The sequence below is a fragment of the Uranotaenia lowii genome, chromosome 1, assembly GCF_029784155.1.
Source record: "Uranotaenia lowii strain MFRU-FL chromosome 1, ASM2978415v1, whole genome shotgun sequence".
NCBI classification, from domain to species: Eukaryota; Metazoa; Arthropoda; class Insecta; order Diptera; family Culicidae; genus Uranotaenia; species Uranotaenia lowii.
The window spans coordinates 95,856,323-96,000,501 of NC_073691.1; the positions used below are offsets into that span (position 1 = coordinate 95,856,323).

General features: G+C 34.3%; 1 protein-coding gene and 1 long non-coding RNA gene across 4 annotated transcripts; one reads left to right on the forward strand and one right to left on the reverse strand.

Annotated features, from left to right (window-relative positions):
• The first annotated feature begins 22,725 nt into the window (after window positions 1–22,725).
• On the forward strand, window positions 22,726–107,289 carry LOC129738747 (acetylcholinesterase). 3 transcript variants are annotated; one of them, XM_055730009.1, is made up of 11 exons: window positions 22,726–22,968; window positions 41,272–41,940; window positions 50,599–50,746; window positions 50,829–51,069; window positions 51,155–51,438; window positions 51,583–51,790; window positions 68,530–68,672; window positions 75,465–75,617; window positions 75,694–75,857; window positions 75,923–76,098; window positions 94,325–107,289. In XM_055730009.1, exons 2-11 carry the CDS (start codon window positions 41,657–41,659, stop codon window positions 94,438–94,440), a joined length of 1,917 nt encoding a protein of 638 aa, XP_055585984.1. In that variant the 5' UTR covers window positions 22,726–22,968; window positions 41,272–41,656; the 3' UTR covers window positions 94,441–107,289. The 3 variants fall into 3 exon arrangements, with proteins under 3 accessions (XP_055585984.1, XP_055585992.1, XP_055585998.1); XM_055730017.1 differs by having other exon boundaries at window positions 22,726–22,816; XM_055730023.1 differs by lacking the exon at window positions 22,726–22,968 and adding an exon at window positions 41,140–41,185.
• A 1,945-nt stretch (window positions 107,290–109,234) lies between these two features.
• Window positions 109,235–110,179, reverse strand: LOC129740298 (uncharacterized). Its single transcript, XR_008736198.1, has 3 exons — window positions 109,952–110,179; window positions 109,542–109,882; window positions 109,235–109,342 (listed from the first exon to the last, which is right to left on the reverse strand). It is a non-coding gene; the product is annotated as an uncharacterized LOC129740298 (long non-coding RNA).
• Window positions 110,180–144,179: the final 34,000 nt, after the last annotated feature.

Consider the following 144,179-nt stretch of genomic DNA (forward strand, 5'->3'; position numbering starts at 1 on the left):
TAAATACAATATTTGAACATTTTGCCACGTTAAGTTTGAGCAGACTTTTAATGCACCATTTGTTGAATACATTAACTTCGTTTTGAAAGATTCTGAAGTCTTCTTCGCTATTTACTTTCATATAAAGCTTCATATCATCAGCATAAATTAGCACATTTGACTGCTTGAGAAGACAAGTTATATCATTTACGTATAAAATAAATAATAGGGGGCCGAGATGGGAGCCTTGAGGTACACCAGAAGTGACGGAGATACTTTTTGAAAGTGAACCATTAAATCTAACAACTTGTGAGCGGGTCGTTAAATAGGACCTTATCCATTTCAGTAGGTGTGAACTGAATCCTTGTTTATTTAATTTAAAAATTAACATGGGGATGTCAATGCTGTCAAAAGCTTTACTGAAGTCCGTGTATAAAGCCTGAACAGAATTACCGCGATCCATACAGCTAATATTATAGGTAACAAACTCCAGTAAATTAGTGGCTGTAGATCTTCCTTTAACAAATCCATGTTGCTTTTCAGTAATGAGAGTTTTAATTTGGTTATATATTTTTTCATTCACTAAAGCTTCGAAAAGTTTTGGTATGCACGATAAAATGGCAATGCCCCTGTAATTTTTTATGTCAGATTTTTTTTCCTGACTTAAATATGGGTACAAGAAATGATTCTTTCCATACTTGAGGAAAAACACCTGATTTCAATGAAGAGTTAAATAGAAGAAATAATGGCATACTCAGTTCATTTACTAGATTTTTTAAAAGAAGTGGAGGAATTCCATCAGGCCCGGGCCCTTTAGTGCTGTCTAAGGAGGAAATGGCTTTACATATTTCTTCAAAGGAAATTGATTCGACTACAGTTAATGCCGTTGAATCAGAGAGATAACTAAAAAAGGAAGTATCACGATCTTTCTCGGAAAAACTAGTGTAAACAGTTTGGAAAAAGTCGGCGAATAGATTACAAATTTCGTCGGAATTTTGACCTTCTATGCTGCCAAAGTGCATGCGAGTTGGAAAACTATTGTTTTTTAATTTTGTTTTAACATATCTAAAAAAGTTTCTTGGGTTCGATTTTATGTTTTGCTCAATTTTTATATTATAGTCTTGGAAAGAAGTACTTAAGCGTATTGCTAGTAGATTACTGGCTTCTTGGTGTTCTAATTTAGTGACTAATGATGGATTCTTTTTCCAGTTTTTATGTGCCTTCTGCTTTTTATTTCTTAAGTGCACAAGCTCTTTCGCGAACCAAGGCGGATTTTTGTTATTATTTGTTCGTCGCTTTAATTTTGTTGGAACAAATTCTTTGAGAATATTACCAAGAATTTTGTAAAAAATCTCTACTTGATTGTCTGTTGAGTTCTCAGCTCGGAATATTGTTTTCCAATCAACAACTTGTAATTTTGTTTTAATCATATTATAGTTAGCATGGAAGAAGTCAAAAGTCTCTATAAACTCATAATCATCTGGTAAACGTTTTTGATCAGGACATATGATTGAGAATTCGATAGCAGTGTGGAAGACCTCGTTTTTCCAAATTGGATCTGAAGCTTCTACAACGCAAAAATCATCAGTCAGATTGGAAAATAATAAGTCCAGATAGCGGCTACAGGCATTTTTTACATGATTTATTTGATTGAGACACAACGAAGCCAGATTATCAAAAAGAATTTGCAGTGTTTCATTATCACCACAGACCGGCAAGAGAATGCTTTCATTCTCTTCATCAATTAAGAATTGGAGACTTGATTGGTTAAAGTCGCCATAAAGGTGAATTTTAAATTCAGGCTCAAAATTTGCGAACATTTCAGTAATGTCAAATAGGAACTTTTGAAAATATTCTTTAGTGGCATGTTCTGGCGGAAAGTAAATCGACCCAAAAATATGCGTTTCATTGAAGATGCGGGCTTTGACCCACACCTGCTCGAAATCTTTGTGTTTAGCCGTAGGAATGAGCTCAGAATCGAAGACAGAGCTGATTGCCACAACCACACCACCGCCAGATTTCTTGTCAGAAAGAAGAAAGTTTCTGTCATCTCTGAATACGTTGAAACTAGAACCAAAAACTTCTTCGCTCTTTATATTTGCATCCCAGCTTGTTTCTGTTCCCAAAATTATAGTATAACTACAAGCTGCTAAATTTTTATAAATTGTATTTAATTTCGATGCACTTCGCATTCTGTTAAAATTTTGACAGTAAGCAACAATTTCATTATTATTTACTATAGCGGATGTATTCAGAGCAGAAGATGTTCTATGGTCCCGCGAACGAATTGTAACGCGATCCGCTTGGTCAACATTAATTAAAGAGCTAGTACCTATAGTGGCACGCGTCGATGGGGCAGAAAATATGGATACATTACCGGGTTGTTGAAATCAAATGCATTAGGACCATGGTGGCAGCAGGGGCCGGCAAAGGGTGCACTGAATGAAGTGGGGACCGGATTGAACGTTGTATATGGTGGCATGGAAGTCGATGCATGATGTGTGCACATATTCGCTTGGTACGGTGAAGTCGTTGTCGCAGAAGTAGTCGGGAACCTAGCCGGTAGCCTATCATGATGTAGTGGCGTATTTGGTGCCACAAGAGAGGGTCCAGGGTCCAGTGGTGGTGTATTTGATGGCACAGAAGAGGATCCAGGGTTTAAGGTTTCTCCACGTTGAAAATTGATGAAGGTCGGTATCTTCTTTTTCGGCTGAGGTTTCCTATTGAACGTAACCTTGGCGGCAGCGAGCAGTTCCTTGTCAGTGGAAGGTGGAGATCGGCTTTTTAATTTATTGTTGGGGTAGTCTCGTTGGTTTAGGCCCGCATTTCGGTTACGCGCCTTGCGTTGACGATTTTTTTTCTTTTTTGCTTTATCCGCGTTCTTTTGTTGTTCCTTGCGACGCATTTGCCTTGCATCGTAGGCTGACCAGTCAGCTTTCCACACCCTCCTTGTGCCCAAAAGTCGCCAACCTGAGACAACTTTAGGGTTCAGCTCCTCGGCCAGGCTCGTCACTGGTGCAGGTGGGGAAAGGACAGGTTTCGCGCTAACGGCATCGTGAATGGATCGAAGTTCATCAATAAGGTCCGTATTTGCGGAAGGATTATGTACAGTTGCCCTTAAGGCATTAAGTTCTACTGCAATGGACTGGAGAGAAGGAGTGAGCTCCTGTTCCAAATTGGTGAAGCAGTTACGATGCTGCTCTTCGACCATATTCATCAGGCTGTTTTGATGGCCCAAAATCATCTCCTCCAGCATTTCAAACGTTTGAGCAATTTTCGTTTTATGACCGTCAAAAGCTGACACGTACTGCTCTTTCATTGATGATGAGAGCGTGTCAAGTAAATCTTCAGCAGACGGAGGTGGTCGCAATGCCGCTTTTATTAGGGCCGAAAGCTCAATTTTTTGGCCATTGATCTGATTGGAGATCGTGTCGATACCATCAATCAATGTCTCTAGGCAAGAAAATTTTGCCACCTGAGAACTCAGCTTTTCGTGGGAGATGTTTTGGATCTTTAGTTGCTCCAATATTTCTGTTTGCTGTGCCATTAATTTCGTTTGGTCGATCTGCTCTGATATCAAATTTTGGCAGTCACGGCAAACCGGGAGCATGAACCTCCTGATTGACTCCTCGCAATTTCGCTGCACTCCAACACAAGCGGCGTGGAACCTTCGGTGACATGGGCCCGTACACGTCCAAAGGTGGACGCTATCGACGACATCACAAGTGGAAATATGACACTTTGGCATTTTTGTTTTGTTTTTGTTCGCGGTAGCACAACACAAAAAAAAATAACTAACGAAGGCACTTGACTGCTTTGACAAAAAAAAAAAAAAAAGAGTTCTGTAATTGCTGGAGTAGCGCGGAAACACGTCTATATCGTTCAACGTTCAACTGTCAATCCTGACGTTCATCTTTCATTTCCAAAAATAATATGCAAATAATATTATTTCCTCTCGTAGCAGGAAAGCCAGCGTACTTCTGTGTAGTAGGAAACATAATCGAGTTCATGTCTTATGTCTTCCAAAAATGTCGAAAATTGGCGATGCTTCAAGCTACGGGAACGGATAAAATTTATAGTATCTGAAACTGGGTTGCACATGTTGGAACTTTAATTTAAAGTTTAAAGTTGAAAACGTTATATTTAACTTAAGTTTTTTGCAGTAATATATTACATAAAAATCAGTGGTATTTTTTTTGTGACAATTTAAGACGGGGCTACGCGGGCCGCATTGACAAAAGCCGCGGGCCGCATGCGGCCCGCAAACCCCCAGTTTGACATGCCTGCTCTAACCCAAATTTGGTACCATGTCCGTCCCTAAAAACTCCGGTACACAAACTTTTAATTGAACAATAACGTCAATATCGCGAAAATAGTGAATTGGTAATATGGACCATCCCTTTTGCTATCATACAAAATTTGATAGTTGGAATTGATTGCTCGTCCTTTCGTAACATCCATGTTAAAATTTTCATCTCAATTCCATGTATAACATCGTCATTGCCGCTAGAACAGTATTTGTGGTGTATGTACGACCTCATTGAAGGAGTGAAACGGAATCATCCGAAAATCTAAAAAAAATTGTTTTATTCCTGGTCCTAATGAACCCATGCCAAATTTTAGCTCTCTAGGTCTTAAAGCTTATCGTGGACAATAGACTGCCCCAAATTTGTATGGGAAATTTAAAACCTGTAAAATGTTATACGCTGCAGGCTAAAATTAATCCTGGGCCTAGTACAAGATCTCATGCCAAATTTGGGCCAGATCGGACCACGGGAAGGGGTCGCTCAACGAGCCTGAAGTTTGTATGGGATTTTGAGACATTTTGTTCGAGAGGAACATGAAAAACCAGTTTTTCGTCAATAACTGTTGTCTCCTTCGACCGATTTCTTTCAAAAACGGGTTTTCTTAAAGCCTAAATTATGACAAATGTTTCATCCGAAGGTTGCATTTCAATTAAAGTTAAGATAAAAAAGTTATTAAACTTCAAAAATTGGTTAACTTTTTTAAGGGTGATATTCATCACTGTTTTAATGAGACGACTAAATGTCCGACCAGAACACTCAATGTGAAATGCATGCCGTTTCGTCAAATAATGACCGATTTTAACCATTGTTGATGCGCTCGATTGCAATTTTTAATGTTTTTCTAATATTTGAGTTTGGATGATATTCACTTGATAATTCGGAAAGAAGTAAGGGCGGAAAAATGCTTGACAATTAAATAAAAATTGCATACCCACAGGGGCTTAGAAACATGACTGGACGATTTGTGATGCCAATAAAAAAACAGGTTTTCATCAATAACTTTGCTCCCGTCGACCGATTTCTTTCAAAAACGGGTTTTCTTAAAGCCTAAATTATGAAAAATATTTCATCCGAAGACTGCATTTCGATAAAAATTAAGATAAAAAAGTTATTAGGCTTTAAAAATGGGCTAACTTTTCTACGGGGGTATCTGTTAATGAGGCGTCAATATGTCCGACCGCCCCGACTCATTAACAGTGATGAATACCATCCTTTAAGAAAACCCGTTTTTGAATGAAATCGGCCAACGGGAACCAAAGTTATTGATGAAAAACAGGTTTTTCATGTTTCTTCCGAGCAAAATGTCTCAAAATCCACACAAACTTCAGGCTCGTTGAGCGACCCCTTCCCGTGATCCGATCTGGCCCAAATTTAGCATGGGATCTTGTACTAGGACTATAGTCAATTTTAACCTGCAGCGCATAATATTTCACAGGGTTAAAATTTCCCATACAAATTTGGGGCAGTCTATTGTACATATTTCCGCTTTTTATTTTATGTTTCATCTTTTCTACCTAACTCAGGATCTTTTTTTCTCCGAAAAGAAGCAGTTTCTACGATATTTGCCAAGCAATTGCTTCATATTTCGACTTCATTCATACCGAAATACCTAAATATTCTAAAAATTAATCTAAAAATTAAGTGTCGGTATAGAATTCGTTTGTCAGTTTTTGGTTGGTTAGGTCATTTTGAAAATAGTGTTCGGTGAATGCTTGTGGCAATTAGCGTTGACACAAAGATAACTAATAGAGAATTCGTTTTCGTGTGGTGGTGCACCGGGGCACTACCGGTAGTGCACTTTTTGCTGTTTTCATGCTCGTTTTCAGGATGAGTAGTCCACTGGTAGTGCACCATAAAGTGGACGGTGGAACACTCTGAAAATATTCGGTGTTGCTTGCGCTCTCACCAATACTATCATGAATTATGACAGCACATACTTCCAGATGTAAACAAATATCAGCTGGTTGGTTTATTTCTATACCGTATAAATTGCGTTCGAGCTTTTTTTTCTCTTTATTAGAAGAGAACGGAAACTTGTTCCGGATTTAATACCAGTGCCGTTTCCAACAGAGGCGGAGAATTTCACCTGGATGGCACGTTCCAAAGCAAACAACGCTTCCAAGAAGAAATGTGCCCAGAAGGCTTGCTGCAATCGGTTCCAGGCGATGCCGAAAAAGAGCAGCAAATCCGAGTGCAAAAAGGTCAACCCAAAGATCTGGTGGAATCGCCCAAATCGAAAAATTTTCTTGTTCGGGAGGGTCCTATAAGTTGGTCTCCACAGCAAGAAGCGTTCAGCTGCATCGAAGCTACTCTGCTTCGAGCCAGCTTCGAACTGTGCCTTAAGGTGACGATGCTCGGTTGCGCCAAGTCCCGGATTCCCACCCGTTGCCCTTTAAAAACGGTGGTTCGAGACTACACCCGCATTGGGAGCTTGAATTTCGTTCGTTTCGGTCTGTTAGCAAAAGTTTCTCCCGCGACTTCCGCGATCTGAGTTCGCCAATTTGACTTCCAAGAATTTTTCTTTTGTCATCTGAAAACGGAAACAGGTACTCGAGGTATTTCCGAGGAATAAACGTTCAAAATACCGGAACCTTCAAGCTGGGGTAATTGCAGTCTAGCAGCAGCAATCATAGACCGCCCAGAATCAGCCGGTATTGCAGTTATCATCAGAGCCAGAGGCGAATCTACCAAGCAAAAAAAATCTGAAATCTTCACAATTCAACATAATATATAAATTCATGCTAAAATTTTCATATTATTCAAAAGATAATGACCAACTAAAGTAAATTTCATTTCAATTTTCGAAGTCAAACGAAAACAAATACCAGCTGTAATGGATTTTTGACAGCTTGATGTTTTCTGTTGACACTGCCGATTTCACGTACACCAACAAAGGTGGGTGCAAAACTCGATTCATGCTCGTTTTCAGCGTGGATGGTGCAACACTTTCGGGTGGTGAAAACGAATACGGTATAAGAGTACGTCGAATGGTGTAGGGAAAATGTGTTAAGAATTATGACAGCTGCAGCGCAGATAGAAAAAAGTATAGGCTCGAGATTTAGCCCTTTATATTAACAGTTTACATTTTTCTGAATTGCTATAAAGCTTTAAAATTAATATTTACGAAGCTGCTGCAAACAAAATGGCGAAACACTTGGTGTATCTTGGTGCGAAATTAGTTGCTTTGGCTTTTTTGACGAAAATGTTTCCTTGGAAGAAAAACAAGATATGGTTGCAGCACTTCAACAAAATGTATCACATGAGAATCGAAGCCTCAAAATGGAGAATTTTGATCTGCTCAAAGATTTCAAACACGAACAGTTTTTTTTAATCACTGATTTATCAAAAGAAAATCCCAACAAATGGAATTAAAACCGAGACTATGAAAAATCCAGAGAGATTTTAAAGATGGTTACAGTGAACGACTGTGCCGAAAAAGTTGTTGCATTGATTTCGGAATTTAATGGTAAAATAACCAGAAATGAAGAACAACTGCAATATTTATTGAAGGTAGTTGAGGCCCTTAAAAAAATTCAAATCTCCAACAAAAAACAATTTGATCTGAAATGTTGTGCATAAAATTTGAACTATGTTAGTTCCTCTATGAATAAAAAAAAGAGTTTGAATAACTTCGCATGTCAACCTCATTATTATTTGTAATAAAACGCACTCTAGGCCAAATGAAGTACTCTCTTTTAACTAAAGATAAAATTATAGAAAAACGCGAAAACACTGTAAATGGACCTGTTTTTCAAAAATTTATCTTTTTATTGGCATCACGAACCGTCCAGTCATTTTCCTAAGCCCCTGTGGTTATGCAATTTTTATTTAATTGTCAAGCATTTTTCCGCCCTTACTTCTTTCCGAATTATCAAGTGAATATCATCCAAACTCAAATATTAGAAAAACATTAAAAATTGCAATCGAGCGCAACAACAATGGTTAAAATCGGTCATTATTTGACGAAACGGCATGCATTTCACATTGAGTGTTCTGGTCGGACTTTAGTCGTCTCATTAAAACCGTGATGAATATCACCCTTAAAAAAGTTAACCAATTTTTGAAGCTTAATAACATTTTTATCTTAACTTTAATTGAAATGCAACCTTCGGATGAAACATTTGTCATAATTTAGGCTTTAAGAAAACCCGTTTTTGAAAGAAATCGGTCGAAGGAGATAACAGTTATTGACGAAAAACTGGTTTTTCATGTTCCTCTCGAACAAAATGTCTCAAAATCCCATACAAACTTCAGGCTCGTTGAGCGACCCCTTCCCGTGGTCCGATCTGGCCCAAATTTGGCATGAGATCTTGTACTAGGCCCAGGATCAATTTTAGCCTGCAGCGTATAACATTTTCAAAGGTCGGGTCATTTGGGGCAGTCTAGGACAACCATTAAAACTCTCAAACAAACAAACATAAATTGTTTACGTATTACAGCGTAAAAAAGGCCTTCCTTTCCTGTTGGGGAGAGAGTCCACTGCGACCAATAAATGGATCTATTGTGGTTTACCCCGCGTATTATTTTTACTTTGACTTGACACCCCTGCACTATTGGTTGAAGTTGCAGTTGTTTACCGGTAGCACTACGAGCACACACATATCTAGGTATAGGATCTCCAAGTGCAATCTAAGATCCCTTGAAAAGATCCATCCACATGTATGTAATGCATCATTAGAGCGTACAATTCCAAAGTATACACGGCTAGCATTTCACTAATGCTAAAACCGCCAACCTTCATCATACTATGTGTGCCAGGTTATGTCACGACCGGGATTCGATCTCATGATCGTTGGCATAAAAGACAAGGATTCTATCCTCTAGGCCACGATCTGCTGGCTCTTAAAAAAAATAAAATAAAAAAAAATAAAATAAATCTTTACTGTAAATAGTATTCGACAATACGCAACTGCAACTATTCCCACTACCTCACTAAACTGACGATAAACATCATTCAAAACATTCACCAGCAGAAAGTAACGGTAGGTTCAGGCTTCCGAAAAGTACAGCTTTGCTATGACAGCTTTTTTCTTGCCAAACAAACTGTCTCGGTTTTCCTTACCACTCGGTTCGCTGCTGTACCGTCGGTAACGAATTTTCCCTGCTCAATTAAAAAAAAACGAATCGTAATGCTTCGGCTACATCGCACACGTGCGAGAACCCAGGCTGTATCTGAACAATCTACTCAAAGCATTCGTTGCCGAAAGTGTTGTTCTTTAAGCTGTAGCGAACCCAACCGACAGTTCGGTTTTCATCCCCCCATCCTCCTGTTTCGAAAATAATTTCATCCTAACTGTCGGCTGCAGGGCGTGACAGTTTGGGCAGGACTGTCACGGGTGACTGTAGTGCCCATACCGTACACATGCCCGATCGTATGCGTTGCTGCTCGGATCGAATAGATCGAACGAGCCATCTATTCACACCGGGCAGCAGCATACGACCGAGGCGTAACGCGATGTGTGGTGCCGGTGCAGGTTAGGCGGAAAGGGGTGAGGAAGGTGATTGGGGTGATCACCACCCGCAGTAGCTTCAAGCAAAAGCTCAGCCCGAGCGAATCTCGGCTACAGTCGGACAGAGTGAGTAGTACTGTCATGCGAAATTCAACGTATTGAAAACTGTCACGAAGATTTTCCCAAAACTGTCGCGAAGCTTAAAAAACTTTCATACCCACGAACAAACTCTCGCATGAGGTAAAACAAGCCATCGCTGTACATCGCCCGACCGCTCCTTTTAAAACTGTCGGGGAAGAAATATTCGGGAAGCTTTCATCGAGGTGCATGTGCGACATTCGCAAGAATACTGTCGTTCGCCAGTACTTTTCGGAAGCCTGGGTAGGTTAGTTTGGAAGGCATGTTTTTTAATAAATATCACAAACACCGGGGATAATTTCATTCACCTGTCTCCAAAATGATCTTTGAACAAAGATGAGTTACAAAAACGTTTTTAAATACTGCCAAAAATTTATGATTCAGGATATTTCCAGCTGTTTCTGGCCATATCAATGATTTTAAGGGTATGAAGATCCACGCCCAGGATTCCAGTTCGGTCGTCGTACAGTACAGACGTGTTTTAGCGCACCTCCTTCAATTCAAATTTATTAGTGTTCTCTAAAGCCAATGAGGTACACTTTTACTAAGGTGACGCAAAGGTAACTTGGTTCATGGTAACCCAACAAACACTTTTTGCTGAATAAACGCTGGAAAAATATCGTGGTTCAATTTTTAATCAGCAATCTGGCTGAAAGAAGGCCTCAAAAACTCACTAATTCACGTGTCTTCAGCCTTTAATCATCTGGATCTGGAGAAGTTATTCAGCAAACGTCATCAAACGTCAATTGACGAATCAACCAAAAAAAAACGAAAAAAAAACCAGTGTCTATCCGATATTTGGCACCCACTTTTTCCCCTCTGTGTTGTTTTTTTTTCGTTTCTACTGCCCCGACTTTCAAACCTCCGGCTTGTTGGTCGCATGCCGCAGTACGCAGAACCAATCATCCAGTCTGCGGCGCGATGGAAATTTGTCGATCTTAAGCGACCAACATACCTCTTAACCGAAGATATTTTTTTAAATAAGTGTGAGAGAAATGCTCTTTTTTTTCAGTTTTGGGCACCAAAAGTAAAATTTGTGAGAAAGTTTACTCTTTATTTCAAAATTGCTAAATGAGAAATCATAAAAAAAATCCCCTCTCATTCCAATCAAGCCGCCATCATGCAGGGCAATTTTACCACAGTTCACAGTCTGTCAAATTCCAATGGTAGCGAAAGGTTGAACAAAGGCTGAAAAAGTGTTATGGAAGCAACTCTTCAACTGCTCCCGTTGGCTGCACTGAGACTTCTTTAAACGCTGAAACAAGGTTATAGTTTGTCTTTATTCAACCATTAAGCTGAAGCAGCAATTACGCCTTAGCTCAGCTTTTGTTCAGCGAATTGCCGTTCTTAGGCAGCCAAAATGTTTATTGGGAGCTATGTTTACGAAGAAAAAACTTTACTTCTACTTTTGCAACGTTTCTTTCTCATCACCTCTCTTCCCACCACATTGCTCTAAAGCCGCTGCGAGTATCAAAGTGCCAACGTCTGTTTAATTGTCTTTATTGTGCCGTGTACAGTTAACATAAAAACTGCCGAAGTGTCCAACCTGCGATGTTATTGATGGCGTCCACCTTTGGACATGTACGGGTCCATGCCTTCGAAGATTCCACGCCACCTTCATCGGAGTGCAGCGGAATTGAGAGGAGTCTATCTAAATATCTTTTTGTCGATCTTAAATTTACAAAAATCAACAGTACTGTTGGTAAAAGTGAATTGCAAAAAATTTATAGCAAACTAGCCTGAAACGTGTTAGATTCATCATGTTTTTTTATTTCCAGTCTTTTTTTAGTTATTCTACTGGACACTTATAATTTATTAGAACATAAGTGAAGAATAGTAAAAATAAAAATAGTAATAGTAATAGTGATAGTAAAAAAATCTTAATTTCTTCAATTTTATACCAGTTGTCGAAAAATTCTCTAGAAATCATTTTTTTATATAAGGCCGGAACAAATTTCAAATCCTTCTTTTGTCATTCGGAATTGGAAGATCGCAAGGGGAGGGACAATAAAAAATAATGCGAAAAACAAATAAATTGGAATAAATTGCACGAAAGCTTGTATGCAACTAAATTGCATACTATATCATTGCACCAAACCTATAAATCAAGTAACTTTTTATCGAATAATTCAATAAAATCAAGAATACATAAGGTGAAGAAACTTCCAAAGAAGAAGAATCTTCCAAAATTTATATTTTGGTCTTGTAATATTTCGGATATTTGAATATTTTGTCGAAAATAACATAAAATACTTCAAACTTTATTTATTCCCCCCTTCGGGTTTTTTGGAAATTTCGAAGGGGGGGTGACAAAAGAAGAAATTGATATTTGTTCCAGCCGAATTAGTTTGAATGAACCATAGAAATCCATAAAAACTAAAAAATTAAGATGCAAAAATCTGGTCTAAAGCCGTCGATGAATTTTAAACTTTTCCTGAAAAAAATAGTTTTTCATCTTTGATTCATTAATTCAAAAAATATCACCAGTATTTTAATTCTTACGCAAAAATGGTGGTCTGATGGTTGATAGAAAATTTGTTCACTTCCAATATGAGAAAAAGTAATTTGAAATTGATATTATGTAGCCGAAAATGTACAGATTTTAAGGGAATTACTTTTAACTAAATTTTATACCCTAATTTCTATTGAAAACTGGTCTGCTGAGATTTGTTTAAATTTTAATCTGAGGTAAAAGAAATTAAAAAATACCATAAACGAGTGGTATTATCAAAAATTTTATATCTTTTCTAAAATGCGTATGCACATGCATCTACAAATATTGTGGAGTTAGTTCAAAGAAAAAGTTTGAACAAATAAAAATTTGGTTATATTTCGTTGAAAAACAATCAAAGGATGTTGAACTGATGTTATTCATGTATCTTTAAATTTCATTAAACCAGAATTAGTTTTCCAAGATATACACCTATGAATATCAATTTAAGCTACATTTGAATAACATCAATTATTACAAGGATATTCCAAATGATAAATTTAAAAAAAAAATCATATATAATAAGTTTTTCAATCCAAATCACTAATCTTTCTAGACGTCCAATTTTTTTCATATCTCAGAATGACCAAAACTTGAAAAAAATGAAAAAAAATTTTTTTGTTTGTTTGTTTGTTTGTTTGTCCTCTATAGACTCAGCAGTCTTAAGAGCTAGAAAGCTGAAATTTGGCATGGATGTTCATTAGGACCAGGAATGATGAAAAATGTTTTCAGATTTTCGGATGACCCCTTCTGAAGAGGGTACAGTTTTCAGAGACGGGCAATCGATGTCAGAAGTTTTGCCTGGATATCATTGAAAAATCCCCGGATTTTTTGACTATACTTGGCAAATTAAACAAAAAAAAACAACAAACACCTCCAAAACGAAATTTTTGAGCAAGTTTTATAAAAATAATAATTTTTTTCTCAGGTGTCAAATAAAGGAGTCCTCCATATAAATTAATTTATATGAAATTAATAATAATGACATTATTATGCACGGAAATTCATATATGGGGATTTTATGCAAGGTTAATTGATTCCTGACTTTAAATTTAGTAGCAGACGACAAAAAAAGTGATCGTCCAACATTTTTGCTGTTATTGCTTTACAATGATCTCGGAATCTGGAAAATGCTTGGCAATTGACTTTCATACAAACTGTTGTATGTATGTATGTATGTAGATAATCCACCATGGGTGCACGGATTCACCGCAGTTTCGCCAACGCATGCGCTAAATTGCATTCTTTAGATTAATAGTTCGGTGAATCTTCAATGCAAATCATCGCATACCCGACACCATGGCTTCGTATGAACTGTTATGTCGTGAATGTATTACGTGTATGTGACAGTGTTATTTGGAGGAATGGGTCAATCACTTACACAGCCGTTTTAAAATTCAAAACATTACAAATACTATGAATTTCTGACAGGTATTCCGCATACGTGTATATACCTGCCCAACTGGCAACTGATTGATCATTCTAATATTTATATATTCAAGAATACAAATGGTTACACAGTGAAATAATCTTACCATACTTCATTGAAATCTTACCTTTTTCCTGAACTCGAATCATACCTGTAGATGAACAATCTACCTGGTTTACCGATCTTTATTACATCTCTAAAAGTACTTACGAAAAACTAAGATAAAATAATAATCAAGCACTATATAGAGGAAAATTTACTAAAAGCCACCTAAAATGCAGGGTTTTATATGGCATTTTGATACAACAATTAGTTCTATTAATGTTTTTAAAGATTCTAAATACTGAACAGAAGAAAAAACAAAGAAGTTGTTTGAAATAGTTTTGGGTTGAATGAACATGGAATTTTTTCTAACCTTACCTTTTTAAATCTTCATTGGCGAAAATGAGCCTGCTCAAAATAATCACCAGAATGTAATAGGGTAAATGTACCCGAACTTGGCCCCTAAGGCATGGTTGACTATATTTCGCATGATTGTAGTCTTCCTGTAATATGTACCTTTAAAAGCCCTTCGACAAATATGATTGCTTACTAGCCTGAAATGTAGTAAAAATATGTCCTTGCTTTAAAGCGGTGGATAATTTAATATAAACCTGATCAAACTATTGATTGAAATGCTCCTTAATGTGGCCCCCGTTCCGAATTGTGGCCCTTTATGAGTTCCTTAAATTGGCCGCCTCTAGAAGAAATTTGCCTCACTAATACAACAACAGCTCCCACGAATTCGTTGATAATATCCTGGAAGAAAGCACAACAATGTTCTTTGTTGTTTTCAAAAAGTCGAAAGTACGAAATGTCAACCAATTTTTAGAATTGATATTTCCGTGCAGAATTATAATCTTACGTAAAAAAGTTTCATTTGATTGTTTTAGTTTTTGGTGTGTTTAAAATTTCTATTATCAGAATGACAATCTAGAACAAATAGGTTCCAAAATATTGCATTGGTTAACATAAATATGTTTAATAACCGAGCAAACAAATAGTTTGTTCAATTTTTTAAAATGAAATCATGATAGATCTGTTTCCATTGAAGTTAACATACGATAGTGAATGTTCATATTTTTTATTCCAGGAGACATTTTAAAAACCATTATGACCGAGGCAAGAAGCAAGCTAAAGCTAAAACTCAACTAAGCGAACGATTCTTTGAATCATACCTACATATTCAAAATGTCGCCCTTAGGAATTTTCTAGCAATCGTTTGCGTACACCTGGATAGCAAAACAAGACAAACTATCGCTCACTCCAGCCAGCCTGATAGAAATAGATTGCATCTCACTCGTTCGTTTGGGGACTATAGCCAATGCAAGCGAACAACAAATTTACACGCTGGGTGAAATTCAAGCTGCATCCCACTCGCACTCATGCAAAATCATCATCCAAACTCGGCAGCGCTTCCTTCGCATATTCCTTTTCTACGGAAAACAAACGTCGTCACCTCTGCTGATGCACAGTGATCCATAATATAAAACAAACTTGGTCAAAATATTATTTTTGATTTCACATGAAATTGAAAACAATAAAATTTAGCTCTTAATAACATAATTTTTCAACATTGTAATGCAACTACATTTTTTTAATAAACATAATATTTAGAATTTCATAATTTGAACTTTGTAACCATTTCTTTCAAAGCGATACATAAACAGCAAATGTTCATCTCCAGCACAAATAAAATTAAATCAAAATACGTTGGACCTTATTTCCATTTGTAGATTTCTTTTTTGGGTATGGATAAAGTTACTTCAACGTTGAGATCCAAGATATCGATTCGGATCCGAATCCGGTTGATTTCGTGCTAAGAAGTTGAGAGGAAAAGTTCTAGAAATTGACCAAAAAAAAAAGGCAGCTAAACTTTTAGTATTATAATTCCAACTAAGATGCCAAATACGCTTGTGAGATAAATAAATTGATTGCAGTCCAAAATACATTTATGGTATTTTTAAGTTATTTCAATTCAATCATTCTTTTTACTTTCGACCGGTTTTAAATTTTCCAGACCACTGTGCACTAACGGCCGACGATTCGGCTGCCGGCTGCCGGCTGCCGGCTACCGTCTGCCTGCTGGTTTCGTTCTCACACATACATACAAACCTCAATTAGTGGAATTTCATGCCAAGATTAGGCGAAAAAAATGTTTATATTTTCTTCAATTTTAGATCAAATATGTATGTTGTTTGGAGTAGGTTATAATTTTATATTTTTTGCCACGTTTTGCTGTAACCAACGGTATTTTTTAGTGATGTTTTCATAGGGAAGTGTGTTTTTTAAATCGATCCGAAGGTGGCAGATGCATTAGCAAGGTAGGTTCATTTCAGATTTTTTCCGAAAATCGTAATTTTACTTCCAGTTCGTCATGTGAAAAAAAAATTATTACGCAGTTATTTGGATTCAATTGCGGACAAATGCTATGCAGAATGTAGACAAATGCGATTTTCTTTTATGTTTGATTTATTTTATATTTTTAGGCATATGTTTGACATACAAATTACCAAAATGCATTTTGGCATGCCAAGATAAGGAGCATGCCAAGTTAAGGCTCACTTACCCTATCAGTCATTCGTGGAAAGAGAAGTTTACAATTTGGCTCATATAATCAGGAACATTGAAAACTGTAATTCTAAATAAATCGACATTTTACACTAAAGTTTCCAAAATCAAAAAAATTAACTCAGAACTATTTAATTACCTCTTTATGATGAAACTTTAGATGCTCATTCAAAAAGTAATTTGCTGTAACTACATTAGGAATATAATCGCTAAAAGATAGTCAATTTTGTAGAATTGAGAAAAAATTACCAACCCATTTATCTGTTGACCAAAATTCCATAAGCCATACAAGAAGAATCATATTGAAAGATGGAACGCTCTCACCAGTATATTGTTGTTGGATTTTGCCGTCCTGCTGTTGGCGTTCCACGCTTACTGCGATTTGTTTCTTCACCCCGCTTGGTGCGATGAACATGTCCAAACATGTTCCGTTTGCTTCTTTTTTTCTAGCACAAATCACTTTCTTCTAAAGCTTGATTGCTTAGCACACTTTCACACAAACGTCTGGAATTAGGGTTTTCATTGTTTTCTTGCAAATTTGCTTCAATTCTTCTTAAATACCTTACCGATAGCACAGGACAAAAACGCAATAATCAATCAATCAATACTTCGAGCACACAATCACAACTGCCTTCATTCAATTCCTTTTTCACTGGTCGAAAGCTGACATTGATCACCAATTATACATGATCCGAAATCTCACTACTTATCACTTTCAATTTTGTCTCTAAATGACTACCAGACCACCGACAACTATAGACATAGAAAATACCGATCCCGGCAAATAGCTTTAGATTCGGTACGCATGAAGAGAAAAAAAACGATCCGTTCGGTCCGGCGTCTCAGGAGCAACTCTGCTTGACTTTCATACAAACTGTTCATGACATATTCCAAGTTTAAAGCGAAACGGAGTTCGTATGGGATCAGCTAGTATAGACTATAGGTCTGTTCAACATAACTCAATCGAAATCAATTGAAATGGATTGACAGTTGATCAGCTGTTTTCCCAATGGATCGATGGATGAAGCTATTTTACAGAGAGGTGTCGCCATCAGCGTTCAGAGCTGTCAAACCTCATGTCAAAGAAAACGACCTGCGTAATATTTCATATGGGCGAAACCAGCAGTTGGCTCTAATGGAGAAAAACGTATTTAAGATTTCCGAACATTTTAGAAATATCTATTAAAAAATCAAGCACTATTTCTTCAAAAACTTATGCTAATTATTCGATTATTGTTCGTTGAATATCAAAAATAGTGCATTTTTCGGTAAGTTTGATATTTGAAAGTTTTACTGAATCTTGTTTTTTTTATTTTAGTTGTATCTTGAGGATTTCCTCATATGATCGGTCGCTTTTTATCGATTTTGCAAATGCATTCTTCATTCGTTCGTACTCGAAAAACGAATAATATGCCATTTTACCATGAGGTGATGTAAGGTAAAAAAAGATTACTCATCTTATGTGTTTATGTTATAAATGATTAATTTGGAATAAAAGAATCTTAGTGCTTATAATTTAATTTACTAGCCTTTATGACCATAATGACTAAAATTTTCATTTTAAGATTCTTATATTTTGTTAACTATATACATAGTTCCAATACGACCAACCCAAAAATCTGACTTTTTATTGTGCTGCCATCTGTTAGCAGCAATCAGTTTGTTTGAAAATGCGACAGATGGCATTGCTTTTTCCCTCTATCGGTAGAATAATTCAGAAGGCCCTTAAATTAATCCATTGACTTCGATCGATTTCTATCAGGCTGCTGAATGAACAGCCAGACACTAATACTAATGCGCTTAGTTTGTTTTCATTTTTTATTCGGCTGTGCGCTTCAAGCATTCGTCCACAAATTTTGCGGACAGCAAACGCTGAGGCTGAGATGCGACGTCGTGACCGCGCAACCGGAATTCATCTAGACCAGTGGTTTTCAAAGTGGTCCCTACCGCCCCCTTGGGGGCGTTGAAAGCTTCCAGGGGGGCGGTGAGCTCAATGTTGGAATTTGGGGGGCGTTGGAAGGGCTCAGGGGGGCGGTGAGGTCGTGATCCACATTTTCACAAATCACGATACAACATAGATTTGGAATAATAACGAGTAAGTTCGATGCAAAAAATGAAATTACTTTACAAAACTAGACATCAGGTTGGAGACTAAAATATTTATGATTTCACATAGCTGCAAGCAAATTTTTTGTTCCATAGTATCTCAATTATTATTTTTTAATGCCACTAAAAGATTTTTTTAACTTGTCACTGATTTTGTATATGCTCTACATGTTGATTTTGATTGATAAGAATATTTTGGGTTATACAAGAACAAGAATAATTTTAGATGGCAATGCTTGATAATCTTTAAAGTGTATTGTCTAAAAAAATCTGATAAACAGAAAATACCTTCGAAAAAATTTGTATTCAAAGGCGTTATATGTGATTTAGTGATGGTTATTTTTGAAAGAAATTGTGTAAGAATTATTTTAGATCAGAGAATTTTTATTTAAAGTTCTAATGCAAATTAATGATAAATAGTTTTTTTTACCAAAATTTAAGATATATAATTTGATGTCAAACTTATTAATAAGTTTATGTAAGTGTCCAGTAAACTTTACATAGAATTAAGTGTTTATTGGAGGTTTGAAGCAATATGAGGCCCTTGGAACCAAATAAGTATAAGTTAAGGTAGCCAGATTGCCCGGATATTTATTGCAAAATTCGTCGAAAGTTCGGTCCGGCTCGGTTGCTCGGAATTTTTCACTTCATTTGCAAAAAACAAACAAAATAAAAACAAATTGTGTTGTGAAAATTTTTATTTATGATTCCGAAAAGAAATTTTTTGAACAAATTTTAAGGAAATAACCATGAAAAGTTTTTTGAATGCCTGAATAAAAACTTTTGATAAAATATGACAAAAATAAGTTTTTTTTTGATATTTTGTTAAGAAATTTCTGGGTTTTGAGAAAATTTGCCTGGATATTATCCGGATTCTTGGTCGACAATTTTGAAATCAAAGGCCCGGATTTTACCAGGATTTTAGATAAAATATGCTGGGAAAATTCTGTCAACCTTAGTATAAGTGAATCAAAGCAAATTTCGAGAAAACACGCTTCTAATTTGTTATGTTCAGTAATTTTCCATATATTAAAAAAAAATGCTCTTTTCTTTCGAACAAAATAGTATGCAATTAAAATTCTTAAAATCTGAAAAATCATGAAATATAGTTCGAAATATAAGAATCGTTTGACATTATTAAATCAAAATCGACCATTTTTACACTTATAATACCTTTTTGGATCTGAGGGCCTCATATAAATTTGAATGAATTTTGAGTTAAGCATTACAACAACATCAAGCTAAAAGCTAATGGCTTTTTAACGATCCCAATTTTCATTTTTTCAATAGATTTTCTGAAAATTTGCTCAGGGGGGCGTTAAGCTCGAAAATTTTGCAAAAGGGGGCGGTAAGTGAAAAAAGTTTGAAAACCACTGATCTAGACGATCGGGAACTTTTCTATGAAAAGAATGACGATGAGGATTATGTTCACCTATAGCCAAGCGGCTGAGAAAGCTGCTGAAGGAATGGCGGAAAACTTGGAAGATACCTAGGGGCATAGCATCAAGGAATGAGTTTCTATGTTGGGTACACGTACCGAAATCGCTAAACGATTTTAAAGCAAGGGTCAGTATGTCTACCGCGATAAAGTCCGACCGATGTGCGAACAGAACAAATCGAGTTTTGTTGTTGCTTATCCGGATTTGGTAAACAACCAACATATGTTCAGGCCTATTTTTTGCCAGAAACACCTTTTTAAAAATTGGAAATTAATGATAAAATTTCCAGGGAAATGGTCTCGAGCATCTATCCCACATACAAACATAATATTAAATGTCATCATGATATTAAGGAATAAAATTCAGGGTATTAATTTAAAATTTATTTGGCATCTTACTATATTTGACAAACACTTTCACCACACTTTTTGATCAGTTGCTGCAGCAAGAAGAAGAAGAAGTTGCTGCAGCAAGCACACCGACTGATGAGAGCAACGCAGAAACACCAACACCGCACCGACGGATGCTACCACCACCGCACCACCCAAGACGGACCACATCAACATGGACTCCCTGCAGCAACTGATTTGACTGACACCAGACTGCTAGCACTGCACCACCACCCCGGCACAGAACCACTGGCACAACACCACTGACACAGCACCACCGACGTTGCACCGGTTGACTCCACTGTAACTTGCACTGCACGACAGAAATTAAAAACAAAACAAACCAGCTGTTTTTGACAGCAAACAACTGCATGTGTGTTAGTGTAATAGAAATCGATAGAAACGAATCCTGCCTCTGAGCTTGATTGTTTTCGATTGGTTTCGATCGATTTCGATTGGCTTCATTGAACGTCAATTGGATTCGTTTCGATCACAACATTGGCTGAGTGAACAACAATTTACCAATCGAAATCGATTGAAACCGATTTCAATTGCCTGTTGAACACGCTTTATATATCTTAAAAAAAAGAAAAAAAAATCGTATGGGGACTCATCGACCAAATATTTTAATTTTTCCTGGAAATGACTCAGAAAAGGCTAAATTTTCAATTTCTGAAAAAATTAGAGTTACTGTTTTTTTCTTTTAAACATCTTCTAGAAACACACCGTGATATACTCAAAAGATGAACAATGTTGCTGCATACATTTAGGGGCAAAAATTATAAACATTTCTCAATATTTTTTTGGCTTAAAAAACAATTGAAATTTTACCTTCATGAAATTCCCTAAGTCCTCGCACTGCTCCCATGTGTTTTTTTTTTCTCTAAACTTAACCATTTGATAGAGTTTTTAGTGCATTTTTTCTATACGGGCTTTTTCAAGGAAAATGGCCATTTTTTAAATATCCAAATATCATCAAACGACCATAAAAATAACACTTAAACTAAACCTAAACCAAGAAAAAAGTTGAACTTTCACATTAAACAACCCATTTGCTCCTAAATGTTTAAATTTTATCAGGAGAGATGTTTGTTGGTGAGCCTTAAAAAATCAGATATTTAAAGATTTTGAAATTACATTTTAAGTGATTTAAAATATGTTCTAATAAAAACCAAATTTAGCTTATTTGTATCTCAATTCATAGACTTCCAATCGTAGTAAACAGTTTTCAAATATTTTTACTTTACACTTAGTTAATGATGATTATCTGCTACAATTTCATGTTGATCAAAGTTCCCCCAGTTTACGGTACTTTTCAAAATTCAGAAAGTACTTCACTGTTTTATTTATTATATTTTTGCTAGGCACCGCAATGCCAATATAATTACATCATTAGAACCGGTATGAAATTGCTTTGCTTGTACATATAGTTCTATTGCCTAAACCTTGCGTTAACATATTCCAACTCCAGTGCAAAGCCAAATGTAGGTGTTGGAAAAGCCTCAGAAAATGCGGATTGATAATAATAATATGTAAAAACAGGTACTTTGAATAGTCGTCAAAAATTCTGTGTTTCTTGATTTATAAATCTAACGACGCCCAAATGTCCCAGTGTACGTAAACTTTTCAATTCACTTTACAAATAAATTATATTGTGGCTGGAACACTTTTTTACACTTTTTGGTTATGATCTTAAAAGATTAAACAAAAATTCCATAAGTGAAACGTACAGCTTCGTGAAGCTAAAAGCTGTATGTTCTACTAAAGGAAATATTTTTTTTTTTAAAGTTTCAATTTTTAATTTTTTTTTTCTCAGACACGTGGTTTTTTTGGGCACTTGATAACTGACTTACAGTCTTTTTCCCGAAGCATATTTTTTCAAAAAAAAAAAACTCTTCGACTTTGAAATAAATTATTGAAGCTGAAGTGAGTGAGAAACAAGATAAATTCAGCATAAAAAGTGTTCTGGGTCATTTGACTCGCGGCGGCATAAATAGGTATACAACATATCTACGTTTTTCGAAATCTACAAACTACCTGTACGTTTAGTGTTAAAGGAAATGAACTGAGGTTGACTTCAGCAGCTTTGGAAAGCTACAGCTGATCTGGGAAACGCTTGCCTCAAGTCAGTCAGTCAGTGGGTGGTTGTGGGAGAGCATTGCGCCGTGTCGTGCTGGGACGGAAACTGGGGAAAGACTAGATGGGTCGTGGGCGGCCAGACGAGACGTGGTGTAAAAGCTTTCGATCCATCCGACCGCGTCCTATACACGTAGCTGCCTGGTTTGGTTTGGTGCTTCACAGCTCGGCTGTGTGCTCTTTGCTGCTTTCCAGAGGAGGATACCGATCCAGGAGAATTTTTCACATCGCAGTTTCGTTTGAGCCGTTGCATGATTAACAACATATCAACTTCACATAATCATTTTTGCATGTGTGTATCAATAAAATTGTGCAGTTTCTACAATAACAAGCAGTTTTAAAGTAAGGTTTTGTGCGGTGAAGAACTTATTAGAAAACCGTTTGTGAAGGCGTGTGCAAGATTTATATGAATTTTGTAATATTCTCGGATGTTGTTTGGTGATAGAAAAAAGTTTTCATAAGAGGTGAAAAATTTTGGCTGGGAATCGAAAAGTGTAAGTGTTTGATAGCTGAGAAGGTTTGGAAGTAGGAAGGGTTTGTGGCGAAGTAGCCCAGTGTCTGGAGGAAGCCTGAGGATGATTTGTGGAGTGTGGAAAGCCCCCGAGTGCTGGTTGTAAATTGGCCGTTACTCGAGTGGCCTTGTGGATGAATTTTTTATGCGGAATGTCAGGTGTTGCTTGTTGGTGCCTTCGAAGGAAGCAGCAAAGAAACGGGGAAGGGTCGTTGTCGGTCAATGATTATGGCAGTACCGATGATTTTGATAGTGATTCAAATATTGATCTGTGAGATAGAAAAACCTCCTCCAGCCTCCAGCGCTCGGCGTTGGGGAGAAAACGGAAATGATTTGCGCTTTCCGTGGTATTTTTCTTTTCAAAGATGGAAGGAAATGCAAAGATTCCGAAAGCGTACGAATCAGTGTTTGTATGTGTGAATTAGACCTTGGAATTTTAATAGGATTCAATTTTCTCATTTGGAGTATTCTGTGGTTGGTGGCAATGGAAATGTGAAGCACTTTTTCCTTCCAGAGTCGTTAACGGCTTTCCTAGTCTGGGCAAGAAAAATCAAAAGGAATGGTCATGTTGCTATCAATCTATAAGATTAAAATCTACGTTCGCCACCAGTACATAGACCCAAAGGATACATAAATCGACGTTCTGGCTACAAGAAAATAGGTACATTTGTACGTACATTTCTACATATGGAGGCCAGCACCTGTCGTTTCTGGGGGCCACGGGGTGGATTTTAATACACAAAAACCGGAGCGGAGCAGAAAAGTCTTGACAGCTCGTGCACCATTGCACCAGTGTTTGTGTGGGTGGATGGATGGACAATTGTTTGTGGTGGTAGTTGGTTGGAGCACGCAAGAATATAGTGTAGAACGACGGAAAAATAAAATAAAAAAGGACGACCCTGACTGTGGAATGTAGCCAGGAGCGGATTTATTGTAGGTTAAATGGGGCATTGTGGTTCGCCTCCGGCTAGAAACCGTCTGAGAGGAAACCCCAAATAGTGAATCGTAATAAGGTAGTTTGGGACGCACTTCGATGATCTAATTACTGACATGCTAAGCCAGTGTTATTACATAAACGTTGCCTAATCTGATCAACCTTCAGAATCAATACCAACATTGTGTACTCGACGATATGTAGAATATTGAAGGTCGATTTCGTACAAACTTGTTTGAAAAATAAAAACAAATCGAATTCGGAAAATCACTGATTTGGAATTTGAAATGTGTACGATAATTGGAAGTCCGAAGAAGAACGAATTCATGTTTGTATATTTATAGGGAAAAGTCGGGTAAGACGGACATTTTCAATATTTCGAAAATTAAGATGTTTTCCACAAATCTAATGATGGGAATATGTTCGTCTAAGTGTATCAACACTTTCGAAACCTTTTGTTTATTTATAGCAAGCAAGGTCCAATAATAGTAAACAAAACAAACAAAAACTTTGAGGATCCATTATCTGATGTAATTTTCTCTCCTCATAAAATAGTTCATAACTCGCAAAATTTTCAAAAATTTCAACCGTTTTCAAAGGTAGAGTGTTTATTAGGCTTCGTTTTAACCATTCGGAGGAAAAGCTGCGAATTTCTATCATAAGGCTTGAACAACAAAAGTTTTGAAAAAAAAGTTGCTAAGGCGGGTAAGACGGACACCTTAAGGTCGGGTAAAACGGACACATAAGTTTCTCCAGGTATTTTAATTTTTTGTTTTGTATGCCTTCAGAAGACCTTGGCAAGAGCAATTGTCGGTCGAAAAGCACTCACCATCTCAAACAGGCCATAAAAACTGTAAAAACATGATCTCCGGCGAAGAAAGCGCCTATAAAATACGAAATTTCGAAACCACACTGTTTCGCTTCTGGATTCGGACCAGTTGGTTCCATTTTGGTTGAAAAACGTTTTCAAATGCTTAACTCACAAAAATATCTTATTTTACAGCAATTTTTGCGGCAAAATGTACCTTTTTTGAGCAGTGTCCGTTTTACCCGACCATTTTTGAAAATTGTAATTTGGAAGCATGTTTTGAATAGCTAGAAACAAAAGTTTTAATGAAGGAAATTTACTAATTCCAATGGTTAATGCGTTAGCAAACAACCTAAACTGCCCATCTGCAATATCTGCAATATCTGATTTTCTATTGCAATTCTACCTTAGAGTGTCAGTCTTACCCGCCTTTCCCATATGGCTAACAACCAAGCGTATCGACATTGATGAACATTGAATTATCAGAAAAGAAGGTCATAGACAGTCTGTACCAATACTAGAGCAGGGCTGCCTTGGCAACTCCTTTAAATATTCTTTGTTTAATAGGTATATAGCCTGCTCCTCCTGCTATTAAACGACACAGGTTCAGTTGAAAAACAGCTCGAAGCAGAGCATATTGACTTTATCTATCTTCTAACGCCTTATTATTGAAGAACCACGGGGAATCTTCTCGGAGTCTGCTACTAAAAATTAAGGAAAATCAAAACTTTTCACATGCATTGAGCGTTGATATTCCAAAGCTCCTCAATTCGTCCTCAAATCGAAGACCAATTCTGTGTTCCATCGGCTTGGTCTTTCCGACATTGATTTTGAGACCTGCTGCCTTGGAGCTTTCGGTGAAGTCGTCGAGTTTGCTCTGTTTGTTTGTTGTCTTTGGGCGAGCAAAACTACGCAAAGTGATAAAATACATCCTTGTCTAAATTCAGCAGTTAACGGGATTGGATCGAACTAGACATCGTCGTGCAAGACTTTGCACGAAAATGCTTCGTACTGTTCTTCGATGAGATGGACTAGTTTCTCTGGTACTCCTCGTCGCCTTAGAGCCGCCTAGATGTTTTCATGGTTAAGTCGGTCGAATGCTTTTTCGAAATCAACGAACACCAGCAGAAGAGAGTCCTGGAATTCGTTGATTTGATCCAGTATTATTCGTAGCGTTGTGATGTGGTCCACACATGATCGTCCGGATCGGAATCCAGCTTGTTGCCGTCGGAGTGTAGCGTCGATTTTCTCCTGGATCCTGTTCAGGATCACTTTGCAGAGTACTTTGAGGGTTGTACAGATCAACGTTATGCCTCGCCAGTTACCGCACTCTGTCAGGTCTCCTTTCTTCGGGACCTTTACGAGGATACCCTGCATCCAGTCGGCCGGGAATGTTGCAGTATCCCAGATGTCAGCGAAAAGACGGTGCAACATTTGTGCTGACAGGGCAGGGTCGGCTTTCAGCATTTCAGCAGGGATGCAATCGATCCCAGGTGCTTTGTTGGATTTCATGTTTTTGATTGCCGCTTCTATTTCAGCCAGCGAGGGCGCTTCCGAGTTGACGCCATTTATGCGGCTTACTGTTGGCGCTTCGAGCTGCGGGTTCTGTTGGCCATCGCTGTTCGTGACTCGGAAGAGTTATTCAAAGTGCTCAGTCCATCGTTTGAGCTGATCTGTTCGATCGGTCAATAACTGACCTGCTCGGTCTTTCAGCGGCATTCTTGCATTAGTCCTCGCACCACTGAGGCGGCGAGAAATATCATAAAGTAATCGGATATCTCCATTGGCGGCGGCTCTTTCTCCCTCTTCGGCTAGGGAGTTTGTCCAGGCTCTCTTGTCTCGTCTACAAGCTCGTTTAACTGCCTTTTCCAGTTTCGCATATCGTAAGCGGGCGGCTGCTTTGGCCAACCCGGCACATGCCTGCTCAATTCCGATCATCATCGATCATCCTCCAAGTTTCATCCGACATCCATTCACTTCTTCTTACACGAACTTTACCGAGAGTACCATGGCTCGTCGTGATAAAGGCATTCTTGATTCCACACCACTGTTCTTCGACTGTTCCGTCTGTCGGCAGCTCCGAGGCTCGGGATTCTAGCTGTTCAACGTATGTCCTTTTTACCTCTGGATTCTCCAACCGGCGGACATCGTATCGACACTCGACTTTCTCCTCGCGCCGTTGGACACGCGCAACTCTCAGTCGAATCTCGCCAAGGATGAGGTCAGATGCAATGTCTGCGCTTCGTTTGTTGCGGACATCAAAAAGGCTCCTTCTCAATTTTCGGCTGATGCGGTCAATTTGATTTTCTGTTCGGCGATCACCCTTCGGAATTTTCTCTACCACGCTGTTCAGTTGACTGTAAAACTGCTCTTTCTCCTGCAAGTCGGCAACGTCAGTTGGCGCATAACACTGGACCATTGTAAAGTTTCTAACCCGTGTTCTAAATCTGGCTACAATTATTCTTTCGTTTATCGGTTCCCATCTAATGAGGGCTGCGTAGGCCTGCGGGCTTAATAGGAAACCAACTCCTCGTTCCCGAGTAGCATGTTCTCCTCGTATGCCAGAGTAAAGCAGTACTTGCCCGGATTGTGTCTTGTGTTCTCCAGTGTTAGGCCAACGGACTTCGCTCAGTCCCAGAATTTCAAGCTTGAGGCGGCTAGCCTCTCTAGCAAGTTGTGCCAGTTTGCCTTGTTGGGCAAGGGTCAAAACATTCCAAGTTCCAATTCCGTGTTTTCATGCTAAAAGTCGTCGCCAAAGTTCCAAGTCGGTCATTTCTTTCGGATTCCGTAACAATTTCAAGTCATGAACAGTAGGTTGTTAGCCTAAAGCATTTGATAAATTCAGCCGCTCGCTGCGAGACAGACGCTGTTTGAGCCGCCCCTGACCTGGGGAACAGACGCGTGCGGCCACCTTCTCAGGTTATCTCATCCGCCATATTGGTTGACAGATTTCTTGAATTTTTGATGCCAGTAGCTTGTACGACACTGTCCTCAAATGCATAAATTCGACTTCCCAGATTTATGAGCTTCTTCAAAAAATACGAGTTGGTTTACGGTTCTGCATAAAATGCGAATTAACCTAGGAAATATCTAAATTTTGGTGGAAATTGTAATTACGGGAAACTATTTCCAAGCATATTTTAAGCTTAAAAATGGAAAATATTGTAAGAAGACACATCTAATAGTTCTAATAAATCATTTAATATGCAAATTTTGAGTTCATAAACAGTAAAATATTTAACCCGTTCGAGACCGATTGCACACCGTGAGTGCAATGGAATTTTTGTGCCGTTGTCAGAATAATCATCCATTGTGAGTTTTCTATTGATCGGAAAAATGACATTCTTATACCAATGCAATGGAATCCGCAAATGTTAGGCAAAATGCATTGAGAAATGGTTTTGATGAAAATCAAACGACATACAAATTATCTAAGGGTAAAGTGCTATGAGTTCGAATGTCGTGAAAAGGTATCCGTCTCGAATGGGTTAATTGATAAATCATCTTTTCTCGTAATTATTTTCTTATTCGAGTTTTGGAAAGATTCCAAGCTCTTTATTCAATATATTTCATACTGAAATCAATTGTTTCAACACTAGCTTAAGTTAATTAACACTAATTACTGAACTTTCTCATGCAAATGACGAAACCCGTAGATTTATTTTTTTCTCTATGGAATATATGAAGAATCTCATAACAACTACGTAATCATGCCCGGCGTGGGGTACTTTCACGCATGATGTATGGTACCCTATTATTAAAATACTCTATGGCTATGTCCAAATATGTTTATAGTTAATTTTCGATACACTCCTTATGTTGAATATTTTCATTGAAACTTGCAGATAAAATCATAAACTTTAATTGGAATTTCTAAAAAAATATGAAACTCCCGTCCATTTATGAGCAACTTATGGATTTAGAAAAACCACCACTTAAAGGGTTCAAAGTAGGGTAACTAACCCCTGCAAGAACCAAGAAATGTTCAAAATCCAAAGTGTTTTTTTAAATTTTCGGTACGGTTCTAGTGATACAGTTTTCATACTAATTTACATAAAAAAATTAAAATTCGTTGCGCTAACTCAGGACTTAATGGACCGCTTATGGCTTTATGGCTTTATGGCTTTATGGCTTTTTTCTAAAGTATAAACAACCAAAAAAAGGTGAAGGGGGGTGAAAAAAAAATAATAAAATTGAAATTTCCAAGCTTGCATCGGTATAGTGGTGCATACATTCAGTGATAAAAATCATTACATAAATTCTAGAATTGAAATTATAGAAAAAAAAAGTTTAGATCTTCATAAATTTAATATCTATTTACAAGCGTGAAGTGGAAAACAAACATATTTCAGAGAGTGGAAACGAGGTTTACAAGGTGAGTCTTTGATTAGCATTTTGTTGCATTTTGGCTCGATAAAGTAACTGAATTCTAAAAATAATTATTTAAGAAAAAATCGTGATCGTCTGAAAAATAATATTTCTCAAACAGTGTTGGTATAGAAAAAAAAATTAAATCTGTAGGTGATTCATGTAAGGGAAACAAAATCTGGCTAGCTCATCTTAAATGGCTGTTGGGTTTTAGTGACTTCGCAATTTGCTTATTTAAATTTAAGCATGTACCTATGTATGTACATAGTTGAAGCTGTTTGATTCTGATAACTTTAATCAATCACACCGTCAGTGTTGCTGTTTACACCGGTGTTGTGAATGTCGCGCATTTGCGTGAACATTCCGTTCCGATGCATTGTCGTGCGACGTTGCTTCGTGAGGACCTCTACTTGTTGACTTCATGAATAATTCACGTGGTAGTTTTGCGTGACATGTTTTTCCCTTACCTACCTTCTGTGCCGATAGACATGTAACAATTTTATCCTTTTGAACCAATTTGAAACAAAACGGAAAGCGTGTTAACATATTGCTCCAATTAACGCTTACCCTTTGATTTCGAAAACAAAAAGGTGTCATTGACAATGTGCATGTGTGTCGTGACTGATATGTTGATTTAATGGCATCTTCATTCATGTAGGACTTTTCTCTTGTTACCGGAGGGGTCAGAATTGATTGCATCAAAAGCAGCCGTGTACGAATTTACGTTTGCTTGTAAATTTTACAATCGACATCGAATTGTTTTTCATGAGCGAATCAAGACAGTGCATATGTTGGATGTTGGTCATTGAATCGAAGTGCTTTTTAGCGGGTAATCAATCTTTCCATTATCTGTGCTCTCTCTTTGCCGTTGAAACGACTCGAATTCAAAATTGCGAAGCAAGCCCTGTCATTTTCAGAAGACCATGGTCGTTAAGGTTGTCACATTTCGTTTGCCCTGTTCGGTTGCTTCGATGAACTCTGGGCTAACTATGTAGGTATGTAGCTTTGCTGAGGTCAGACAGAACAGAAACCAACAAGCAGGCGCATCAGTTGTTAACTTCTGTCTCAGCAATGCTGGCTTGTTCCGAGGTCTTGCCCATCACTGCAATGAGTTTGCAGCAGCGTGTTGATTGTAGGGGATATCTAAATTGAATTCAATTTCAGTTAATTTAATTTTACAGTCCAAATATATAGTGGATGACGTTGAGGATAAACTGATGCTGGGAATGCTCAAAAACTCCGTAACGATTGACATATTTGAGATTGCTAAAAAGTTTAGGTGATAGTTTCTAATGAGTGTGGGTGAGATATATTTTGATTATAAAAGAAATATGATCCAGAATTAGATATAAAAATTTCGATTCAGAATTATAATTTTGGGCTTCACGATATAAAAATTGGCTATAAAACTTTACTAAATATCAATAATTGTTTGATTCCACAGATCTACAAAATATACTTTTTCCGAGAACTGTGGTAGTTTTTTCATATCAGCTTTAGATTTAGTTTGGAGATTCACAAAAAATCTAAAAATTCAAATTATTTTCGGTTTGGATCCATTCTTATATCAGTTCTAGAAAAATTAGATTCAAAACTGGTATAAAACAAAAATTCGAGCACCGGTGCTCAATGTTGCATCTTGACCCAAACTGTACTTTCTCGAAGCGATATCTCAGGAACGGTTAAAGCTAGATACTCGAAATTTTCTGACTTTTTTAAAATGAGAAGCCCTACAATTTCTCATTTTTAAACAAAACTCATGAAACGATTTTCATAAACACTACCATTTTGAAACCGTACAAATGCCTGCAATTAGATGCTTTTTAAAAAATTGTGTATTGATTTTTAGGCTCATCAGAAAACGACCTTAAAACCAAAAAGTCCCTAATAAATGAGTGTTTTGCATCAAAGATAATGAATTCAGATGGATTAAGAGCTTATATTGGAATAATAAATGTGCTTGGTTTTACAGACCACAGCAGGCTATTTTAAAACTTCATAAACATTTTTTCAATAAATTTATAAAAATATTTTTATGAGTATCAAGAATTTTGATCTCGCCCATCCTCCCCCATGAGAGCCCAGAAGAAACAAGCGAGGTATACTACTCTACACTCATAATTTTCAATTCCCATTAAAATTTGGATGATTTAGTAAGGTTATTTGATAGTAACAAATTTGACTCAGAACTGATGTCAAAATCTCGAAAACTACATACTCCTTAATTCAAAATTCTTCTACAGTTTAAAAAAAATAATCACATGTTGATAAAAATTCAGTTCTGAATCTGAATATTAAGTTTTCAATGAGATTTTCCTCCTCCAAGAGGTTCTTTTTTTTTTTTCTTTTCTACAAATATGTTTATTTCTACCAGTTTAATATTACAATAAACAAGCAACAAGCATATAAAGAAGGCACGTGATATAACCTAATACACAATATCAAAGGCAGATTTGAAATTCACAAATTATATTTTAAAAACGAAATTAAAACATAAAGGTCAACGTCAACTGTGTTTGTGGAGAGAATATACTGTAAGTACTGTGTGAAAAGTTGAAACATTAAACTTTTTTCATCGTTCACAAATGTCCGAAAAACGGGGAATTTGAAATCCGAGAACACAATATTTCTTGTTTTACGTGTGTTAACTAACTTGATCTTACTAAGCGTGTACCACCAGCAATTTCGAACTTGGGAACAATCCACCAACCTATGATTAATATCTTCTATTTCTTGAGGACAATATTCACAGTATGGCGAAATCCCTCTTCCAAATCGAAATTGATTTTCTGCGCAAGCTATTTTCTCATTGACAAGAAGATACCACGAGGATTGATAATCAGATGAAATTGACTTATGAAATATATTCTTCCAAATATGTTTCCAAGTATGGTCTGGATATTTTTCAACTACATGTGGCTTCGGTAGAATTTGAATAAAATGGTTATAAATACTTGACGCCAAAGGATTTTCAATGCATGTTTGAGGAAGATAAGGTAAATTTAACCAAAGTGTTTTAAGAAATTGTGAATTAATAGGAATCTGTTTAATATTTGGAGGATTTCCAATATTTTGAGTCAAATTAATTAAAAAGGGGGATACTGTTCCTAGTTTCAAAAATCTTGCTATTAAAAGTGATTTGCATTTGAACTCCGGTGATATCAAACCCAATCCTCCATCTCTTTTAGGTAAACACAACTGATTAAACGATATTCTTAGACTTTGATTAAACCATAAAAAATTCCCATATAAAGATTTTAGTTTTGCTATAATTTTCTTATTTACCGAAACTGTTGAGGCAACAAACCATATTCTGGATGAGGCATATGTATTCAAATAGATTATTTTTTGAATTAAATTAAGTTTTCTATATCTATTGTTATTCAACATAAAATTAAGTTTTTGATAAATATCTTCCCAGTTTTTGTTCACCATTTTTAATGTACTATTATTGTACCAAATTCCTAATATTTTTACATCCTCCTTAAACTCTACCCAGTTTGGTACATTATTCAGTTCTCGGTTAATACCTACTTTCATAGAGTACGTTTTGTTATAATTTACTTTCGCTCCAGCTGATTTTTCAAAATTATCAAAGATTAACTTGGCAACGTTTATTTTATTAGGATCATTTAAAATCAAACTTATATCATCAGCATAACAATTTAATAAATCTTCATTTCCGATCAAATTATCTTTAAGTTTCGATATCAAAGGCTCTATATAAATACAGAACAATAACATCGATAAAGGATCTCCTTGTCTTACTGAACGCTCTATTTTTATTTCGTTAGATAAATTTCCGTTGAACAAAATTTTTGAAAACGAATTTTCTTGGCATGATTTGATGAAAGATATAAAATTGGTATTTAATCCCATTTTTGTTAAAGTATCAATTAAAAATGAATGATTTACTCGATCAAAAGCTTTTTCTAAATCAAAAGAAATTAATATACCTGTTTTTTTAGTTATATTCAATTCGCAGATTTTGTCCCTTATTGAACAGGTTGCTTCATATATGTTTCTGTTGTGACATGCACATTTTTGTGCATCTGAGATTATTAAATGATTCAAAGTTGATAATCTGTTCTTTAAAATTCTCGCAATAAGCTTATAATCGAAGTTCAGAAGAGTAATTGGTCTGTAGTTTTCAATTTTGTTTTTATTACCTTTCTTTTTGATTAGAATTACTACTCCTTCAAGAAATTTCTTAGAAATTTGTCCATTCATTACTTCATTCAAAACTAACAAAAACTCATTTTTAATTATATTCCAACAAAACGTATAAAAAGATTTTGTCAAACCATCACAACCTGGAGATTTACGTGACTGACTTTGCTTAATTCCTATCCAAGCTTCTTCCTCTGTAATTCTATTCATTAAGTTCGTATTTGATGTCAAGTTTTCGGGAAGCACCTTTGCTGGATGAAAAGCAGGGCCATCAACCCGTTGCTCTTTAAAAAGATTAATATAATAAGAGACTATTTCTTGTTCAATTTTCGTTGAATCATTTTCAATTGTGCCATTTATTTCTAGAGAGCATATAGAAGAACCTCCACGATTTCGAACATTTTCTGCAACTTGAAAAACAGAAACATCTTCTCCGGCTATATATGTTTTAGAGTTTTGATAGAAACTGTTTGATATCATTCTCTGATTGGCCAACATTTTTCCTTTGATTTTATTTATTTCTCCTAATAATAATGGATTTTCTAAGTAATCTTTATACAAATTATTCAAAGCACAATAGAAAAACTCCTCAGTATCTCTGAATCTTTTCTTAATAACGTTTTGTTTCCATTTAAAAAAAGCCACAATTTTTATCTTCGCGAAATCAGTCCACCACGATAACCACGAATTATAATATCTCCTCTGAGTTATCCAATAGTTCCATTTTTGTCGAAATTCTAGCAAATTTTCTTCATTAAGTACTATATCATTTAATCTCCAAACACCTCTTCCAGAACTTTTGCCCAAATAAGGTAAACTAATTTTAAGTATAACCGCTTTATGGTCAGAAAAAGAACACAAATTTGATTTAATCTGTACTACATGATTTTTAATGCCTTTACTCACATAAATTCTATCTAACCTTGCACCAGAACCATTTCTTACAAACGTGTAATCAATTTTAGTTTTATTCTTTAATTCCCATGAATCAACCAACTGTAAATTTTCAACAAAAAATTTCAACGAAGAACTGTAGTTTGATATATGATTGGCATCTTTTTGATTAATAACACTGTTGAAATCACCTCCTATTATTAAATCTCCAAACCCATTATTTACATATAAAGGTAACGTGTTTTTGAAGAAATTTTCTCTATTTATTTTGTGTGCACTGCCTGAAGGCGCATACACACTGCATATGGTTGTATTTTCGTTAATTTTAAGACTTATTACACGACTATCAAGACTTTTTCTAACATTAGATACTTTGACATATGATTTTACAAGAATTGCTGTACCTCTTTTATTATTATCAATATTAAAGAAACTTTCAAAACCGTTTATAAAAAATTCTCTTGAAACCTCTTGCAATAACAAAATATCCAGATCCATCAAAAAAATAAAAGTTTTCAAGGCATTTATTTTATTTCCATTTGTTATTCCATTTAGATTAATTGTTCCAACATTGTAACACAAATTATTATTCATATTATTCATATTTTTCTTTCAAATCCTATTTTATTTTCAGTTATTATTTATTTTCAATAATCATTTTTCCCGCTTCATTCCCATTATCAAAATCATCATCAGAAAGAAGTGCCCTGTAAGAATTGCTTTGCAGTACATTCTCAATGTGATCAATACTGTTCGTAGAACCGGTTCGCCCATCGGTTTGTTTCCCCTTCCGCCCAACCGTTTCCCGCAGGTTTCGAACATTTGATCGCGATCGTGAGTTCCGTTGTGTGATTTTTGTGTTCGTGTCTGTGTTAGTATTGGTGTTGTTTCGTGGTGCTTTTGGTGTTCTGTGTGCGTTGCTGAGTTGACCTTCATCGCGAGCAATATTTTTTCGAAGCAAATCATTTAAATTAGTGAATTTCAAACCTACCTCGGAAATAGTATCATTATTGATTTTGCTGCCTTCCGTGTTCGCCTTGCTTGTAGTTGCCCTCTCTTCTCGAACACCAACCCTTTTAACAGCACCGGCATAGTTCACGCCTGTTGCAATAAGACGGTCGCTGATGCTTCCACCTTGCAGTTGCATCTGCATGTAGCTGGCTTCCATACACTTACGCCCCCAATGGACCGGTTTGTGGCAGTGACGACAAGTTTGCTGTTGATGCTTGTAGGTGACCAGTGAGACTTCGCCACAGATGTTGATGTAAGACGGAACTGCGGTGCGAAGTTTCACCCGAACCGCACGTATCCCATTCTTGATACCATTCAGCTGAGCAGGTTCCGTCCAGAATTCATCCTTAATCCACAATATTTCTCCAAACTCCTCCAAAGCTTTTGTGATAAACGTGTTATTGGTTTGTGGGGACACATCATGGACACGTACTGTTGTAGCTCCATCTTCCATGAATACGCTGACCTTATATTTTATTTGCTCAACGGTTAGAAAATGGATCCCTCCGTTGATTTCTGTTGCCGCTATGGCTGATTCCTCGGAATCAACCTCAACGAATACCAATGCCTTGCCTGTGTTGTGTTGTAGTGATTTCACTTGCGAGTATTCCACCTTCAAACTTTCGTTGACAAATTTTGAGATGATGATCATGTTAACTTTTCTTGACGGAAAGTTTCCCATATCGATGGCCAAAGTGTTCAAACGTGGACCATTTGATGTTAGATGGTAAGCTGGGGCCGCCATCTTACCACGTGTTTGGTTGTTCTGTTATCTGGGACACTGTCCACAGACTATTGTTTAAAAGCGCTCGATACAATAGCACACCAGAGTTAAACGAAAGCGTCTTAACCACTCAACTGCCGAACACAGACTGGAGAGGTTCTGGTTTCAAAATATCAAAATTGTACTTATGATTTCATATTTCGGTTACTGTATCAAAATTCGGATTCTTGCATTTGCAGTTATGAGAAATTGAATTGAAATCTTTACTCAAATTTAAATTTAAATCAATAAAAACTTTGGTTCAAAATTTTTTAAACTTTATAATTTCCGAATTTGAAAAAAATAATATAAGAAACCATCCTGTATTTTCGTTTCTTATTCAAATTCGAAGTTTTTAAACTCAATCCATTTACAGAGATCATACAAAACAAAGCTTCTAAATGGCGATGTTGAATTAAAAACCCAGAATTATCATATTTATATTTAAATTCAATTTCACAAGTTGTGTCGATAATAAATAATTGAAATAATGCGTTCAGATTGAAACCAAAAACTTCAATATTTGAGCTTTCCAGAATTATTTTCGCACGTAGCCGGTTCGGAAAATTCCAGGTTTTTTTTATTAAATCCTTGCCAAAACTGAGTAATTGATTTTAATTTTTCATTTCAAAACCCAGATAATATCCGGGCAAATCTGAGAAAATTACAGGGAATAATCCAAAATAAATTAAGGAAAGTGAAAAAAAAATTGAAACTAACAATAAATAGCACGTTCAATTTGTTTAAGGCATTCGAAAAAAATGGTTTATTTTGATGCAACAAGCTTTGATATAAAACAAACTTTTTTGGGCGTATAAATAAAACCGTTTACAATTTTCGGGAGCCGGATCTGTCTAGAAAATTTCATTGCAAAACCGGACAAGCCTTGATAAATCCAGACAATTTGGAATGCTTAATCATAATTGAGTCGATTTGGGAAACAAATGTCACTTCTTGATTCATTTTTTCAATTCTGAACTCTAATTTAGATTTGGAAACAAAACAATATTGAAATTCGAGGGGATCCAAAATTTGAACTTAAATTCAGGTTCAAATTCAGTTTCAGAATTATAATTCTAAATTTAGACTCAGGTGGGCTCGTAAATGAGTTGTGCAATTAAGTTAAAAATATCAACATGATTATTTCGATGAGGAATTAAAATTGCAAGAGATAACAGAGTTAAAATTTTGATCGTTAAATCAATTTCGCAATTTCAAATTTTCAACCTAAGTTACTTTGTATACACACCTCAACTGAGAATCACAAAGATTTAAAAGAGTTTTTTTTTAATTTTTTTTTTTATAAAAGTACCTTATTTTTTTGTTAAACAAATCATCCACAGCAATTTTATAATAAAATTTATTTTTTAAGTATTGCTGGTAAAGAAACATGATCCATGTTTTTGCCGGAACAATCCGAAAACATTCTTAGGAACCGCTTTTCCAAACTGTGCTCTTCTTGTCACTCTGTCTCTGTTTACGAGTCGAAATGGTTCGATAGTATTGTTACAAGAAGGCCAAATCAAAACAATCAATCAGTAGCAGTAGCCTTAAAAATCCAAATCAAAATAAAAAGTTAGCAGCAGCAGCCTTAAAAATTTGCGCTTCGCAAGCAAATTCCGTCTTTTTCCATCGGTAGGCCAAATCAAGTAAACAATCAGCAGAAGCTGCCTGAAAACCTGCGCTTCCAAAACCATTCCGTATTTTTCCACTGGAAAGCAAAATCATAACAAACAATCAGCAGCAGCAGCCTTTAAAATCTGCGCTTCTTTAGCCAACTCCTTTTTTTTTTTTCACCGGAAAGCCAAATAAAAAAAAAACAATCAGCAGCAGCAATCCTAAAAATCTGCGCTTCCAAAGCCATTCCGCCTTTGAACACTGGAAAGCAAAATCTGCCACTGGATGGCCAAATCAAAGCAAACAATCAGCCGCAGCAGTCCTTAAAATCTTAGCTTTCTAAGCCAATCCGCTTTTTTCCAGGGACCGAATCAGAAACAATCTCTAAAATCTGTGCTCCCTGTGTCAATCCGTCTTTCTACCGGAGGCCGAATCAGAAACACATTTTTCGTAGCAGCAGCCTTGACAATCTGCGCTATCTGTCCTTATTCATCTAACCCCGCCATTGATTGTCGTGATTTGACGATTCTTATGAATCTCAAATCAGAGATTAACTCAGACACATCTGTCACTGACAGGAATAGATCAATGACTTCCTTTGTTTTGTTTGTTTAGCCTAGTGTTGCCAAAATAACAAACGTTGACATAGAAATTTATATTTCTCGCGTGAGCCTTCATTACGTCGTATGAAACATCTAAGGATTTCTCAGAAATCTGCTGAAAAAGTTATCAACACAACGTTAGAATTTTTATTTTACATTTAGAATATGATGTCGAGGCTACAAATATTCTAAATGGAAAGAAGTTGCGACTAGTTTATGTCAGTTTTCGTAATAAAACTCTTTGTTTACATTCTGTTTCATACGACGCGACGTAATGAAAGCTCACGCAAGATTTATTGATTTATCTTCAGTGTTGCCGAATACAACAATTTTTTTTATTAAATTTGATTTATTTTCTGCATATCCTTCATCTCATCTCTACAACCTTCGCTTTAAAAAATCTGCAGAAAATGTCACATTTCTTCCATGTTTTGCTGAACTTTATTAATATTCTTTTGGAAAATAAATTTATTTTTCTAAATGGTTGAAATGTTTGAATTTGATCGAACATATTGTTGTTGAGTTTGGTATATTTATCAATTTTACATGAGCATAGAATAAGAATAAGAATAAAATTGAAGGTTTTATAATTTTTTTTTCGTCTTGCTCAAGTGAAAAGCGATAATCAACCAGACTCTTACGGATACGAAACAAAAGAACTATTATGTTGCATACATTTAGGGGCGAAAATTAAATTAATTGTTATATAGTTTGAGCTACAAAATACAAATGAAATTTTACCTTCACACATTACTGTAGGCCTTCCCACTATTTCCATGTTAATTTTTTCTTCAAAGTTGATCATTTGATAGGCTTTCTATCCATTTGTCCAAAACGGGCTTACTCATGGAAAATGTCCTTATTTTTTAATTACGGAGAATTTATCACTAAAAAATAGCACTATAAATATACATATACAAAGAAAAAAAGTTGTTCTTTCACATTCAACAACCCGTTTGCTTCTAAATGCTTTTTGGTATCATCATCAGAGCTGTTTGTTTGCGAGCCTTAGAAAACAAAGATATTTTAGGTTTTTGAAATTACATTTTTACTAACAAAAAAAAAATTCAAATTCATACCAAGTTTCGCCTTTTTAATACTCAATATATAGGCTTTCAAATGTAGAAAAAAGTTTTCAAAAATTCGAACGATAGACTGAGTTATTTATGATATTGTGCAAAAATTTATTGTTGGTCAAAGTTTCCCCAGTGATCAAAGTTACCCCGTTTTACGGTACTTTAATTGCTTTATTATACACAAATGGCTTACCATTTTAAAGATTCATGGACGTATTTTTGCAAGTAACTAATACAAAAAACTTTTAATGTAAAATATTTTGAAAATGAATAATCAAATAAATACCAAGAATATTTTTTTTGTAATTCATGCACAGTTTGAGCGAAAACAGACAAAGATTAGTAACCAATCCCCTCATGAGGCGGATCCTCTAACGGCTCTGGTGCAAATATTGACGATTACAAAATGGTATAATTTGTGAAAATTTGTTCAGTAGTTTTTAATACCGTCAAACGGGGCATCATGCAACGCGGGGTTGGATGCAACATTTAGATAACACCACACTGATTCAATTTTTAATTTTATGTAATGCGATAAAGATATCTTTTAATGATTACAACATGATGATGACATAATTTCTAGTATCCTGAGATAGTTTTTTAAAGTTTTTTATTTTCATATAAAATTTAAAAAATCGAACAATAAATGTACAATTTTTAACATTTTTCGATGCCGTAAAAAACTATACCCAGTATGAAGAATTGGATTGATAATATCACCAACAAACTTTATACTGGTTTCCTCATCCTATACCAACACTATTGATGTAAAAATAGTTTTCGAAAAATCACTCAATTTTTTTAAATAAATATTTTTATATTTTAGTTACCAGTGTGGGGTAAAATGCAACAAAATGCAAATCAAAGAAACACCTTGTAAATCTCGTATCCAAATGCTGGAATATGATTGTTTTGCATCACGCGTTTGTCAACACTGAAATTTCTTTCATCCAAACATTTTTTTTAATGATTTCGGCTTTTTCAATTTTTAGTGCTATTGTTTTACCCCTAAATGTATGCCACACCCTAATTTTCAGAAAAAATGTGAAAATACGTTTTCACAAAACAAAAAATCACAGCAAATGGTGTTTTCATGCGTAATGATCTTGAATTCATCGCAAATTTATCAAAAACTATACATTTTCTTACGTTTTCATAAGATTTCTCATCAAAAGCATAGTTTGTTGCAAGTTACCCCATTTTCTGAGGAGGATGAAAATCGCATGTTTTTAGAAAATCAAAAATAACTGAAGGAACCAATATTTTTTCTGACTACGCCAATTTGATGTCCCGTCAACCTTGAAACTTTTAATGCATAAGAGGTATGATTAACTGTGAACATAAAGTTTTTAGAAGCCAATGAAATTGAAAATTGTTGCATGTTGCCCCAGTTGACGGTATATAGCCAAAATAATAATCCAGGTCATTATGACTCTAACAGGCTAATTGTCTTTTTTTTTAACCGTAAAGGAAGGTTAATTTGGATCTAAGCCAACGATTTTGACCACAATTGATTATAAAGTTTTAATACAAATAAATCAATTCGAAAACCGCTTGTATTTCTGACCCCATCTTCGACGAACCATAGAATCTCCCTTGCGAATAAGGACCAATGGAATTGAAGAAATTAATATGATTTTTAGAGCAACTTTCATTAGAAATTTGATTCGAATAAATCATGTGACGCGTGGAAACGAAAGGTAAACATTAGATATGATTCAAAACTGAAATGAAAATTAAAAAATATTAAATTCCAACCCTTAAAAACTTACTAAATTTGAGAAAACGTTAAGTAATTTATGAAAACCCCTCTGTCAGCTTGGCTTGACCGAGATTGGACCGATCATGTTTAAGTGCCGACTCGAGAGAGCAAATCTATGCATTTATTGTACATACAGACATACATATACCTACATATGGAAGAGCCCTCTGGATGGATGTCCACTTGTTTTCTTCAGTTAGAAACGATTTCTTTTCAACCCACTAGCAATGCCGCGATTCAGAGGGAATCTAATTCTTGTTTTTTTTTTATTTCCATTGCAGGAATCATTCAAAGAAAAAAGTAATCAAGAGGAAATTGGTTTGCGTGCATGTGATGCGGATAAGTACACCTTACAGTGCTCTCGGCTAAAGTGGTCAGAAGAAAGGAAAATCGAAAATTTAAATTATGTCTAATGTATCATGTGATATCGAATTTACCAGGTGAATTACTGTGGTGCAAGGGCATTCGTGAAAAGCTTTTATTTGTACAGCAAAGTGTTATGGGAGAATCGTGAAGGATGTGAATGATTTGAGGAGTATAACGAAAGGTCAAAATTCGATTCGACTCGTGAACTCGGTGCTTTATAGGGTATTAGAAAAGTATTGTTTTTTTTTAATATTTTATATAACTCGGTGTAAGTAACACAAGGCAGCATCAGCAGTGAAAATGTCAAATTTCTGCTGCCAGAGGATGGTTTCCTCGCTTCTCTTATGTATGGCAGTAATAAGTCCGGCATATTGCATATTCGATCGATTGGTAGTTCAAACCACGAGCGGGCCAATCAGAGGGCGCTCTACAATGGTGCAAGGGCGAGAAGTGCACGTGTTTAATGGAGTTCCGTTTGCCAAGCCACCGGTTGATGGATTGCGATTCAAAAAACCCGTTCCGGCAGAACCCTGGCATGGAGTGTTAGATGCTACTCGATTACCGCCATCATGCATTCAAGAACGGTGAGTACCTGGATCATTTTTTATGGACCATCAAGAGTCTTTTATTGAACGCAGCGTTCAATCTCTGCGAAACATTTATCATCAAATTAGATTACAATGAAGATTGAATAGCGAGCGGCAAATGGAAGTCACTTACATAATAGAGGTGGTGGCACGCCCTTGAGAACATTTTCTCTTGTGGTACAAAGTTTGAAATTTAGAAGGTTTTTTTTTGGTTATTTAAAACATGCTACAACGGAAGTAAATATCGAAGCAAGTAAATTTACCACCTTATTTATGCTTTGAACAAAGCTTTCATTAATACTGATTACAATTTCTTATCATATTTTTTATCACAGTATCACTTATAACACTAGTTTACAGCATTTTTTAGCTAAGTGAGCTGTGAAATCGGGAGCTGAATTCAATTTAATTGAAATTAATTTGAAGCTCTTCTTCGCATATTGAAGGTGAATCAATTTTCTATTGATTATCGACTGAACTTCATTTTGGCGATTGATCAACGGTATTGTAGATTATAGTGAACTTATGATAGAAAAAATGATTAAAAATGCATTTTAACCCTAATCCACTCTTGGGTGTCAATATGACACTATTGGAAGTTAACAGCTTGTAAATTTATTCGGGTGCATCCGAATAAAACAATTTCTTCGGGGACCTTCGATAAACTGTTGACATCTTTAATCTTGCATATTTTTTATGGACGCACCCTAAAAGCCCAGGAAATAAAATTCCCTAATCAGACCTTGAGTGTCAATTTGACACTCCTAACTCAAAACTGCGGCATCTCTCATGTTTCTCAACCGATGTTTACAAAATATATAGTTTTGGAAACCTCGTAATGTAACTCAAATATATTTTTCAGACAATATTCACATATTTATTCAACACTTCAGTTTTTCGATATTCAAAGTCTAGGAAAAAAAAAATCCGAACATGCTTAAAAAAATCACTTACAGGGTGACAAAAAAGTCCGGTCACACTTTTTTGTAGCCTACACGTTGCATCTCTCTGGTGACATCTATATGTCAAATGAAAGGGCTAAATTTGCTGCCTAAGTGGCAGAGTTTCGTTTCTGTGCAGTTTGTTTACATTTTGAGCCATGGCAGAGTTAAAAGCAGCTGTTATCGCTGCTCGGTTGGCGCTCAGATGACGAGATATTTTTTTCGGACGAGAAACTGTCGTTTTGGAGCAAACAGTCAATCGCCAAAATTATCGAGTTTGGAGTGTGAGCCTCCAGCAAGCTCCTGCGGACTAGCTGAACGTTTCAAAATAAGACGTCAGTCTTGCTTCCAGCAAGATGGCGCCCGATCCCACACCGATAGAGCACGTGAGCGCCGCTTGCGACGACTTTTCGAGACGTCTGAAGCTGGTTCGATCAGAGAAAGGTGGTGTAATTACGAGATATCGTTTGTGAAGTATCTTTATGAGTTACTGAATAAAGCTATGAAAGCCAGATTCAGATTTTCTTCATATTCTTTGAAATATTGAGATTTTTCTGTGTGACTGGACTTTTTTGTCACCCTGTAGTGTCCAAGAAAGCTGAAGTTAGAAGCTATACGTTGCACATAAGGATATATTTTTTTTGTGTTGTGTAAAAATCGTACTTTTCAATCAATGAATTGTCAAAATTATTTAAGTTACACCAGATAATTTTTGAAAAAAGGAAAATTGACGTAATTTGGCTCATTTTTGCATTTTTAGATTGTCAAAATACGAAACACAGAACTTTTGAGAATTTTCGAAAGTAGCTGTTTTTTCGCAATTTTTTTTCAATTTGTAATTTGCAGATTTTCTTGCATTGAAATGCAAATTTGCACTTCATTTTGAGTATATTCACACAAGATTTCCGCAACAAATTTATATTTACCAGAAAGTCAATTTCATACCAATTCTAGTGGTATAATTACATAAGCGCTGCGATACTTTGCATATGTGCAACGTATAGCTTCTAACTTCAGCTTTTTTGGACACAAAGTGAAATTTTTTAGAACTTTCATAGCTGAACTACAGTATTTTTTCCGAAGCATGTTTTTTCGAATTTTTTTTTCTTAGACTTTGAATAACGGAAAACTGTAGTGTTGCATAAGTGTGTGAATAATGTCTGTTTTGAGTTACATTACGAGGTTTCAAAAACTATAAATTTTGTAAAAATCGATTGAGAAATAAGAGAAATACATTGGTTTTAGTAAGGACTGTCAAATTGACACTCCAGGAACTGTTACGGGTGAAAATTTTAGGGACGGATGAGGGTTAAAAGAGAAAATTTTGTTTTATCTACAGTTTTAGACTCGATTGAAACAATTTAAAAATTTGTTTTCAAAGGACCGTAAATGTCAATTAAAAATAAAGATTTCAAGAGGTTATTGATCGGTAGAAAATTGAAGAAGTTATGGTTATTTTATAAAAACAGTATTATTTGCATATTGAATAATTTAATCAACCGAAGCGTACTAAAATTGATAAAAAGCTTTCCAGAAGGTCACATTCTAAGTGGCACAGATTAAGCCAAATAGAATTAGAAAGTTTTTATTGTGGTTTTATTAGGCCATTTTTGTACGCAGCTCATTTTATGACGATTTTATTATAGTCATGAAACATGCTTACATTCTTGTTTCGACCATGTGTTTTCAGGTAGTTTTGAAAACGCTAATGAAGCTTTTACTTAATATATGTTAAATTGTTTTGAAAAAGTTACGAATGCTCTGTTAAAACTACAATAAAACACTTAAACTACAACAAACTTAGAAGTTTGCTCCAAGCTTTCATTTTTTTTGTTTTAAATATGATAGCACTCAGACAGCACTTGATTATAAAATCGCCATAAACTTAGTAACAGTTCTAAATCCAGATGTCAAAACAGGACTCGCTCAGAATAGATTGCACATATTTGAAGTGGAATTCCCATGTACTTATTTTTGATAAGTTATGTGTGTTGTCTTTTTAGTTTGATAAAAAAACATAAAAATACATACAAGAAAACTTTAAATCACACTGGAAGTGGCAAGAATATCTCTACAGTATGAGTAATTTATTGAGTTAAAGGGTCCAACTAAACTATGTTGCTTGACGCCCCCATTAATCCAAGATGGCGGCTTTTGCTATTATTTTCGAAGCTGTAGAGTACTGAAAATCTCTTGAAAACATTCACAATATAAGTATTGGGTGAAAGGGCTAAACGAGTAGAAGTCGAATTCTGTTGTCCGACGCCATCTTGAATTCCAAGATTGCGATTTCCACTCAACTTGAAAATGCAGTAAATGACTGGAAATAGTACACGCGAAATAATCTGCACGTAGCAGCTACGTGAAAAGCTAAATAATTGTTATCCAATTTATTTTCACGTAAATTGTTCAAAAAAAAATTAAGTAAACGCTTCCCTAACAAGAGTTGAAGCATTAGGAACATCACCTACAATTTACGTGAATTTTTAATAAGTTCAACGCGATGTGACGATGAAAGCTACGAGAAATGTGTTTAATATCGAAATGACATTTTAATCGATTACATCATTTAATTTTCCTTTCTTTTGTTATTGATTTAAACTGCAATGAAAATAAATTAAAATTTACACAAATTTTACACAAAATAAAATTTATTTTCACTATTCTTAGGCACCAACACTTTCGAAAAATTTAAATTGTAAAACACACTTCATTTCGGAAGCTCTGCAACGCAGTTTGTAAAATCCTGAAGAAATTGAAAAAAAAATTATATTAAATGAATTATCTTAATGCTTAGAAATTTACCTGATCCAGATCGACTGAGACCATGATTAATTGCCATTATCGAATCTTTCCCACATAGGCTTACCAGACGTCCTATTTTCGTAGGACATGTCCTACTTTTTCGACCCTTGTCCTACCGTCCTACTTTGGACCCAAATTGTCCTACTTTTTGACGGTTATGATTATTATCTTGTCTATCGAATTTTTTCTTTGCGTTTTTCGTTATTTCGATTCATTTTTCACGAAATCCTTATTGGCGTTTTTTTGGAAAATCGTCTTTACGATCGGTTTCTGCCAATGAAAGTTAAGGCCCTTCTGGAAGAAATTGATAACCCATCGGAAACGGAAAAAAGTGATAGAGGAGTTCTGCCAAGTCTACAAGTCTTCTTTGGTTTAGTTTCGCAAATGGTTTGGCCCATTGAGTGTTATTAAGTCCTTCGTTTGGCTGTCTTTGCTGGAACCAATTAGTTTCAAATTCGAACAGCTTGAGAACTGTGTGAAAATTTTAGCGAATAAAGGTATTGAAATCAACAATGTCACCAATTTTATCGCCTGAATTCGTTCATTGCGCAGCAAGAAGATGATTTCAGGAACAAACTAAATCATGAAAAATGATTTTTTTTTCCAATCAAATTAATTACCCGATCATCACTCCAAGCTGCTGACGATTGCTGAATATTTCGTAGCAATTTCGTTTCCCAACGCCAGTGGACCAAGGAACGCGGAAAACTCCTTGTTGACGCAGTAAGAGCGATTATCTTACTGCAATACAACAACAGGCAAATTTTATTTTCAGAGTTCCATTCCTATTTGTTGAAAAATGAAGAGTTGCTAGAAAAAATCGTCTCTTCAGAGAAGTATGCTCCAGAAAAAGAATAACTTCCATTTTTTTTATTAAAATAAATATTAACGATAAAATATTGAATTTAAAAAACCGAATTACTTTAAAATGTGAAAAAAGTGTTTGATCTTTATTCGTTGTGATATCATCTTATCTTATTAAAAATTTGTGTAAAAACTATTTTAAAAAAAAAATCAAAAATAAAGCGTCCTACTATTCGTCCTACTTCAAATTGAAAAACGTCCTACTTTTTTTTAGTATTTTGAGCAAAATTTCCCACTTCCCGAAATTTTATTCTGGTAAGCCTAATCCCACATGATTTTACGAATGGCATCCGGCTTAACATCTAATTCGTCCCACAAAACGACGTGTCACCAGTTAAACGGAAGCAATCTTGCTTACAGAACCATTACTATCAAAATTTGAAACAAAAAAAAATAGTTGTTAAGATTTCGAAAAGATTTCTGGAATTAAACTCACCAGAATGCAAACAATTAGCGGTAAGTCATTTGTAGATTTCCGACTGCTTCCGAACCACTTATGGGTGAACCGATATCCTTCCTCTTGATCAGCTGGAATTTTTCTAATCTGCCTGCTTTCTGACCGGTGAAAAAATTCATTTTTCTTCCTCGCGATATTCGAGAACATTTCAAAACCACTGCTGAACAGGTACTCAAGAAAACCACGAAACTAGCGCAAACGAAACACAACTTCTCCAAATAGTTTTCCCAGGAGTTTAAAAAAGTAAGCTGACTGTTGCAATAACCTTTTCTCATAATAATTTGAGAGAAAAGTAATATTCGAAACGCTCGAAACCGATTTAAAGTAATTCACTCAGACTTTACGTGAAATTCATGTGGCAATTATGTATGTCGAAGTAAGTTAGTTACTACCAGGGCGTACTCGAAACACTGTGATTCCTACAAAACTCACTGAAAATCGATGTGATGCATTAAAATGTTAGTTTACGTAAAAAATCCCGTAGAAATAATTTATAAATTGTTTTGCGTGTATGAAACACCCACAATATAAAGGGTGATCGGTCAAAATTTGGTCAATATCAACTTGACGTATTTCTTCCAATTTTGCATTTAAAAACCTGAACACCCCTCATTTTGAAGGTGTGTGTGTAGAATGTTGCTCCTATTTTGATTTTGGAATTCACTCTTCAGTTGTCAAAATGCCGTCCAAGGAAGAAGAGCAGCGTATCGAAATTTTGCTCGCGCATCGCGAAAACCCGAGCTACTCGCACGCAAAGCTGGCAAAATCGCTATAAGTTGCCAAATCATCCGTTACAAATGTAATTAAAGTGTTTGGGGAACGTTTGTCGACTGCAAGGAAATCTGGATCGGGGGGAAATCGAAAACCGGAAGCCGCTGAGACGACAAAGAGAGTTGCCGGTAGTTTCAAGCGAAACTCTAACCTCTCTCTCCAAGATGCCGCAAATAAGCTGGGTGTATCGTCTACAACCGTGCATCGAGCCAAAAAACGAGCCTGACTATCGACTTTCCAAGAAGGTAGTGACTACAAATCGTAATGATAAACAAAATACGACGGCCAAAGCGCGATCCCGGAGGCTGTACACGACGATGCTGACGAAGTTTGACTGCGTGGTAATGGACGACGAAACTTACGTCAAAGCCGACTACAAGCAGCTTCCGGGACAGGAGTTTTATACGACAAAAGGAAGGGGAAAGGTAGCAGATATTTTCAAGCACATGAAACTTTCAAAGTTCGCGAAGAAATATCTGGTTTGGAAAGCCATCTGTACCTGTGGCTTGAAAAGCAGCATTTTCATAGCTTCCGGGACTGTCAACCAAGAAATTTACGTGAAAGAGTGTTTGAATAGACGTCTGCTGCCTTTCCTGCAGAAACACGGGTGTTCCGTACTGTTTTGGCCGGATTTGGCATCTTGCCAAAAGCCGTCAACAACGTGCAGGTGGTTCCCAAGGACAAGAACCCTCCCAACACGCCAGAGCTCCGCCCAATTGTGAAATACTGGGCTATTTTCAAGCGGAACCTAAAGAAGACCAAAAAACTGCTAAGGACGAGCAGCAGTTCAAGGCAAAACGGGTTTTTGCGGCGAAGATGGTGGACAAGGTGGCTGTACAAAATCTGATGGCAGGGGTTAAGCGTAAGGCCCGGCAATTCGGATTTGGAAAAAGCTGAAGCCTAACTGAATATTTTTCCTGAATACTGAATTTGACTTGAAAAAGAAATTTAATTTGATTTTTTAAATAAACGATTTCAGCTATTTACACGCGTTTTTCCTTGATTAAATTTTGACCGTATCACCCTTTAGTTTAGCCCTTTCACTCGCTATCAATTTTGTAGGAGTTTCATGTGATTTCAGTCATTTATTGCATTTTTAAGTTGAGCGGAAGTTTTCATTTTGGATTTCAAGAAGGCGTTAGAAAGTGAAATTCGTTTTCTTCTAGTTTCGCCCTTTCAACCAATACCAATGTTGTAGGGCTTTCGTGCGATATTTAGTCATTTACAGAATTTCGATAATGGATTTCATAATGGCGTCAGGTAGAGGAATTAAACTTCTACTGGTTTAGCCCTTTAACCCAATACTAATGTTTTCGAAGTTTCATGCGATTTTAAGAGATTAACAGCATTTTAAAGTTATGTGGAAGTTGCCATCTTGGATTTCAAGAACGACTTCTTTTAGTATATCCCTTTTCCCAATACCCGTATTGTGGAGATTTTATGCGATTTAAGTTATCTACAGCATTCTTAAGTTCAGCGAAAGCCGCCATCTTTGATTTCAAGCTAATTCGACTTTCTCTAGTTTAGCCCTTTCGCCTAATGCAAATATTGTGGGGTTTTCACGCCATTTTTAGTGGTTTACAGCATTTTAAAGTTTAGCAAAAGCCGCCATGTTGGATTTCAAGGTGGCGTCAGACAACGAAATTCGTCTTCAACTCATGGTTTCATTTCACCGGGTATTCACAACCAATACCTTATTTTTTTAATTCAAAAAGTCTGTACTCTGTCCCCATTTACTGTACTAATGATTAACAACTCAGAAATGTAAAACTCATCCTACGCGTGTAATTGGTTGGCTTGCGATAGAAATGTCAAAATTTTAGCTTTTATATGGCTCTTCTTAAATTGTTATAAAACCTCAGTAGCCATTTATCTGACCATAATAAAGTTATTATGCATCGAATTGAATAACGCCTGAAATAGATACAGAATCGAAATGCAATATGCAATAACATACTGTTTCATACACATTTTACCTAAAATACTGACTGGCATTGAAAAAGGGGCTTAGAATATGCTAAAAATACCTTTTATTGAAGCTTTGGTGACCAAAATTTTACAGCATAATGATTTTATCGAAGCAAAAAAAAACGGCATGATGACGTTTCTATTAAATTGCCAGAATTCAGCTTTATTCGAGTTCTGGTGATCAATAAAATGCGCTTTAGCGTTTTATGAAGATAAATACTAAAGTCTTAACGATGCTTTGCTGTCCATAATAAAGCGAAGATTGTTACTTGGGGAGATCAACCATATTCTTCAGAAAAATAATGACCCAAACCAAAAGGTTAAGAAAACAACAGTATTCTTTCGATCAACATGGTCCAAAACAATCGTTTGGCCATACCTAGTTCGAAAATGAATTCTATTGGTAGTTTGTGGACGTTTTTGACCAAGAAGGCAAACAAAAATAGTGTTCAGAATAAAAAAGATCTATTTTACTGTTTTGAGGTCTGGCTGGAGTGTTAATCCTGTTCTCAAATTTATGATTTTTAAATATGATGCAATTATAATGCTTTCATTACTGAATTCAACAAATAGCTACATACTGCTAAGGGGAGTTTGAACAACAGTTGTATCAAAAGATGTTTGTATTCAATTAATTAAAAAAAAATGATAGGACAAGTATTTTGACGATTGTCAACACAACAGGAAACAAAATATTTTATTTTTTTTAAAGAGTGTCTAAAAATAACTGCTGTGAATTGTTAACCACATTTACCTTTAAACTTTAACATTATTGATAACAATTAACCTGAGAAATTGTACAAGACTTTTCATGCATTTTCCTTTTCTGGACTGTTCGTTCCTTCACAGATATGAGTATTTTCCCGGCTTCGCAGGCGAAGAAATGTGGAATCCCAATACGAATGTGTCGGAAGACTGTCTCTACCTGAACATCTGGGTGCCAACAAAAACTCGATTACGCCATGGGCGGGGCTTGAATTTTGGCGGCAGCAATGATGTGAGTATCTTACAACCTTTTTACTTTAAAAAATTAGGTGTTTGAAGCAGGTTTAACTAAGATATTTAACTTTCCGGTGCAGTACTTCCAAGACGAAGATGACTTCCAGCGACAACACCAGGCCAACAAAGGGGGTTTGGCCATGTTGGTGTGGATCTATGGCGGAGGTTTCATGAGTGGCACCTCGACGCTAGACGTATACAATGCCGAAATACTGGCAGCCGTCGGAAATGTGATAGTAGCATCGATGCAGTACCGCGTAGGGGCATTCGGATTTTTCTATCTATCGCCCTACCTCAACAAGCACGAAGAAGAGGCACCTGGTGAGTTTTGTCAAACACGTTTAGCAATGCTAGGGTAATGCAGATTCAATAACGATGAAATTTTCGCGATCCTTCGGAATTGCAGGAAACGTTGGCCTGTGGGATCAGGCTCTGGCCATTCGATGGTTGAAAGAAAATGCCAAAGCGTTTGGTGGTGATCCTGATTTGATTACGCTGTTTGGAGAATCGGCTGGAGGCAGTTCAGTGAGTCTACATCTGTTGTCACCCGTGACCCGAGGTTTATCGAGTCGAGGAATTCTACAATCCGGAACGTTGAATGCACCCTGGAGTCACATAACAGCCGAGAAAGCGCTCTCGGTTGCCGAGGCTCTGATTGATGACTGCAATTGCAACGTCACCCTATTGAAGGTAACTCAAGCTCTAAAGCTCTAAAGCTCTAGTCTTTAAGGGAAGTTTGATTCACAAAATTTTGACAGCCAAAAGCAGAAAAAGAAAAAAAAACGTTATCAATAATGATGATTCTCATTTCGGTTCAATCTATCACTTGCTTAGGACGCACCGCACACCGTGCTGCAATGCATGCGAAATGTGGACGCAAAAACGATTTCCGTGCAGCAGTGGAATTCATACTCCGGCATTCTGGGCTTCCCATCTGCTCCGACAATCGATGGAGTTTTCATGACAGCTGACCCGATGACAATGCTGCGGGAGGCCAACCTGGAGGGCATAGACATTCTGGTGGGCAGCAATCGTGACGAGGGTAAGTAGTAAATGAAAAAAATTACTGAATTTTACATAACGTTTGTTGAATGTGTCCAATTCTCTGAGAAATAAGTTTAGTACAGTAGGATTAAAAGCTAATTGAAATCATTCTCCCCGTTCTATACGTTACATCTGGAAAAAGTTTTTATTTTATAATAAATCTTTAATGTGGATGTAATAACCAGACTGGATACGATTTGGATTTGGATAAAACAATCCTTCATTTCTGTTTGGTTATGCCAACTATTCGATTGACCATACTAATAAGATTTATGTACACTACTTCACCTATCATTTACTGAATCGGAAGAATAAATCTGAATGAATTTCTCCAGAAGTGGCTCCAGAGAGCCACTGAACAAAATATTCTTTTTTTTCGGGTCGATGGATTATAAGTTTCAACAAAAATTAAAAAAAAAATGCATAAAATGACAAAAATGACAAAAATGACAAAAATGACAAAAATGACAAAAATGACAAAAATGACAAAAATGACAAAAATGACAAAAATGACAAAAATGACAAAAATGACAAAAATGACAAAAATGACAAAAATGACAAAAATGACAAAAATGACAAAAATGACAAAAATGACAAAAATGACAAAAATGACAAAAATGACAAAAATGACAAAAATGACAAAAATGACAAAAATGACAAAAATGACAAAAATGACAAAAATGACAAAAATGACAAAAATGACAAAAATGACAAAAAAATCAAAAATAACTTAAATGACAAAACATTTTGTAATATTTGTAATTTTTGTAGTTATATTAATTTTTGAAATTTTTGTAATTTTTGTAATTTTTGTAATTTTTGTAATTTTTGTAATTTTTGTAATTTTTGTAATTTTTGTAATTTTTGTAATTTTTGTAATTTTTGTAATTTTTGTAATTTTTGTAATTTTTGTAATTTTTGTAATTTTTGTAATTTTTGTAATTTTTGTAATTTTTGTAATTTTTGTAATTTTTGTAATTTTTGTAATTTTTGTAATTTTTGTAATTTTTGTAATTTTTGTAATTTTTGTAATTTTTGTAATTTTTGTAATTTTTGTAATTTTTGTAATTTTTGTAATTTTTGTAATTTTTGTAATTTTTGTAATTTTTGTAATTTTTGTAATTTTTGTAATTTTTGTAATTTTTGTAATTTTTGTAATTTTTGTAATTTTTGTAATTTTTGTATTTTTTGAAATTTTTAATTTTTGTGAAAATTACAAAAATTACAAAAATTACAAAAATTACAAAAATTACAAAAATTACAAAAATTACAAAAATTACAAAAATTACAAAAATTACAAAAATTACAAAAATTACAAAAATTACAAAAATTACAAAAATTACAAAAATTACAAAAATTACAAAAATTACAAAAATTACAAAAATTAAAAAAATTACAAAAATTACAAAAATCGCGAAAATTACAAAAATTACAAAAATTACAAAAATTACAAAAATAACAAAAATTATAAAAATTACAAAAATTACAAATATTACAAAAATTACAAAAATTACAAAAATTACAAAAACTACAAAAATTACAAAAATTACAAAAATTACAAAAATTACAAAAATTACAAAAATTACAAAAATTACAAAAATTACAAAAATTACAAAAATTACAAAAATTACAAAAATTACAAAAATTACAAAAATTACAAAAATTACAAAAATTACAAAAATTAGAAAAATTACAAAAATTACAAAAATTTCAAAAATTACAAAAATTACAAAAATTACAAAAATTACAAAAATTACAAAAATTACAAAAATTACAAAAATTAAAAAATGACAAAATTAACAAAAATTACAAAAATTACAAAAATTACAAAAATTACAAAAATTACAAAAATTACAAAAAATTACAAAAATTACAAAAATTACAAAAATTACAAAAATTACAAAAATTACAAAAATTACAAAAATTACAAAAATTACAAAAATTACAAAAATTACAAAAATTACAAAAATTACAAAAATTACAAAAATTACAAAAATTACAAAAATTACAAAAATTACAAAAATTACAAAAATTACAAAAATTACAAAAATTACAAAAATTACAAAAATTACAAAAATTACAAAAATTAGAAAAATTAGAAAAATTACAAAAATTACAAAAATTACATAAATTACAAAAATTACAAAAATTACAAAAATTACAAAAATTACAAAAATTACAAAAATTACAAAAATTACAAAAATTACAAAAATTACAAAAATTACAAAAATTACATAAATTACAAAAATTACAAAAATTACAAAAATTACAAAAATTACAAAAATTACAAAAATTACAAAAATTACAAAAATTACAAAAATTACAAAAATTACAAAAATTACAAAAATTACAAAAATTACAAAAATTACAAAAATTACAAAAATTACAAAAATTACAAAAATTACAAAAATTACAAAAATTACAAAAATTACAAAAATTACAAAAATTACAAAAATTACAAAAATTACAAAAATTACAAAAATTACAAAAATTACAAAAATTACAAAAATTACAAAAATTACAAAAATTATAAAAATTACAAAAATTACAAAAATTACAAAAATTACAAAAATTACAAAAATTACAAAAATTACAAAAATTACAAAAATTACAAAAATTACAAAAATTACAAAAATTACAAAAATTACAAAAATTACAAAAATTACAAAAATTACAAAAATTACAAAAATTACAAAAATTACAAAAATTACAAAAATTACAAAAATTACAAAAATTAAAAAAATTACAAAAATTACAAAAATCGCGAAAATTACAAAAATTACAAAAATTACAAAAATTACAAAAATTACAAAAATTACAAAAATTAAAAAAATTACAAAAATTACAAAAATCGCGAAAATTACAAAAATTACAAAAATTACAAAAATTACAAAAATTACAAAAATTACAAAAATTATAAAAATTACAAAAATTACAAATATTACAAAAATTACAAAAATAACAAAAATTACAAAAACTACAAAAATTACAAAAATTACAAAAATTACAAAAATTACAAAAATTACAAAAATTACAAAAATTACAAAAATTACAAAAATTACAAAAATTACAAAAATTACAAAAATTACAAAAATTACAAAAATTACAAAAATTACAAAAATTACAAAAATTACAAAAATTACAAAAATGACAAAAATGACAAAAATGACAAAAATGACAAAAATGACAAAAATGACAAAAATGACAAAAATGACAAAAATAACAGAAATGACAAAAATGACAAAAATGACAAAAATGACAAAAATGACAAAAATGACAAAAATGACAAAAAAATCAAAAATAACTCAAATGACAAAACATTTTGTAATATTTGTAATTTTTGTAGTTATATTAATTTTTGAAATTTTTGTAATTTTTGTAATTTTTGTAATTTTTGTAATTTTTGTAATTTTTGTAATTTTTGTAATTTTTGTAATTTTTGTAATTTTTGTAATTTTTGTAATTTTTGTAATTTTTGTAATTTTTGTAATTTTTGTAATTTTTGAAATTAATGTAATTTTTGTAATTTTTGAAATTTTTGTAATTTTTGTATTTTTTGAAATTTTTAATTTTTGTGAAAATTACAAAAATTACAAAAATTACAAAAATTACAAAAATTACAAAAATTACAAAAATTACAAAAATTACAAAAATTACAAAAATTACAAAAATTACAAAAATTACAAAAATTACAAAAATTACAAAAATTACAAAAATTACAAAAATTACAAAAATTACAAAAATTACAAAAATTACAAAAATTACAAAAATTACAAAAATTACAAAAATTACAAAAATTACAAAAATTACAAAAATTACAAAAATTACAAAAATTACAAAAATTACAAAAATTACAAAAATTACAAAAATTACAAAAATTACAAAAATTACAAAAATTACAAAAATTACAAAAATTACAAAAATTACAAAAATTACAAAAATTACAAAAATTACAAAAATTACAAAAATTACAAAAATTACAAAAATTACAAAAATAACAAAAATTACAAAAATTAAAAAAATTACAAAAATTACAAAAATCGCGAAAATTACAAAAATTACAAAAATTACAAAAATTACAAAAATTACAAAAATTACAAAAATTACAAAAATTACAAAAATTATAAAAATTACAAAAATTACAAATATTACAAAAATTACAAAAATTACAAAAATTACAAAAACTACAAAAATTACAAAAATTACAAAAATTACAAAAATTACAAAAATTACAAAAATTACAAAAATTACAAAAATTACAAAAATTACAAAAATTACAAAAATTACAAAAATTACAAAAATTACAAAAATTACAAAAATTACAAAAATTACAAAAATTACAAAAATTACAAAAATTACAAAAATTACAAAAATTACAAAAATTACAAAAATTACAAAAATTACAAAAATTACAAAAATTACAAAAATTACAAAAATTACAAAAATTACAAAAATTACAAAAATTACAAAAATTACAAAAATTACAAAAATTACAAAAATTACAAAAATTACAAAAATTACAAAAATTACAAAAATTACAAAAATTACAAAAATTACAAAAATTACAAAAATTACAAAAATTACAAAAATTACAAAAATTACAAAAATTACAAAAATTACAAAAATTACAAAAATTACAAAAATATCAAAAATTACAAAAATTACAAAAATTACAAAAATTACAAAAATAACAAAAATTACAAAAATTACAAAAATTACAAAAATTACAAAAATTACAAAAATTACAAAAATTACAAAAATTATAAAAATTACAAAAATTACAAAAATTACAAAAATTACAAAAATTACAAAAAGTACAAAAATTACAAAAATTACAAAAATTACAAAAATTACAAAAATTACAAAAATTACAAAAATTACAAAAATTACAAAAATTACAAAAATTACAAAAATTACAAAAATTACAAAAATTACAAAAATTACAAAAATTACAAAAATTACAAAAATTACAAAAATTACAAAAATTACAAAAATTACAAAAATTACAAAAATTACAAAAATTACAAAAATTACAAAAATTACAAAAATTACAAAAATTACAAAAATTACAAAAATTACAAAAATTACAAAAATTACAAAGATTACAAAAATTACAAAAATTACAAAAACCTCAAAAATTACAAAAATTACAAAAATTACAAAAATTACAAAAATTACAAAAATTACAAAAATTACAAAAATTACAAAAATTACAAAAACTACAAAAATTACAAAAATTACAAAAATTACAAAAATTACAAAAATTACAAAAATTACAAAAATTACAAAAATTACAAAAATTACAAAAATTACAAAAATTACAAAAATTACAAAAATTACAAAAATTACAAAAATTACAAAAATTACAAAAATTACAAAAATTACAAAAATTACAAAAATTACAAAAATTACAAAAATTACAAAAATTACAAAAATTACAAAAATTGCAAAAATTACAAAAATTACAAAAATTACAAAAATTACAAAAATTACAAAAATTACAAAAATTACAAAAATTACAAAAAATTACAAAAATTACAAAAATTACAAAAATTACAAAAATTACAAAAATTACAAAAATTACAAAAATTACAAAAATTACAAAAATTACAAAAATTACAAAAATTATAAAAATTACAAAAATTACAAAAATTACAAAAATTACAAAAATTACAAAAATTACAAAAATTACAAAAATTACAAAAATTACAAAAATTACAAAAATTACAAAAATTACAAAAATTACAAAAATTACAAAAATTACAAAAATTACAAAAATTACAAAAATTACAAAAATTACAAAAATTACAAAAACTACAAAAATTACAAAAATTACAAAAATTACAAAAATTACAAAAATTACAAAAATTACAAAAATTACAAAAATTACAAAAATTACAAAAATTACAAAAACTACAAAAATTACAAAAATTACAAAAATTATAAAAATTACAAAAATTACAAAAATTACAAAAATTACAAAAATTACAAAAATTACAAAAATTACAAAAATTACAAAAATTACAAAATTACAAAAATTACAAAAATTACAAAAATTACAAAAATTACAAAAATTACAAAAATTACAAAAATTACAAAAATTACAAAAATTACAAAAATTACAAAAATTACAAAAATTACAAAAATTACAAAAATTACAAAAATTACAAAAATTACAAAAATTACAAAAATTACAAAAATTACAAAAATTACAAAAATTACAAAAATTACAAAAATTACAAAAATTACAAAAATTAGAAAAATTAGAAAAATTACAAAAATTACAAAAATTACAAAAATTACAAAAATTACAAAAATTACAAAAATTACAAAAATTACAAAAATTACAAAAATTACAAAAATTACAAAAATTACAAAAATTACAAAAATTACAAAAATTACAAAAATTACAAAAATTACAAAAATTACAAAAATTACAAAAATTACAAAAATTACAAAAATTACAAAAATTACAAAAATTACAAAAATTACAAAAATTACAAAAATTACAAAAATTACAAAAATTACAAAAATTACAAAAATTACAAAAATTACAAAAATTACAAAAATTACAAAAATTACAAAAATTACAAAAATTACAAAAATTACAAAAATTACAAAAATTACAAAAATTACAAAAATTACAAAAATTACAAAAAATTACATTAATTACAAAAATTACAAAAATTACAAAAATTACAAAAATTACAGAAATTACAAAAATTACAAAAATTACAAAAATTACAAAAATTACAAAAATTACAAAAATTACAAAAATTACAAAAATGACAAAAAATTCAAAGGTTATAAAAATTACAAAAATTACAAAAATTACCAAAATCAACAAAATTACAAAAATTTCAAAAATTACAAAAAATATAAAAATGTCAAAAGTTACAAAAATTACAAAAATTACAAAAATTACAAAAATGACAAAAATAACAGAAATTACGATATTAAAGGAAAAATAAGTGATTTATGTTCGACACTCTTCAATCACAAATTACAAAAATGGCAATAATGGCTCTAAATGTCTTTAAATCCGCAACTGGTTACTTCATGAAATTTTTTAAATTTGTACCCGTGTTAAGGAAAAAAATATCTTATCTGGTCAACTTTGCTATGCTTATCTCCCTTCTTTTACGGTTTTTTATAGTTAACAAAAGAAATTTAAAGCGTTTAAAGACACCTGAAATTTTGCACATGTCAGATTTTTGGGCCGATTAACAAAATGTATATGTTCTATTTCACAAATTCCATACCTGCATCGCCACCTTAACACAACACGCGTAAAGTTTAAAGTCATAGCAAATGAAATGTCCTGCTATTCTGCGTTTTTTTTCTATAGTAAACCCAGGGCTCCAATGGACATGTCTTACATTCAGCGGCCTCTCCGAATTTGACGCCATTTTTCTTCACTGACTGACTGGCTGTTTTTACTTGTACTCAAAGTGGTAATTTGGTTGATATCACAGGTAAACGTTTGAATACACATAAAACTATCAACGACGTTCGTCGTGCTAGAGAACTCAATCAACCTTCTCTAGTCTCGATTAATTTTTCATGGAAAAATCAATTACCTTATGTCGATATCATTTCTCATATTCGTATGTATCATGTTCAGTTCATGTTTTTAAAATGTGCCTCCTCGCAGACGACATAAAGTGAGAAAATTGAAATAACAACATGAAATATTTAACATGCATTTGAATGAATTCAACGTACGGAACCAACATATGTACATGTAATATGTTGAAGTATTTTGTTTTTTTTTAAGTTATGTTTAGTTTTGAATGTGAAAACCTTAAGGCATTTCAATTTACTCTACAGAACTCGCTAACGCCTACAGTGCTGCAATACATGAAAACTCAACTCAAAGTCAACACTGCGTTCACTCAGGTGTTGTTCACGTGACGAATTTGTTTCGATCGATTTAAACCTTCTAGATAGCAGAGTGGAATAACCGGCAATCATTTGAGGCCGTCAGAGCCAAAGGGGTATAAGTGACAAAATGGTCAATTTTGAGTTAATGGTGCCAAACGATTCTTCATGTTTCAAACTATATTTGGTGATTTTTTCAGATTTTTCGAATTTTATTTACATACTTTTACGTTCGAGAGCAAAATACAAATTTTCGAAAAATATATGGAAAATGGCCAAACACAAAAACTTTAAAGCGTGTTTTCTCGAAATAAACTTTTATGCACTTATACCCCTTTGGCTCCAAGGGCCTCATTTGTTTTTTTTTATTAAGTCGTTTATGATGGTTTGAGCTGCTGTTGAAAGTCGTAGAACGTAGAACGTGTTAATGACTGGATATAAACTTAAAAAGTGCACAATCTAGTTTTCGAGTTACATATTTAAACGCGCTTAAATGTTGATGAGCATATTGATTAAATGTATTGAAGTGAAAATGATAACGTACTGTCAAAAGGGCAGTGCATCCTGAAATTGCTAACCGTAGAATGGGTCCTCGGGTGAATTATGTCATTCTCAGTTAGCAGACCGGCATCCACCCACACATTACACATTACTACAAATACCCGAAACCCACTCTCAGGTGAAATGCGTGCAATTGTAATGAGCTTACCTCATTTGTATTCCTCCGTGTCGTAAAGTCTGTGTGAAAATGTGAAACGAACATGTCAGTTAAGGTGGTTCATGGATGTTACGCCTTGACATTAAAAATACAAAATATTGGATAAGGTTATTTCATCTACAATTTTTTTTCTATAAATTTTCATACACATTTTTTAAACCTAACTGTAAATCAGGAAGCAAACCTTTTTTCAATTTTTTTTAAATCACCAGAATAAAAAAAATGACTTCAAAAGATAAATATTTTCTGATTCTTGCTGTACTTTTCATGTGAAAAAGGCACAAACCTCAGTTATTCTCGAGAAAAGATATTTGAAGTTATACGAAAAAATCGTTGATTGCTCATTCGAAAGCTGGTAAATCGAAGGTTTGAATTATGAATCGCAAAAAGCCAATGGATTTGTTCATTCATAGAACCTTGGTATAAAAATTTCATGAAATGATTGAAAGCGCTGGCAAGCAAAACCTGTAAAACTTTACATTAGATTCAGATTTTATATTATGAACTAAGCTTCTTCCAATATTGGCAAAAATAAGCTTAAAAATTGGCAAAAACAATAAAACTACCCAAGTACCACAGATTAAGCCAACTAGCATTAGACAGTTTGATTATGGTTTTATTATGGCATTTTAGTTTTGAAAACGCTAATCAAGCTTTTACAACATGCAGGGGAGAGTGGGGATACTTGATCCTCTTTTCTTATTTTCACCATATCTGTTTGGGAAAATTTAGCAACTCGCCGTCTTTGACATTTGCTGATAGCTTGTAACTTCAAGTTTTTATGCTCCAAAAATTAGAACGATACTTGAACCCGTTGATGAACTAGAAGCATTTTCGTGGGAGTAAAAAAAATGCGATTTTTCCGAAGTTAGGGGAGACTTGATCCCCTATTGAAGGAAACTTGATCTTTTATTCAGGAAGCCCTAATCCTTGTATAAAAATCAAACAAAACCCCAAGATAGAATGTTAATTGACTATTTTGGTCATGTTTGTTCTCATTTCACAATTTATAGCAGACATAAGAAGAAAATTCTAAAACTTTGTCTCAACTCTAATAACATTACATACTTAAAGGCGCTATTTTTTATAACTAAGAGAAAATTAATTATTTTTGCTCTTTTCTTCAGACAATTGTTTGATAAATATTACTTTTTGGATAAATATTAGTAATTTCGTTATCAGCAATCATAACGATCCATTCAGAAGAAGAATATGCCGTTTGGAAGGGGGATCATTTGTACCCAACTCTAGGATATCGATTGTACCCATAATCAACATTTTAGAAAACTTTTTCTGAAAAAAGTTGAGAGTTTTCCATTGCTTTGAAAATATGGCATGATGAAGTTAATTTTACGATCGAACGATTGATACATTGGAACAAATATTTTTTTTCATAATTTTCCCATGTAAGGAACATTTTAAAGTGATGAAAAAAGATCTTCAAGTTACATTTAGTGAAATTTTTCAAACAAAGTTCAATTACTCAAACAATTATTTTGTTAAAATTTTTTAAACTACAAACATTGTTATTTTGCTCATTTTGGCACATTTTTCTAGAACATTTGATCTTTGTAAGACATTCCAAATTCGAGATATAGCTAAGGAATCAAGTATCCCCAGGGATCAAGTATCCTCATTCTCCCCTACTGTTTAATAACACTTGTTTGCAAAATTAAAAAAAAAAAAAAAGCATGAACTATATTGCCCGACCTATATTTTTAATGTAAAATCGGGCGCTGAATCCGAAAAAGAAATACAAAAAAATCTCAGTAGAACAGTTTTTGAATGCTCCAAATATGAAATTTTGGAAAAATAAAAAAAGTACATGTACTTAGATTGAAATATCTCGGACTGCAAAACAGTTATTTGAAATCTCTGTTTTGCATATTAAAAGTGAATAAATTTTCTATCGATCACCTGAACATCATTTTTGCGCATCATCAACAGTTTTGTTGATATTAGTGGCTTTATGAAAGAAAAAAATTATAAATAACGCATTTTTTTAGAAAAAATTTTGTTTGAGTGAAAGTTTTAGACTCGATGGTAAAATTTGAAAAATCTCTTTAAGGGTGTTGTGTAGGGGGCCGTCCATAAATGATGTCACGCGTTAAGGGGGGAGGGGGGGTTTTGATTTTTGTGACAATTTGTGACATGGGGGGAAGGGGGGGTCAGCTTGAGCGTGACATCACTTATCATTACAAAAAAAAAACGTGAACAGGATTGGTTGGCTATTCTAACCTGTGGAGAAGATTTGGATTGCGAATAGATTGTAGAACAGGAACTAGATTTGGATGGTTGGATAGAGATTTGGTCATTGCTATGGAAAGTCATCAACATAATCCTTGGACTCATGATTGAAATGTGTTTTAAGCAATGATTGAAGGCTGTTAAAATTTGTTAACCTTTTTTTCAATTCTTTGATTAAATCTGATGAATTTAAAAAAGCAACATTTTTAATCAAATTTCTATGAGTTGAAAATTTACTCCAGGGGGGGGGGGAGGGGGTTAGGAAAACGTGACGTAATACAAAAGAGGGGTTACGGAATTTGTGACAATATGTGACGGAGGGGGGAGGGGGGGTAAATTTTTTCCAAATTTTGCGTGACATCATTAATGGACAGCCCCTAGTACTGACTGTGTGGTGAAAATATCAGTTTGAATTTTAAAAGAACCTCAAATCCGGAAGTAGCATGGCTAGGGCGTCCAAAAAATGGGAAATTGACGCTGAACACCGTGTTTTTAATGTCGAATGGCAGGAGAAGTATTTTTTTCACACTTCTTAAAGAAAAGCCGATTTGTTTGATTTGTTCTGAAAGTGTTTCTGTGCTGAAAGAATACAATCTTATGCGACATTATGAAACGAAGCATTCGGCTAAATATGACGTTTTTACAGGATCAAAGAGAAAGCAGAAGATGGATGAGCTCAAAATGTAATTAATATATATTCAATTGATTTTCAACATTGACTAAAATATTACTTTCTACAGTGTATTGACAAAACAACAAACACTCTTCACCCGAGGAAACACGGAATCCGAAAACGCAGTGCGTGCCAGTTTCGCCGTGAGTGAAATATTGGCCAAGAAAATGAAACCATTCCAAGATGGTGAGCTTATCAAGGAATGCATGTCTGCTGTAGTGAGCATCGTGTGTCCGAAGGAAAAAGCTGCCTTCAATAACATAAATCTGTCCAGGAACACGGTTACTCGGAGAGTAAAAGTTCTTGGGGATAACCTGAAAACAACACTGCGTGAACGGGTTTCCATCTTCAAATTTTACTCTCTGGCTATGGATGAGAGCACGGATGTTAAAAATACAGCTCATCTCGCTATTTTCATCAGAGGAATCGACTGCAATTTTCAGATCACTGAGGAAATGGCAGTTCTAGTTCCAATGAAAGGCACCACTACCGGAAAAAACTTGATGGAAGCTGTCGTGACCTGCATGAAGGATCTTGGGCTCACTTTAGCTAATATGAGTGGTGTTACATCTGACAGAGCTCCATCGATGGCTGGGAAAAACACTGGAGTTGTAGCACTCCTTCGAAAGAAAAAAAACAACTGCAAGGATATGGAGATATAATCTCAGCACACTGCATTATACACCAAGAGAACCTTTGTGCTAAGACGTTCAATATTCCGGATGTTATGGCTTTCGTCGTTAGCCATCATCGCCAGTTCCAACAGATGTTGACCGAAATGGAAGCTGAATACGGTGATTTGCTGTATTATTGCGAGGTTCGTTGGTTGAGTCGTGGGGCTATGCTGGAGCGGTTTTATTCGCTTCGGAAGGAAAGTGCCTTGTTCTTGGATTTGTGATTTGACTTTTTTGGTGGATATTACCAAACATCTCAACGACTTGAACACTAAATTGCAAGGTATGGATCAGCACGTGGGAATACTTTTTTCCCACATCAAAGCTTTTGAAACCAAACTGAAGCTCTGGTGTTGTCAAATTATTGCTGGTAATTTGGTGCTCTTTCCTTTTCTTGCTGAAAATAACGCGTGTGAAACGAAAATATATTCTGCAAAAATCGAAGCCCTTCAACAAGAATTTGCAAGGCGCTTCGGTAATTTCCGTGAATACAGTACGGCAATTGCAATTTTCTCAACGCCAAAAGGAAGGGGAAAGGTAGCAGATATTTTCAAGCACATGAAACTGTCAAAGTTCGCGAAGAAATATCTGGTTTGGCAAGCCATCTGTACCTGTGGCTTGAAAAGCAGCATTTTCATAGCTTCCGAGACTGTCAACCAAGAAATTTACGCGAAAGAGTGTTTGAATAAACGTCTGCTGCCTTTCCTGAAGAAACACGGTTGTTACGTACTGTTTTGGCCGGATTTGGCATCTTACCATTACGGTAAAAAGGCCATGTAGTGGTACGCCGCCAACAACGTGCAGGTGGTTCCCAAAGACAAGATCCCTCCCAACACGCCAGAGCTCCGCCCAATTGAGAAATACTGCGCTATTGTCAAGTGGAATAAAAAGAAGACCAAAAAAACTGCTAAGGACTAGCAGCAGTTCAAGGCAAACTGGCTTTCTGCGGCGAAGAAGGTGGACAAGGTGGCTGTACAAAATCTGATGGCAGGGGTTAAGCTTAAGGCCCGGTAATTCGGATTTGGAAAAGCGGAAGCCTAACTGAATATTTTTCCTGAATTTTATACTAATTAAACTTAAAAAAGAAATTTAATTTGATTTTTTAAATAAACGATTTCACCGATTTACACGCGTTTTCCCTTTACCAAATTTTGACCGTATCACCCTTTAGTTTAATTATAAAGAATTTTGAATGCTCTATTAAAACTCCAATAAAACATAAACTAAGAAGTTTGTTCCAAGCTTTTTCTTGCATGTTTCATACAGGCACGCAGTGCTTGATTTTAAAACCGTAATAAAATTAGGTGACAGTTCTTGATCAAGATGTCAAAACAGGACACGCTTAGGTTAGATAGCACATATTTATTTGAATTGTAATTCCCAGTTTTACACATAATCGATAAGTCGTGTGTGTTGTTTTTGAGTTAATTAAAAAACTATATAAATGTTTCAAAACTTCAAATTACCGGAATTGGTATAAATATTTCTGCAATATTTGTGTTGAATAAAAGGGCCCAACTTGTAGGATAAAAAAAAAGTTGCTTGACGCCATCATTAATCCAAGATGGCGACCTTCGCTTTTCTTTTCAAAGTTGTAAATTACTGAAAAACCTCATGAAACATCCACAATATGGGTATTGAGTGAAAGGAGTAAACGAGTAGAAGTCGAAATTCGTTGTACGACGCCATCTTGAAATCTAAGGTGGCGGCATCCTCTCATCTCAAAAATGGCTCCAAATAAAAAATTTACAAAAATTACAAAAATTGTAAAAATTACAAAATAACAAAAATTACAATAATTACAAAAATTACAAAAATAACAAAAATTACAAAAATTACAAAAATTACTAAAATTACAAAAATTACAAAAATTACAAAAATTACAAAAATTACAAAAATAACAAAAATTACAAAAATTACAAAAATTACAAAAATTATAAAAATTACAAAAATTACAAAAATTACAAAAATTACAAAAATTACAAAAATTACAAAAATTACAAAAATTACAAAAATTACAAAAATTACAAAAATTACAAAAATTACAAAAATTACAAAAATTACAAAAATTACAAAAATTACAAAAATTACAAAAATTACAAAAATTACAAAAATTACAAAAATTACAAAAATTACAAAAATTACAAAAATTACAAAAATTATAAAAATTACAAAAATTACAAAAATTACAAAAATTACAAAAATTACAAAAATTACAAAAATTACAAAAATTACAAAAATTACAAAAATTACAAAAATTACAAAAATTACAAAAATTACAAAAATTACAAAAATTACAAAAATTACAAAAATTACAAAAATTACAAAAATTACAAAAATTACAAAAATTACAAAAATTACAAAAATTACAAAAATTACAAAAATTACAAAAATTACAAAAATTACAAAAATTACAAAAATTACAAAAATTTCAAAAATTACAAAAATTACAAAAATTACAAAAATTACAAAAATTACAAAAATTACAAAAATTACAAAAATTACAAAAATTACAAAAATTACAAAAATTACAAAAATTACAAAAATTACAAAAATTACAAAAATTACAAAAATTACAAAAATTACAAAAAATACAAAAATTACAAAAATTACAAAAATTACAAAAATTACAAAAATTACAAAAATTACAAAAATTACAAAAATTACAAAAATTACAAAAATTACAAAAATTACAAAAATTACAAAAATTACAAAAATTACAAAAATTACAAAAATTACAAAAATTATAAAAATTACAAAAATTACAAAAATTACAAAAATTACAAAAATTACAAAAATTACAAAAATTACAAAAATTACAAAAATTACAAAAATTACAAAAATTACAAAAATTACAAAAATTACAAAAATTACAAAAATTACAAAAATTACAAAAATTACAAAAATTACAAAAATTACAAAAATTACAAAAATTACAAAAATAACAAAAATTACAAAAATTACAAAAATTACAAAAATTACAAAAATTACAAAAATTACAAAAATTACAAAAATTACAAAAATTACAAAAATTACAAAAATTACAAAAATTACAAAAATTACAAAAATTACAAAAATTACAAAAATTACAAAAATTACAAAAATTACAAAAATTACAAAAATTACAAAAATTACAAAAATTACAAAAATTACAAAAATTACAAAAATTACAAAAATTACAAAAATTACAAAAATTACTAAAATTACAAAAATTACAAAAATTACAAAAATTACAAAAACTACAAAAATTACAAAAATTACAAAAATTACAAAAATTACAAAAATTACAAAAATAACAAAAATAACAAAAAATGCAAAAATTACAAAAGTTACAAAAATTACAAAAATTACAAAAATCACGCCGTTTCAAATTAAGATTTAGAAATCAAAAAACTACTGAACCACCTTGCAGAAATTTCCTGCATTTCGTCTTATGTTTATTCTTTTTCTTCGCCCTCCCACCATAATACCAAACATTTCCCTTGACTCGTGGTGCCTGAAATAAGAAAAGTAGGACCGGATTCATCCATGTATCGGCTGCGGTGTGGACCTTACAGTTCACTTTTGACCTTCTGAAATTTCCTGGTCGGCCACCCGGCCCAGACACGCTTATGGGAGAAAAACTCACCTTATAAAAAAAGAAGCGGTGAATCATTCGGTGGCGTTTCTTCTCTATTGTGTTCCACAGGAGTATCCACCTCAAATATCAAGCCACCACAGAGATGTGATTGGTTTTCTGGGCGAGAAAACTGAAGCTAACCAGCAGCAAATTGGAGCATTCGGTTTGCTTGGAAATCTGAAGAATAACATGACAAATCTGTTTGAAGGAACAAAAAAAAGGTTGAGGTAATTGAATCGAGGTTGAGGGCTTTGCAAATCGAGATCAAGCTTGATTAACATTTCGCGTGATAGGTATGATGTTTAGTTAGAAAATATGTTGGGAAAATAAATCACATATTCAAAATTTGTGAATTAGCCAAGAAGGATAAAGTATAGAACAGTATCGAGATGTTTGAAAAACAATTAATTTTTACCAATGGGCATTGTCGTAAAAATCGACGTACTCCTATTTGATTCGATTTGAAATATTTTATTTTCATATTTTTACCTATGATCTGCTGTTTGACCTAAAGCTTTCAGGCTTTTTGTGGAAAATGATAGAAGCTTCACATGCAGCATGTATGTTTATAATTGATTTTTATTCAAAAGATGAGAATCCGATAACATATCATACAAAAAAAGTGTTGGATGTCAATAGAACATCGAGTAAAAAAAAATGCTATTCATATTACTTGTTAGAATTTGCATAAGAGATCAGTATTTAGCGCTAAGATCAACTACACTTAACAAACTAAATGAGCTGCCATGATTGAAGGTTTTTCTTATTTATAAAAAAAGAAGCACACTTCAGGCCGCCTCAGGCACGGGCACGCAGATAGTTAAAAATAATCCAATGTCAACCTTTCGTCCACGGGCAGGTCCTGTTTTGTCATAAACAATCTAAGTCTATTTTCCGATTTTGTTCTATTCCTTTTCGCCAATAGGTACCTACTTCCTGCTGTACGACTTTATCGATTATTTCGAGAAAGAAGCTGCCACCTCGTTGCCAAGAGACAAGTTCTTGGAAATAATGAACACCATCTTCAGCAAGGCATCGGAACCGGAACGTGAGGCCATCATTTTCCAGGTGAGAGAAGTAAACATATGTATGCGGAAATAATGTGCTGGCAGAGCGTTACTGGGGATTCATTCTTACTGTCTGACTGAGCCCCTGCTCAAGGAACAAAAATCTATAAATAAAGTCAGTCATCTTTTCTTTACGATCTGGAAACAATCACCATTTTTCAAACCCTATCAACATTTTCAACCAAAATTTTTATGCGAATATTGGAAAATTGGAAAACTTCAACGAGAAAAAAATAATCAAAAAACTGGAGAGGCATTCAGAATCTAGCAGAAATTGGCTGATTCTGGTTTCTGATACCAAATTTGGATTCTAAATTCTGATTCTGGTGTACTTGTTGGAAAACGACTTGTTTGACAAAAAAGCGTTCGCTTTCTTCATTTGGGATCAAACTCTTTATGATGTTGCGTGTATGTTTCATGTTTTCTGAGATCTATTTTATTTTAAAAAACGTCTGTCTTATTTCTAGACTCAGCATTGCCTAGATCTTAGAAAACATGAAACAAACACGCACCAACATATAGAGTTTGATCCCAGAATTCTGATTCTGAATTCTAATTCTGGATTCTGACTCTGAATTCTGTTTCTATATTCCTATTCTGAATTCTGATTCTGAATTCTGATTCTGAATTCTGATTCTGAATTCTGATTCTGAATTCTGATTCTGAATTCTGATTCTGAATTCTGATTCTGAATTCTGATTCTGAATTCTGATTCTGAATTCTGATTCTGATTCTGAATTCTGATTCTGAATTCTGATTCTGAATTCTGATTCTGAATTCTGATTCTGAATTCTGATTCTGAATTCTGATTCTGAATTCTGATTCTGAATTCTGATTCTGAATTCTGATTCTGAATTCTGAATTCTGATTCTGAATTCAGATTCTGAATTCTGATTCTGAATTCTGATTCTGAATTCTGATTCTGAATTCTGATTCTGAATTCTGATTCTGAATTCTGATTCTGAATTCTGATTCTGAATTCTGATTCTGAATTCTGATTCTGAATTCTGATTCTGAATTCTGATTCTGAATTCTGATTCTGAATTCTGATTCTGAATTCTGATTCTGAATTCTGATTCTGAATTCTGATTCTGAATTCTGATTCTGAATTCTGATTCGAGTTCGTCTTGAGACGCCGACTTGAACAGTCGACTTTTTACTATCGAACGGCTTATTCTTCGCGTGTGTAGCTATAGCTACTGTTATCTTGAAGGCTTATCATTGTTCGGTTTAGAGCAGTGATCATCTTAAATCGGAACACTATTATACGAAAACAAGATGGAGGAAGCACGCGCAAACTCATTACGTATATATTTCGGACCAGGAAAACAGGAACCGTCGGAGTTGGGAATCTTCCAATGCATGAAGCAGAAGATGCAGCTGTCTTCAGAAACTTTACTGGCTATGTATAAAGAGCCAAAGGAATATTGCATTTATGTAAAGTTTAAGACGGAAGAACAACTAAAAGAAGCCCTACTGCGATTGCCAACATCCATGCAATTCCAGTATGACAAGAACGTATCAACTACCGTTACATTTTCTGCTGCTTCTAGCGTCTTCAAATATGTTAGAGTTTTTAATCTCCCTCCTGAGATTGAAGACGCCGAAATATCCGATGTTCTATCTAAGTTTGGCATCATCCAAAGAATGGTACGAGAAAGATACGGAGCGGACACCGGCTTCCCCATTTGGACATCGGTCAGAGGTGTACACATGGAGGTCCAGAACGAGATTCCGTCCACAATACATGTACGAAACTACCAGGCCCGTGTGTACTACGATGGGCTTCAGCATAAGTGCTTCGTCTGTGGCAGCAAAGATCACGTCAAGGTCAACTGCCCAAAACGTGCTCGAGTTAACGATCGACTTAACCAAAATCAAGACGCTCCAGCAAGTTACAGTGCAGTCGCAGCTGGCTCAAGTCGTTGGTTCCCAAGTTTCAAAAACAAGCAGAAGAAAGACGAAGGAGGTATGGTTGTTTTGGGCAATGCTATAGGAAAAAAAATCGGGTATAGCACCGCAGACCGACAGTTCCAATAAAACGGTTTGCACAACGATGCCCGAGCACAGCCAGATCGACAGCGGAATTTCAGCAGAAAAACCGAACAACACGGAGAAAGCAGAAGCACGAGGGAAAATCGTTTCGGAAACCGATGAACAGAGCTTTATCGGAAAACAAGGTGACGAACGATCCGAGTTGGTGGAGCTTTCCGATGGCGAAATGTCGGCGGCGAATGATGCCGATGACGAGGAGGGCTTCAGACAGGTTGCGGCAAAAAGAACGAAGCGTGGACGAGTGACGAACAAGAGCGAAGGTAGAACCGAATCCGAAACATCATCTGATGCCGATCCCAAAGCGAGAGGTGGCGTCTCGACGCCAACTATTTCCATGGCGCAGAGTATGCTGACTAGAGGTAGGTCGAAGCAAAGAAAAGTGGCGGAGAGCAATAATAAAGTTGGGGAGGTGGGTGTTGGAGAATCGAAAGATTAAATGGAGCTGTTTTTAGTAGTGCTAAGTTTGTTAGTTAGTTTTTTAATTTGTAAATTTTTGTAGAAGTTTTAAATTCTTTTTAAATAGGTTTTAGTAATTTTTACTAGTTTTTCATGATAATTTTTCATAATTTGTTGTGCAATTGTTAGTTCAAAATAGTTTTTTTTTGTCGATATGAATTTTTTTTTAAAGATTGCCACAATTAACTTGAATAGCGCCCGAACAACTATACATCAAAATCTACTTAGAGATTTAATTTGGAATCATGATTTGGATTTAGTTTTCTTACAGGAGCTTTGCTATGAGAATCTTTCGTTTGTTCCATCGCATTTTGCCATTATCAATATCAATTCTCAAGGGATGGGCACCGGAATTTTGATAAGGAAATCTTTCGAATACTCTAACGTTATTTTAGATCCAAATGGTAGAATTATTTCCGTTGTTATTGGAAACACTAATTACATAAATATATACGCTTTTTCGGGAAACAATAAACGTAAAGAGAGAGAAGATCTTTTCACGACTAACTTGGCTGTACATTTTGGTAAACCTGGGGTGGTTCAAACGGTTATTGGGGGAGATTTTAATTGCATTCTCAATCCAGCTGATTCAACGGGTAGCGTAAAAAAATTTTCAAACGGTTTAAAACAAGTTGTTGAGAGTTTCAATTTATTTGATGCTCTTTTAGTCATGAAAAAAAAATCAATTCACATTTACAAGATTGCACTCAAACTCACGGCTTGATAGATTTTATGTACAATCAGAATTTTTGAAAACAGTAATTGATGCTGAAACCATATCAGTACCTTTTTCAGATCATTGTGCAGTTGTTATGAAGACAAAATTTGAAAAAGACTTAGTGTCCATCTATGGCAGAGGTTATTGGAAACTAAATAAACTAGTTTTGGAAAATATCCAAGTAAACGAAAACTTTGAAAGTGCTTACTTAAATTGGAAGGCAAGACCTTTATTTTGTAGTAATCGCGCTGAATGGTGGAACAACGTTGTAAAACCGAAAACAAAGTATTTATATAAAACTGAAAACTGGAAACAAATTGAAGCAACGATTCAGGAGAAAAATTATTTCTATAGTATTTTAATTAATTTGCAAAACAGAAGCTGTCAGGGAGAAGATGTAAAAAAAGATATTGATTTAGTAAAAGCGCGACTGATGGAAATAGAATCAAATAGAATAAAATGTTTTTGCAGTAAATTAGACGATTTCAGCCTTGTACAAAAAGAAACGATAAGCATTTTTCAAATTTCATCTACCATTCAAAGATATGTAAAAACAGGTAATTTACGGTTAATGGTGAATAATCAGCTTATACATGACCCATCTATATTAAAAAGAAAAATCTACGATCACTTTTCAAATCAGTTTCAAGAGAACACTATAAATAATATCAATAGTCCAAATGAAAATTTTTTAAATGAGATTACGAAAAAATTGTCAGCAGATCAACAAAGAGAGCTGGTTAAAAACATTACAGCAGAAGAGATTCATTTAACGTTAAAACAATGCTCAAAGAAAAAAACACCAGGTCCTGATGGACTGCCATATGAATTTTATATTAAACATTTTGATCTGTTAAAAGAAGAGTTAGTTAAAAATTTTAATGATTTTTTATCTGGAAATATACAGCCACCATCTGGTTTCAGTTCAGGAATTATAACGTTGATACACAAAAAAGGATCTAAACATGACATAGACAATTTTCGCCCGATAAGTTTGACTATAAGCTTTTCACGAAAGTCTTGGCGAACAGAACTAGTATTTTTCTGAACGACATTCTTGGTCCTGAGCAATCTGCGGCTAGACCAAATGGATCATGTACTAAAAATTTACTAAATTTAAGAAGAATCATAATGAAGGCAAGTGAGACAGGCAAATTTAAAGGTGCAATAGTCAGTGTAGATTTACAAAAGGCTTTTGACAATGTAAACCATAATTTTTTGTGGTCAATACTACAAAAGTTTAACTTTCCTGCTTCGTTTATCCAATGTCTAAAAAATTTATATAGTTCTGCAAAATCTAGAATTCTTTTCAACGGGTTCCTTACAGATGAGTTTGCGATTAAAAAGTCAGTGAGGCAGGGATGCCCGTTAAGCATGATATTGTTCACGCTGTACATAGAACCTCTTTTGCGAAAGATAGCTAATAACATTCCTCCGGTTCTTATCTATAACAAGTTTATAAAAACTATCGCATATGCTGATGATATTAACGTGTTCGTTAGAGATGATACAGAGTTTGGCTTGCTGATGCAAATTTTGAGTACATTTGAATTAGTTGCAGGAATTAAAATAAATTTTAATAAATCCAGTTTTCTAAGATTGAATAATTGTAGAATTGGCCCACAATTAATCCAAGAGGTTGCTTCTGTTAAGATTCTCGGAGTAGAATTCAACAGTAAGTTAACAAATATAACAACTCAGAACTACGACCGAATAATAAGAACTATAAATTTCTTCTTACATGCGCATGGAACAAGGAATCTTGATATTTTTCAGAAGTGCTGGTTGTTAAATGCTTTTGTGTTATCAAAACTATGGTATATTTCTCAGATATTTCCCGCATCTAACAAGCATATTGCAGAAATTAAAGTAGCCATCGGAAAGTTTCTATGGAAAGGGTTTATATTTAAAGTAAATAGAGAACAATTATATTTGAAAGCTACGGATGGCGGTTTGAACTTGGTAGATCCTGATTCCAAAATGAAATCTTTATTTTCCAAAAATATATTAATAGACAATAAAAGTAGCGACGGAGATGAATTATATATTTTGAATTACTCTAAACCTCAAAATTTGCCATATTTTTATAGAGATTGGATAGCAGCTGCAAATGTTTTGAAAACAAAAACTGATTTGGATACTTGTGCCTTAATTTATAATGATTTTATTCTAGAAAAAAGTATTGTTCCTCAAGTAAAACAAGATTTTCCTTCAACAAATTGGGACATAATTTGGAAAAATATCAATAAACCGTTTATTTCGTCCAAGGATAAGTCAAATATGTTTGCTTTCACGAATAATATAATTCCAAATAAGGAAAAGCTTTTTGCTTACAATATTGGTCGGTTAAATAATAGTAATTGTGACATCTGCTCAATGCCGGATAGCAACTACCACAGGATATCAGAATGTACAAATTCAAAGGAAGTGGTTGATTGGATAAAAGAAGTTGTCTATAAAAAATGTAACAAAAAAATAAGTAACATGGAAGATATTTTGCTGGTAGACATAGATGATAAAAATAAAGATGAAAAAGCGATTTTGTGGTGGTGTGTTCGAGGGATTTCACATTGTCTGAAACATTTTCCGAATGCAAGTATATTTGTTTTAAAAAAAGAAATACGTAATTGCGATGGGAAAATCGGAAGATTTTCGAAAAAGAGTTCGGCACTAGATTGAATTTTGAGTAGGAAGAAATGTTAGGATTTGTAGCACAGATGACAGGTGAGAAATGTAAACTTAGATGTAAGAATTTAATTAATAAAAAAAAAAAAAAAAAAATCTGATTCTGAATTCTGATTCTGAATTCTGATTCTGAATTCTGATTCTGAATTCTGATTCTGAATTCTGATTCTGAATTCTGATTCTGAATTCTGATTCGGAATTCTGATTCGGAATTCTGATTCGGAATTCTGATTCGGAATTCTGATTCGGAATTCTGATTCTGAATTCTGATTCTGAATTCTGATTCTGAATTCTGATTCTGAATTCTGATTCTGAATTCTGATTCTGAATTCTGATTCTGAATTCTGATTCTGAATTCTGATTCTGAATTCTGATTCTGAATTCTGATTCTGAATTCTGATTCTGAATTCTGATTCTGAATTCTGATTCTGAATTCTGATTCTGAATTCTGATTCTGAATTCTGATTCTGAATTCTGATTCTGAATTCTGATTCTGAATTCTGATTCTGAATTCTGATTCTGAACTTTGGTTCTGTAGTCTGATTCGGAATTCTTATTTCCAGTTCACATCTGAAATTGTTAATTCTGATTTGGAATTTGGTTGTTACAGTCTGATTCCAAATTCTGATTTTAAAATTTTATTCCGATTGTATGTGATGTTATTTAATTATATGTTTTAACTTTAAAACTAAATTTTGATTCTGAATTACATTTTTAAAGATATTCTTTTGCGTCATTACACGAATTTAAAGGTCAATAATTTGTAAACGCTCTGAACATTTTTTTTATACTTGTAGCGATTGTTACTCAAACAAAGTTAGGGGTACACATTAATAAAGCCAGCCCACAGTTTATAATTTTTATTCCATTTTCTTGCAGTACACCGGTTGGGAAAGTGGTAACGATGGCTACCAGAACCAGCAACAAGTGGGACGAGCAGTAGGCGATCATTTCTTCATCTGCCCAACGAATGAATTTGCACTCGGGTTAACTGAAAGGGGAGCCTCCGTCTATTACTACTACTTTACTCACGTAAGCCCAACCGAGCCCGAGTGTTTTCTCTTAGATAAAAGCTTTGTCAATTAAATTATAATTTTGTACTCAACAGCGAACCAGCACATCCGTGTGGGGTGAATGGATGGGTGTTCTGCACGGGGATGAAGTGGAATACATCTTTGGACAGCCCATGAATACATCCCTGCAGTACAGGCAACGAGAACGCGACCTCAGTAGGCGAATGGTCTTATCGGTTAGTGAATTTTCCAGATCTGGGTGAGTCGGAAGGTTTCTGCAAACTGGGATGATTGTCAGAAATTAAATTTGATTTGTCGTTGCAGAAATCCGGCGCTGGAAGGCGAACATTGGCCAGTGTATACGAAAGAAAATCCCATATATTTCATATTCAATGCGGAAGGTGAGGACGATTTGCGGGGGGAAAAGTACGGCCGAGGTCCGATGGCGACGTCGTGTGCTTTCTGGAACGACTTTTTGCCACGGCTGAGAGCATGGTCATGTGAGTATTGTTTATTTTTGGGGCACAATATTTGGCTTGTCTGACTAAGAGCAACTGTATCCCTGATCTAACTGGCCGGTTTAGAGACAAATTAAAAAAAAACATCCACGCTATGTATGTACACTAGACTGGTCCAAATTTGTATGGGATGATTTTTACAACATTTTTTTCAACGTGGCACCTCCTAGATTGGTGCATTTAGCTTAGCTTAGCTTAGCTTGATTGACTACTCACATCCACCTTAAATCATTGAGCTCGAAACTATAATTTTTATTTAAACATACTAATAGATATTGATAAATATGGAAATTTTATACATTCTTGTTTTAATCATATATTTATATTTATTCTGATATTCTCAATCTCAATTGATTAATTTCGAATTCCATGATCGCAGGCGTGGCTCAGTAGAACGAGTTCCACATCGCCAATGGTTGCTACTCCGTGATTGACCGAGGCCACCAATTTTGTACAAAGGTCAAAAGAATGGTTCTTGGGATTAGAAGCTCATTCTCAATGTACAAAACGGATGCTCTCTCTCTTTGATCATCAATAACGGCGCCGGCCACGTCCTAGTAGTCAATAGATAGTTAGGAAAAAAATAGAAAGGGATGAAAGACATAAATTTGCGCTTTAGGACCGAGGTTACCTCTGCATCCTAGCAAACAAAAATTGTTTGGGAATGTGGGTAAAAGGATATGATCTGGAAACACTTTTGACAAGTGCATGGATCTTTCTACTTTAACCTGTTATCCTTATCTCCTACAGTTTACAGAGAAAATCCGTTTAAATTGTTGACAAAATTCACTTGGCCTAATTTTCTAAATGAGTGAGGTGGTATTCAAACTTTTAACTTTGATACTGTAATGTACAACAAATTGGAACTAGCATACTCGAACAGCCAAAACGAATAATTTAAGTTTAAGCATCACCAAAATGTTGAAGAAATTTTTTAAATGAGCAGTCTAAGGGTAAATAAAAATATCATCAGGGTGTATTTTGCAATCATGATTGATCTTATTCTCGATCCGCTAAGATTTCATTGAATTTTTTTTTATGCGGCGCTGTCTGAATTTGTATAAAAAAATTGAATGATAAAACTCAGCGACGGGTCCTGAATCTTCATCGAGATTTCGTTTGATTTTTCATTATTTTTAAATATACACAAATATTATTCCAAAGAATACAGTAGTAGAGGTGAAAAACACTTGTTTTTTTAAATGTACTCACGGTTCAAAGTTTTTCTGTCGTATTTTAAAATGTTCAAATTAATTGTTTGGAAAAATTAATAATGTTTGTTGTAAATGGAAGGGGCTTTTAGAGATCGTGCACTGAGTCAAAAATTGAAAAATATAAGCATTTTACATCCGATGTTAATCACGCAGCGATACTATTATTAAACAAAGAGTGGAAATAATTCATTCTAAGTAGTTTCACAACACTAACACTGATAATAAAAAGACCTTGTTTTGAAAGATTTTGACGATGCAATAAAAACATTTTAAAAAATTTACTGGAAAAAAAAAATGCTATAACACGTTTTCACTTCAACACCGCTTAAATTCACAAAAACAACCAGTTTGACCATTTATTCCCTTTAAAACAAGCATTCAATCCGGCAGCGTTCATTGCATACCTGCCAATTATTGTATAGATTAACATAAGGATTTTAAAAACAATTAATCACTGAATTTGTTTCATTTCATGGAAACATTTGTTTGTTAACAGAATAAGCTTGAGATAATAGTTCATATTTTTTCTCTTAAAATGTTTCGAAACGCGCTTCAAAAAATCATCGGAACTCTTATAATGTTATCACCATCCTTCAAACTTTCATAACGGTTCTCGTGCCATCTGCATGATTAGGATTAGCTTCTACGGAATAATTTTTTTTTACGAACGAATCAAATCAAATATCTTAATATCTATAGGATTTATTGAATGGTGTGATATTATATCAATTCTTGAATTAAATTGGGCATAGTTGAATGTCCTTTGCTGACAGTTTAGTCAGCCACTCGTATAAGATAAGAATTCCGTTTACTTAAAACCTTAATTTCACTTGAATCGGTCTATGCGATTTAAATAAATAAACTTGGATTCGTACAATGACTTTGATAAAGCTACAATGTCAAACCTTGACCTTGCACTAGTTAAAAATGGGGGCAATGCAAAAATGCAATTTCTCTTTTTGGTTTGTTCCTTTTCTATCTTTTTTGATTTTATTCCAGTCGAGAAAATGACGTAAACTGAAGATTGAATTTTTATGAGAACGTTTCTTTACACGATGTAGTGTCGAAAACAAAACTAGCCCTTCATGAACATTTACAGATACGTAAACCACACCATCTCTTGATTTTGCAAAAAAAAAAATGTACCATCTTAAGTTTACTGGGTTAGTGAATAAATAAATATGTATTTAGCTTTAAAATCCATGTTAACGCTTTTGTGACACATTCAAATTTAAACCTCTAATTTTTTTATAACCTGTAAACTATTCTAGTGTATTACGATCAAATATCATATTTGATGATTTAAGTTCTACATTTATGAAAAACAGGGATTACCCCAAAATCAGTGGAATACTAATGTTTCTTCCAGTTTGGCAACCTTGTACATAAACTCAACGAAACTGCATAAAAGCTTTTGTGACGTGAACCATTCGAAAGTTGTTTACCTTCGTCAACTTAGCAAATATTTCATATAACCATCTGATAATTTCCACAAGTTTCTTTAGAAAACAGAGAAACATGCCAAAAAAGTGTTGTTTAGACTAGAAATTAAAAGCAACATATACTTATCTTGTTCTGATGTTGTAAAGTAAATATTTACAGCGGTCACAATATACAAACACGAAGCTTTTTCTGAAAAAGCAAACACTGCGCCATCTATCTTTTCAAACCAATCTTAACACGATAACAGCGCTATCTTCTTCCGAAAAATTACATCGCACTTTCGTTAAAGCTCTTCAACAGCCATGTTGGCGTCATCACACCTACCTACCTACCTAAGGGTCCAGCGCCGATTGACCGGCGCATAGGGCTGAGATAAAAGATCTCCACTGCTGGCGATCCGGAGCCAGCGTCTTCACTTGCTGCCAGCCAAGGTTCTCGTCAACTGTGCGGATTTCAGCGGCTAGACTTCGCCGCCACGAGCTTTTGGGCCTGCCTCTTCTTCGATGCCCATCTGGATTCCAGTCAAGCGCCTCTCTGCAAATCTCGTTTTCATCTCTTCGCAGCGTGTGCCCAATCCATCTCCACTTACGTTCCCGAATCTCGATTTCTAGCGCCTTTTGATGACACCGGTGATGAAGTTCAACGTTTGAGATCCAGTTGCCAGGCCACCAAGCGCGGATGATGTTCCGCAGGCAGCGATTCACAAAAACTTGCAGTTTTCGCGTCGTCACCGCATATGTGCACCAAGTTTCACACCCGTACAGCAATACGGATTTGACGTTTGAGTTGAAGATTCGGATCTTAGTTCGTAGAGAGATCTGGCGTGACCGCCAGATGTTTCGGAGACTCGCAAACGCAAATCGGGCTTTTCTGATCCGGGTTTCGATGTCCTTCTTGGTACCATCATCAGGCGTTATCTGACTACCAAGATACTGGAAGCACTCCACTGTCTCAACCTGTTGTCCAGCTACCACGAAATTGGAACGATTTTCTGTTTTGATTTCCATAGCTTGGTCTTTCCGACATTGATTTTGAGACCTGCTGCCTTGGAGCTTTCGGTGAGGTCGTCGAGTTTGCTCTGCATGTCTTGTTGTGTTTGGGCGAGCAAAACAATATCGTCTGCCAGGTCAAGGTCGTTCAGTTGCTCCATGGTTGAAGGATTCCACGACAATCCTCGGTTTGGTCTACAGTCAATCGATCCAGTCAAGAGCAGCGGTGACAAAATTCATCCTTGTCTCACTCCAGCAGTTACCGGGATTGGTTCGGACAAGGCACCGTCGTGCAAGACCTTGCACGAAAAAGCCTCGTACTGTGCTTCGATGAGATGGACTAGTTTCTCTGGGACCCCTCGTCGTCTAAGAGCAGCCCAGATGTTTTCGTGGTTCAGTCGGTCAAATGCTTTTTCGAAATCAACGAACACTAACAGAAGAGAGTCCTGGAATTCGTTGATTTGTTCCAGTATTATTCGTAGCGTTGTGATGTGATCCACACATGATCGTCCGGATCATGTCCGGATCATGTCCGTCATCACACCACCAAAAATAAAACGAAGCAATCAGTGCACTTGAATTAAAAATTGAAAATTCGATTGATCCATCGCGCTATTCATTATACCACCTTGATTAACATTGGTTCAAACACTAAACAAATCGACTTAACAAATGAAACAGAATAAAACTTGACTTTATCACTATAAAATCAACTATTTCTTCCACTCATGGAAAATCACACCCTATCTGGCACCTCCTAGATTGGTGCATTTAGGTGAAAAAATGACTTTCTGAATGTTTCAGATCATTTAGCAGAAGCACGCGCAGGCACAAAGGACTTGAATTTGTATGGAGGTTTTCGGCAAAATGTATGAAAAATCGACATACTTTCACTCTTTGTGTTCTAAAACATGTTTCCAGTATGCTAGAAAGCTCAAAATTTCAGGAATTGTATTTCAAACAATGACAAACAAGTTTGTAAAAGATTGTGACACGATACGAGGTGACTGTGGTGAGTTATTTGCAATTGAATGTCTGTTTTTTCGCATTTCATCGATATATCGTGAACGGTGTATAGGTGGATTATTAGTACTAACTTGATCGCGTTGTAACACAATGAGAATAACAGGTAGAAAGTTTGTGTCCTCAGCAAAGTTGTAGCTTATTTTATAACAAATATCTTTGCAAAAAGTTAAAAGAAATGTTTGAAAAACTATGAACTGTTGCATTGTTTTGTGATTAGAAAAAAGAGTTTTCAACAGCTTTCAACAATGGAGTTTTTGTTTGATCCTGGTAAGTTTTGCGATAAAGAATTTGTTTTTCGGCGTGGGTGAGAAATTTGTTATAGTCAGAAATAAACTTGACCCCTCTTTCTGCAGTGTCATTTACTATCTTTAAACTTCTTATACGTTATTGCCCTTTGTTGACTTCTTTGTTAGTCTTCCAATGCTCAGGATTTATTGTCAAAAAACCTTTTGGTACATCGTACCGATCGAAAAGTTTAAGCGATTCTTAATTATTCAAATCATACAACGTCAAATTTCTAAATTCATTCATATCTTTTATCACAAGTTTTTTTAAGTTCTTGAGTTGACTTTTTTGACATAAAGTATCATAAATGATTTTAAAATTTTTCCTAAACCACTTATCCTATGCCTTCGTCTTTACAGTCAAGCAAATCCTTAATAACTTGATGATCTTGTTGTGGAGCATTCTGTGAAATTCCAGTCAGGTACCAAGCTTTCACATAAACGGAAACAATGAACAAACAAGTATCACCTAATTTAGAAAATTTGTTGGTTTGAAGTCCACATTGTTCCCTAAATAAAAATATTTTTAGGCAATAAATTGCCTTGCTCATCCACCTTGCATGATGGCAAGCTCCTTCAGCTGCTTTATGTACCATTCTAGCAATTCTGCTGAATTATATAAAAACGAACTAATTCACTATTAAAAACAGATACCGTAAACCGGGGTAATATTGATCACTTTTTTCAATATTTTTCGATTATTTTTACTGTTAAGGGAAATATGACATGTTTTATATTTTTAAAACCAGTACTGGACTCCTATGAACGTAAAACATGGATGCAGAAATTTATTGGACCTCTTTAAATTTGATTTAAAAATCGTTTTCGTCGCTGTTCAGAATTTGATGCTTTGGGGTCACATTGATCAGTCTTTATTCTGACGGTTTTAACGCGTTTTCTTGATCATAAAGGATTCAAAACACCTTCATAATATTTAAAAATGCTAGTCTATCAATTTAACCTTGATTTTTAACGTTTTATTTCAAAAATAGTTATTATCGAAAAAAGAACTAATATGCTGCCTACATTTAGGGGCAAAAATATTTATAATTGCAAAATAGTTAGAGCTTCAAAATACAAATGAAATTTTACCTTCACACATTCCCCTAGACCATCCCACTATTTCCATTTTCATTTTTTTCTTCAAAGTTAACGATTTGATAGGGTTCCTATCCATTTTTCCAATACGGGCTTACTCTTGGAAAATGTCCTTATTTTTTAAATATCAAAAAAATATATCATTAAATGACTATAAAAATAGCACTATAACTGTTCATATACAAAGAAAAGAAGTTGTTCTTTCACCTTAAATAACCCGTTTGCTTCTAAAAGCTTGTTGGAATCATCAGGAGAGCTGTTTGTTTGCGTGCCTTGAAAAAAGAGATATTTTAAGATTTTGAAATTAGATTTTTTACTAACAGAAAAAAATTTCAAATACAAACCAAATTTTGCCTATTTGATACTCAATTAATAGGCTTTCAAACGTAGAAAACAGTTTTCAAGAATTCAAACTATAGACTGAGCTATTGATGATAATGTGGAAAAGTTTCTTGTTGGTCAAAGTTACCCCGGTGATCAATGTTACCCCGTTTTACGGTACTTCAAACATTTTGAATAAGGAAACCTCGGGATTGAAAGTTTTACCTGAAAAGAAGTAATTTATGTATGGTCACTTTTTCAACTTCAGTTGATTTTTTAACACACAAGCCCCATTCAGCCTACCTATATTAGACGAAGTTGTGTCAAATAACAAAACACATACCATGTCAGTCAAATCCCAGTCCTCTAACAATGTTTTGACTGCATTAGCCTGGTTTGTACCCTAACCACCAGCAATTGCAGACATCCCTAGAAGCTTTTCTTGGCCCAATAATAGCACAGCGATCTTGTTTCCGGTACCAGTACAGTTATTGAGGATTTTTCCATCCCAGTGTATAGTGCAGTGTCCAAATTTTTCTTTATCGAAGTCCGCTTTAAGATTCGCTGCAATATTTTTCCGCTTTGTCTTCTTAACTCATTGTGTCGAAGATCTGCTCATAGCAAAACCATCGGATTCATATCCAAGCGACTCTTTCACCGCATATATAATTTGAACCGCACTGCGTTCAGAAATATTACAAACATCAATCGCTGCAACCAAACGAGGAATAAGAATGTCTTGTTTGCAACGTTTGTTTGGATTTTCTGTAGAAACATTATTTGATACGAAATCGAAAGGAGCTTCAAGCTCAGACACGAGTGACGACGACTCCGATGAGGATAAATCATATTGAACAAACGCTTCTATAAAAATGAAGAAAACAAATGAGAAGCATTAAAATCAAACAACATTCCACTTACCTTCCGTACTCTCTGCGCATTGTTTTTATTTCTTTCATCCTTCTCTAACTGCTGCCTATCTGCGATCTAACCTAATAAACATCCATGCCTACCAGGAACTCTTTGCATTTCTAGGAATCGTATATCTTCCTCACAATGCATAAGAAAATTTGAACACTGTCGTCCCGATTGGAAAAAGTTTTTTTTTTGTTTCGAGTGTCCAGTTTCGTATTAGTAACAACATTAACCTTTGAAACTCGGAAAAGAACACTAGCTTCGTTCAATCGTTGGTAAAAATCGATTTCAACTGGTTTTTGTCAACTGGTAGATGTTCAACGAGCCAATGTTTAGGTCGAAACTAAAGCATGGATCATCCAAAATCTGGACGCTCTGTTTATTATACCATAGCGCTCCTAGTTGTCGGATCTGGAATGTTTTCACAGTACTTCGTTTTGGAATGTTTCCTCTATCAGTGCTGAAAATTTCATAACCATAACCATAACCGCCAAGTTCAAATTCGTTTTTGCCGATAAGTTGGCAAGAAAGTGTTTGATCTGGCAAGGTATTTACAGCTGCGGACGGCGGCCCTCAATCCCACTAAAGTAAGGTTGCCAAATTGCCCGGTTTTATTCGGGTTTGCCCGGATATTTCATACAAAATTTGGGAACAGTCCGGCCCGGCCCGGTTGCCCGGATTTCATTGGAAAATGCCCGGATGTTGCCCGGATTTATTCACTTTATTTGGCAAATAAAACAGAAAAAAACAAATAGTATTTTAAAAATTGATAATTTATGCCTCCAAAACGAAATTTTGGAGCAAGTTTTATAAAAACTAATCATGAAAGGTTTTTTGGAAGCCTCTTATACGACTTAAAATCTGTCGATGTACTTTGATGAAAAAACTTTTTTTTCAATATTTTTTTTCTTGATACATATTAGTTGAATAATTTTTGGGTTTTGACAAAATCTGCCCGCATATTGCCCGAATTTCGGTCGTCAATTTTGAAATCTAATGCCCGGATTTGGCCAGGTTTTTATAAAAAACTTCCCGGATTTGTCCGGCCCGGATAGGTACTGAAAAAATTCTGGCATTTTGTCGAAAAGGACATCAACCCACCCAACTGCCCTCAATCCCACCCTATCGAAAAATTTTGGGCAATTGTCAAGCAGAAGATGAAGAAGAATGGTAGGACGACTCAGGATGTAACAGAGATGAAGAGATCGTTGAACAAAATGGCCGCTGAGGTCAGCGAATAGGGTGTCCAAACTATGCTGAGTGGTTCTCGACGAAAAGTTCGAAATTTGTTTATTGTTTATTGTTTATTTGATACAAAATCATCTGGCATATTTAGGTGTCTTAATGATCTACTTAATATTATTTGTACATTACACGATACTTTTCCTGATTTCTTTGTTGGTCACTTAAGTCAGATTCAATACGGCGTTTGAAAGTTGAAATGGAAACATTGAAGTCGAAGACAGCATAATAACGTAGAAAGCATATTTTTGCGGAACGGAGAGAGTCGTTACTGCCATATCGCGTGCTTCTAGGTTCCAGGGAGGGCAAGTTTCTATTACGTAGAGTTCTTTCTGGAGCATAAATATTACAGCGAGATAGTAGCCAGGAGCAGTCAATTTCGTTTCGAAGCATCTTTGCCACAAACAGCGATTGACCGATGGAACGACGATCCGACAACGTATGAAGTCCAAGCAGAGCACAACGATGAGCGTATGGCGGTAGGTTTAAAGCAGTGGTTTTCAAACTTTTTTCACTCACCGCCCCCTTTTGCAAAATTTTTGAACTCAACGCCCCCCTGAGCTAATTTTCAGAAAATTTATTGAAAAAATGAAAATTTAGATAGTTAAAAAGCCATTAGCTTTTGACTTGATGTTGTTGTAAGTCTTAACTCAAAATTCATTTAAATTTATATGAGGCCCTCAGAGCTAAAAGGGTATTATAAGTGTGAAAATGATCGATTTTGATTTAATAATGTTAATCGATTCTTATATTTCGAACTATATTTCTTGATTTTTCAGATTTTCAGAATATTATTTGAATTCTGCATTGAAAACAGCATTTTTTTTAATGTATGGAAAATTACCAAACATAACAAATTAAAAGCGTGTTTTCTAAAAATTTGCTTTTATTCGCTTTTAGCACGTACCCGAGCCAGATAAATCCGAGATATTTTATCTAAGAACCTGGCAAAATCCGGGCATTTGATTCCAAAATTGTAGACCAAAAATATCCAGGCAAATTTTCTCAAAACTTAGGAATTTCTTAACAAAAAATCAAGTAAAAAAAAACTTGAAAAAAAAATTTTTCGTCATAATTAATCAGCAGTTTTTATTCAGGTATTCAAAAAACTTTTCATGATTATTTCCTTAAAATTTGCTCAAAAAAAATTCTTTTTGGAAGTAACAATAAAAATTTAAAAAACACAATTTGATTTTATTTAGTTTGTTTTGGCAAATCTGGCTACCTTAAAGTACATCCATTTGGTTCCAAGGGCCTTATATTGCTTCAAACCTCCAGTAAACACTTAATTCTATTTAAAGTTTCCTGAACACTTACTTTAACTGATTAATAAGTTTTATATAAAATCATATATCTTAAATTTTGGTAAACAAATTTTTTTATTTACCACTAGCTGACCCGTTGTGCTTTGCTACACCTTCCGGAAATAAATTTAATTTGTAAAAATTTATTCAAATTTAGATTTTAGAGAGCATTTTTTTAAATCAAACCTTATCATACTTCAGAACCAACAACTTTAAAATGAGAGCTGCAGCTGCAGTTCTGAATTGCAATTCAAAGATGGTATATATTATTTACTGAAACTTGATCTCTAAACTCGTTTTTCAATATCTGAAATTTGTACTCTGTACCCAAAAAAACCTTTTTAAATATGGTCCCTTCTTTGAAAAGCTCTTTATCTTAAATTTACATGGGAACTCTCCCATATTTTTAAATTTTGTCCCCCACTGCTTGAAGAAGGTAGGCAAATTTAACCGGCTCGATACCCAAACAGCACTTATCATGGTAATGAAAAATATATTAAATTAGTTATGTATAAAATACAGTGCAAATTTCTTTTTATTTTTAATAAATTTACTACGGTAAACATATAAATTTAAAAAAACGTCAGTTGCATCACTAAATAAGTTTTGAAAGTCTCTTTGAAAGTCAAATATTCAAAAATGTAGGCAAAAACAAATTTCTAAGTTTATATTTGTCCCGTATATTGGGGCAAGTGTCAATGCAAAGCTTATTTAAAGATGCGTCAGAGTAATGGATTTAAAATCGAATGCTGTTCAAAGGGAATGACCTTCATTTACAAAGACATTTAAGAATTTTCAATATCCGGTGCAGTTTCAACATTTGGAATACCCCTTCTGGTCTATCCAACATATTGAATCATTTTGAAGATGAATTTCTTAAAAGTTCGACGTTTGCCCTTGCCCCACCGTGTAAGTTGACAGAAGGGAATATTGTTTTTAACACTTTAAGGGTAAACTAAAAATTTCTCTTAAAAATTTTGCGTCCAGTTGAATATCAGTTATAAAGTCTCGCTTTTCAAAAACGAAGCGGATCAAAAGTCTCTTTTATGCAGCCATGTAACACAAAAACACTTGTCATGTTAAGTACGTACTTGAATTGGTATGTTTGCAAAAAGTACGATTGTTTTTTCAGAATTATTTATAATAAAAAGCTCCCATTTTCATTTCTAAATTCGTTTCAGTTGTGTATTTGGGCCGAAGAAACAATTTGTAGAAGAAAACAAAATTTTTAATTTTTTTTAACAGAAAAAGTTGAACGTTTGAACATGTTTTAATGTTTCTTGAATGAAAAGTCGAATGCTACCTAAAGCTTAGTTCTTTTAGAAATGGGACAGTTACAAATGCCTGTATCTCAAAAACCATTCGTTTGAACGAAATACTTTCTATGAAGGAAAAGTAGGCAATGTTATGATATTTCATGAAAAAATTTGAAAAAAAATATTTACCGTTTTTTGTAAAAGAAATTTCTACTTTATTCTTGGTGTCTCCCATTGGCCGGCGCACACTTTTTTCTGTCATGGTATTGATCAGTTTCTCCAACTTATACTTTGTAAAATCTATATTTTAGGTGGCTTCACCTTCCTTCTTCAATTTCTGATACTTTTTGGTCCAATACTTCTCTGGAACCTGGAAACTGGAAGCATTTTAGTGGATACAGTTGTTTCGAAATGAACAAATTTGGTTATTTTTTATCACATTTTTGAACGTTTTTTTTTCGGTACCGGTTTTACAGCTTAAGAGCTTTGGAACTATCAAAAAATGGCTGTTTGAGGTTGGATTTCAATGAGTCATCACTAGGCAACACTTTCAGCTTATCGGAGAAAATTGTTTTGGACATTTCAGCGATCTACCCTTAGCTTTTCGTTTATTGAAAATTAAAAATGCTGGTATGAGACTTGCATTCCTTGATGATCCTTAACCGTTGTTGCCGATCATCTGCTTCACTCCAATGCTTGATTTGAACTTTGTGGACATTATTGACAGTGTTTGCATACTTATCCACCACATAAGCTCAGTAATTCTTTGAATAATCAACGGTTTTTTCAGCTATCAATTTGATAATGACGAATTTTAAAGGAATCTGTGCAAAAATTTTTTTTTCTTTTTCTCAAGCATCGTACATATCTCAAAAACGCGTAAATTTTAAATTTTGAAAAAAATAGGTCGAATAGTACTTTTTACAGGCAACAAAATGCTGTTCAAATTTTTACTATCCAATAACTAGTTAACGAGCTATTAGCAAATGAAAGTGTCCCATTTCTAAAAGAACTAAGCTTTACATTAACACGAACTAAATATGGAAGTATTTTTGCAAATCTTTCAATTGGTTTTGATTCGATTGGGCGTCATTTATTACCACGTGCTGTGTACAAATCAAATAAGCAAGAAAAAAACACATCTAGGTTGCATATCGCCCCACGTGTTTGAGAAACAGGCGCCTTATTGTTAAATTTTCCAGCAATCAATGAATAGTGTGCTTTGGTTACTATCCTCTCGCGACGACGTTTGCTCGCCCATGGAGACGAAAAACAAACCCCTCAAAGAAAATATGCTTGGTTGAGAAATACGCGCCAAAATATTCCTACTGATCAGTATGCTATGCCTGGGTAACTTTCCTTTTGCGACGTTGGATCGCGACGCCTCGACCATAGAAACGAAAAACAAACCGCCCAAAGGAAAAAAAATCTCAAGAAAATGGATGTCATGACTTTAATTTGTTTCGAAAAACTACAAATTTTGTATGGAAGCCTCTCCTTCCTTAAGTCGGATGGAGTTTTGACTATTACAGAAACCATCCCCGGCCTCAAAAACCCTCAGATGCCAGTTTTGACGATGATCGGTTCAGTAGTTTCCGAGTCTATAGGGAACAGACAGACAGACAAACATTCATTTTTATATATATAGATTAATTCGCATAAGTGTTGAAAACTAAATTTTATTGTTGAATACAAATACTGTAAAGCCGGTAAAATAACGTGAGAATAGTATTACTTCTCGATATTTGAATTTGAGTTCTGTTCAATGTTATGCAGCATTCACGGGTCTTAAAGTTTAAATAAGATTTTAATAACTAAATCCAGGCAATGTTCGTGATAACCAAAAAGATTAAAAGTTTATCCATGCCAAATGGCATAATTGGTATTGTGCATCGATTGAAATCGAGATGAACGAAAAAGAACTTAAAATAAAAATTCTCTAACCTAAAATAGTTCTTACACAATTTTTTTAAAGAAAATCCATCACTAAATCACAGATAACGCCTCTGAATACAGATTTATTCAAAGGTATTTTCTGTTTATCAGATTTTTGAAGACAATACATTTCAATATCATGCATTGCCATCTAAAATTGTTCTTGTTTGAGTATAACCCAAAATATTCTTCCCAAACAAGAGCAACATTTAGAGCGTATACAAAATCAGGGACAATTAAAAAAAATCTTTTAGTTACATTAATAAATAATTATTGAGATACTAGAACAAAAAATTTGATTGCAGCTCTATGAAATCATAAATATTTTAGTCTTCAACCTGGTGTCTAGTTTTGTAACGTAATTTCATTTTTTGCATCGCACTTACTCGTTGTTATTCGAAATTTATGATGTTTCGTGATTTGTGTAAATGTGGATTACGACCTCACCGCCCCCTGAGCTTTTCCAACGCCCCCCAAATTTCAACATTGAGCTCACCGCCCCCCTGGAAGTTCTCATCGCCCCCAAGGGGGCGGTAGGGACCACTTTGAAAACCACTGGTTTAAAGGATTCTCCCAAGGTAGTTCACGAAGAGCATAACGAACGAACCAACGTTGAATTGCTTCAAAACGCGCTGTCCATGAAGCTTCAAAAGGCCACCATACTAGGTTCGCAGATTCCAATGTTGATCGCACCAGGCAACAATACAGAGCTCGCAAGCAGAGTGGATCAGTGAATTCTTTACTCAAACGTATAATAAATCCAAGCATTCGGTTAGCTTTCTCGAGTGCCACAGAGTAATGCCGCTTAAAAGTCATTTGACTGTCCAACAAAACGCCAAGATCCTTTATCTCCTCAACACGATGCAACTGCTTCATAACAGTCAGCTTTACTGTTTATGACTAAAAATATTTTTGAGTCGTCCGCGTACAGGAGAACTCGACATCCAATGAGCAACAAGTTGATATCATTACAAAACAGCGTAAACAACAAAGGACCCAAATTGCTGCCTTGGGGTACCCCAGACTTTGGAATGAAGTCAGAAGATTCAGCTCAAAACAACATCGAAATAATTTTTTTTCTTATTTTTCCTTTGAAGTGCTATAAAAACCCTACATTTTGATAACAAAAAAAAATTTTTTTCGTTTACATGACTCCGAGATAGACCCTTTTTAATGCGTCCAGATTTTGCGTGATCCATGCTTTAGTCAGTGCGTTGTTCAATGAAGCAAGTTGAAACTAGTAAAACCCGATCCAGCTCGGCAGCAGGATTCGTTTCGACCTGGTAGAAAAAGGTCGAAGTTAATTAGAAATAGACAGGTGATTAACTGTCAATCCGAGAGAGTGATTAGTAGGCCTTGCTTGACTAGGAAGTGGAAAGTTTTCGCTCCTGCCAAATTTTATAGCGAAAAAGTGAAAAATTCATGAAATAGTAAAAAGTGAAAAAGTTCGAATCAAGAATCGTTCCATCAGCTTCTTCAACCTGATGCCCAAGCTCCAAACCATGCCAATTTTCATTCCTCCCGGAAATCTGTCGGCTGTTCCATTAGGCAGAAACCTCCGGATGAACCGAAGTAAACCATTGCCGGATCTCTAGCAAAGCATAAAAGGCTGGATTAGAGGGGCTAGCTCTACGCCCTCCGGAACAACGCATTTTACCGAACATTCAACTGGAGGAGAGCACTGGGACGAGCCTAAGATGAGTATACATGTTCCATTCTTTCCTTTTTTGTGAATTTTTAGATTTAAATATTTAGAAAGAAGCTACCATGGCCAAAATTTTCATTTTTAGGCAGTTTTCAGCAAGATGTGAAATATTTCAATCATATCAAAGCTTGCATACAAGTTTTGTTGAAAGAAAAGTTTCGAAAAGGCTTTTATGAAATATTCGACTCAAGAAGCTTCATAATTTCAACAGCTGTTATGATGTAGCATATATACAGGCGTTTTTTCCGCCTATATAAAATTCCATTATTCCATACGTATTCTTATAATTGAACTGTAGGAAGAACTGAAGAAACTTAGAATATTGAAAAATTATATTTGTAATCAAATTAAAAGTTATCTTATTACCATTTGGATAAAAAAATAAGAATTATATACACATCACGCTTCATGGTTTGATTAGCTGTATTTACATTTTGATACTATTGATTTATCTTCAATATTTTATCAAAAAATTAATTATGAACTCATTTTATCTTTGTAAGAGAATTGAGCATTAAATTTTATGCCATTTAATTAGTTGTTGGAACACTCCCGTATCAATATTGACGTCATGTAAATTGTTTAATTTTAGTCTCAATGTCTTAACGAACGTCAATGAATGTACATTGAATGATTTTTATTATAGGAATGAAGAATTATAACTTGTTATCTAGAACAGTGTTCAAATTTCTAGGTTCTGAATGGAGAGATAAAATTAATGTTTGAAGGGCTTTCTTCAGTAATTTTTTAGTGTTTGGGATCCTTAGTGCGCAAAATAGAAAAGTAATTTTATATTTGTTCAGAAAAGGCTAGGTCATCGCATATAAAACTTCATTTTTTTTTTTAATATGATTATGAATTTATGTAATTCTATAATGTGGTGTTGAGAACATATGATTGAAATGAACATGATAAATTTTTGGATAAGTAATTTATCCAAATACATACTTTGATAATATAGGTTCAAAAGTTTAGGAAATGAAAAGCTGTTTAGGATTATTAAGTAAAATAGTATACTGTTTATAGTGACAGTAATGAAAAACAATGTTCCATAATTTTTGAAATCGAATCGCCTTGCTTTCCCCGACTTTTTTTTTATAATAATTGCAGCAAGCCGTGAATGATTTCAACCACCTGAAAGCTTGCATACAACTTAAAGTGCATGGGAAAGCTTATACCACTACGTGGAAGTAGGTAAACTGCCTGAGAAGCTTTTTCATTTTAAAGAAATATTCAGTATACATTTAGGCGTTTATTTGGCACAACTGAACAAAAATGTTCAGAGTGCAATCTGAATATATTACTGTTTCATGAAGTTAATAGTTTTATTAAAATGTCTTTTAATATAATATAATATAATATAATATAATATAATATTAACAGTAAACTAACAGAGGACAGAAACAGACCAGTGACTAGTTACGGATTTGCTCATGAGAGTACTGTATGGGCAGTTGTAGATTGAAGATCATGATATTCATTATAAAAATTTAATTTAAAAAAAAGTTCTCACCACTTTTAATAGCTTATTGTTTAGACTTACAATTTTCTTTTCAAGAGTCGTTTCGAAAATCAGTGATGTGTTAGAAAATATAGTGAGGGAAACAGCTAGCTTGTAGAAAATTCGAATGGTTGCATTTCTAATTATTTGAGAGTTCATAATTCTTTTAAAATTTTCTAATCAAAACACCTCGCAGATATGATTAGGAGTTTCCTTAGGAAATCTCTAGGAGCATAGGAGGTGTAGGTCAACCAAATCGCACCATTTTCCAAAAATGGCTCCTGATTCAAACCTCTCCCTTACTAAAACAACCCTTCCTGAGATACTTGAATATAGATTCGCAGACGTATAGACGGTTTCTATAGGTGGTGATACTGACTTATCATTGTTTCAGAGTTTTTCAAATCAAGCTTTTGAAGAGAATTGGAATAACAGATTTGGGGTTGATCCTAAAAAGTATCTTACTAACAATCCTTCCTTCATCCCTCTTTGACTACTAGGACGTGGCCGGCGCCGTTATTGATCTTTTTTTTTTTTTTTAGTGAGAGCATGAGTTTTGTGCATTGAGAATGAGTTGCTAATCCCAAGCAGCATTCTTTTGGCCCTTGTACAAAATTGATGGCCTCCATCAATCACGGAGTAGCAACCATTGGCGATGTGGAACTTGTTCTACTTAGCCACGCCAGCGATCATGAAATTCGAAATGCATTGAAAGATTTGATACAATATATTATTATATTTTTAGTAAAACCATGAGAAAATGGTGTTATTTTTGAAGACTAATTAAAGCCTTTCGGGCTTAATGATTTAAGGTGGATATGAGTAGTCAAACAAGCTAAGCTAAGCTAATAGACAGGTGATTAACTGTCAATCCATTTCTACTTGTTTCGATCTGTTTCGACCAGACTTCATTGAACAGACATTCTGTTTACAAAGCGAGCACGTGTTTTTGTGAAACGGTCACCTTGACTACAGCGCAGCTGATGTGATCAGTGTTGAATTTCATTTAAATTTACGGAATTAGCGACAAAGGAGTTGAATCATCACGTTGAAACTCAATAATAATGAACGCAAGAAGGTCTAAATGCCGCACAATAATGTTTGTCAGAGCTTTTCTCGCAACTTTAACGAGGACACAAACTTTCTATTTGTTATTCTCATTGTGTGACGATGCGATCAAGTTAGTGCGATTATTAGCCCATACACCGTTCACGATATATCACACATTCAATTGCAAATAACACATCACATTCAACTCGTATCGCATCACAATATTTTACAAACTTGTTTGTCATTGTTTGAACTACAATTCCCGAAATTCTGAACTTTCTAGCACACTGGAAATATATTTTAGAACACAAAGAGTGAAAGTATGTCGATTTTTCATACATTTCATACATTTTTCCATTCAAATTTCAAGTCCTTTGCGCCAGCTCGTGCAGCTGCCAAATGACCTGAAACCTTCAGAAAGTCATTTTTTCACCTAAAGGCACCAATTTAGGTGGTGCCGCGTGGAATACAAGGATTTTTTTTGTTATGAACCAGTCTAATCTGCCAGTCTAACGCTCATGTAAACATTACTTAAAAACTCTGCAAAAATCATGGATGAGTTTCGAACGATAAACGAAGCTTTTAAGACCCCAGGGTTTGAGAAATTCAAAAATGATCCCATTCGACTCAGTCTACTGTGGCAAACAAAATTAGGGGTATCAATTTTTTTTTAATATTCGATTATGAGTATAATGCTTCCTAAAAGTTAAGCACTATTTAGTCGCTCCACACGTTGAATGTAAAACTCTTATCACCATTCTACAGCTTATAAAAATGGGCCACAGTTTAACATTTTGGTTATGTTTTTTGTTTACTTACCTACCTATGAGTAAAGTATATTCGTTGTTTCGAAGTATAACGTAAAAATACTGCTACTCTATTAGAAAATTATCATTAATTTTTATATCTTTGTTTTTTTTTACAGTGCCGCCAAAGTCATCGTGCAACATGCAGGAACCCATTTCGGGCTCCAGCTTATGCTATGTGGACATCAAAATCGTGACGGTTCTTATGGTCCTAATACTAGTGAGATTATTTTAGACTGGCATCACAGGATATCGTTTATGTAAGCCTTTTTAAAGTCGATAGGTTAAAATTGTTTCGGCTAAGTGACAGCTTTCGTGTGTTTTTTCGTTTCCTTAAAAAATGAGCTAGGTTTGCGCAACTGCACCTTAGCGTGATTCGTCTGGTAGAATGCAAAATACTCAGTAATTGCAGAAGAAGTACTCCTTCCACTTATTTTGTCGTGAGCTGAAACGATTTGAAGAAACATACCACATTAATGAATGCAAGTAAAAAACTAAAGTTGAAGAGCCTGGATAAAGCTGTTAAGAGATTGAGATTGGAGTGTGTGATCGAGAACAGAATGTCACTTCTCGGACTGCTGACTGGTGACGAGGCGCGGGCGCTTATCACACCATCATTAGAAACCACAACTTTGTTGTAATACACACACACAGACACAAACTACACTCACTGAAATACATTTATAAACACACGAACACACTACCCCACACATTCACGTACGAAAGTACACAGGAGAATTTTAAATCGTACACCGCCTAGAGACGGAACACTGACGCATTGATCAGTCGGTCGGAAAAAACGGCAACATCTTTGAACGAAACACTTTAAGTCGCCAATGATCGTTAACTTTCCAAACAAAATAAATGTTGAGATTGGGAACGATTGAAATCATAAATTAGAAAATATTTTAGAACCGAAGAAAGTAGTGATATAGGAAAACAAATATAAGTCAATTGGTGTTGTTGTGTATAGGACAAAAAAACTAATACTTGTTAGATGTGCTGTTAATTTATCAGCTTCGCGTGTCTTTTGAATTTTTAATTTTCGAAGTTTTCTTGTGGAATCCTTTGTGTTTTTTGTTTAAACCGGAGCTTGTACTGTGGCAAGTATTTTTAATGTCAACATTTGGACAGTATCCGGTTGCACACGAGTAGTTGTTTCAATGTTTTGAATGTAACCTAAATGTTCATATACCCGAAATAAATAAAAAAAATCGGACACGTATTGATGGCTAAAAGTCTTACCAGAAGGCTTCAAAGATAGATCGTAACTTATCACGCATTTATACAAGATCCTAATCATATGTAGCACCCGGTCTTCAGAGATAGACCTCAAATTGAACACCGTTTTTTTCATGAAAGCATTTTTAGTTGTTTGATAGACGAAAGTGTTTTTTTTTTATTTCATCAATAATTTTGCAATCAATTCAACATTTCAATCTAAACTAAACGAAGTATTAAAATAGAACTGACAGTTATAAGTTTTTAATGGATAAGACTTTAACGGCACTTTATTCAGTAATCTAAAGGGGAAAGCAAAGAGCAAAATTTGTGAAGCTGATCAAACATATCTAAACGATACATATCATTATTCGTAAAACACAGCTGATAAAAATCCGATCATATTTAATGACTGCACGCTTTTTTGTGTGTCATAAAATTTACGAAACCTTTAATTTGTATGGAAGATACAATATTATAATATTTAATGATATTCATGAAAGAAAAAACAAATGTGAGGTAGTAGCAGTGTTGTAAGTACATTTAACTACCAAGGCCCACCCTCTCCTTTTTATAGGAATCATTATGAGAATTATTATTGTATTCAATGAAACACGCACGTGAATTATAAAAGATCAATCACTAGCTGACTTGAACTGTCCTTCCACCCAACATATACAAGAAAAAGTAAGCTACATATCCATAATTATCGTAAAAAAAAGAAAATTAAAAACTGAAGATGTTAACTATAATAATCAACTGCAAAGAGCACCAAATCGCTCCTAGTGGTTAGATGTATTTCTGATATGGAAAGTATAACAAAATAATAAATAAAACACCGGTAGACTAGAAAACTCAGTGCATTTGTTGTCAGTTGTGCACGTTCACATAACACACAGAAGCAAAACTTATGAAAACATTGGCAGGTCTTAGAACTTATCGAACGAATACAAACACAGTGTAGAAATTTTGAACAGGCACCGGTAATGAAATTTAAAAAAAAAACTCTCAACTATCCTATATCTTTTCAAGCGGCAAGACTAACGATCCCATAAGTTTCAAACAATTGTTGTCCTCATAGAAGACTTCATCTAAATACAATGCTTACGAAATCTAATTGTTGAGGTACCTGCCAAGAGTTGGTGGAAAAATATTCCGTTCAGCACCGAAAATCGGAACAGAAATATTCTTGAAAAGTACGTTTTCTATCAATAGTGTAACTAAAATATCTAAAGGGCGGACACGAAATTATTGCGACAGCGAAAATTTCATACCAATTTTCCTAAACTGTTCAGAAGCAAACCAAAATTTTAGGTAGTTTAATACGTATATTTACCTCAACAATCCAAAGAAAAGTTTATCGATAGAACCTTGAGTGTAAAATTAAACGCATTTTCGCTTGATGCCCTCCATCAAAGTCTTTACTATGTCCACAGTGTTTTTTTTTTCAATTTTCTTAGCATGTTCTTCTCGTCTTTGACTGTCTTCTTGCTCTTCTGAAGTTCCCGCTTCGTAATTGCCCAGTACTGCTCCACCGAGCGCAGCTTCGGACAGTTTTGGCAGGTTCATTTCCTTTGGAACAAAATGGAGAGAATTGGCCTAATACCACTCCAGGACACTTTTAGAATATCAATCTGACCAAAATAACGGATTGTTGTTTGTTTATTTGTCTGAGATTTTAACACTATTTTAAAAACGAACACAAACACATACAGGATCTCAATGATGTTTCCTCGAAGAAACTCCTTTTTCTTAACTCTAATCTTTCGAGGATATGATGGCTAGCATCTTACAAATGCTAAAACCACCAACCCACAGAAAGTGTACTATGTATGCCGTGACCGGGATTCGATCTCATACCCGCTGGCTTAGAAGACTTGAAGGCTATCCTCTACGCCACGGGCTGCGGCGTTATTCATCCCTTAACCAAAATAACGGAGCTTCGTCGTGCTGCTGCAAGAGCGGAAAAAAGCGCTTCTAGAGGCACTCAGATTTGTAGATCTCGCCATTTATTGTGCCCTTTGTCACGAAAGGCTCGCTCCTCAGTCCGCAAAAGCTATTTGCAATATTTGGAGGTGAACTTGCCGGTGAAAAACTCCAATCCCGAAATTTTCTTCAAATCGGCTTTTATATACGTTTCGTCGCTCATCACCCAACAGCAATATGAAACAAGTTGAGCACCACTGACTTTCAGTGTGTGCTGCACGGCTAACTAAATCCCAAAACACAAACACTCAAAACCCAAAACTTGTAGCATTATCACAATTTACATACACAAAAATTTCACTAATAGGACATATTCAAAACCTAGGCTAGCTTACATTATTTTATCCTACTTACGGGCCCGTTCCTACCATAACATCAAAACAATAACAACAATCATATCACAGCTCGGTTCGGCACAGGAATATCACAGCTTTTGCGTCGGATCGACTATCACAGCATCTGGCAACCCTGCCTGGTTGCACTGCTCCACGGGCACGCACCACTGCCCGGAGCACTTCCGCTGTCTGCTTCCGGCTTGGCCAAAAGAATGAGCTGGGCTCAATAGTGCGTTGAGCTCCCGAACAACGACACTCGGCTCTGCAACAACGACCTATCGACAAACGACAATGTCTTAGCATTTTATCTCTTCCGTACTACAAACTTTTTACTCACCCACTAGGGGTCGTTGTTTGTCCCGGTTCTGGCTTTCACCGTCGATCTGATGATTGCTTAGGTGAGGGCACAGGTGAGGGTTTGGCTTGTATCCTACAAAATCGACGATGTGATGACGCAATTTAGCCATGACAATTAAAATTTCGTTCACTCACCCGTTGTACGGTTGGTTTCTTTTTGTTTTCTTTTTCCTGCGAGCTCGTTACTGTTCTCCGTCTGCATTCCCGCTGAGTTCGTCTCCGGATACCTGGAGGTTCATATAGAGACGTCTGATTGTTCAGCAAGGTTAATCGAATGTTCTCACCTTAAATCCTTCAAGAAACACTTGCCTCCTTTGTCAACAGTGGCTCAGGGACGCGAGCGAATGGTAGGTTTCAATGGCGAGTCGAACTTAATAAATAATTTCTTCTGCTGGTGTCGTGTTTAATCGTTGATTGTTGTTTACGTTGATCATTGTTTATGTTTTGTTGCACGTGCACGTTTGACAATTAACACTCTTAATTCTAAACAGTTAATTTTGGCTCAAATAAATACAATTACTACACGCTCAAAATCTAATGATCACAATTACTTAATTATAACGCTACAAATATTTTGTCAGCATCTTCTCGTAGAGCTTCAGTGCCCGAATTTTAGCTGTCGATTGTTGTCGCTCATCGCGGTTTAGGAAGTTCTGTACCTTGTATGTATGCAGCTCTCTTCTTTGCATTCTGGACGTAGCCGACTGTCGATCTTTTTAGCTAAATCACGGCTTGAAACGTTGGGATTTGCTTTAATCATCCGCCTCACCTTTCCATCCGTCTTTTTGTTTACGGTTCTGGTTTTCTATCAGCTCCCTTGCCGTGGTCGGACGTCAACTGCTTCTGGAACCGCTTCAACACTCTGGAGACGGTTGAATGGTGAATTTTCAACATTTTTCTCAACTGCCGGAATGCCAGGTCAGGAAATTCCAGGTGTTTGGGAAGAACTTGTTCTCTCGACTCCGTTGGTTCACCAGAAAACGCGGCTTCGAGTTTGACAGCATGTAAACAATACACATCAATGAGAAAGTGTGCCAAATTTGGTTGATTTTTACCCAATATACTGGATCTTAAAAAATGTGGAATATACCTAGTACATCGAGTCCGAAAATTATGCCATAAAATTGTCCGTGCACCGAAGTTGCTTAATATTTTCAATTTTCCTCAGATCACAGCTAAAATTTCTGGTATTGCTACTCGAGCTGTTTCGAACATTGTAACCAAATTTTAGCTGTTTTCAAAAATTTTCTCATAAACTTTTATCTGTTTATGGGATAAATCTCAATTTTTTCCAGTAAACGAAAGCTAGCGAACCACTGATTCAGTAAATTTATGATATTTTGGTTCCTGGTTGCTGTTGATTGCATTTAAACAATCTATGGTTGATTATATTAGCGTTAAGATCAAATTAAAAAAAAAATCGAAAATTACAGACTTGAACTGTAAATTGAGCAAAGTTGGCCTTGCTCGAGTAGGGTCGTTTTTTTCGCGGACGTATTTTTTTCGGTAGTCCTTGGATTACATTTTTTCCATTATTAAGATTTTTTTCGAATATTTTTTTGAATAATTTAATTAAAAAATAATGAAAATTCTTGGTGTGTTTGTATAGATAGTTTTCCGGGAATACCTATAACAGAAATCGATTTTAATCAGAGCATTTTTGTTGATTTGTAGAGTAAAGAAGATGCTTGTTTATTTAGATCTGGGAAGGAATTTTGTTCGCTTTGAATTAAAGATTCAAACGGAGTTATTTTGATTCAGTGATGAAGAAGAAGAAACTTCAGTGATATTCATAAAGTTAATTACCTTTTTCGAAAAGGCAAAACAATTTCAGGTAAAGTAGAAAAAAATAGTGCCAGCGTCGAAGGTTTTTTTTCCGCCGATTGCTTAGATTTCTTCAAGACGAAAGCATGTCGCGGAAGAAGAGGTTTTCTTCAACAAAGTAATCAAATCAGCTAAGTACAACTAAGAGCATTGATCATTCAAAATTTCATTATTTAAAATAGTAAAATATTGTGGATTCGTGAGGGGTAGGACAGGGTCTCAATCGAGCGGAAAACTGATGTTTTATTGGTCCGCGACAACTAGAGCACGAGTATCATTTCGGCGAACTTGAAGCGTATCTAAGCCTATGAGACGGTAGCGGTTTTTATATATTGGTAAACGAAACGGATCTTGCCAGTTTAGGTGTTGTAGAGCGTACCACAACAGGCGCCGCTGGATAGCTTCGATTCTTTCAGCTCCGTTCTGGTAGAAAGGGCATCAAACAGCTGAAGCGTACTCGAGAATAGAACGAACTATGCAACAATAAGGATCTTCAGGCAATATACGTCTTTGAAGTCTTTGGCCATACGGAACAAGGATCCAAGGCTTCGAGAAGCTTTGTCAACAACCTAGTTCGTATGAGTCTTGAACTCCAGGCGTCGGTCGATAATAACTCCCAGATCATTGATGTGGTCCACCTGGATGATGGTTTTGTCTCCGAGGATGTACTCTGCATGAAGAGGGTGCCGCTTAAGGGAAAAGGATTTTACCGAGCATTTACTGCGTTTCAAGAGCAAGCAAATGATGTCGCACCAGTGAGCAAAAGCGGTAAATTTTTGTTGCAGGAAGTTAACGTCGTCTTGGCCGTTTATGGTGTGAAAAGTTTCAGGCCATCGGCATATGCGAGCTTTGTGCCGCCGAGGAGCGAGAGCACATCATTAAAATATTTCACGAAAATGATCGGTTCCAAATAAATTCCTTGGGGAACTCCTGAAGGGGTAACGAACTGCCTAGAAAAGGATTCACCAATACGAACGGATAACTTTCGTGCCATTAAGTAGCACCCAACCAATCTTGAACCATAGAAGCCTAAACGTTCGAGCTTTGCGATTGAAATATCGTGATTCATCTTATCGAACACCGCAGAGAGATCTGTGTAAATGGCGTCAGTTTGAATATTATTGGCAAAACTGTCCTGCACGAACGATGGAAAATTCAGTAAGTTTGTAGTCGTGGATCGTTAAAGCATGAACCCGTGCTGATCGTTGGAGAAGTGATGCTTGCAAAATGAGAAAATTGGATCCAAAACAACCAGTTTAAACAGTTTGGCGATTGCTCATAGAGCGGAGATTCCGCGGTAGTTGCTCACATCTCTCTTATCTCTCTTTTTGTGGACTGGAAACATGTGAGCTTCTTTTCACAATGAGGCAAAGATTGCGCAGTCCAGCGATGATTGTAAGATGTGCCTGATAGGTGTCAGTAGAGATGGCATAAAACATTTCAAAATAGTCGCTGGTATACCGTTCGGGCCCCTAGAAGATGATTTATTTTAGCTTAGCTGTCACTTTTAGGAAGGCCGCATCGTCGACTAAAAAACCATTTAAAGATGACCCTAGGAGTGATATGTTTCCGACAATCCTGGCCAGTTGCTCCAAAGAAATTTCCCCAGTTGTGAAAATACTAAAAACAATCTCGGCAAAAAGTTTGCAAATTTTTGGATTAGAATTCGCTGTGTCGCTGTCAAGGAACGTGTAAAATGAAAGCCCTGGTTCTTTCCGTTGATTTTTTACGGGCTTCCAAAAAGATTTCGGACTGGTCTTGAAATTCCTTTGAAACCAGTTTAGGTAGATAAGGTAGCTACGTTTACTGACTTTTTTATAAGTAGAGTTTAGTTTGCGGTATTCTCCCTTAGTGTAGGGGGATTTGTGCTTGTTGTAGTTACGGAGTGCACGTTTCTCGTCCGTCTTCAGTCGCCGTAATTCTTCAGTGACGTTTCGGAACATGGCGATCAATAATGTAGTTGAGAATGTTCGAAAATGTCTCAGCAGCTGCGTTTGGATAAGAAGGATCGAGCTCAACTTCCCATTCGATGAACTCAAGGACGAGGGAGATAGCTTCAAAATCCACGTTCTTAAAGGATGCTGTTCTCTTCACGGGAGCATATATCCTTGCGGCATCGAGAGAGACCACTATGGCTGGGTGATGTGGAACAGCTTTGACAAGGGGAGCGGGAGCTAAGTCAATCGTCCGTTTTCATTTGCGATATTATTTATCTGACGTGTTCAGACGTAAATATTGCTGAGAGCGAAAACGCATAGGGTCTGGAAACAGAAAGCCACTTCGGGATGAGTACCATTGATGAAGTCGCCGATGACGAGTATGTCATCCTTAGAAGAACATGAAACAAGTTGAGCACCACTAACTTTCAGTGTGTGCTGCAGGCTAACTTTTACCCAAAACACAAATACGCAAAACCAAAATCTTCGTGGATACAATCACAATTTACTTTTACGACATATTAAAAACCTAAGCTAGCTTAACATTATTACTCACTGGGCCCGTTTTCTGCCAAAGTTCACAAACTTTACATCCCAAATGCACAACAGTCATATCACAGCTATCGGACGACACAGGTTTATAACAGCTGAATATCTGGCAACACCGTCTGGTTGCTCTGCTTCACGCACGGCACGCACCACTGCCCGGAGCACCTCCGTAGACTGCTTCCGGCTGGATTCAAACCGTTGGAATCTCACGGCGTCGGGAATTCCGTTCTCAAAAACGAGACTCGAAAAAGCCAGAAGTGGCAAAAACACGAGTCCCGAAAAAAAGAGAATTTAGTTCTCCTTAAACGACCCTGTCGATCATGAATCACCTATTAGCATTGCTTTCTCGCGCACAATCAACAAACAACTCACCCGATTGGGGCCGTCTTTCCTGCGCAATTTATCGTCCCGACCGTCTGTCGAATGGACTTCTCGGAAGCCGCTGGCCTTCGCACTTGGCTTTACAAAGTTGTATGCATGACGGAACTGGTTGGGATCAATCAAATGGTTCACTCACCCTTTTGTTGTGTTTGCTGTTGCTGAGGTTTTCTTTTCGCCTTCTATTACTCGCTCTTGACGCTGCGGTGATCTATGGTGAAAGCAACTTGCTTGAAATGACCATTTGGGGAAATATTTCTGATTTTACCTTCGGTTTTACTTGCTCCTTGATCCTCTAGGATTTTGTCGTCGCGATTGAACCGTACACCTTGGCTATCTGTTTTGTAAATACCAATGTATTTTGCTGTTCCTCGAAAGAATTTCAGCCTAGTCTCACATTTAATCGATGCCGCTACAAGCGCTCGTTCTCTGATGGCTTCGGTTCCACGATGCAGACGAATGACGGGATGCTTTTGCCGACGAAACTATCGCGAAATGCAATGGCGAACACAACCGCTGAAACGTTTTCGACGATGCTGTTTTCTTTTCGTTTCTCCTTGTTTACGTTTTTGTCCCGCGTATGCGTTGACGTATACACTCTAAACTCCGAACACTCATTCTTTGGTTTTTGTTAACTCTAATGGTAGGACACACTCAGAAATAAATAGCTATACGAACTTAATTATAATGCTACAAACAAACAGAGCTGACTTTAGAGAGGCAACGGGAAAAGGACTCTGCTGATACCAGGTCGCCAGAACGATCAGGAGGCACGTACACTACGCATAGATAGAGTTTCCGATTACCGAGATCAATGCGGGTCCAAAGAAGCTCCAGATCGTTCCAGGAAAAGTCTTCGATAAACAAAGCCAGGATCTTACGGAAAGTAAAACTCCACCACCAGTTGGAGCTGGCAGGAAACAGCGCGACTGAGTCGAAGAGCTCAGGAGTCTCCCAAGGGCTCAGATCGATGCGTCCTGGTGTCGAAACTCTAGAAGCCATTGAGGCACTTTCTTGTAGATTCTTTGATTTAAAACCATTCGATTGATATAGAACACAAGAAATAGAACATTACAGGCAAAGTGCTCATATATCTTAAAAAAAGACTTTTTTCACACTAGATGAAGATATTTTAATTCGACTATTGATTGAAAAAGTACCTTTAAAGAATATTTCGGGGCCGATATAAGTGCTGTACGGACAATGTTTTGACCGACTGTATATTGGAGGCAGAGAATCCAGACAAGATTCACTCGCGCACCAATGAAGAACCATTCCATTGCAAAGGCTAGTTCAAACACTCAGATCAGTGCCTAACAGTGGAAACAAATGGTTGCAATAGGTGTTTTGCCGTCTAGTCTTAGAAATAAAAAAACATCAATGAAAACAAAAAAAAACCAAAAAAAACAAACTCACACAAAATGTACAAGCAGACAATTCTAGCAGGAACCGACTAAAATAAGCAAATTGCAACATATCGATCCATAAGTTATATACAACAACAAATTACAAAAGTAAAAAACAATGTAAGAAATCTGTTCTGTGGGAATCAATATCGAGTTACGGTGTAGGCATCAATAAATAAATTACTAGCGATAGTTATTAGTAGTTATCTGAAGTAAGAAAAATTCATAAGCATCTGTAGTAGTTTGTATTGGCAAAAATAATACTACTAAAATAACACAAAACGCTTACCACCAAAGGATAAACCAAAAACAAGGAATGAAGTATCTCTTCGCGTTAGAACGTATTAATAAAAAAAAAAAAACCTTTTGACTGGAATCTGTCCCTTAAAATTATTAGCATCGGATGAGTTAAACCAACTCAACGAGCGCCCAGTATATCGCTATGTACGATCGTAATCATGTAGAGATTGTTAATATCCAAATATAATCCAAAAGAATAAAAAAAAAGTAGACAAGCCGAGCCTTTTCATCTGATAGCAGTTTTTTCTATTGGTTTATCTAACATGTTTGAATAAAAGAAAAACACCGACCTTTTGTAAGCACATTTTATACAAGAAGCAAACTATTATCCTAATATTCGATACATTTTCAAATCCCAAGAAAAGTTTTTGATAAACTCATATTTTCAAGCAACAACATTAAAAAACAAAACAGAATATTACAACAAGTAAATCTGCAAACAAGCAAAAAAAAACTGGTAGTCTAAGGTATACTCGAGGAAGAAAGCAAAACCATATAGTTTAGAAATCTAGTGTATGTATCTAGATGATCAGCTGGTCTGATAATACAAATAGTAGAAAACCTGCTACGGCCGAGGAACAACTTGTACTACAACATACTCATATGTTAGTCGTTGTGGTCATGGTTTAAAGGTAGAAATATTACCTCCAGTTTGTAGAGAATTGCCGGTATTAAGGTAAGATGTGTTGTAGGCATATTTAATCTCGTTTAAATTTTCTATTGGTTCGCTGAGCCCTTGAGTTCGACTTTTTGTTTTTGACTGTAGTACGTGTAGTGCAGATGTACGCTTCTTTTATGAGCAGTAGAGGCCAAAAAGATGGGCTTGGCAGATCATTAGTGATACAGGTGATTAGGTGTTGCAAGCAAACAAACAAACAATCCACACACGCTTCGGGTTCGATATGGGATTAGAGCGCCGGACGGAATTATATCGAAGTTACAGTGATTAGAAAGTTTAAGTCTTCGTTATACGGAAAGAAAAGAAATCATTAAAGATTGTGATGTTTTTATCTATATTGAACTATTTTTTAAAGCTTGTTTAACGTAAAAAACGATTGTGAATTGTTACTGTGTATTATTGAACGGCAAAGAGAATTGAACTAGCTAATCGCACGAGTAAATTGAGATAACATTGTTCGCAAAATTATCTGGGCTGATGTGTCCAGCAAATGAATTTTCGTTTAAATTACATGTTATTTAATTCTTTATTTGATAAAAGTTTTAAAATAATTATCAAACAAAATTCATTGTATGTGAATTAAAAAAAAAACATTTCATTCAGAAAGTCTAGTAAACTTTTTTTTTGTAAATTTGTATTATTAGATATTAATAAATAATCTGTGAAAGGTATACATCAGTTATAGAAATATCTCCAAAACCTCTGCTGAAAGAAGGAAAAATGAACGACTGCGATAACAATCCATGCACTTTGTTCGACGTCATTCAGTAAGTTTCATTTTGCATACAATTTTCTGTAAGGTATGTTTTTTTTCAATTCGGGCAAAGATATGCGCTTCAACTACTTTAAATAATGACAATACTCTTTTTGCAAATTGACACTCTCACAAATCCAAATTCGTTTTCCATCGAAAAATTCAAAGAAGTGTAGCTTTGAAGACTTACATTTCATTTGATGATTATAAAATCTTCCTATATCTATTGAAGCGAAACCATTCGTCACTATTTTCTCATTTTTTTCCGTTTTGATTTTTTGGCACGGATCATGGGTGTTCCATAAAGCCAATGGTGTTGACTATTTTCTCCAATGGATTTAAGCACTACCATTGACATTTCTTCGGATAAAAGCGGGAGTAAAGGTGATTAGTAAAAAAGGGATTGTTAAAAGCAAGTAAATATTGGCTAAGCAACGCGCTGGGTGACGTTCAAAATAGTGAAAGCATTAAAAGAATGCATTTTTGTGAATCACGGTACTCAAATTTTACAGATTTATACAAAAACAGGTCATTGTGAGCAGTGCTGCAAATTTTCAGTGTCAGTGAGAAATTATCAGCTGACTTTATTGCAGTGTATCGGTCAGTTCAATTCCAACTAGATTCATACGAGAATGAACTGAAAGCTCAGTCCTGAAAGCTCCCTGCACACTCATTCACCAATCGGCAACATCGGTGCTTAGTATACTTTCAGGCTCTTTGCAGGTTCATGAGGTTATCCAATCTACATTTTCAGTTTCATGCGAACATTGCTGAAAGTGAAAAAAGCTTCCTTCTATTATCATTAAGTTTAGTTGAATGGTGACAAAGATTGTTCGACTCGCTAGACATGCGCAAATTTCAGAATTACTGCTGAGATCGCTATTTTTGAAGGATTCTGATAAAAAATACGTCTGTTTCAAATGGTGTGAAGAGGTGGGAAGGTTTAGAAATGAGTGTTCGGGTTGGCGAGACGAACGCTGGCGAGGGAGCGTGTAGACGAATGTGGGGGACAAAATTATGACAAAAAGTTGGCAATAAAATGACAAAACATGACAAATGTGGTAAAAGTATGACAAAATTAAGACAAAAAAAAATCTGACAAATAGGAATGAAATTTACAATACAATGGAAAAATAGTTAGTAAATACTAACACAACTCTGTCGAAAATATGACAAATCTGATTAAAATGTGACAATATTTTAACAAAAATATGACAAAAAAGACAAAATCATGGCAAAAAAAAAAATTACAAATGTCGTAAACAATTGACAAAAATATGACAAATATAATAAAATTATGACAAGCGTGGTAAAAATATGTCAATAAATTGACAAAATCATGACATGAAATTGTGAAGTCAGACAAATTTATATATTTGAAAATTTGATATCAAAAGAACAAAAATACGACTATGTCGTCAAACTATGTAAAAATTTGACAAAATGATTAAATATTACAAATCTTCCAGATTGTTGTCATTTTTTAACCACATAAATAATTTTATTGTCAATTTTTTGTGATAATTTTGTTTCAATAATAAGATTTATGTCATAATGTTGTCTTATTTTCATCACATAACACATGTTTTTGACAAAGTTTTCTCGAAGTTAAATCATTTTATTGTTAAATTTATGTCGTTTTTGTCAGACTTTGTCATAATTTTATAATTTCGTTGTCATGTTTTGACATTGTATTGTAAATAATTTGCTTCATTTTTGTGTTATTTTTCATATTTTTATCACATTTGTCACATTTTTGTCTCATTTGTCGGATTTTTGTCTTATTTTTGTTATGTTTTGTCATTTTATTGTAAATTTTTTATCATATTTATGACATAATTGTTTGACTGATGTCATTTTATTGTCAAATTTTAGTCATATTTGTCAGATTTTTCTCATACTTTTGTCAAAATTTTATCATGTTTTCAACATATTTATCACATTGTGTAATAAGTTTGTCATTTTTTGACCTCATTTTATCGTATTTTTGTCATTATTAATTACCATACATTCAATTTTTTTTATATACATCCATCCTCTTGTCCCCCTTCATGTAAACGTATAGTCTCAGCGATTTTCAATTCGCGTTTTCTTTTTGAATCCCAATTCATAATTTGCAAAAATGGCAAAAACAAATGCTTACTGAAATTATCAGCAACTTTCGCTGACACTGATTGAATGCTTAAGCTGCAGTCACTGATCAAAAACAGAAAGTGACAGAAATGCCCAAGCGAAAGACGCTTTCGTAGCTTTCGAGTGAAACAAGTTAGTTCGGGTTTACGAGTGAGCTTTCTACTGACTGATAGACACACTCACACAGCTTTCTGTAGGCACGTGGATGACCTAGCCGATCAGAAACTTTTATAAGCCCGTTCAACAGCCAATTGAAATCGGTTTCAATCGATTTCGATTGGTAAATTGTTGTTCACTCAGCCAATGTTGTGATCGAAACTAATCCAATTGACGTTCAATGAAGCCAATCGAAGTCGATCGAAACCAATCGAAATCGATCAAGCTCGAGAGCAGGATTCGTTTCTATCGGTTTCTATTACACTAACACAAATGCAGTTGTTTTCTGTCAAAAACAGCTGATTTGGTTTGTTGTGAAAAAAATATTAGAAGAAATGAAAGCGGTGTCATTCGGTGCGGTGTTTTCTGTCGTGTGCTGAGTCGGTGGTGCAGTGCTAGTCGTGCGGAGTCAGTGGTGCTGGTCGGCGGTGCTGGGTCGGTGGTGCTTGGTCGGTGGTGCTGTGCCAGTCATCCCGAATCGGTATTGCTGTGCCAGGTATTTCGAGTCGGTGGTGCTGTGCTAGTCGTGCTGGTCGGTGGTGCTGGGTCTGTGGTGCTGTGCCAGGCATGCTGAGTCGGTGTTGCAGTGCCAGCAGTAGTGCTGGAGTATAAAAAAGGTAAAATTTACCGAGTAACTGGGGTAATTTTTTTCACCCCTTATTCGAGGTAAATTATAAAAAAGGTAATGTAAATAAATGTACATATTTAATGTTTGCTTAGTTCTATCAATGGAATAATATCAAATCATAAATAAAAATACTTAATTCATGCAAATACTGATTTTTATTAATTCATACTTCAAAAATCGTGTTTAACAGTATAATAAGCTTTTTGTTGAAATTATTATTGTTTTTATCTATAAGTTTGCTTCATAAATCAAAACTTGTCGTTACAAATTCTGGACATCAAACAGCTAATTTAAGTAAAAGAAGTACAATTTGTCAAATACGATGGGTTGCTTCCGGGATGCCGAAAAAGACGAAACCTTTTAAAGGAACCGGCCTCATCGGATCACTGCTGTCACCATCATTAACCATTGCCGTTTTCTCATTCAAATATCAAAATCAGCCCGGTCCAATCATCGCAAATGCCTGGCTCAAATCAATTCTGTCTCTTTTAAATCTAGAAGTAGAAGAAAAAAATGTTTAGAAACAAGCTACGCTATATACAACCAGAGTTAAAATTATGTCCGCGCTTTAAAAATATTTGAAGGACGAGCAGAGTGCCTCAAGCTTCTACAAAAAAATTAGCCGTCGGCAATCCTGGGTAGGAAACTACGACGTGTAGGAATCATTTCAGAATATTAATTTTAATAACTTACCTCAAAAGAAAATAAATAGTATCCTCGCAGCCACAGCGAAGACTTCCAAAACATGAACCCGATTTTAAGCGCAACCTTCCTTTCCCAGGGCAAGTGAAATTTTCCGTTATGATGCAGCTGATCACCGTTTTCTTCGCTGGAATGTTCCTTCCATTGCTTCCTTCACGGCCGGTCCCTCCGTAATCTTTTCCATTACTATGACTGCCGAATGGGTGAACACTGTGCAGATTATCTTTTGTTACATCATTTGCAGCATTATAACACTTCCGAACAGCTGCAACCTGTTTCGACCGGAATGAATTCCAGACTATCAGGATTTCACCTTTTTCATTGTCGTAAATCTGTAATGTTTTTAGAAACTTTGACCTTGCTCGAGCCAAAAGAAAATTAATCCAAATTGGATAGCTTACCGCACAATAGAAATTCGTTTCTCGCCATTCATTTCCGAGCCAAGAATCGGATTCACCGTAACCGGCCGATCATTCTATCTCCGGTCAAATTTCCTTGTGACGATGCTTCTCGATGATACCCTATTTCCTCTTGGTCTCGGTCACATCCTCCGGAAAAATTATAATGGAAAAGTGACCAAAAGTATCCGTGCTGACCGCGGGTCATGGGATAAATGAAAACAATTCCTGCTGCAGATCAAACCTTGCTTGCAACGTAGGCAACTGAATTAAAGAAAAAAAACCGCACCACGAATGTACCTTTCATTGAGCTCAATTCAGGTAAACTTCACCTAGCTAGATTATGATTATGAAAAGTGCACAGCTGAATAAAAAATGACAACAAACACAGTGCGTTAGTATTAGTGGGTGGCTGTTCATTCAACAGCCTGATAGAAATCGATCGAAGTCAATTGGAAAAACAGCTGATCAGTTGTCAATCCATTTCAATTGATTTCGATTGAGTTCTGTTGAACACACCTTATATTTGTTGACCTTTCTATTCCGTTCATTTCAGATGAAGCTTTTTACACTGATAGAAAATCACAGTCAGTATCATTCGTACTTGAAGATAATTTGCAGCACTGATTGTGAGTGAGGTGAACCAAAATGGCAGTTTGAAAATTAATATATGGGTAGAAAAAAATCCTTACCAGTTTTTTTCTATAGCGTTTTTTACAAACGCTTTTCAAAGCAACTTTTGGAATCATTGGATTTTAAACCCAGTTTAGGCAAATATGCACCAAAACATTGGATCAAATCGACTCAGTAACAACTGATAACAACACAATGTTCACAGTGAAATAAATTCTATTATTATTTTTTTCCAGGAAAAAATGAAAAAAAATTACAAGCTTATATACTCATGAAAACATGTGGTTTGTTTTCTCAATGGAAAAAAAAAGAAAAACTATTGAATTTTTGGCTTCATTTTTCACTGGGTCGGTTTCAACCAAATTTTATGACGACAAATTTATGAACCGATTCGATTTTCAGTGCACGTTTTTCACTTGAACCCGATCGAAAGTTGTAATTATTATACATTCTTCAAATGATAATTTAGGACTAAGCAAAGAAGAAGATCGATATAACATTTAGATAATTCATGGAAAACTGTATTCATGGAAAACTGCACTCCAAAATTTAAAATAAAACACGTGGTTTTGTTTACAACATCTTACCGAACAGCGCATTGAGAGGAGGACGATTTGTCAAAAAAATTATGAGGGCATTTTGAACGGAAATTCAAAATTTAATAAATCTTTACTTTAACAAGAAACAACAATTTACCGGCGTTTTTATTATCTATTGATAATTTGAATAAATTTGAACGACCAATAAAATCAATGGATATTTTTAGCAATAATCTTGGCGTAAAAACCTATTTCATTTGCTCACTTTTTACTTCATCTGTGTTTTTACAACTTAAGTTATGGATTCAGTGATGGATTCAGTGATGGATTCAGCGATGGATAGCCTCCATAAAATTTAATTTTTAAATTTAAATTTGTGTGCAATTGGATATCTGCTAATCCTATTTATTAAAATAACTAGTTTGGATTTTAAGAATACATTTGTGTAAGAAGAATTCACTAAAAATATCGCAAATCTTAAAAATATATCAAATTATTATTATGGACAGAAATACTCTACCTTTGATTTGTTTTTTTTAAGGTTTACAAAATACTCCATCCAAAGCGAATTGTTGGAAGAATTAGATAGAAATATTACGAAAGTTGTCAAAAAACTGTCACCCGCTTATTTGAACCCTAATCCGTTCTTGAGTGTCAATACGACACTATTGGAAGTTTGGAGGCTTGTAACTTTATTCGGGTGCATCCAAATAACACAATTTCTCCATGAATTCTTGAAATCTTTGATTTTGCATCATTACTTTTTCATGGACGCACCCTGGAAAGCTCAGGAAAAAAACACTCCCTAATCAAACCTTGAGTGTAAATTTGACACTTCTTGCTTAAAACCGCTATATCTCTCTTCTTTCTCAAACTATTTTTACAAAATTTATGGTTTTGGATACCTCGTAAAGTAAATAACTCATATATAATTTTCAGATATTATTCACCTACATACAGTTTTCCGTTGTTCAAAGTCTAAGAAAAAAAACAGAAACCAATGCTTCGGAATAAAGACTGTAGATCAGCTAAGGAACGCTAAAAAAAATTCAATTAGTGTCCACCCGCATACTAAAAAACTATAGCTCAAACAGTTTAAACGATACATCTACGGCTTTAGAAAAAGTGATTGTATCTGTAAACGCAGCTGTTCTTTCAAACGTTACTTCGATAACTATAAGAACGCTGCATGGACGTTCTTATGAAAGCGTGATGGTATCTGGAATAGTTATAGAATGGTATGAACGATTTCTTCAAATTTTCTATAATCGTAAAAATGTTCTCGAACCGTTACCCATAACATTCATTTCTTCTGTCAAACGCGTCAAAAATGAACGAAACGCTCGGTCAGAGATGCCAGATGGTTTGCAAAAAAATCAGTACATATTAATGGAATTATCTTTCAAATTTCTTCACTTCTTATACGTCATTTAGAGAATTTCAACGACAATAATTGAACTTGGAAGCAACAGGATCCTAAACTAGGGTTAGTTATAGTTTGACGCTTGCAGTTGCTAGTTGCTAGTTGCAACTAAGGTGAAGCTAGAAGCTATACGTTGCACACAAGGATATATATGTATATTTTTTTTAATTTTTTAAGATCATTACCACAAAAATGTATAGAAGCATGCGTTGACTTGGTGGCAGCGTACGCGTTTTTTTTCGCCCGTGAAATTTTTTTTTTCTAATCAGTTTTAGTGGTGAAATTGTCGATATTTTCCACAAAAAGTGGTTACCGGATGGTATAAGAATTATCGTACCGGTTGAGGAACAAAAAGAAAAGCCAGGTCTTTCAATCTGTTTTTTACCGGATCCATCTGTGAAAGCTTGAGTGGTTGTTTGACCGGTTGTGGAGGTATTTTTAATGAAACCATGTAACATTAGGTGCGGAATTTATAAGCAAATATCTGAAGTAAGTAAGAATTTGTAAAAAAAAATTGAAGAAAGGTTGGTTTGTGTGCCGATTTGGGGGAAAAACATTTGAGAAATTTTGACCATCTTCTTACTGGAATAATAAGTATGTGTATACGTTTTAATAAAAATGTTTGGTTTGTTTATCTGGTGTGATGAAAAGGCAAAAATGAAACATAAGGCTATCGATGAGGATTTCCCATTACTTGCCATTACCCAAAGTAATTACTTTGGTATTTTGTTTTGCAAGTTTTGTTGAAACAAAAAGAAGTTTTGTGGATTGCTGCGATTGATGGCAAAAGTATTTCAGCAAAAAAAAAAGTCGAGGTGTTTAATATATGTATTTCACAAAACTCACACTATAACTTTTATTCAATTTTTTTGTACATGTAGGTGAATACATTTTAAAAAAAATTATATATTTTATATACATAAAAATAAGAAGTGATTCGCTGAGTAGGCGTTGTTTGAATAAAAAGTAGCAGATTTTTTGCTCCTGCCAAATTTGATACCGAAAAAGTGTAAAATTGGTGAAATAGTGAATAGTGAAAAAGTTCAAATCAAGCATCAACTGGTTTAACCTAATGTTCAACGTCCAAACCATGCAAAATTTCAATCTTCCCGGAATTCTGTCAGCTGTTCCATGAGGCAGAATGTTTCTCCTCTGTTATTGGGGATTCGCGGGGGGATTAGACAGGTCATCAAACGACCAGAAAACTGATATACAATGGATTGTGGGTTCAAGCCAGCCGGAGTATCTCGGCAAATTTGGAATCTTGAGTAGGTTACTTAGACACCTTTGCAGGATTCTTCATTTGTTTCGAACAGTTGCAAGGGAGTAAGATGAGTCAAACCTGTCCCAAGCCAGTGGTAACGGACCCCTTGGTTGTGCTGCAATTATTGTTTATGAGTTAAGCATGAACAATATCTGAATGCGCGATCGAGACTTCCCGGACCGCCCCGGATCGAAAGACCTATCAGTCACTGGTGGGTTCTCATACATACATAAACATACATACATACATCATTACCACAAAAATGTATAAAAGTGGTTTTAAAACCATAGTTTTCAATCAATGAAGCGTCGAAATTGTTTAAGTCCCACCAGGTAAATTTTGAAAAAAAGGATTGAAAATTTGACGTAATTTGACACATTTTCGCATCTTCATTTTCGAAATACGAAACACAGATTTTTTGACGAATTTTTCGAACCTTTTGTCAATTTGCAATTCCTCAGATTTTCTTGCACTTTAACTTTGCATTGGATTTCAAAACTCATGCAAGATTTTCGCAATAAACCAGAAAGAAAATTTCATACCGATTCTTGTGGTGTGATAACATTAGCACTGCAATAATTTATTCAAATATAATGTCATATCAACTCAGTAAACACCTCTGCAATCGGCAACACTTTTTGAGATGTTTTACAGATGTCTGGTCAACATGAAATGGGGAGAAAGGATATTTGAAATAAATTAATCAGGGATTTCCTCCTGACAATTCGAAGAAAAATTTTATGTTTTTGATATAGTTTTAATTAAAATATGAAATAATGATTAAAGCGTTAAAGCGATAATGAAATGCTGATCTTTCACATGAATTGTTGTCAAATTAACACTAAAAAGATTTAGCGTTTTTTTCAGTTAGCGAAGCTCTAATTAAACAAGAAAATTTATTTGCTTACCCATAGGAAGCGGTCTTATTAGCGATTAGCGAATTAGCTAATTTTATTATAATAATAAGATTGTACATCACTCCCCAAAAACTTGAAGAATTGATGTGTCCACTAGACTGAGTCGATTTGGGGTCATTTTCGAATTTCTCAAACCCTGGGGTCTTAAAAGCTTCGTCTTGGTCCAAAACTCATTCATGATTTTTTGTAGAATTTTAAAGTAACGTTTACATGAGTAAATTTGAACTTTTAGGTTTGTATGGGAAAATTGAATATTTTGTACTGAAAAATCAACATCGTTTTTGTTTCTTCTGTGGAATCGAGCCAGCGGACAGTTTTTGTGCCAATTTATAAAATTCCTAAGGGAAATTTTCCGCTGAACAACTTTGTTGAAGACCATAACCTTGTATCTTATTAGGCAAAAAAGTTATTAGGTGTTGAATGATGATATGTCTTTTGGCTTTGATAAACAATAAATTCAATTGACATCCCTGTAGGGCGCCTAGCGAGGTACTGCATGACTACTTTTCTTGCAATACTTCGCGAGGCTCCAGCAGTGATGTCAATTGAATTTGATGTTTATCAATGCGAAAAGACATACCTCTGTTAAACAGCTAATAACTTTTTTGCCTAATGAGATACGAGGTTATGGTCTTCGACAAAGTTGTTCAGCGGAAAATTTCCCTTAGGAATTTTATAAATTGGCACAAAAACTGTCCGCTGGCTCGAGTTCACAGAAGAAACCAAAACGATGTTGATTTTTCAGTACAAAATATTCAATTTTCCCATACAAACCTAAAAGTTCAAATTTACTCATGTAAACGTTACTTTAAAATTCTACAAAAAATCATGAATGAGTTTTGGACCAAGACGAAGCTTTTAAGACCCCAGGGTTTGAGAAATTCGAAAATGACCCCAAATCGACTCAGTCTAGTGTCCACGCCTCCATGAGTTGAAAGTTCAATATGCATAAATGCTATCGAGAAGACCTGAGTGACCTAAGACAGATTTTTTTCTCCGAAAGCTTCGGGCGTTAACTGTTTGTTTATGTTTTATTTTCAACATAAGAATTTCCGTCTACTTCAACTTTCAATTTAAGCACCTCCTGCGTAGTTTTCCGCTAGAGAGGTACAAATCTGTCACCAGCTATACTAAAATTAATCTTGATTAATCTATTCAACTGTTCTTTTATCAAACAAGTGTCCAACTATAAACAGCAAAAAAAATGTAATGTTATTTCTGAAGATGATGTAGTTTTAGGAATATGCCGATTTTCCGGTTATATCCGGACGAATTCAAGGAAAATATCGAGGCAAATCCGTATCAGCCCGGATGCCCGGATGCCCGGATTTTATCAAAAACTGCCCGGTTGCGGTTTGCGAAATTTATCAAATCATTGAAATTGAGTAATGATAAGTTTTAATTACTGTTCCGAAAACGAATTTTTCATATTTATTGATTTAATTGATTATTAAGTTAAATTTTTTAGAAGCATCGTACACCATTTGATGCTTCGACGAAAAAATTAAAGGTTCAAGTGATTTTCTTCTATCATTTTCCTTGATTTTGTTCGAATAATGGATAGGTTTTGCTGAGATTTGACCGGATATTGTCCGGTTTTTATATTTTAAAATTTTATATTGAATGCACGGGTTTTCCCCGCGTTTTTCTAAAAAAAATGCCAGGCCTGAAACACAGTTTTTTCCTCAGATTTGAGCTTTCATCTCCAATGCTCTCAAGGCAAAAAAAAGCTTAAATCTAAGGAAAATAAATTTAAACAAGATTCACATATACTTAGCAAATAGATGTTGGTCACACGATACGTAGACGAATCCTGTATCATTGCAGGGGCCTGGCCCGAAAACGTGCTGGATAATTTCTGGAATGCATAATATTGAATCCCATCGTTTTTGGCACCGCTCGCACTCGATTCACTCGAACGAACACGCACATGGAATCGCTAGATCTGATAATCATTTTTACTTTTTAGAGAAATAAAACGAATTTCAATATGAATAAATACATCATAAAATTTGCCAGCCTAACTTTTCTGTTCACTCCATGCCTATCCTTTGTTTATTTCGGAAATGAAACTGTAACTATGGTAACAACTGTAACGCACTATGAGAGATTGTCATGTAAGCAAGCAAGACAAACATTCAAAATATTTTTAACAATTCGACTGTCACATCTTTTGGTTACGATCGTCAGATCATAAGTCAACATTTTACGATCATATTTTGGAAGTGGCTTATATTTTTATAAAAAAAAGGGAGGCTGCCCTTTAATTCCTTAACAACCAACTCTAATTTGTAAAATAACACATTTGAAAAGTAAGGACGATATACATATAAGTATTAATGTATTCATCGTCGTTTTTTTCTAGTTCGAGGGCTTTTGTTGAAGAAATCGGAACTGATAAAAATAATCATTTCTGGCATTTGCATTTGCATTAAACGGCCTTTCTGTGTTGTGAAAAGTGTCAACACAACAGCCTTAACTAAACAAACGTTTTTATAATTTTTTGTTAGCTGTTTGTATATTTATGGAAAAATTTCCACTTTTTCCTTTTGAGTTATCGTATTGCACGAATATTTACCAATTATTTTTTATTTACATAGTATTCCGTCTCACGACAAAACTTGACGAACATAATTCCTAAAATACACTCGGTTCATAGCAACCGTTCTCCAATTCCTCGGGCACCCCACATTCGCCAGATCACGCTCCACTTGGTCTAACCACCTCGCTCGTTGGGCCCCCGCTCTTCTTGTTCCTACCGGATTCGTAGCGAACACCTGTTTTGCAGGACCGTCGTCCGGCATTCTCGCAACATTTACCAATATCGTTATATATTTTTTCAAAACGAACATCATATTTGTTCTGCTCCCTTTGGTTCATGTTTCTAGAAAATAAGAATTTTGTAAGAGCTTTCAATTAGAAGATATGGCTTACGAATCATGCCACTTCAGGGAACGGTGTGTTATCATTGGAATTTACTCACAAAATTTTTTGAACTTTTCACAACTGAAATTAAGCATTTGATAATTTGTATCCGTTGAGTTTAAGTTTATGTAAATTGTATTTCTTGAAATATCTTGAGCAGTTGAAGCGTATATGTTTGAGCTCGAAAAAACCAGAATAAAAACAAATGGAACAAAGCAAAAGATTGGTAAACTGTCGGACTTTAGAATACAAGCAAATACATATCCAAATGTCGAAATCAAACGTCTATTTCTAAAGCAAATCTAACACAATATAGTGTAAAAAGCTTAGCCAAGCAGAATAATGTCAATTGTATGTAATAGAAAGCTTAACCAAAGCTATCGTAACAAAAGTGTATAAAACATAAACTTTAAAGTGCATGAAATATATTTAAAGAACATATAGTTGTGTAAGAACCAACATCACCTTTTTTAGTATCGATTCCCTGAGTATATGAAAACAATGTGGATTATCAAATTACTATCGAGCACTGCTAGAATGTTGACAACATAAAATCCGTAGTTAACTTGTTTTCACATCATGTGATTAAACTAATTAAAGCCGATATAAAAAAAAACAGCAATTTGCTTTACGATCCCTTATTGCGTTTCAGACAAGATTTTTATTCGAAAATCACATTCCACAATCACTTTACCGTGTACAGAAAACTCTTCCTGGAAAAAGTTGCTGTCATTTAAAAACCAAACTTTATAAGATATTCTAAGCAAATGAATTGAGATAGAAAACATTCTATGTGATGCATTACAATGAACATAACATATCATTTTTTCTGCAAAACAGCATACAAAACACATATCACTGTTTAAAATACAAAAAAATGCACTTGCTAGTAGTTAAAAACTCGGCATATGTAGGTACACTTTATATTCCAAGAAAAATATCTCATACGGCAAACAAGAAAACAATCGCCGATAAAGGCGATCGGGAACTGGCATTATTAGAAGAAACAAACAGAAAAGTCGTGCATTTAAATTTAGGACAAAAAAACAACAACAAGGACAAATTTGTGAGCAGTAGATATGCATTACAGATGGTTTTAACCGTAAAATACATAGATCGATAAGCCTGTTAATGTGCTTTATTCTGAATAGTTTGGAAATGCAACTGATGTTTTTGAAAGAAAGAAAAAACAAACCGTGAAACATAAGTAATTTCAAAGTATATTAGATGATAATGTAACCATAAATATAACAATGATGCTTATGATAACTTTTACAAAACATCTTATAGGCTATCCCCCCAGAAGAAGAAAAAAAAACTAGAAACTTATGAAAGATGTTATATGAGTGCTACACGACATAAAAAAGAAATATTTTTATTTATCTATTGGAATTCCTCCTGACACGTCGTCGAAAAACCATATCAATAAAAAGAATAAAAATTAACATATAATGTCAACACAATGCAATTTGCCAAATGTTCAGCTTCTCCCCTTCACTAAACCATTTTGATGCATTTTTAGAAAAGACACACCCAGTGCAAACTAATTTACCTGAACAAAATAAAAAAAAACAACAACACGGAAATCAGCTGAAGTAAACAAGAAACAAACATTATTGGGAAATCAAATTTACAGACAAACATGCTCAAAACAATACTGATCGACAAACGATTTCGTACTTCTTGATAGGGTATTATTAAGCGGTTTTCGATAGCGATCAACTGCTGTGTGGACGCTCTACGACATACGATACGTGATGTGCAAAGTTAATTAGAAAAAGAAGGTAAAAACATGTGTTCAATCGAAATCTACACGAACGGCGGAAACAAGCTGTACAAGAACAAAAGTTAATCCGCGAGATAACTGTTTTATTAGCTATGGCAATGCTGAGCAGTTTTTTACATTTTTAGTTTAATTCATAAAAAAAATCCATGTTTAAGAATCAATTTGAATTCAAAAATTTGCCTTAGATTTGTTATTGAAGAAAAACATTTCCGACTTTCGGCGAAATTCATCATCTGTTTTACCCCTGAAAGTATGGAGCAACATAGCTTCATTCTTTTTTTTCCTTTTTTTTTTATAGGAATTTAACCCATTAAGGTCATTCTTCCTCGATCTTTATTTTTGAAATTAAGTGTAGGTGACAAAAGTAGAACGTGAATTGGACTAAGCTAATTTTTTTAATGTCTTTATTATAGAGATTTTCAGCTTTCATCTCTAAGCGAATTTAAATGAGAAATTGATTATAGTTTTAAAATAAGGAGGTTCGAACTATATGAGTTTACCTAATTTAGCTTTGTGATTCAAGCCTGTCTGACATTTTGGTGCAAAGAATTTAAGAGTAATTTTGAGAAATATGCAATCGGTATTTGATAACGGAGGAAAATGTAATAGAAGTTTGTTTCGTTTATTTTCAAAAATTCTGCAAATAACAGAAATTAAGAAAAATTAAGAAGTTTATAATTTAAATTGAATATTAAAAATTTCTCAAAGCACGAACAAGTCTTGAACAAAATTGTTAAATTAAATTTAAAACTACAAAATCACATACGACTGATTTTAGTTATGTCAAAAAGTTGTAATGTTATCGATAATTTTTAAATTAAAAAATATGATTTTTCAAAGATCTGTATACCTGAAGCTATGAAATCTAGTCAAAATCAAAACCATTGATTGAATGAAACACAAGAATCAAATTTGATTAAGACTTTTTGGTTCACCAATCATCAATGAGTTATTTAACAAAAAAAGATCATTTTTGAAACTGATAAACGAAACGAACGAAAATAAGAAGAGCTGGACAAAATCTAACAAAAGATTTCAATAAAATGAACTATGGATCAATTGATTTCAAACATCACAAACTAGAACTGGAAATCTGATTTTAAGAAATCAGAAATCATAAACCAAAAATATTGAAAATCTCAGAAATCTCAGAAATCTCAGAAATCTCAGAAATCTCAGAAATCTTAGAAGGCTCAGAAATCTTAGAAATATCAGAAATCTCAGAAATCCCATAAATCTCAGAAATCTCTGAAATTTCAGAAATCTCAGAAATCTCGGAAATTCTAGAAATCTGAGCAATCTCAGAAATTTCAGAAATCTCAGAAGTCTAAGAAAACTCAGAAATCAGAATCTCGGAAATTCCAGAAATCTCAGAAATCTTAGAAGTTTCAGAAATCTCAAAAATATCAGATATCTCAGAAATCTCAGAAATCTGAGAAATCTTGGAAATCTCGGAAATCTCAGATATTTAAGAAATCTCAGAAATCTCACAAATCTCAGAAATCTAACAAATCTAAAAAATCTCAGAATTCTCAAGAAATCTCAAGAATCGCAGAAATCTCAGAAATCTCAGATATCTCAGGAATCTTGAAAATTTCAAAAAATTCGTAAATCTCAGTAATCTCAGAAATCTTAAAAAGTTCAGAAATTTCGGAAATTCTAGATATCTCAGAAATCTCAGAAAACTCAGAAGTATCAGAAATCTCAGAAATTTCAGAAATCATAGAATTTTAGAAAACTCAGAAATCTCAGAAAACTAAAAATTCTCAAAAACTAAGAAATTGCAGAAATTTCAGAAATTTCGAAATCTCAGAAAACTAAGAAATCTCAAAAATCTTAGAATTCTCAAGAATCTCAGAAATCTCAGAAATATCAGAAATCTCAAATATCTCAGGAATCTTGAAAATTCCAAAAAAAAAATCAGAAATCTCAGCAATCTCAGAAATCTTAAAAATTCAGGAATCTCAGAAATCTTGGTAATTCTAAAAATCTTAGAAATCTCAGTATTCTCAGAAATCTAAGAAGTCTCAGAAATTTTAGAAATCATAGAATTTTAGAGATCTCAGAAATCTCAGAAATCTCAGAAATCTTAGGAATCTCAGAAATCTCAGAAATCTAAAAATTCTCAAAAACTAAGAAATCGCAGAAATCTCAGAAATTTCAGAAATCTCAGAAATTTCAGAAATCTTAGAAATCTCAGAAATCTCAGAAATTTTAGAAATCTTAGAAATTTTAAAAGTTTCAGAAATCTCAGAAGTCTCAGAAATCTCAGAAATCTCCTCAATCTCAGAAATTTCAGGAATCTCAGGAATCTCAGAAATCTCAGGAATCTCAGAAATCTTAGAAATTTCAAAAATCTCAGAAATCTCAGAAACTCAGAAATCTCAGAGATCTTAGAAATCTCAGATGTATGAGAAATCTCAGAAATCTCAGAAATCTTAGAAATCTCAGATGTCTCAGAAATCTCAAAAATCTCAGAAATTTCAGAAATTTCAGAAATCACGAAGATCTCGAAAATCTTAGAAATCTCAGATGTCTCAGAAATATCAGAAATCTCAGAAAACTCTGAAATTTCAGAAATCTCAGAAATCTCATGAATCTCAGAAATCTTAGAAATCTCAGACTTCTCAGAAACTCAGAAATCTCAGAGGTCTTAGAAATCTCAGAAATCTCAGATGTCTCAGAAATCTCAGAAATCTCAGAAATCTCAAAAGTCTCATAAGTCATAGAAATCTTAGAAACTTCAGAAATCTCAAAATCTTAGAAATCTCAGAAATTTCAGAAATCTCAAAAATCTCAAAAATCTTAGAAAACTCAGAAGTCTCTGAAGTTTCAAAAATCTCAGAAATATCAGAAATCTCAGAAAGCTCTGAAATCTCAGAAATCTCATAAATCTTAGAAATCTCATAAATCTCAGAAATCTACGAAAGCTCAAAAATCTCAGAAAGCTCAAAAATTTAAAAATTCTCAAAAACTAAGAAATCTCAGAATTTTTAGAAATCTCAGAAATCTAAAAATCTAAAAAATCTCAGAAATCTCAGTAATCTCAGAAATCTTAGAAATCTCAGAAATCTTAGAAATTTCAGAAATCATAGAATTTTAGAAATCCCAGAAATCTAAAAATTCTCAAAAACTAAGAAATCGCAGATATCTCATAAATTTCAGGAATCTCAGAAATTTCATAAATCTTAGAAATCTCAGAAATCTCAGAAGTCTCAGAAGTTTTAGAAATCTCAGCAATTTCAGAAGTTTCAGAAATCAGAAGTCTCAGAAATCTCTTAAAACTCAGAAATCTCAGAAATCTCAGGAATCTCAGAAATCTCAGGAATCTCAGAAATCTTAAAAATTTCAGAAATCTCATAGATCTTAGAAATCTCAGAAATCTCAGATGTATCAGAAATCTCAGAAATCTCAGAAATCTTAGAAATCTCAGATGTCTCAGAATTCTCAGAAATCTCGGAAATTTCAGAATTTTCAGAAATCACGAAAATCTCGAAAATCTTAGAAATCTCAGATGTCTCCGAAATCTCAGAAGTCTCATAAGTCTAAGACATCTTTAAAATTTCAGAAATCTCAAAAATCGTAGAAATCTCAGAAATTTTAGAAATCTCGAAAATCTCAAAAATCTTAGAAAGAGATCTCAGAGATCTAATAAATCTCAGAAATCTCAGATGTCTCAGAAATCTCAGAAATCCCAGAAAGCTCTGAAATCTCAGAAATCTAAGTAATTTCAGAAATTTTAAAAATCTTAGAAATCTTAGAAATCTTAGAAATCTAAGAAATCTCAGATGTCTCAGAAATCTCTTAAGACTAAAAAATCTTAGAAATCTCAGAAATATCAGAAATCGTAGAAATCTTAGAAATCTTAGAAATTTCAGATGTCTCAGAAATCTCAGAAATCTCCGAAATCTCCGAAACTCAGAAATGTCAGAGATCTAGGAAATCTCAGGAATCTCAGATGTCTCAGAAATTTCAGATGTCTCAGAAATTTACGAAATCCTAGAAATCTTAGAAATCTGAGCAATCTCAGAAATCTTAGAAATCTCAAAATCTCTGAAATTTCAGAAATCTCAGGAATCTCAGAAATTTCAGAAATCTCAGGAATCTCAGAAATTTCAGAAATTTCATAAATCTCAGAAATCGTCTCTGAAATCTCAGAAATCTCAGAAATCTCAGAAATTTCAGAAGTCTCAGAAATCTCAGAAATCTCAGAACTCTCAGAAATCTCAGAAATCAGAAATCGGAAATCAGGAAATCAAAAATCGGAAATCAGAAATCAGAATCCAGAAATTAGAAACCGGAAATCGGAAATCAAAATAAAAAATTCCGAAATCAGAAAACAGAAATCAAAAATCATAAACTAGAAATTTGAAATCAGAAATCAAAAATCAGAAAATAGAAATCAGAAATCAGAAAATAGAAATCAGAAATCTGATGATATCAGCAATGAAAATTTGACAACTATGTACATAGGTAATTTTTGAATAGAACCCTATTACTGTTTCATTTATTTTTGTAAACATAGGTTCGATCATTTCAGGAATTTGTTCAAGTGTAGAAGAATCGGATACTCTTATAAAATCAATATATTGAACCTTTTGTTGTTTTTGTCATTTTTATCTTTGAATTCGCCATCTATCAGCTAAGAAACTTTTATCAAGCGGCAATTGAAAAAAAAATACAGAAAGGAAACATGAAAACTCGATTGGAATCCCCTTTGTAACGCTTACCCAACTCGAAGCGTTACACAAGAAAGCTCAATCGAAGCTTTTTTGTGAAAGTTGTTCTTCAATGTTGCAAGCACACTTGCGCTCGCTACATGAAAATCTGCTTACCCATGTAGGTAGGTGGGTATCTTGGTGGGCACGATACAAATTGCGTGCAGCTTAAAAAAGCGTGGGCGCGACAGAACTTATTTGCGATGCGATGGCACTTCCTGTGGGGAGTTATTTTCAACTTTCTAGGAAAGCCGTAACGGGTTAGCTGTCGCAAAAACTTGAATGGAACCACGAGATGAGAACCGTTTGATAAACACTTTAGAGCGGTTCTAGACCGGACTACATTGAAATAAACAAAACGCCCTTTAGTTTGCACTTCTATGTATGTCACATCGAGTTGAATAGCAAAGAAAACATAAACTTAGGAATACAATATTTGTACCCAAATAAAAAAAAGAGACTAGGAAAACATATCTACTATATATTTATACATGCAAAATATGCATTTTGTAGTTTAAATTATTGAAACAGAAGAAAGAATGCGGCAAAAGTATGAAGAGAATATTTTATAGAAAACAGATTTGAATGAATAATGGAAACATATCACAGCGAATATACTAGCAAACACAAGAAAGAAAGAAAAAAAAAACAAACAAAAAAAATACAATGCTACACTCACATCCAATGTTTATCAAAAGACAAAACAGAATTATTCAAGCTATGGTGACTATACCAACGTTAGAACGTCGATAAAGAGATGAACATAAAAGGATCACAAATTATGCGACAAATAAGCAAAACAAAAACAGTACGGAATATATTATGGCAAACAAAAAAAAAGTATCGGTACATAAACAAAAACACATAAGCCCATGTCAGGACAAAAACATCATTAATTGTGGTCAAAGTTGCATGGTAGTAAAAAAAAAACAAACAAAATAACAATCGCTTATAACAAACAAACAAAAAAAACAAGAAACATATCAAGGTGACACAACTTGTTACAAAAAAAGGTATCTCACACAGGCTATGAAAATAAATATGTGAAAAAATTGCTTGTTCTGTTGTTTTTTGATGATGACATTTCACTTACTACATATATACAGTGGTGTGCGAAAAATTGGCACTCATGTAGATTTGACTCATTAGAAAAAATAAATACTAGTGGTTTGTGAAAAAAGGATGTTATGAAATTGTTTTATTGATTTATTTATTTAAATCTTTGCAGATGCTCTAAAAACTAAGTACAATGAAAAATATCTAAACTATCCTATTCTAGAATAGTCATGCATTTTAAAATAGTTTTAGGAAATAAATATTTTTTAAGGATGTTCGAAATAATAGAATCGCAGAATAAAACTTATTAAAAATGCCGGAAATAAATATTTTCTGATTTTTTTAAATATTTAGAATGGTTGAACTATTTTAACAAGAATTCAAATAAAGATTTAAAAAAAACATCAAGGCATGCAAAACAGTTTTTATTAACTAGTATAACATTTCCCTCTTATCAAAACCTTGGCACTGTGCAACATCTGTTGTTGTAAACTGGTTAGTATGTTCATTTAATTGGGAGTTTTATAAAAAACATCCAGGTCCATGTTCCATTAGTAGTGTTTAGGTAAAATATAGCGAGTTAGTGGTAGTGTACACTCTAAGCCGCTACAACCCAAAACCAAGTTGAAATCCCGACGAAAATAAGTTCGGAGGGGTTTTCCCAAACTTGAGAATAAACGTCATTCTCACAACTTAATTTTGGGGTGTTGTCATCGGTAGGGTATTTGTTGTTGTTGCTTGAGCCAACCAATCTTATCGAAAGGGCATACGAATTTTTTGGGAATAAAAATTTTCTACTTTTGTTCATTTTTATTTGAATAAAATTTGCATCTACAAAAATATAATTCTTTCAATTCGTTTTATGTAGACTGCAATTAACAACTCTTCGAAATTCTCGAGTTTTCTATCACTTAGAACTTATAAGCTATAGTTTATCACTTAGCCTGTGGGATGTTGCCGGAAGAAAAGCTTCATCATGTAAAAAGCAAGAATGACATCCGAGAACCATCGGAACGGATTAAAAATTTGGTATGCTAACTTTATATGGGGGGCATGTTTTCCTGTTCATCAGCTTATTTACTAACTTAGCCTGTCGATGCGGTTGACCGGGCACTCGTTCATACTAAGTTCGTTTGCCTGTAAAACAGAAGAGAAATCTGGTTAGAAAAAACGATAACAAAATCAACTATGAACAAATGTTTAACCTTTGGAACTACATAAACCCCACGCGCATAAATAGTAATATCCTTCCGTGCCGGATCCAGATCCGGGTCCTCAATATTTTCATCCTCCGTCCATACTGGTTTCAATATGAATTTCCATCAGCTCGTACTCTTTTTGGTTGCTCGTTGCCTGGTAATGAATTTTTTACCATCCGGAGGCATATCCGGATGTCATTCCGCTTGAAATTGAAAGTGTCTGTTGACGACGTTGTCATTTCGGAGTTCTCTTTTCCTGAAAAAGTAAAGAAATAAATGTAACCAGACACTAAAAAGCATATTTAAATCGTTCTTACCACTTCATTTACCAAAAAAAGCGATGCAATCCTCTCGATACCAAGAAAGTAAACAAAAAATATTTTTGGGCAGACAGTTCAAGCTGTGAACTTTTTTTTTGGGGGACTGCAACCCAAAATTAAGAACGTCAGCTGAACTTGGTTTTGATGCCCTGGCGTTCTTAAATTTGGGTTGTTTTGTTTCTGAGTGTAGAAAAGAGAACAGGCATACATACGTCAAAAGTTGATCACCTCGAAAGTGATCTAAAAAGGCTTTCGTGAGAAATAAGCTCTGTCCAATACAGAGCGCAGAGCGTAAAAACACTTAGGTTAAAGTTTATATGCTTATTCCTCTCCATACTCTTCACCACTACAAATTATTACTACCTTTCTCCCATTAGCCACTTTCTACAAAACACAATTTGATAGAGAGTCCAAACCAATCCGCCGCGTACTACACATCGCCTAATAAAACCCCCCAAATCAAACAGAAAATTAACTTGTCGTTTTAAGTTTCTCAACCGTCTAAATCGTCGCGAGTTTTCAAAGTTTGTCCGAAAAGTGTTTCGGTTCCAAAACAAGTAAGTTTAAAGCACACTGAAACAATTTTTTTTTAAAATCGAAATCACGAAAATCTTAAAACTAAATTTCCAAATTGATCCTGATGATGAATGATGAAGGTGTTAATTTTTTAATGCTTGCTTCGAAGTGTACCGAAATAGTTAAGTTTAAAGTTTGTGCTTAATATAAACCTTTTTTTTAAATCATAATGTACAACTTGTAAATAAAAAAACGCAACAAGTTTTCGTTTTAAAAACGGCAATAAATTAGAATATTTGTTGCTAGAATTTTTATTTAAAAGATAGCTTGATTTAAAAGCTATCATCTGAAATATAACACAGGATGTTTGGTCAAATATAAGCAAATAGTCAAGGAAGTCAAGGAAAGTCAACGAGCCAGAGACCGCGGAAGGTTGTGGGACTGGAAGATCATCGAATCGGGTAGCCAGGTGGAGATCGACAAGCCAGGAAACACGAGAGATCGTCGGAGAGGTGCCGTGGAAGGTCGTTTGGTCGGATCCTTGGAAGTTCACTGGGCTGATACAACGAAGCAGTCGTCGGGCCAGATTCACTGGTAAGTCGTCGTATCGAAAGCCACGGAAGGTTGGCGGGTCGGAATCATGAAACGTCCTCAAGTCACTAACCAGGTGGTGGTCGTCGAATCAGGTGTGACTGGTGGTCTTGCAAGCGGGGTGCCACGGAAGGTCGCCAAGCCGTGCCATGGAAGGTCGTCGGACCAAAAAGCCAAGTGGAGGTCGTCGGGCTGGAACCACTGAGAGGCGCAGGCTTCAGGAAAGGCGTCGAGACGAAGGAGAAACCTTCGAGCCACAGCAAGGGAGACGAGACCAAAAGTCAGATGGAAGGTCGTCGGATCAGGGGTCATGAAAAGTCATGAAAGAAGCCAATTGGAAGGTCTTTGTACCTGTAGGCCAGTTGGAGGTCACCGAGCCAGGAATCATGGAAGATCGACGGGCTGGAGCCACTGGTAGATCGTCGAGTCGCAATCCAAAAGTAAGATCGTCGGGCTGTAACCGGAGCGAGAGCGTCGAGCAATGAATGCGACGAATGAGGTCCGGTGCGTGCGTTGAAGTGGAGCAGCTCCATCTTCAGGAGGAGCCGCCGGAAGCAGTTTAAAAATTGCGAATTTGTATATTGAGGAGAAGCGTTGAGATTTGTCTAATCGAAGCAATCGATGAGACAAATAACAACATACACATAATCAATAAACAATTAGATATGTGAGCATGGGGATAGTTTTACTATAAATATGATGTTAAGATAGAAAATGGAGTATTCCAAGTTTTACCAAAAAGTAGACAAGTCTCTCCTTTCCACTGCCCTAGTACTACACAACAGTTGATAATGTCGTTCCCAAAAGAAATCTGACTGGTTGGCGCTGCCAAAAATGGATTCCAAAGAGAATTTCTTCCGTCAAGCCGTGAAGTCCTGTAAGTTCTGGAATACAATTATTGTGGACTAGTTCGAAGAAAAAATCCGCCGTCATAAAATCAAAGCAGGAGATCGGCGTGCTCATAAGAAAAACTACATAACATGTGGCAAAGCGCAAAAAAGAACAAGAACCGGACAAGCGATATAAATAGCTGTTCAAGAATATCATAATCTGGCATTTAAATTGAATGATATTATTGACATTTTAGATGCAAACGGTACGTTAGTTCGAATTCAGCTAATTTCTTTTTCAAGTTTAATGGTGGTTTAGTTTTTATTATTCCATCTATTCAGACTGAAAATCAAAATGTATCTCAAGATATGGAAACCATCGTGGAAAACTACAACAAACAAATTTTCAGAAGATGATTCTGATGTTGATACCCGAAATCCACAGAATAAACAACTAATCCTTAATCCAAATTTAACATCCACTTTGGATAGAACAGCGATTAGTTCCAATAATGCGATGGGAAGTATTTGGATTCACTCTAGAGCAATCATAAAAAAAAATAAAACCTTCACCACTTATTAAGAGAACTTCAGTAGAACAAATTAGCTGTAAATTTCATGAAAACTTGACATTTTTTTACGAAAACCCGTTGCGCAGAACAGAGACTTGATCAAATAAGCTCAAATTTGGTCATAGTACTCGTCATAGTAACGTGAAAAGTGAACTAGTCTACTGTATACACATTTTCCTTTTTTTTGACAATCAGCAATGCATAGTAAGTTTCGGCAAAGGTAAAAAAAAAAGTTTTCTGCATTGCTGATGCAGTTCCCACGTGAGGAGAGAAAAATAAAAATCGAAAATATCGCCCTTTCTGGCATATTCTCACTAATAATGTCTTCATAATTTGTCTACTTTATTTAAATCCGTCGTCGCCAAGTTTGTAAAGATCGAATGAAAATAAATGGTTAAATTTCGAATACAGAAACCGTCTTCTAGCTCCTTGTACACTACACGTCTGTACGCCTCGAGTGCCTTAACCTTCTTGATTCTTTTCCCAGTTTTTCACGGCCGTCTATGTTATTCCCGAATGTTTTCATTAGTTCAATTATTATACATTTTTCGCCGAGGGGCGACTCTATATTCGGATTTTCAAACCTAAAATTTCCAAAAAATAACAAAATTGAGGAAAAGTCAACATTGTAATTTGATTTAAATAATTTGCAACAAATTGGCAGTATTTCAATGCGATAAAATGTTTTTTTTTATGTATAGAGTACTCTTTTGATAAAGAAAAATTATCTCAGTGTACTTGTTTTCATAGTTGGACAGGATTTACTTAAATCAGCTTACTACCAAAGTTATTCTTTATTATAATTTACTTTTTGCGCACCTTGATTCAAAATTAGTTAATCTCACAATCTATACTAATGGCACCTGTTTGATAAGCAGTCGTCAAAAGCTAGCTAAAAAAAATATTTCGGCAGCTAAGTCCATGTGTTTTCCGATTTTCTACGCCAAGTAGAAATGGTTAGAAAAAAAAACAAATCATTCAACAAAAAAGCTGTCTCGATATTTTGATATTTTGATATTAAGCTTAACGATACATGATGATGAACAAAAACGGTTTTCTATGAAAAAAATGAAGACTTCAATTAATGCAACGATAGGGGAGAGTGGGATTACTTGATCCCTTTTTCTTATTTTCACCATATCTTATTGGAAAAAATTAGCAACTCGCACTCTTTTACATTTTCTGACAGCGTGTAACTTCAAGTTTCTATGCTCCTAAAATTAGAACGATACTTGAACCCGTAGATGAACTAGTAGCATTTTCGTGGGAGTAAAAAAATTGCGATATTTTTGAAGTTAGGGGAGACTTGATCCTTTATTCAGAAAGCCCTTATCCATGGAAAAAATCAAACAAAACCCCAAGATAGAATGTTAATTGACTATTTTGGTCATGTTTGTTCTCATTTCACAATCTATAATTGTCAGAAAAAATTCTATAGCTTATTCTCAACGCTTATGACATTGCATACTTACGGGCGCAATTTTTTATAAACAAGAGAAAATCAATTATTTTAGCCCTTTTCTTCAGATAATTGATGGATGAATATTAGCTATTGGATAAATATTAGTAATCTCGTAATCAGTAATGACCACGATCTATTGAGAAGAAGAATATACCGGGATCATGTGTACCCATACATTAGGGATCAATTGTACCCAAAATAAACATTTTAGAAAACTTTTTCTGAAAAAAGTTGAGAGTTTTCCATCGCTCTGAAAATATTGTATTTTGAAGTTCATTTTACACTCGAAAGATTGATGTATTGGATTAAATATTTTTGTTATAATATTTCCATGTTAGGAACATTTTAAACTGATGAAAAAAGACCTTCAAGTCACATTTTGTGAAATTTTTCAAACAATGTTTCTATAACCCAAAAACTTATTTTGTTAAAATTTTTGGAGCTTCAACCATTGCTGTTTTGTTCCATTATGCACATTTTTCTAGAACATTTAATCTTTGTAAGACAATCCAGTTTGGAGAAATAGCTAAGGAATCAAGTATCCCCAGGGATCAAGTATCCTCATTCTCCCCTATAGGTAAAATTTGTAAAAATCGCTTTAGTAGTTCTTAAGATATACATAAGTTGCGAGATCTAGCGTTTCAACATCATTCTGAGCTCAGGCCTTTGTGTAGCTAAGTAAAACAGATGTTAAAGTTAATGTTTGTCTCCTTTAAAGATTAAAATTCACTTGAAAGTTCAATCAAGAACTTCTAGTTTTTTTCCATTGTTGTTTGATGTTATTTACAACATGTTTAGGTAAGGGTTTAGGTTAGCAAATGTATTTATTGCAACTTGAAAAAAGAAATATTTGATTATCTGATAATTAAGGAGTCTGCATGTTTTCAGAATTCAGCGTTCATTCTAAATCATAAATTTTGAAACGTTATTTAAAAATAAAGCCTTAAATTTCTATAATCCATAAATTTAAGCCAGAAATGTAGTATGTCAAGCAGCTCCACAACGATTTAGTCTCAAATTTCAAAACGAAAAGCCCAAAGGACTTAACATCTGAATTAAGGCACACAAATCTCCACTTCAGAATGCTTCTCGAATATGGAGTATCATATGGCATATTCTGTATATGAATTATTCGTGCTGTTTATACGGCCAATGATTTGTGAAAGGCTTAGCATTTTGCTATCTCGCAGAAGGCACACAAGCCGAATAATCCAACGAAAGGAAAACGAATGTAAACCTGAATGTTCCCCGTTACCACCTGGTGTAGGATTCGGAATGAGTCATGCTGCTGACGGTTGAGCGGGTAGACTGCAAGTCTGCGAGGTGCCCCGAACAAGATTTTCGGACACGGTTTTATTATATTTTTTTTATTCAGGCACTTCAGGCATGGCTTTCGGCGGAATTCATTTTGCGTCCATTTAGAACTCGGCATTTTTCAAAAGGTTAATTCTTTCGATCAACTACTGGGGTTTAAAACTTTGATAGAAATTGGAATGCATATTTATTGATAATTTTATTGCTTTATTTTCCATTTCGCTTTATTACCCGAAAATGCGATAAATTCTGCATAAAATTGCCTTTTTTGAGCAATTCATTTGAAAAAGTTAATCAAATTTCAGCTTTTAACTAGCCGTGTAAGATTCGAATTTTTGAAAATTCTTTTTCTACCCTTTCTGGAAAATTTATTCGGAATCAGTTTGCTCCACCGTGAAATAAAAGTCGCGATTTAACTTAATTTGGCTAATTTATTGCCTGCTGACATCATGTCAACCTATCGATAAAGATGATTATAACCCGCCGCGCATGGATCACCGAAGATCCGTCGACATAATGTCTGTATCTGATGTCCGATGACTGAGTTTAGCAACACTTTAGTTGAATTTGGGAGGAAAAAAACGCATGACTCATTCTTCGATGCGCGTTATATGATCATCGTCGTCAGTCGTCCTTATTATCACAGCATCACGGCACACCATCACTTTCACGAGCCACAGAAGATTCCCGATCTAGAAGAATACCGATTTAGATTTTTATTTTGAATAATTCAAAGCCTTTTTTTTAGAAGACGTGTGAAGATTAAACTATGACAATCAACAATGTTTTGGTCGACCTTTTATGTTTACTTTTTTATTGTTGGGTCATTATTGATGAGTAGCTTCAATGAATCAATTTATCAAAATTTTGTCCGTAGTGTTTCACGAACGTATCTCGGTGTCAATCGAATGGGAATGTTTATGTGACACCTCTTAAATATTCCAACTACCTATGGTTTTGAAATGTCCTCACCCGAGAGCGTTGAATTAATGAACGATCTGGTGTTACAACTACTGAATAAGCTGATGATGGGCAGTTCATCAATATTCGTAATCACTCACGTAGCGAATCAATGATTTGCATAAATGAATGCTCGCTTCGTGGCTACCAATTTCATAAACTGGAGGCGTAAAATTAGCACATGTTATTGACAATAGAAACAACTCTTGTTTTACGCACGTCTCAGCTTATAAAATCAGAAAATAAACGCTTTTATTACTGTGTGCAATTATTTCAATGTGAGTTATCCTTACAGTTGGAAGCCTCGGATTGTTGAGAAAATTCATATAAAACTGAACGCCTGTGTATAGGCAGCCCACTGAGATTTGAGCTAGAAAAGTAAATAACTTGACTCGATCTACTTAATTCTGATGCTCGTATCTATAAAATTCGTTTGGACACGGATGTATGGGAGAATGGGGAAATCCCTTTTTCTTCATTTTCGTAGGTGATGGAAAGAATTAAAGAAACATAAGCTATCAAAGAACGAAAGAACATAAGCCGTAAATATCATGAATTTTTCGAAAAAGATACAACGGCTCACCGGCAGGACTTGAACCAGCGGAGATTGCAGCATTTTCATAGCTCCCGGGACTGTCAATCAAGAAAGTTACGTGAAAGAGTGTTTGAATAAACGTCTGCTGCCTTTCCTGATGAAACACGGTTGTTCCGTACTGTTTTGGCCGGATTTGGCATCTTGCCATTACGGTAAAAAGGCCATGGAGTGGTACGCCGCCAACAACGTGCAGGTGGTTCCCTAGGACAAGAACCCTCCCAACACGCCAGAGCTCCGCCCAATTGAGAAATACTGGCCTATTATCAAGCGGAACCTAAAGAAGACAAAAAAAACTGCGAAGGACGAGTAGCAGTTCAAGGCAAACAGGCTTTCTGCGCCGAAGAAGGTGTACAAAATCCGATGGCAGGGGTTAAGCGTAAGACCCGGCAATTCGGATTTGGAAAAGCGGAAGCCTAACTGAATATTTTTCCTTAATTTTATACTTATTAAACTTGAAAAAGAAATTTAATTTGATTTTTTATATAAACGATTTCACCGATTTATACGCGTTTTCCCTTGACCAAATTTTGACCTTATCACCCTTTATTGTTTATCACCTTTAGTTTTATTGATATGTGGAAAATCGAAAGTAATCATTTTCGAGCAAAATCAGGCAACGTTCACTGAACAAACCTGTATACCGCAAAGTGGAGGAACTTTGATCACCGGGTTAACTTTGATCAACATGAAAAAATCAGCATTAACTAAGTCTGAAGTTAAAATATCTGAAAACTGTTATTCTACATTTGAAAGCCTATAAATAGAGTCTCAAATAGGCATAATTTAGTTTGTAGTTGAGATTTTTTATATTACATTAAGTGTAGTTTTAAAATTCGGAAGTATCTGTTTTTTCGAAGACTCACAATAAATAAAAGCATTTAGAAGCAAACGGGTTGTTTTATATGAAAGTATAACTTTTTTCTTTGTATAAGTATAGTTTTAGAGTTTTTCTATGCTCATTCTATGATTATTTTCAGATATTCAAAAAACGGACATTTTCTATGAGAAAGCCTGTTTATATTAAATGGCAGAAAACCTTAACAAATGGTTAAGTTTAAAAAAAAAGGTCGTGGGAACAGTGGGAGAACATTGGGAATTGCATGGAGATATAATTTCATTTGTTTTTGAGGCCAAAAAATATTGAGAAATGTTTATAATTTTTGCCCCTAAATGTATGCAGCAAAATTGTCCATCTTTTGAGAATATTTGATTTCTAAAGAAAAAATAACTGTAATTGAGCTGTGTGCCTTCTGCCTTCTGTGCTAAGTGGCATCAAAACAAAAATTTGAGATACGTTAAAACCATAGTAATCAATGTCACCCCGAAACATGAAATCTGGTTTTGTAACAAACATTTAGTTATAGCAAGAATATTCTGCTATCATATGATCATGTATTCTAAAACTTCTTAGTGTTACAAAAAAGCAATATTCTGTTCTCTTTCTTCAAGTAAAAATCAATAACAGTTGAGTAGCCACGACGATTACGACCCCTCGCTTACTAACAACCACACAAAAGTGAAGTGAATACTCGACACAAAACAACTTTATGAGTTAAATTCCGTAATAAAACTACTTGTAAGTAAAAATAATAAAAAAGCAATCCCTTCCAAAATATTCGAAAACGAATTCGGTATATCTAAACAGTTTTTACAATTTTATTTTCATTAATTAGTCAATCCTTTTTCTTCCGGACAACGTATCAAAACACCTACAGTAAATAACAGCAAATCACGATCAAACGATCAACAGAGTGGTACACGATTCCAAGCTCGGACCAACAACGCACAGAAAACCGATGAACTACTCACCTACTGCGTAAGGACTTCACTCCTACAACATCCTGTGCTGACGTCGTTAAGTTTATCACGTCAAAAAATGTCCCAGAATCTGCTGGGTCTTGTAGCACCATGACTAAGTTGGGAAAAAGAACAAGTTACATCTCGTTCAAACTTTCCGTTCAAGAAAACTTTGCAGCTACACTTACCGCAAACTGATTCTGGCCAGCCGGTATAGTTATCTCACCTTACGAGAAAACAAGAGCTATTGCATTACCACTTACTGTCTAGCAACCACATTACTTACCCGTTCCCGTGGATCCATCCAGAGTTGCACGATTTTTTGCACCGACGGCATCGACTACTAAATTCGTAAACAATTCCACTCATCCTGAACTCAGCGAGAGAGAACAATTCGACGAACTATCAGCTGTTCATACGACGCTCCCTAGCACGCAGTACCTCACCTGGCTGCATTCTGGAATCGCCAACGCCGAGTTCTCGGCGAATTATCATATTTATAGAGCCGATCGTTCAGAGCAGACTAGCAATTTATGCAGAGGAGGAGGTGTTCTTGTAGCAGGCCTTGTAGGCCTTCCCTTTATTGTTGCGAAATTGCTCTTAGCCACAGTTCGCATCTCGAACAAATGTGTGTGCGCATCAAACTTGGATCTTTTTCATTAATTATTTGCACAGTATACTTGTGTCCCAGCTCGACTGTGTCAAGCTACCAATACCATGTGATCTGCATTGAACACTTATCTAAGCTGCTTTCAGACAAAGACTCATTATTTTTAATTGGAGACTGCCAAACATTTCTTGGATATTCGACGAAAATTTGAACAGTTTTCTTCCCGAATCTGAGCTCGTGGTAGATATTCCTGACTTGCTACATTCAAAGGAAAATACAGTCATGAATGCGTTAATGGACATTGGTCTCCATCAAATAAATAACATCAAGTATCTCAACGAACGCCTGCTTGATCTTGCATTCGTAAGCGATCCAACGAATTTCCTGTTGCGTGACGACGTCACATATGATTTTAGAAACTGAAACTTCAACGAGCTCAACCTCATTATTCAACAAGAAAATTGGACCTCTGTATTAGACCCCAGTACACATAACGCAAACTCAGCGCTTGAGTCATTCTACTCACGCCTATCAGTTATTTTAAATCGATATGTGCCAGTGCGACCTCGCCTTGTTGTTAAAAAATTCGCTTGGTGGAATCGTGAATTGACAAACTTAAAGAATCTCATGAGAAAAGCTAAAACCAAGTACACTCGTAATCCAACTGATGTTTCGAGGGAATATCTAACAACCATTGAGTTACAGTATTTAAAACTTAAAGATACTAGCTACCGTCAGCACTTATCTGATCTTCAACGGAAATTTAAAGATGACCTTCTGCATTTTGGAATTACGTAAAAAGTAAAAAAGGTATTTTGGGGCTAACCGTTAAATCTTACTTATCAGAATCGCATTTCCAATAACGCCCAAGAAGCAGTTCAACTTTGTGCGGATTATTTTAAATCCACTTTTGTATGCCACAAGGAAGTAAACAATTCCAACATACATTTGAATTCGGTTAACTGGTTTGATATAAGTATTCCCGAATTCAGGGTTTCTCCAAACGAAGTTAAGAAAGCACTCCTTGATATCAATGAGCAAAAGGGAGCCGGTCCGGACGGCTTACCGCCACTATTCATCAAAAGATGCTGCGAATCTCTAACACTACCAGTGAGCATGCTGTTTAACAAGTCATTGGAAACTTCTACTGTACCCATACTCTGGAAAACTGCAGCTATCTCACCTATTCATAATTCTGGTAACATTCATCTTGTTGAAAACTATCGAGGTATATCAATTCTGAACTGCTTGGTATATCAATTCTTAGGTATTTAAATTGTTAATCTTCAATAAAATGAGTTCAGTTTCATCACATATCATCACAGAATGCCAACATGGTTTCCGTAAAAAGAGATCAACACTTACTAACTTGATGGTGTATGTTCCGTTCATTAGTAGATCTCTATCCGATAATGAACAAGTCGACGCAATTTATGTTGATTTCGCCAAAGCGTTCGATCGACTCCCACACAAACTACTTATCGATAAGCTTGACACTATCGGATTCCCCAAATGGCTGATCATGTGGCTACACACAAAACTTTCGAGGCCGGAAATTGGCAAAATTTTGCTCAAATTTGACCAGCTAAGTACTTAGCAATCAATTTAGCAATTTTTTTTAACTAAAGTTTTAGCAAAATACAAAAAAAGTGTCCTGACTAAAAGTTTACTAATTGTATGTTGTATGTTGATTATCCACCACAGGTGCACGGATTCACCGCAGTTTTATCAAAGTATATGTTCCCATGCATTCTTTAGATGATACAATTTTGCCGACTGATCTGTAATGCATTGTACACAATACCCGATAGTATGGCTTCGTGTGAACTGTTATGAAGTGAATGTATTTCGTGTCTATGTCAATGTATGTATATTTTGGCGGAATTATTCAATCCAATACTTAACCAGTTCAAAATTGATAACATTTTTTATGCTATAAATTTACTTCAGGTATTCCGGCATCCGTGTATATACCCTGGCCAGTTAGTAGCTTATTGAACATTCCAATTTACATAGTGCATCTTACCCATCTCCTCAAAATGAGGCTCAAACGCATAACCTACCGCCAATACTTAGATCCAAAAACTGTCCAGGAGACACAGATTATTTGGCAAGACATTTTCATTTCACTTTTCATTTTCGAACTCTTCTTCACTAAGCTTTTACAAAATATCACCTTAAATAAGACACAACCTCTTTTTTTTCTTCTTTTAATTTTTTACATTCTCTGCTTCATCCGATCAAAAATGCATACAATGATCCTTTTGTTGGTATGCAATTGTGAACTTCTATCTTTACACTTATCTTCACGAACTCTTAATTACCCACTCCCGAATACTATACAAACGTTTCCAATGATCACCACTTCCACATTTAACATTGACGATCAGGGTTGCCAACATATATTTTCAATAATCAGGGAACGGGTGAAATAAAAATCAGGCTACATAAGTAACGGAAATTCCTCTAAAAGTGATGACCTTTTTTTTTTGGTCATCACTCTACATTTTTACTGTGTTGTGGGCCTACTTGGTTGCATAATTCTATTGATTCAAAGCCGAAAGATTCCTTTTCATTTCTTTCGATTGGTTTCATTCAGCCACATTTTCGCTTTTTAACTTCAGCAATGGTACCTAATTTAGTTCCTTACTACCCATTTTTCATCACATTCGCAAAAATCAGGCATTTTTTGAAAAATCTGGGAAATTCAATGGCTTTTCAGGTTGTCAGGCAGAGCCTCGAAAAATCAGGCAATCCCTGAAAAATCAGGCATATTGGCATCTCTGTTCACGATACGTGCTTCTCTTCAAGCCTACGCACATGAAATATAAATTTAGAACACACCTTTCCCTTCTATTAAACTTCATTATTTTTAATTATTTCTTTTTCTAAAAGGATCTCACTATGAAACATTTATCCTGATACACAATGAACCAAGAAATAACAGTACTTTTACTGGAATTTTCGAGTAGTTTTCTGTTACCGATCCAAATGTTCAGCTTTTCGCGCATACCAGTTTCTATCTTATTCTCTCCAGCATCTTCTGTTTCATTCCTATCAATAAAAACATCTTCAAGATGATTCTTTCAAATAAACTTTCACATTCGTTTAAATATCACTTATTCATTTTTCCAGGCGGGATTTACGTTTTTCATCAATGATACGATGGATGCAAACGCAACACAGTAGGCTATGCTTTTTTGTACATAACCCGCATGCGCGTGTGTAAAGCCCGTCTAATCGCGGGACATAGTCTACACTCCTCTGCTTGAACAATTTTCATTGAAACCACAGAAACCATTGTGTTAAAACCTAATTATTCCAAATTTCGGATACGACTCCCACGAAAAATCTCCCACATAACAATATTTCAGCACTCAACCATAATTCACATTACGCTAAGAAGCAAGTTTGATCTAACTTTACTTGAAAAACTTTTATCTGATAGATGCCATCGAAAAAAACGGACCGCACGCGACGAGCTGACGTTATCCTCCAGAAACTGTTAGCAATTAATCAGAAACCGACGCTTATCTTCCTACAAAAATCTTAACGATCGAAATTTATTCACATATCGCGAAAAACGAAACAATTTATGGACTAAAAGTTTACTAATTGTATAGCAAAAAAAAAATTGTTTGCTAAAATGTTAGCAACTTTTTTTTTCAATATAATTACTAGAAATTGAGTAAAATTTAAAATTTCATTATTTTTTATGAACGGGATTTCTTTCTCGGATATAATAAATAAGAATTGATTTGCTTTTATCTTCTATTCTTTTTTTATTTTTGCTTGCATTTCCCCGCGGGTCTTATCCCTTCGGACCTTTCTTTTCACGATCAATTGAAAATGTTGACACCGGTATTAGTTTGGCGGCATGGTGTTCTTTTCGGAGGTGGTCAGTTAGTTCCTGAGAAGAAAAAGAAAGTTAGTCTAATGTTATAAACATACATACATAGAAATAGCTATTACCAAATTTCATCTCGGGAAGTTTTTCAGTTTCTTCCATCATCGCGTACTTGAGGCATGCAGTGTCACCACGATGTTTTAGACATCTCCGTCAACAAAATCTGAAAAACAAATAATTATTATAACTCTATGCTGTCGCATATACATTGAAATTATAATAGCTAGACGGCCTGATTCTATTTTGATTTCCTGATAGCAATAATTTTTCTCTTTTGGGGTTGTTGTATAGTAAGTAAATTTGGTGATAAAATAATGTAACCACATCGAAATATTATTTTGCATTTAAATGCAAATGCGGAGTTGAAACATCGCAAGGGAGAGGGGTGATGATATTTGTTCCAGCCTAATCAATACGAAGTAGATACTATTCGTTACACATTTACATTCACGTTCAAATACTATATAGGTACTCATCCATTTTGCATTCAAAAAAAATATTTACCATAAGAACTCAAAATCTTGAAAAACTGATTACTTTCATAATTTCAAAATTCAATTTTTATTGAATTTTGAAGAAATTTCCTTGGAATCAGCTTAAAAAATGTAATTTAAAAAGAAACCCAGATTATAAAATAATTTGGATTTAACAAATTTGCAAAATAAAACATATTTCATTGCATGCCTACTATCTTTATCAAGTTGCCAGTGGTGGTCTTCACATGTAAAATTTCAATTGCAATAAGTTTAACGAAATTTATTTTTTCCCTTTAGTTACATGCAATTGTGCTTCAATAGTTTCAGGAACCTTAAATTTTAATTAAAAATATTAATCGAAATCGAAAGGAATGAACAGCACACGTAGAGTTTGGTTTTGTGCATAATTAAAGAAACAAAAAGCCAAACATATGGTTACCGCTTCAAGAACTGTGGAAGGCTTCTCTCAATAAAAAAAACACTTACCCAGAAAAATCATCACTGAAACACCCAGGACGTAATAATATAATTTTCAGCTCACAAATAATCACCGTCCTCCGGATATAAGCTCTCCTAACTAGGATCGTTTTATTTCTTTTCTGAAAAAAACAACAAGAGGTAAAATTTTAATATTCTTTCAAACTCAAGAATAACATCAAACTCGCTAGAACTTTTTCATACAATGTCATATACCCCCCAGGTGTTTGTCCCTCACAAAAACAGCCTTCCGAAATCGGTGTGTTGAAACCGGGAATGCAAGAACTGCCATGCAAGAATCCTCTCCGGCGCTGTATTTCTGGTGGTACGTAAAAACCGCTGCTTAATCTCGGAATTGAGCCACTTGAAAATGCAGCGCAAGTGGAAACGGCTCACAGACGACCCAAATGATGAACAGTTACTCCCGGGTATTGATCCCGTCAGTAGCCAAGAAAGCCGACAGACGCGGCAACAACGTTTCCAGAACTTTCTTTTTTCGATAATAATCATTTTAATAACCGTCGGAAAACGGAACTCTTGGAACCGGGAACTAATTTGATCCGAAATGTTTTGAAATCGCGACCGAACGAACGAATTTAATCGGAATAATTTGAACAAAACAAAACTCGATTGCGCAAAACTTCTTCTTTTTCTTTGTTTTGATCAGCTGCTCGCTGATCTGACATTTGCTGAAATAAAGCAAAATACGACCGCGGTTCGAGTCCATGCTACCGTAAATATTAAATTCAGCAGTAAATGGGTTGTTTTTACTCAATTTGAGCGAATTTAAAGATTAAATTAGAAAGTGCTAACTCATTAGTAAAAAAAAAATTTTGCTAACGGAAAGTAACAGCTTATTTTTGCTAAGTGGAGCCTCGAAAATTTTGTGTGTAGAGTCATACCTTCAAGACAGAACCGCATTCGTCAGACAGGGTCACATCAAATCCACAACTTTCGCCGTTCCTTCTGGAGTTCCCCAAGGAAGCCACTTGGGCCCATTGCTATTAAATCTCTATATGAACGTGCTTTGCGTACTGATCAACTCGGAAATAATATGCTACGCCGACGATTTAAAGTTGTATCGCACCATCACAGATTATGAAGACTGTTTCACTTCAACAAGACCTCGATAAACTTATGATTTGGTGCGGAGTGAATGCAATGGAGATGAATCTAGGAAAATGTAAAATCTTGACTTTCTCGAGGAGCAGAACAGAGATAACGCATAGTTACCTAGCGGGTGATTTTGTACTTCAGAAGGTTGAATCTATGAGGGATCTTGGCGTGATTCTGGACAAATCGCTCACGTTTAAGGATCACCTAGCTTTGACTGTGACTAAAGCTAAAACAGTGCTAGGATTCATCGTACGCCACACAAAAGGATTCAGTGATACCACCACTCTAAAAGTACTTTACTGTTCACTGGTCCGTTCTGTTTTGGAGTATAATATCCAAATTTGGGCACCCTCATTTATAGGCGGTATGAAGATGCTAGAATCTGTCCAGAAACGTTTCCTGCGATATGCACTGCCGAACTTACCCTGGAACGAACCACAACGGCTTCCACCTTACGACGATCGATGCGGAGTTCTGAAAATCGAACCAATCGGATCTCGTGTATTACTCCTCCGGCGTGTATTCATCTTTGATATTTTATCTGGAAACATCGATAGTACCAACCTGATCGAAATGATACCATTACATGTCCCTTCCCGCACTTTGCGCAATTACGAACCATTAAGGATGATGAATTAAGGACGAAATGAATTTTATAACCCCTTTGATATTTCTTGTAAGCTTTTTAACCAAGTGTATTCATGTTTCGGCTTTAATATAAGTAAGGATAGTTTTAAGCGTAGATTAAGAGAAAATCAGTTTGTGTGATATTAAGTTATCGTAGACTGTGAACAATAAATAAAATTAATGACTGAAAAATGATTTTTTTTTCGTGAACTCAGAGCAAAACATGTACCTACTGAAAATGTAAAAATATTATAAATAAGGGTATGTTTTTTTTGTACAGTGCCCAACGAATTGATCAAATTTATAACGCTGCCCAGTTTCTCAATCTTTATTTGAGCCAATTAATTCTGCAAAGGTTTATAATTCATACCAGCATCTAAAAGATTTGAATATCGTGTTCGTTGAAATCGCTCTCTTTTCCATTTTTTTACTTTAGACATCAGGATACCAAAACGGACAACATTAATCAAGCTGAGAACTCCCTTCGGGTTAATCCAACCTTACGCATAAAAAGAAAAAGACGATTTCCATTTTTCGCTAAGCGGAGCCAGCGATTATCTGCGGGTACCTACCTCAAATATTAGCAGCAGGTGTGCTCGATATTCTAATTTATGCGACGTGTTCTTTTTTTTTCAAAAGAATTAATAAATTGAAAGGGTTGAGCAGTTAACTCTTTTGTATATTCTGATATGCTCATGCTTAATTAATACATTTAAACTAAGAAATTTAAATGACGGTGGGAAAACGTACATACCATTAAATTCTGAAATCTAAATCCGTCACCTAAGTTTGTGTTCGATCTATGATATCGAAAGCCTTTGATGAACTCAAAAGTTGGATCTATGTCCATATCAATTATAGAAACTACCTACCTCATTCTAACTTGCTTTTCAGTCTTCAAAAATATAAATATTTACAATTCCAGTGAACTGTTTGAAGCTCACAAACAATGAGAATCGATTTTGGCTCCTGAAGATGATTTTACAAAAAAAAAATCCAGTAAACAACAATGGATCGTCCCGCTAGCGTCAACATATACCCATCATCTGATTATTGTGTGCTCGGAAAATAAGCTCAAATGATGCTAATTAACATAAATTTCGGCTGATCATTATTGCTCAAATCCGAAGATATCATCGGCAGGCAGGTGAATTTAGTAGTGAGGGACAAGCAAATCCAGTTAACCGGGGCTGGCATATCTTTTTATATTATGCTCTGGGATTGAGCGAACGTACGTCTAGCTTTCAACCGGAGGCGCCAGACGCGAGCAATTTACCCCTAAGTTATTCTAATCCCTGATATCGCTGGTAGAAAATGGAAGTCTGTATTCAAAATAAACATCGAAAAAAAAGCTAAATTACGAGTGGACCAGGCAGTGGGAAAAATACTACCGTGCCATGCGAGTGGCTGCAGAGTTTCAAAATGTTTTATGCTGCGCGAATGGAAATCGTGTCCAGACTAACGATATTTCGCGAGACCATTGAGCTGTGAAATGGAATAATTTTCTGTTATGATCGGGAGTTATGGTGGATTACTCGGAAAGCCAATTCGAATGTCCATATAAAAAATATGATTAGATAAGCTTTGTCTGTATTCAATTG

Excerpts from the sequence above, each read along its gene's own strand:
- LOC129738747 (XM_055730009.1), top strand. The coding sequence starts at position 41,657 with ATGTCAAATTTCTGCTGCCAGAGGATGGTTTCCTCGCTTCTCTTATGT. Across the intron at positions 41,941-50,598 it reads CCATCATGCATTCAAGAACG|ATATGAGTATTTTCCCGGCT; the intron begins GTGAGTACCTGG and ends GTTCCTTCACAG. Across the intron at positions 76,099-94,324 it reads ACGGCTGAGAGCATGGTCAT|TGCCGCCAAAGTCATCGTGC; the intron begins GTGAGTATTGTT and ends TTTTTTTTACAG.